Raw genomic sequence first — 144,179 nt, 5'->3', positions numbered from 1 at the left:
CATAAGAACTACCGCTCCCACAATGCTCAGCCAACAGCATCATCCTATTGGAGGGCGTGCATTGGTGAAATTGGGAGCGCGAATCTCCGTGAAAGCCTCTGAAGAGAAAGCTGAGGAGCTTTCGAAACGCGTCAGGCACACCTACACGGAGTGATTCAAGCGGCAACCGCCTGTACCTTAAAGAGAGTCCAACTCTCTGCTGCTGTTGGTCGAGTGCAAAACCAAACTGATGGACACATCCTGGAGCCTGCATATTAACGCGGCCGTCCTGCCGCGGAGTTTTGCACCTCCCCGAAAGAAGGGGACCACTCGAGGAGAAGACACCTCTTCGAATATGTGGGGTAACAGCAGGGATTCAAGACGGACCCCCCTGCCTGAGTCCTTATCCACATCCATAAGAACTACCGCTCCCACAATGCTCAGCCAACAGCATCATCCTCTTGGAGGGCGTGCATTGGTGAAATTGGGAGCGCGAATCTCCGTGAAAGCCTCTGAAGAGAAAGCTGAGGAGCTTTCGAAACGTGTCAGGCACACCTACACGGAGTGATTCAAGCGGCAACCGCCTGTACCTTAAAGAGAGTCCAACTCTCTGCTGCTGTTGGTCGAGTGCAAAACCAAACTGATGGACACATCCTGGAGCCTGCATATTAACGCGGCCGTCCTGCCGCGGAGTTTTGCACCTCCCCGAAAGAAGGGGACCACTCGAGGAGAAGACACCTCTTCGAATATGTGGGGTAACAGCAGGGATTCAAGACGGACCCCCCTGCCTGAGTCCTTATCCACATCCATAAGAACTACCGCTCCCACAATGCTCAGCCAACAGCATCATCCTATTGGAGGGCGTGCATTGGTGAAATTGGGAGCGTGAATCTCCGTGAAAGCCTCTGAAGAGAAAGCTGAGGAGCTTTCGAAACGCGTCAGGCACACCTACACGGAGTGATTCAAGCGGCAACCGCCTGTACCTTAAAGAGAGTCCAACTCTCTGCTGCTGTTGGTCGAGTGCAAAACCAAACTGATGGACACATCCTGGAGCCTGCATATTAACGCGGCCGTCCTGCCGCGGAGTTTTGCACCTCCCCGAAAGAAGGGGACCACTCGAGGAGAAGACACCTCTTCGAATATGTGGGGTAACAGCAGGGATTCAAGACGGACCCCCCTGCCTGAGTCCTTATCCACATCCATAAGAACTACCGCTCCCACAATGCTCAGCCAACAGCATCATCCTATTGGAGGGCGTGCATTGGTGAAATTGGGAGCGCGAATCTCCGTGAAAGCCTCTGAAGAGAAAGCTGAGGAGCTTTCGAAACGCGTCAGGCACACCTACATGGAGTGATTCAAGCGGCAACCGCCTGTACCTTAAAGAGAGTCCAACTCTCTGCTGCTGTTGGTCGAGTGCAAAACCAAACTGATGGACACATCCTGGAGCCTGAATATTAACGCGGCCGTCCTGCCGCGGAGTTTTGCACCTCCCCGAAAGAAGGGGACCACTCGAGGAGAAGACACCTCTTCGAATATGTGGGGTAACAGCAGGGATTCAAGACGGACCCCCCTGCCTGAGTCCTTATCCACATCCATAAGAACTACTGCTCCCACAATGCTCAGCCAACAGCATCATCCTATTGGAGGGCGTGCATTGGTGAAATTGGGAGCGCGAATCTCCGTGAAAGCCTCTGAAGAGAAAGCTGAGGAGCTTTCGAAACGCGGCAGGCACACCTACACGGAGTGATTCAAGCGGCAACCGCCTGTACCTTAAAGAGAGTCCAACTCTCTGCTGCTGTTGGTCGAGTGCAAAACCAAACTGATGGACACATCCTGGAGCCTGCATATTAACGCGGCCGTCCTGCCGTGGAGTTTTGCACCTCCCCGAAAGAAGGGGACCACTCGAGGAGAAGACACCTCTTCGAATATGTGGGGTAACAGCAGGGATTCAAGACGGACCCCCCTGCCTGAGTCCTTATCCACATCCATAAGAACTACCGCTCCCACAATGCTCAGCCAACAGCATCATCCTATTGGAGGGCGTGCATTGGTGAAATTGGGAGCGCGAATATCCGTGAAAGCCTCTGAAGAGAAAGCTGAGGAGCTTTCAAAACCCGTCAGGCACACCTACACGGAGTGATTCAAGCGGCAACCGCCTGTACCTTAAAGAGAGTCCAACTCTCTGCTGCTGTTGGTTGAGTGCAAAACCAAACTGATGGACACATCCTGGAGCCTGCATATTAACGCGGCCGTCCTGCCGCGGAGTTTTGCACCTCCCCGAAAGAAGGGGACCACTCGAGGAGAAGACACCTCTTCGAATATGTGGGGTAACAGCAGGGATTCAAGACGGACCCCCCTGCCTGAGTCCTTATCCACATCCATAAGAACTACCGCTCCCACAATGCTCAGCCAACAGCATCATCCTATTGGAGGGCGTGCATTGGTGAAATTGGGAGCGCGAATCTCCGTGAAAGCCTCTGAAGAGAAAGCTGAGGAGCTTTCGAAACGCGTCAGGCACACCTACACGGAGTGATTCAAGCGGCAACCGCCTGTACCTTAAAGAGAGTCCAACTCTCTGCTGCTGTTGGTCGAGTGCAAAACCAAACTGATGGACACATCCTGGAGCCTGCATATTAACGCGGCCGTCCTGCCGCGGAGTTTTGCACCTCCCCGAAAGAAGGGGACCACTCGAGGAGAAGACACCTCTTCGAATATGTGGGGTAACAGCAGGGATTCAAGACGGACCCCCCTGCCTGAGCCCTTATCCACATCCATAAGAACTACTGCTCCCACAATGCTCAGCCAACAGCATCATCCTATTGGAGGGCGTGCATTGGTGAAATTGGGAGCGCAAATCTCCGTGAAAGCCTCTGAAGAGAAAGCTGAGGAGCTTTCGAAACGCGTCAGGCACACCTACACGGAGTGATTCAAGCGGCAACCGCCTGTACCTTAAAGAGAGTCCAACTCTCTGCTGCTGTTGGTCGAGTGCAAAACCAAACTGATGGACACATCCTGGAGCCTGCATATTAACGCGGCCGTCCTGCCGCGGAGTTTTGCACCTCCCCGAAAGAAGGGGACCACTCGAGGAGAAGACACCTCTTCGAATATGTGGGGTAACAGCAGGGATTCAAGACGGACCCCCCTGCCTGAGTCCTTATCCACATCCATAAGAACTACCGCTCCCACAATGCTCAGCCAACAGCATCATCCTATTGGAGGGCGTGCATTGGTGAAATTGAGAGCGCGAATCTCCGTGAAAGCCTCTGAAGAGAAAGCTGAGGAGCTTTCGAAACGCGTCAGGCACACCTACATGGAGTGATTCAAGCGGCAACCGCCTGTACCTTAAAGAGAGTCCAACTCTCTGCTGCTGTTGGTCGAGTGCAAAACCAAACTGATGGACACATCCTGGAGCCTGCATATTAATGCGGCCGTCCTGCCGCGGAGTTTTGCACCTCCCCGAAAGAAGGGGACCACTCGAGGAGAAGACACCTCTTCGAATATGTGGGGTAACAGCAGGGATTCAAGACGGAACCCCCTGCCTGAGTCCTTATCCACATCCATAAGAACTACTGCTCCCACAATGCTCAGCCAACAGCATCATCCTATTGGAGGGCGTGCATTGGTGAAATTGGGAGCGCGAATCTCCGTGAAAGCCTCTGAAGAGAAAGCTGAGGAGCTTTCGAAACGCGTCAGGCACACCTACACGGAGTGATTCAAGCGGCAACCGCCTGTACCTTAAAGAGAGTCCAACTCTCTGCTGCTGTTGGTCGAGTGCAAAACCAAACTGATGGACACATCTTGGAGCCTGCATATTAACGCGGCCGTCCTGCCGTGGAGTTTTGCACCTCCCCGAAAGAAGGGGACCACTCGAGGAGAAGACACCTCTTCGAATATGTGGGGTAACAGCAGGGATTCAAGACGGACCCCCCTGCCTGAGTCCTTATCCACATCCATAAGAACTACCGCTCCCACAATGCTCAGCCAACAGCATCATCCTATTGGAGGGCGTGCATTGGTGAAATTGGGAGCGCGAATATCCGTGAAAGCCTCTGAAGAGAAAGCTGAGGAGCTTTCGAAACGCGTCAGGCACACCTACACGGAGTGATTCAAGCGGCAACCGCCTGTACCTTAAAGAGAGTCCAACTCTCTGCTGCTGTTGGTCGAGTGCAAAACCAAACTGTTGGACACATCCTGGAGCCTGCATATTAACGCGGCCGTCCTGCCGCGGAGTTTTGCACCTCCCCGAAAGAAGGGGACCACTCGAGGAGAAGACACCTCTTCGAATATGTGGGGTAACAGCAGGGATTCAAGACGGACCCCCCTGCCTGAGTCCTTATCCACATCCATAAGAACTACCGCTCCCACAATGCTCAGCCAACAGCATCATCCTATTGGAGGGCGTGCATTGGTGAAATTGGGAGCGCGAATCTCCGTGAAAGCCTCTGAAGAGAAAGCTGAGGAGCTTTCGAAACGCGTCAGGCACACCTACACGGAGTGATTCAAGCGGCAACCGCCTGTACCTTAAAGAGAGTCCAACTCTCTGCTGCTGTTGGTCGAGTGCAAAACCAAACTGATGGACACATCCTGGAGCCTGCATATTTTACGCGGCCGTCCTGCCGCGGAGTTTTGCACCTCCCCGAAAGAAGGGGACCACTCGAGGAGAAGACACCTCTTCGAATATGTGGGGTAACAGCAGGGACTCAAGACGGACCCCCCTGCCTGAGTCCTTATCCACATCCATAAGAACTACCGCTCCCACAATGCTCAGCCAACAGCATCATCCTATTGGAGGGCGTGCATTGGTGAAATTGGGAGCACGAATCTCCGTGAAAGCCTCTGAAGAGAAAGCTGAGGAGCTTTCGAAACGCGTCAGGCACACCTACACGGAGTGATTCAAGCGGCAACCGCCTGTACCTTAAAGAGAGTCCAAGTCTCTGCTGCTGTTGGTCGAGTGCAAAACCAAACTGATGGACACATCCTGGAGCCTGCATATTAACGCGGCCGTCCTGCCGCGGAGTTTTGCACCTCCCCGAAAGAAGGGGACCACTCGAGGAGGTGACACCTCTTCGAATATGTGGGGTAACAGCAGGGATTCAAGACGGACCCCCCTGCCTGAGTCCTTATCCACATCCATAAGAACTACCGCTCCCACAATGCTTAGCCAACAGCATCATCCTATTGGAGGGCGTGCATTGGTGAAATTGGGAGCGCGAATCTCCGTGAAAGCCTCTGAAGAGAAAGCTGAGGAGCTTTCGAAACGCGTCAGGCACACCTACACGGAGTGATTCAAGCGGCAACCGCCTGTACCTTAAAGAGAGTCCAACTCTCTGCTGCTGTTGGTCGAGTGCAAAACCAAACTGATGGACACATCCTGGAGCCTGCATATTAACGCGGCCGTCCTGCCGCGGAGTTTTGCACCTCCCCGAAAGAAGGGGACCACTCGAGGAGAAGACACCTCTTCGAATATGTGGGGTAACAGCAGGGATTCAAGACGGACCCCCCTGCCTGAGTCCTTATCCACATCCATAAGAACTACCGCTCCCACAATGCTCAGCCAACAGCATCATCCTATTGGAGGGCGTGCATTGGTGAAATTGGGAGCGCGAATCTCCGTGAAAGCCTCTGAAGAGAAAGCTGAGGTCTTTCGAAACGCGTCAGGCACACCTACACGGAGTGATTCAAGCGGCAACCGCCTGTACCTTAAAGAGAGTCCAACTCTCTGCTGCTGTTGGTCGAGTGCAAAACCAAACTGATGGACACATCCTGGAGCCTGCATATTAACGCGGCCGTCCTGCCGCGGAGTTTTGCACCTCCCCGAAAGAAGGGGACCACTCGAGGAGAAGACACCTCTTTGAATATGTGGGGTAACAGCAGGGATTCAAGACGGACCCCCCTGCCTGAGTCCTTATCCACATCCATAAGAACTACCGCTCCCACAATGCTCAGCCAACAGCATCATCCTATTGGAGGGCGTGCATTGGTGAAATTGGGAGCGCAAATCTCCGTGAAAGCCTCTGAAGAGAAAGCTGAGGAGCTTTCGAAACGCGTCAGGCACACCTACACGGAGTGATTCAAGCGGCAACCGCCTGTACCTTAAAGAGAGTCCAACTCTCTGCTGCTGTTGGTCGAGTGCAAAACCAAACTGATGGACACATCCTGGAGCCTGCATATTAACGCGGCCGTCCTGCCGCGGAGTTTTGCACCTCCCCGAAAGAAGGGGACCACTCGAGGAGAAGACACCTCTTCGAATATGTGGGGTAACAGCAGGGATTCAAGACGGACCCCCCTGCCTGAGTCCTTATCCACATCCATAAGAACTACCGCTCCCACAATGCTCAGCCAACAGCATCATCCTATTGGAGGGCGTGCATTGGTGAAATTGGGAGCGCGAATCTCCGTGAAAGCCTCTGAAGAGAAAGCTGAGGAGCTTTCGAAACGCGTCAGGCACACCTACACGGAGTGATTCAAGCGGCAACCGCCTGTACCTTAAAGAGAGTCCAACTCTCTGCTGCTGTTGGTCGAGTGCAAAACCAAACTGATGGACACATCCTGGAGCCTGCATATTAACGCGGCCGTCCTGCCGCGGAGTTTTGCACCTCCCCGAAAGAAGGGGACCACTCGAGGAGAAGACACCTCTTCGAATATGTGGGGTAACAGCAGGGATTCAAGACGGACCCCCCTGCCTGAGTCCTTATCCACATCCATAAGAACTACCGCTCCCACAATGCTCAGCCAACAGCATCATCCTATTGGAGGGCGTGCATTGGTGAAATTGGGAGCGCAAATCTCCGTGAAAGCCTCTGAAGAGAAAGCTGAGGAGCTTTCGAAACGCGTCAGGCACACCTACACGGAGTGATTCAAGCGGCAACCGCCTGTACCTTAAAGAGAGTCCAACTCTCTGCTGCTGTTGGTCGAGTGCAAAACCAAACTGATGGACACATCCTGGAGCCTGCATATTAACGCGGCCGTCCTGCCGCGGAGTTTTGCACCTCCCCGAAAGAAGGGGACCACTCGAGGAGAAGACACCTCTTCGAATATGTGGGGTAACAGCAGGGATTCAAGACGGACCCCCCTGCCTGAGTCCTTATCCACATCCATAAGAACTACCGCTCCCACAATGCTCAGCCAACAGCATCATCCTATTGGAGGGCGTGCATTGGTGAAATTGGGAGCGCGAATCTCCGTGAAAGCCTCTGAAGAGAAAGCTGAGGAGCTTTCGAAACGCGTCAGGCACACCTACACAGAGTGATTCAAGCGGCAACCGCCTGTACCTTAAAGAGAGTCCAACTCTCTGCTGCTGTTGGTCGAGTGCAAAACCAAACTGATGGACACATCCTGGAGCCTGCATATTAACGCGGCCGTCCTGCCGCGGAGTTTTGCACCTCCCCGAAAGAAGGGGACCACTCGAGGAGAAGACACCTCTTCGAATATGTGGGGTAACAGCAGGGATTCAAGACGGACCCCCCTGCCTGAGTCCTTATCCACATCCATAAGAACTACCGCTCCCACAATGCTCAGCCAACAGCATCATCCTATTGGAGGGCGTGCATTGGTGAAATTGGGAGCGCGAATCTCCGTGAAAGCCTCTGAAGAGAAAGCTGAGGAGCTTTCGAAACGCGTCAGGCACACCTACACGGAGTGATTCAAGCGGCAACCGCCTGTACCTTAAAGAGAGTCCAACTCTCTGCTGCTGTTGGTCGAGTGCAAAACCAAACTGATGGACACATCCTGGAGCCTGCATATATATATATATATATATATATATATATATATATATATATATATATATATATATATATATATATATATATATATATATATATATATATATATATATATATATATATATATAAATCAAAGTTTGTGAGCAATGCTCACAGCGCCTCCCCCAGCCACTTCATGGCGGCGGTCCGTGATGAGGCAGGCAGCCTCAAACAAATGCACCCAAGCCGTCTTACGTTTTGCAGCAAGACAGCAATCACGGACACAGATTCTGCTGCAGTTAACCTCCGTTTATTTTCAGGTCAGAATGGCAAAATAATATAATATTATATAATATTCACTGAAAAAACCTTAGATTTCAGCCACGTTATAGTTAGGAATTAGCATTTAAAAAAACTTGCAAATTCACTGAAAAAAACATAGGTTTCACACATGTTATAGTTAGCTGGAGATTTCACTCGTACAAAACCATAGAAATTCCCCTGTTATAGTTAGTTCGGCTAACTATAACTCGCGCGCCCGCAATGCACTGCTGATGACGTCACATACTACATCACTCATGACATGGTCAGTGACATCACTCATGACATCACTCATGACAAATCAAATGACATCACTGCAGACATCACTGATTACATTATCCAGTGAATGTGTGTTTTTCTGTAAATTTGCAATCCGCGAGCTCTCGCGAATTTACAGAAAATCCGCAAATTCGCACGCAGCGAATTTTTTTGCTTGGTGATACAATATTGCGGCGTTCACTTAACGTCATTCAGCATTTGCTGAGTTGTAATTTTGCGAGTGCTGCGCCATTTTGGATTTTGCTGCGGGATCCTGCGGGAGTTTGGCGACGCATCGCGAGAGTTCGCAATTGCGAACATGTAGATGCGGCGGGCAGCAACAATCTCGCACTCGCGAAATTACAAAATTTGCAATTCTGCACAAGAAATCCACCAGCAGGGGGAGGGGGGGGAGGAAGGAAGTGCCCCACAGAAAAACAAGTTTTGCAAAACAGAAAGCACTCAGCAGGTGCAAAAGTTCAAACTCATCATTAGTAACCATTCCCTGTAGTGCTTCCTGAGGGGCCCCTCCAGAGTTCAGTTGCCTACTTGCAACTATTCTATGACCCTGCTCTGACCCTCACAGCAGGCTCATAGAATAGCTACAAGTAGGCCACAAAGGTCCTGGGAAAAAAAATTGCACTGCAACAGAAAGCAAATTACAGATAAGGAAGCAGGTGCCAGACAGGAAGTTTAAATTCAGTGACACATTAATCAACGCCAAATTAATTCATGTCAGTTGAAGCAGGGCAGGTGTGCTTGCTTTTCCCCCCATAATCTACAGTGATGAACCAGAAATTAATTCATGTCAGTTGAAGCAGGGCACGTGTGCTTGCTTTTCCCCCCCATAATCTACAGTGAAGAATCAGAGGGTGGCAGTGATGTACCAGAGGGTGGCATGGGTGAACCAGAGGGTGGCAGTGGTGAAACAGAGGGTGCTGTGAACCTGTGATAATGAACCAGACGTAGAAACAACAAAGTCCCGACCGTTGCGAGCCGACAAGTAAGTTCGCAATGGCAAACTATTACAAAACCCTCGCGAACTGGCAGAAACCCTTGCGAACACAAAAAAAAATCTGCAAATTCACGAGAGTTTGCAGATTTTGCGGATTGCGAATTCGCAAATACGCAAATTCGTGAACGGCAGATTCGCAAAATTCGCCCATGCCTAATCAGAATGAGTGTCTGTATGGTTTGGTCGGGGATATTACTTAGCGTACAGATGCATGATTGACTGACTCTTTGTTTGTATGTGTTTTGAAGACAGCATGTGTGCAGGACTGTATGGGTGGATGATTGTGTGTATGGGTGTGTTAGTGAGTGAACGACTGCCTCAATACTGTCTTTATGAGTAAGTACATATGTTTTAAACTAGTATATGTAAGTATTGATGTATATAAGTAAGGATATATGACAGTGACAGATTGGAAGACTTCCAGTATAAATAAGTATGTGTTTCTATAACTGATTGTTTAAGAGAGTAAGTATTTGTACGTTCCTGTAGAAATAAGTGTAGTGGTGTGTGTAGAGCAGTATATGCAAATAGATGTATGTTTGATAGTTTATTTGCATATGTGAGTATATGTGTGAATAACTCTATGTATAAGTGTAGGTGTGTAACAAGTTGTATAGGTGTATGAGTACATATGGTGAGTGAGTGGATGTGCATGTAGATTTTGGAATTACTGAATAGGTTGTTCTAACTGGTATTGGTATCTCCATTTTTTAGAACATTTTAGGTTCTATTTTTGAATGTGTGTATTAAAGGTTATATTACGGTGAGAGGAGGTCTGCCACTCTTTCACAAGGATGATGTCATCAGTGATGTCATTTGAAATGTCCTCAGTGATGTCATGAGTTATGTCACTGACCATGTCATGAGTGATGTAGTATGTGACGTCATCATCAGTGCATTGCGGGCCCCCAAGTTATAGTTAGCTGAACTAACTATAACAGTGACTTTTCTATGGTTTTGTATGAGTGAAATCTCCAGCTAACTATACCATGTGTGAAACCTATGGTTTTTTCAGTGAATTTCCAAGGTTTTTTAAATGCTAATTCCTAACTATAACGTGGCTGAAACCTATGGTTTTTTCAGTGAATTTCAAAGATTTGTAAATGATCATTTTTAAATGTATAAATTATTATATTTCGTTCTTTTTATACTAATTTCTTACATTTTATTAAAAATATTTATATTTATTTTATTTTTTTAATTATATTTCATATTCTTAATGTAAAATAATAACAAAACTAAATCCCACATTTTTTAAAATAATTTTTTTTCCTTCAATTTTTTACAATTAAAATCTGTATAATTCCTTTTTCATATTTTTTTGGTAATTGCACTGTACGTGTACAGTGATCGCACCACACTTTCTATGGTAAATGGTCCTCGGCACATAGCCGCGCACTCGTTACGGAGACGCTTTGACCTTGCGCATCGCATCCACGCTTCTGCGTGACGTCATGTACGGAACCCCATAAGCGAATGGCTCAAAAGTTTCTAATTGTTCAAAAACATATATTTATGTATTTTATGTACATATTAAGAGAAGGCATTATCTAGGACAATCATGAAAAAATATTTTTTTTACTTTTAATAAGCGATTATTACTTTTAAAAGCAATTACGCAAATCGCAGCGGTACGTCGTATGTACTCGCATCTTAAGAGCACCGTAAGAGCAGCGTAAAAGCACTGTAACCGTACGCAAACACATGTGACCATAAAAGCAGAGTTTTGATTGGTTCATAATACTTCCTATTCCAACTGTTTAAAACCCACTCTCATTTTGATCATCCTACTTGGACTTTCCCAGGAAAAACATGTATTCTGTGGAGCTGTAGTCTTTTAGAACCAAACTCTACAATGGCTGCTCTTTTTGCGACTTCATCAGTACATTCCTCTGAGGTAGATTTTGTTACTGAGCCACCTCAGAAATAGAAAAAAGAAGCTTTAATTTGGAAGTTTTTTTCATTTCCAGAAGGACAGAAAAAGGTGAATGCGCCGAGAGTAACGTGCAAGTTCTGTGAGGTTACACTTTCCAGGGGTGACCCACTAAAAAGTCTGTTTCGGGACAGCCTCAATGGTTCGCCAAGTCAAGAATTTGCATCCAAATAATTATGGAAGGATGGCAACACAAAGGTTCCAGGAGAACCCTCAACCTGCAGTTCCTTCTACCTCATCTGCACCACCATCTCCTCCGAGCAGTCCACATCCTATTATTGCGCCTCAGTTTGCGGATCTTACAATTCATTGTAAATTTTGCAGATAACTCCTTTGTTACGGTGAGCAGTCTATTGACCTCATTGTGAAGAGCAAAGAAGAGCACCATTGCCCAAAACAATAATATATTTTTTTCTTTTTTGTTCCTGTTGCACAGTTTTTATGTTTCCAGTTTCATTTTGTTGGTTAAAAAAAAAAACTTGAAATTTTCTGAAAAAATACAAAACAATTGAAAACTAAAAAGAAAAAAACACTTCTTTTCAGAACTACCTCCACTGGCTTAAGAAAGAACTATGGGGCATATTATCAAGGTGGTTTATCTCCGCTTTTTTGGCTTTAAAAGCCAAGAAAGCGGAGATAGAATTATCTCCCTATTACCAAGCTGTCGCTAACACCAGTTAGTGACAGCTAATATGAGATAGCGACCATCTTGGGCCCCGCTTTGCATGTCAGTGATATTTATCACTAATGACATGCAAAGTGGGCGTGCCAAGATGTTAGCGACTGGAAACAGTCCCTAACATCGCTATCTCCTATTACCAACTTTTGGAGATATTCGCGCTAAGCGTGAATATCTCCAAAAGCTAACACCTGCCCTGAGCAGTTCTTAGCCATGTTATCCAATGGGAGGTGGATAACATGGCTAAGAGCATTTGCTCGATAATGCATGAATATTGCTGACTCTTCAGCGATATTCATGCATTACGGCCATTTTTTATTGCATTTGCGATAAACCTTGCTAATAGCAAGGTTTATCTGCGATAAAAATCGCCGATGTGCGGCGATTATTTTTGTCTCTAAACAAGTTAGAGACAAAAATTATCGCTAGTTGTTGGTAATATGCCCGTATATTTCTATATTAGTGTGTAAAAGTTTGTCAGAATGAATGTGTAGTGCATAAATGAACGAATGAATTAGTAGTGTATGGTGAATGTGAAAGTGCATAACTATAATGGAGTGCTACAGCATAAATGTATAAAGTGTTTACCTATAGTATACTGCAGTACCTCCGAAGCACTTCAAAGTAACATATCCATATCAATAAGTTACAAGTATATGCTTCAATTTGCACTGCTAGTGAAACTGCCTGGGTGAATTTGTATGTGTTAGGAGCGGATTTACAACCCCCTTGTGCCTCTTTTACACATCTTTTCCGTCACTTTTGTGATGCAGCGGTGTTGCAAAAGATGTGCCATGGTGTCTGATATTTACAATGTGATGCATATGGAAGGTGCATCACATTCTAAAGCCCTGCGCCAGGAAGAGGCTTTTCTTCACAGAGAGGGGGGGGGGAGTGGAGGTGGTCTAGCATAGGGACACCTCCTAAAAGTGACTGAGTGAAATCTTTAAGATTTCATTCAGTCACTTTTACGCCTATGCTACGTCACAACCCTGCACCTGCTTGAAACAGGTGTAAGGATTGACACAGTTTTGTGAGCATACAACCCCAAGAGCATTGCTGGAGCTGCGTTGCACTTGGAACGCAAGTCAAGCAATACACCACCTTCACAACACAAATACATCACATATCTGTCCCATTTTTGCAGTATAATACACTACATTGTAAATACAGTGCATCCATTGTGGTGATATCACAGTGCACAATAACTGCCATATCTTTGGGGATGTACCACTTATTGTACATCTGCTGATTACTGTTTGAATGTAGTGAATGGATTACTACACACTGATCAATGAGTCACTACAAAACTATAACAGGAATGACAGACTGCTTTGTGGAAGTGTAAAGCTAAAGACTGAGGAATACAAAATATAAAAGGTAAATTTGCAGGTGCATAGAACAGTACATGCATAGTAAATAGGAGTTTGAAGCAGTCCATATACTAAGGCCTTCGTTGATCCATAATTACTTGGGTAGTGACTGCATGATTACAGTCCAGCAAAGAGAGTGCATGACTGAATTTGTAAGAGCTTCAGTTTTACCAAAGTACATATATAAGGAAATACTGCTGAATGGCTCACTACAAAATTGAAACAGTAGAGTGAGAGTGATTGTGAACGTCTAATGATACAGACTGGGACATTGAGTGTATAAAAAACAAATGTGCAGCTATATAGAAGAGTGCATGCATAGTCTATACAGGTTGAAAGCAGCCATTGGCCTAAGGCCTACTTTGTACCATGATTACTTGACTACTGACTGGATAATTACAGTTCTGCAAGGAGAGTGTCTGTATGAATTTAAAAGAGCTTTATTTTTTAGCACAGTCCATACTTAAGGGCATTCTGCTGAATAGCTCACTACAATACTGAATCAGCAATCACAAAGACTTTGCTGGAAGTGTAAGAACACAGCGCTACGAGGCCTCCGGGTAGGTTGCGCTTCACAAAACACAATTAATAATAATAATAATAATAATAATAATAATAATAATAACATAGACTGGAGCTATAAAAGACAAGCTTGCCCATGCATAGAAGAGTGCATGCATAGTGCATAGTAGTTTGAAGCAGTCCATGCCCTAAGGCCCACTTTGCACCATGACTACTTGGGTACTGGCTGAATTATTACAATTCTGTAAGGAGAGTGTCTGGCAAAATATATAGCAGCTTCACTTTTAGAACAGTGTATACATAAACACATACTGCTGAATGGCTCACTACAATACTAAAATAGCAGTACCAAAATGTTTGGAGAAAGTGTAAAGATACAGACTGGGCAATTGAAAGTTTAAAAGGCAAGTTTACAGGTGCATAGAAAAGGGCATTTATTATTTAATAACCTTCCCAAAGCCCCAAGCGCCAGCACACCTTTCTGAGGGTAGGATTACGATTTACAAATGCTAGCATTTTTTAAATTAAGAACCATAAAAATAACAAATATTAAAACTTTTTTTCTTCTAATGATAACGATATTTATTTATACGTCTTCTATTTAGATGCTTTTAATCATGAAAATGCAAAGAACACATTTTACTGAGTAACACTTTTTAAACTCCCAACGTTATAGATAATAATACCTTATACGTGTTGCTATCAAAATTGAAACCTTTACAGCTTCACAGTTTGCAACTTTTCTGAACACATGCAGAAGAAAAACAGTTAAAACGTGAGCACGTGTAAACTGCAAAACGTGCCATCTAAATAGCTTTAGAAACTAGAAACTAGAAGTCAAATTGAGTAAACAGGAGGGCTCTCCAAGATCTAATATTCATCTAAATAGGCGGAGCCACATCTTCCTTCCATAGACTACTGAACAACAAAAAACTATATAAACCACACCGACTGTGCACCTACTGTGCAATTAGTTTAGTTTTCGCAAGTTATTTCTGAATCGCCAATCTCTGTTGCAGGTTCCGTTCTCTAGCATCGGATTCTCTTTTTGCGTCAACAAACATATTCCGGAGTTCTAAGTTGTTTCAATATGGCATAGGTATAGTACTTAGTTATAAATTGTGGCTATTAGTCAATATTTAAACATTTATATGTAGAAAAGATGTTATTGCATGTTTTTCGCTTTTTCTCTGTAACGTCATCAGCTTGTTCTTAGAAACACATATATTATAACAAATATTAGAACATTGGAATGTTGGGAGCTCCATTGAAAACAATGGAGTGCTCTGGGCTTATAATGGCTGGTATAAGCCTGGAGCTCCAACATTCCAATGTTTCTTTGGCTCTGGCTGTGAACAAAGGCTTCAGGGAGCCTGAGGGGATTCCAATCCCCTCACGCTTCCAAAAGGCCTTGTTTTTTTGTTAGAACATTCTGTCCTCTAGTGACATAATGTTCTAATAGCCTTATAGCCCTTCGTAGATGGGCTATACCACTATTAAAGTCCCTCTCCCTTGTTAAAGGCCCTCGCCTTCGGCTCAGGGCCTTTAACGCTGGAGAGGGCCTTTAATAGCCAGTATAGCCCTCTACGGCGGGCTATAAGGCTATATTAGAACATTGGAATGTTGGGAGCTCCATTGAAAACAATGGAGTGCTCTGGGCTTATAATGGCTGGTATAAGCCTGGAGCTCCAACATTCCAATGTTTCTTTGTTCACAGCTCTGGCTGTGAACAAAGGCTTCAGGGAGCCTGAGGGGATTAGAATCATCGTCACAAACAGTAACGATAAGTAAGCAACGTTTACAGCTTGCGTCTCTCAGTCTATTTTCCCCTTGTTATCATATGTTGTGAGAATATATACATATTATTATTCTCACTGTCATGATCTATGACCCGTTGCCTTGAAGATCAAATTTTTTCACCTCCCGGAGAAAAGAAGTGCAGTAAATAATTATCCCTCAACAGTATTTCATTATGGACGCTCTGTTAAATACATACCTTTATTTTCCTTTTCTTTTTACTGTAACAATGGTATCAATCGTTATATTATAATAGATTGTCCTATTGCTACATAAGAGAAATAGGAGATTTTTCAGCGTCATCTGTAATATAATTATCAAATATTTATAAGTACTTGATCAGATTTTTTATATATATTGAAATATAGCTATCATGCATACTTTGTTACTTTAAATATTTAATAAACCCTACATTTCTGAATGTTATTTTCTAATTTCTATTCTTATTTGCGATTCCTATTCACCTTCTCCCTAAAGAATATATAGGACCTGTACTATATATTATAAAAGTAACATTCTATATATTCTTTGGTGAGTATGTGATTTATTAGCGGAACGGCCTGCAACCAGTAAACACTACGACAGCATGTTTCTGAATTGTACAGAATACAAAATCGAAAAATGATAATGCATGCATTTCTATGTAATATGAAATCATTTATATTTTACTGTTTTACTTGTTCTCTTGATCTGAGATAATGTAGTGTGGGAGTGCTTGTTGTAGCACTTCTATTCTACTTTCTCTAAAAGTAACTGATGCCCTCTTACATCAACAAGAATGTAGGGCAGCACTTTTACAAACTGTAGCACAAAAAAGAAGTATGTAGCCACACTTAACTAATATTTTATGTAATTCCATTTTTAATTGTCACCCCTTTCATACATACTGCGACCGTTTCTGAAGAAAGTTTATTTGTATTTGCTTTACAAGAGGAGTTGCTATCCTTAAGGATAAGCGATTTAGGGTAGAGGTACTCCAAACTGCCCATGACAAGGATGGCAGATGGGCCATAGCGCAAATTAACTATGTAAATACTAAATATGTTTTATGCGCAGTTTATGGCCCAATTCTAGATGAACCAAAGCACTTTGATTAATTAAATGTGAAACTTTTGGACTGGGAGGGGGAAATCATTATAATGGGGGATTGTAATTGCATTATGGACTACAAAATTGACACAACTAAGCCGTATGCTCATCAAAGGATGCACAGGACCAGGATATCCATATTAGATATATGTCGGACACATAACATCAAAAATGCTTGGAGATATCTGCACCCAACTGTACCTGGTTTAACATATTACTCTGCACCCCACAAGATGTGCACCAGAATAGATATGGCCCTAGTCATCGACAAATTATTACAGGCTGGCTCTATGATCCTTTGCCCCCGGATAACATCCGATCATAATGCACTTATAATGATATTCAATACACGAAGCATGCGGACACCACCTAGGTCATTCTCTTTTCCAAGACATCTACTCTCAGATCTAAATTATGTGATGCAACTTAAAACTCATCTCAATGAATTTATAACCATTAATAGAAACTCAACTGGGTGTTGCATGGTATGGGACTCCTGCAAGGCAAGCATTAGGGGGTTTACTCAAGCCTATGTTTTCAGGAAAAATGCAGAACAGAAGCAACACAAGGTCACATTACTAGATAGTATAACCAAACAAGAAGACTTACTTGTTAAAGCTCTACAGCTTAACTCCCCAGCGGTTATGGAAATTAATTTGAAAACCGATATAAAATCTAACTTTATTAGGAAAAACAGTGCAAGGATTCATAAATTTAAAATAGCTCAATATGAGGGTGGAGACAAAATTGATAGAGTCCTAGCCTATAAAGTAGCAGAAGACAGAGCAGATACTTTAATTTCTAAAATCCGAGGACAGGGGAACAAATTATATAGCCAGCCACAAGATATACTCGATCAATTTTCTGAATATTATAGAAACCTATATACTCCAGATAGCCCTGCCGATATAGGTTTATTTGAGGAATATGTAGAAGAATACCCAGTGAACACAGGGAACTCATTAGGCTTGGGTGCACTCTCTAATGACCTATCACTGATTGAATTAGAACAGGCTATCAATTCGCTACCAATAGGGAAAGCGGCAGGAGAGGACACGATACCTCTGGAACTCTATAAAATGTGAAGCCCAGAATTAGAACAGTTATTATTAGAAGCTATACAATCAAGCGGACTAAATAAAACGGCTCCTAAATCCTGGAATAGGACAAAAATAATCTTTTTTAAAAAAAAAGGAAAACCTAAGGAAGAGAGAGGGTCATATCGACCCATCTCTCTGATAAATACTGACGCGAAAATATTCGCTAAAATCATGGCAAACAGATTAGCCCCATTTGTGCCCAAAATTGTTAACCCGCAACTACATTGCTTTATCTCTGGGAGAGACACAACAGTGCATGTAAATATGGCGATCACGGCGTTTGATATCGCGGAGGTTGAATCCACCCCACTCGGCATGATATTACTAGACGCCGAAAAGGCTTTTGACCGAGTGGGGTGGACTTATCTCTGGTGTGCGCTGTCTAAAATGGGTTTTGGGGGAAACTTTCTGAAGGGTATAAAAGCACTTTATGACAAACCCACTGCTTGCATCAGCTATGGGGGCCTGACCTCATCAAAATTCCCTATTACGCGTGGGACTCGGCAAGGTTGTCCTCTTTCACCCCTTTTATTTGCCCTCTCACTTGAACCTTTTTTACTTGCCCTTCACTCTCAAAATCTGATTATCCCATTCAGCTCCAGCTCACAGGAGCTGAACATGACAGCTTATGCTGACGACATTGCTGTATATACTACGGACATTGCCAAACCACTAAAAGGAATTTATATCAAGGCTGAGAAATTTGGGAAGGTGTCAGGCTATAAGCTTAACCTTCAGAAGACGCAAGTCTTAGCGAATTACTCCCCTACTGTCCCTATTCCCGAGATCTGCAAATAGGCCACATATTTAGGGGTTAAATTAACAGCTAGTCTACAAGATATTAATAATATAAACTATAATGATCTGACCAAAAAACTACTCTTATTTTGAAAAAATGAAACAAATTACCTTTAAATATGATTAGTAGAATTAACCTTATTAAAATGAAAGTCCTACCAAAATTTGTATACCTATTCCGATCTATTCCACTGGCATTAAATATTAAATTCTTTCAACATCTAGACGGGCTCCTGATTAGCTTTATATGGGGCTACAAAAGGGCCAGAAGGTCACTAAAAATTATGAAAAACAATTTAAATAAAGGAGGGTTGAATGTCCCAGATTTTAAACTATATTTTTGGTCCTCATTTTTTACTCGTATACGTTCTCTATTACATGGAGATAGAACTCTTTTTTTTCACTCTTTTATGTTGAAACAAGACTCATTATTTTTCTTGCTCAGAACTAACGACCCGAACTACTACAAAAGAGTAAGATTTAAGTCTGCTAGAGATATCGTTAGGATTTGGGATAATATATTAAAATTCTGCAAAACAAATTTCTATCACCCAAAACTTCCGTTGTGGGATAACCCAGGTCTCCCGGCTATCTTTACAGATCCTATCCTGGGCATCTTTTGGGATTAAGACTTTGGAGGATCTATATGGTTCGCAGGGGTTTTTAGACTTTAATATACTCAAGCAGTTGTATGATCTATCGGAAGCTTCAAGGTTCAAATACATGCAAATTCATGATTATTTGATAAATAAAAAACAAGATACAAAATATTTCTGAATGTGATATCTGGGCATGTCTCCATTCAAACAAGAATAAATCAGTTATTAGCGAATCTTATAAAATACTCAGAATGTTTAGAACTAACGATAGTGATAAACTGGCCTCGAAATGGAGTACTCAACTAAATTTAAATATCACTCCTAATCAGATAGAGCACTCCCTTGTCAATATAAACAATCTTATACGCTCATCTAGCCTCTGGCTGCAACAATATAGAACGACCTGTATGCTATATTACACACCGGAAAGAATTGCCAAATGGTCCTCGAACCCCTCCTTTAGTAGCCGTACTAAATGCCCCAAATGCTCGATAGAAGCAGCTAATTTAGCTCATATCTTGTACTCCTGCCCCAAACTTAAGAACTTTTGGGGCGATATACTGAGTGTACTTAGACTAAAAAATATTTCGTTGCCTGCCATTACGGCTGCCTCGGTCCTACTAGATCTTAACCCTTCTTCATCTCCACAATCATCCCTAATTATTATACTTTTTTCATGCGCCAAATTAACTCTGGCCAGGGCTTGGATAGATCCAGAACCACCGACGGTTTGGAAGTGGTGGACTTTAGTAACAGAAATACATGCTATGGAGCTAGCTTTAGCAAATCTCAGGGGAACACGCTCATTGATTAAATTTAATAGAATCTGGGGCACCTTTTCAGATTAAAAACTTTATATTGTTATAATTTTGTATGATTGTTAAGCCTCCTTGGTTTAATTCTATAAATGGAACTCCTTTTTTACCGTGTTTGTTTACACCATAATTATTCTGTCTATAGCATCTATAATTTACTGGTATCTTAGTATATACATTTGCATGAATTTATCTATGAACTTTTGCTGTTTTCGTCTTTTTTTGTCATCCTGCTAACATCAATAAAAATATTTTTTAAAAAAAGTATTTGCTTAATAAAAACTGTTTCAAACCTAGACTGAATTTTTTGCTGTGCAACCACACCTCCCCATCAGTAAAGTAAACACCACATTATAAGTAAATAGTACTACTAAGAAGTATGTCACCTACAAACCTGATAAAAGAAAACACAGCAAGACTCTGTCATTTTTCCGCCGTGATTTATACACCACACGGCAATTATATAAATGACCATTGAAACATATAAAAAAATTGTTTCCCTCATAATTCCTCTACACCACCTTATGGGCACTGTACACAGTTAATAGTGTTCCTAACCTGCCCTCTACTACTTTCTTTCCCCATACTCCTTTGGAAAATGCATCACAATATCACTGACAACAGTAAACCGTTCCCACTCAATAAGGAGCAAACTTGTGTTCGGAACACTTTAGCCAATAAAATGTCCATGTTGTTCCACAGACGAGCAAGGAATGACTGCTAAGCCTTCTACTTTTAATACTTTACATCCAATGAACATTAAACTTCGTAAAGTCCCGTTTGGAGCACGTTTTTTCAATTCTCCCCGAACAGGAAGCAATCCCTAACAAAGCTTTTCCACGGACTTCTTCTACAACTAACGGTTCCTATGAAAAAATAAATATAAATCTCCAGCACAGTTACTATTTCAACTAGCAACATATTGTGATTAACTTCTAACCTCTGTACTCACGCAAGTGATCCATGAACTGTTACTATGGTAACAGGCAAAAGGTAGTGGCTTTATAAAAAAAGTTATATTTACCATGGATCCTCTACAAGACAGAAACAAAACCAAAATACCACATTTACAACCCCTTTGCAGTTTTTTTTAAATAAAAAGAGGCCTCGAGGAGGAGGCGGTCTCCGGATCTCCGGGGGGCCATGAGCCCCCCGCATACATATAGTTAAAGATCTGGGGGTAGCGATCCCTGCACAGCGGAGACCCTCTAGGCCCCCCATTATGTAAAACAATTTGCCCCAGGGATTTGGCCCCCCAGAGGCTAATTAAAAATAAAGCGGGCTTCGCTTTTTTTTCTTTTTCGCCCAAAACGTGTAACCTGCGTTTAAAAAAAAAAATATCTATATATCCCACGTGACGTCATATACGGCGCCCCGTACACGTGCGGCACGAAAGATTCTAATTGTTCAAAAACATATATTTACATAGGTAATGTACATATTAAGGGAAAACATTATCTGGGATAATCATGAAAATAGTTTTTTAAAACTTTAAAGAAGAGTATATTACTTTTAAAATCAATTATGGAAATATCAGCCGTACGTCGTAAGAGTAAAGATAGTTTGAAAATGTATACATTTTATAAAACAATACAGTACTGCACACTAAAGAAGAAAAGTCAACACAATTATTGACCCCTCTCCCAACATTTAAAAGCCCCTGGGGGAGGTGGTAAATTAATCAAGACTGAATACGTTAGTACAGCCTACTGTGCTTACGCTACCAGGAAAACACAACAACAGTACAAAGCCCAGATTGCCATTATAGTGATTTCTTAGTTGCAGGTCTAGTTGTCAGATCGACAAACACTCTCTCCTGGCTGGTATACACCCACTCCACACCTATCCAGCACATCCGTTACTAAACACATGAACCTATGTATAAAAAAGACGGGGCACACATGTTCTACGCCATTTAAGAGTTCTTCCCAAATTACCGAACAAGGGGCCCACTACTACATGCGTGGCCTCTTTGGTCACTGAGTTAGTAGTGCCCGAAGCACTGAGCGGGTGAACAACCTGCGATGATAATGAGGGGAGCACAAGTATGTCGTTAGCCATATACATTTACCACCCATGATAAAGGCATAAGTATGATAATGGCTCTCTGGTGACGGACACGCGTTGTAATGGCAGTGCCTTACGTGCTTCAAATTAGTTTTAAGGTATACGTGTGACCAAGTCTGATAACATCGGAGGCCAAGGACAAACACAGGAAATCTTATCGATCACAGACAAGATAGGCGGAGGGTAAAATGAAAGTAACAGGTAGAAAAAAATAACGAAGGAATACTACTAAAATGGCGGAGGACGGAGTATGTAATCAACGTTTGGCGCCTCAGCAATATGATTATTGATATATTACAATATATTACATTACAGTATAGCAGCAGATGACACACACGGCCCGGGAAAAGTACGAGGAAATTTAATACCTGAAATGAAGACAGCGTTGCTTCGCTAACTTAAAGAAAAAGAAAGAAACATGGGCTTGGAAACGAGGCTGCTCATGCATAGAGTGTACAACTGGTGCACACAAAAAAAAACGAAAGTTTCACATACTATCATAGAAATATAGCTCTTTTTTTCACCAGTAAAGTTAGTTCACAAAAATAACTAGTTTTTTTAGCCCCAATGCCCCCACGATCCTCCTCACGTCCTTCGAGAGCCGGCACTGCTTTGTCAGAGAGAGCAGCTTACATGCTGCTCTCTATTGAAAACGAATCTGCTTTCATACTTGAAAGAGAGAGCAGATTAACTTGCTCTCTCTTTTAAATAGGAAAGCGATTTGCTGTGGGAAAGTGGGAACAGCGACGCTCCCGCCCTACCATAGCAAACAGCAGTGTCCCGGGGGTAGGCACCCAGAGACACTACAGGAGCTGGCCCTGAGAGGCGCTGTGCCCCATGGCCATCAAGGGCTCCAGGAGGGGGGCCACGCGACCCCCTCCCAACATTAAAAAGCCCTGGGGGGTGCAGGTCCCCAGGGCTGAAAGGTCATTTTACTTAATACTGCCCCAGGAAGGTGGCGGTCCCCAGGGCGTGTAGGGGGGAGCTGAAAACATACTTTTAAAAAAAAACACAGAAGGGGTGGCGGGGTGCCTTACAAGCCCCCCTTTATGGATAAAAATTGCCCCTGACATTTGGCCCCCGGGATGCTAATTAAGAATAAAACAGACGTCTAGTTTTTTTTACCTATACGCGTACCCAGGAATTTCTTTTTTTTTTTTTTAAATTGGGGCCTAAATATCCATGTGGGACCCCCTGAGCAGGCCTAGAAGGTCATGATGATTCTACACTGCCCCCTTTCCTTTTTTTTTACTTTGTTGTACTGTTTTCTTGTGACTCTTGGTATTATTAAAGTTCAATTTTGACACATTATATTAAGAAGAGGGAGGCAGTTAGCATGCTACACAGTAATTATTTTGATCGAGAAGTAGGTTTTTCAATAAGGCTAGTAGTCCATTATTTGCTAAGCATGCTTTCTGCTGGATGAAGAGGGGGTCAGTCCTGATCTTATTGTGAATGCTACCTATACCAAATATTTTTTCTTCCTCGGTGCCATTTATGTTAAAGTGAAAATAATCAGCTTGAAAAGGAATATTGTTAAAAAAAAGGTTACAATTATTATTACTACACAAATGTGTTAACATAAATAAAGAAATGTGTAAAGATATAACAAACATTCGTGTTTCTTACTTGTAGGTGGGCCAGCACTCTTTGATGATGTGAAGATCTATAGCTTTATTGAATCTCCCAGCATTTGTTAGTGTCCTTTTTATTATTATTATTTTTTTAGAAATGTAAATAATTTGTTTTAAAAATGTGCTTAACCATCACATTTATTTACAACATTTACAATCTCATGGCATCTCCAGAGTTAATGAGATGTTACACATATGTTTAAGTCAAAATGTACTGAAGTCTATTTTATAAAACACTTTGCACAGGATCAGCGTTACAATAGTGTCACCATTCCCAATATTCATGTTTGAATCACTGTTACGCAGAGGAATATTATTTAGGGTGGACAGTCCCCCCATCTGTATGAATAATAGTAGTTAGTCTGAAAACAGAACGACTGAGATAATTAGCAAAGTCTATGGCACAAAGGAGACACACAGCAGACAGCCTTGATTTGGGACAATGTGCCAAGTCTAGAGCCACTACAAAACAATTACTAAAGTACAAATATTAACAGTGAAAAGCACTAAATATCTATTATGTGGAAATGTATATCTGGGATTCTATACGTCTAGTTATAAATATGTGATAAAAAATGCTAAGCCCCAAAGAGAGTCTATACGTGGCAATATCGATTGAGCATAAGTTGAATGAAACAAGCACAAATCTGTATCCAGAAAACAACATTAACATTATTTTTGTTTGCACATTATCTTCTTGGTAGCTCAGGAGTCCTTGAAGTTACATAAATTAAATAATTAACAATGATTGTAGGTTTCTGGAGCACCGTCTTTGAGTCTCTGCTAAAGCACACTGGAGCTCAAATACTCTTATGCCCAAATTTAAAAAGTGTCATGCAATGCAGCTCGAAATACAAAGCTTTTAGTCTGCGTTATGTGATAGGGAAGGAGCAGGAGACCACTTTATCTTCATGGATATGATACTTTTCTCCTCTCTCCCTAGCACCGGCGCAGAATATTTCTGCAGAGAGCCAGACACACACCTTTGCGCCATAGTGCAACGGTGTGTGCATGAGTCTAGCATAGGTTATGTCCTGGAAGGTGGAGCCATCCAGTAGAAAATACTATGACTTCCCAAGTTTTCAGACTGTTCTTAATTTGAATATGTGCTGTACCGTGCAGCACACATGAAAAGTTGGAAAAGAAAGAACTGAAAACATTCTCCTTTTAATGCCTGCTTTCCAGGAGTGTTATTTCTGTCTGCTAATGTTAGTAGATAGGGTTTTGCATGAAAAAGCATAAGTGGTTGCATGGTATCACCCATGTGCCCCTCATGTAACTCCCCCTTGACGCTTTCTAATGCAAAGCAGCGCTTCGCGTTGGTTAGCAATACTTTTCTGTACAAGTCAATGCAAATACCAACTTGCATTGGTTTGTAAATACCAAGAAAAGGTTTTTTTTTGGATATTTGTTGAAAAGTAACTAAGGCAAACCCAATGCAAAACCTATGCAAGTCTTGGCCCTCGTATCCAGGAATCACTCCAACTAAGTCCCAGTTCAGTTATTCCTGAAAAATGTCTCACTTCAGGAGAAACACCTCTTTTATTGTGTTGCATGCCTAGTGCCAAACCAGAGGTAATCCAACTGACTCTTGCGATCAAGTTTGTTGTTGGTACAAAAAGGGAGCAGGGAGCAAGGAGCAGGGAGCTGGTGCGGTAATTCATGGGAACTTACAGGGAGCCCGTTTTTGTCTTCATCTTCCATAGGGCCAAATTAGTTCAGAGGATGGTGTCTTGGTCTACCACATTTATGGTTGACATTAGTGGGTGGGGGGTAACATATGCCTCCTCCCTAAAAAATCGTAGGCCTGTTCCCAGACACAACCCAACCCACCTTAGCAGCATCTCCATTTTTGATCTACTGCAAGCACTTTCATTGTGCACTTTAATGTTAAAGGTTAATATGTACAAAGAATTAATCTGGTGAACCTGTTGCTCACCTAAAAGTGTAGACCGGTAAATGGGCAGTCTCCTCCTCTGTGATATCTAAATAACATTTCTAGGGATACCTTACCTCCCACTAGGCTTGTTGGAAGGCTGGCTGGGGGAACAACGAGTTGCTCTCTCCAGGCCTCACCTACATGTTGTTGTGAAATAGCAAGCCCCTTTACTATTCCAAACAACCATGCATTTTTCTATGCTCTAGTAGCACTTTTCACAAGGACAAGCAATGCACAACCATCTGTCAAATGCGTCATCTTAATGGGTCTACATGAGGTTCATGCATGTCAAAGGTATCTTTACATTCGTTCTTTCTGATACATATATGTTAAGCATTGTATGTCACTGATACATTGTTTTCGTACTACATAGCAAACGTTATACTACCATTTGTTTTGTTGTTGTTTTCTGTCCATGGCTACATTTTCATAATATTTTATTCAACATTTTATTGAAGACTGTCACAGTCCTGCAAGTGAAAATTGTTTTTGTGCAATAGTCTCTGGGTAAATATGGTAACTAAAATTTGTCACTTGTTCCACAGCTAAAGATTCAGCACACTGCTGTGTTGTCAAAGAGGAGTACTAAGGGGTGACCTATTCTTATTTAAAGGCACAGTATCACACTTGTCAAAAAAGATATTTTAATCTGATTTAAAAGCAGGATTGTAGCAGCTATATCCAGTCAACACTGGTTTACATGCCAGCCCCTTGTATGGCACCTTAGGTACTGAATTCAACAGGTAGCACTTATTTTCCAGGCTCTGTGTGTCTTTCACACCAAAAAATTGGGACTCATAAGCAAGATCAATATGTTCATAAGTGCAAAGCCAAATATACGATGTTTAAAAAAAGAGCACAATCAATGAACTCATGTTTGCCAGTGGCAAAGTACATAAAGGTAAAAAGTAGACAACAATAGGTCCAGGAAAAACTACTAAATTGGGAAATACCCAAAGGCGGATTAACCACATACTCCATGACTTGTGAAGAGTAACCAGAACTTTATTATGAACAAGATATAAGGAGATTGTAATGAAGACAAGTATTTAATATGTGTAAATTTTGATGAAGGCTTTGCCTAATGGTTGGTAAATAGGCCTTTAATTCTAACCAAATGTGACATTTGATAATAAATATGACAACATAGCCTATGGAGTCATATTTTACAATACAAATTAGTTGTCTCTGATTTAGGGGCACATTGTTGGATGGACAGTACTCCATCAGGATGGAAGAGGAGGTTGCCTCCCCCCGTCTGAGGTATATCCGGACACCAAATCTAAAGTTTCCTGCCAGCTACGTAGACAACTCCTAACATTAACAGTATCTGCCATCACAGTGGTTCCTGTCAATGTCATAAATCTTTGACGGAGTGCTCAGTCAATCAGAATGGATGGCCTTCAAACTTCACACAATTTATCTCTTGTCTAACACAATCTCCCAAAGCAGGAGTTTGTTTTTTAAAAAATGAAAAAAAATAATGACCCCCACACCATGGGATCATTGTCCCATGCTGGAGGGGGATATTTATTACTGTCCCTAACTGCCAAGTTTAATCTGGCAGTGACAAGCAGCAAAAAATAAACATGCTCTCACCAACTCTTAATTGAGAGGGAGATCAGATGACCAACTGCCTACAGCTTGTACTAATTGAGTGGGGTTTGTCATTGATATACTTGTGTTTGCCCATCTCTAAATTGAGTGAGCATACCATTGTTTTGGTGGCAAGGGTGCTCTGCTGTCGCTGCAAAAGAGAATTATCTGTGCCACACTCTAAATTAAACTAATTAAACTTCTGCATCTGAATTGGATCTTTTGAAAATCAAATGAGGTGTCACCAAAATTAATTATCCTTCTTGGTTTAATTTGTTTATTTTGTTGGGAATATGCCCTGTTTCAGGGGACTACTGTCTAACCAACACCATTTAGAATATAACCTAAATGTTCATCAAAAAAGAAATACATAAAAAATCTGAGGTGAATATTTGAAATATTTTGAGTGATGTATAAATATATGCTGTACATCTGGCTCTTTAACTTAGAAGAGTTTTAGGGCCCATAAGAAATTGGGTTATTGGTTGAGGCGGGAGGAGGCCAAACCCTGAAGCAGCCACAATCCTTTTCAAGGTAAACCAAAAAAGTCCCAAAATAAACATGTGCTTAACCCGCTGATAGCTTGGCAAGTATCAGTGTTGTCCCTTGAGATGTCATCAGTGATGTCATTTGAGATGTCAGCAGTGATGTCACTGACCATGTCATGAGTGATGAAATATGTGAGGACATAAACGGTATATTGTGGGGACATAAATTATTGCTGGCTCAGATAACTGTAACTGCTGAATTTGACTAGTTTTGTATGAATGACATCTGAGACTGACCATAATGTCCTTTTAAACTTGTTTTTTTTAAGTGAATTTCCAGGTTTTTTAAAATCTATTTCCATTGTATAACTTTAACCTTTGAGAGTGAGTGTGTGAGTGAATGCATTATTGTGTTGTAGTGGATGTGTGAAAAAGTGTCTCAATGGGTCTTTCAATGTGTGTGAGTGTCTTAGCAGGTCTAGGAGTGGCTGTTTAAGTGGCTCACTGGGTGTGTGAGTGAGTATGCGAGTTTCTTATTGGGTCTGTGAGTGTGTGTATACATCTGAGTGGGTCTGTGAGTGAGTGGATGAGTGTCTGAGTGAGCATGTGAGCATGTTCCTCCCCGGCCGATTTCAGCCTGAGGAACCCTTTTTTTTCTTGGTGCCCCAGGACATCCAGTAACCTCTATTGAGGACCAAAGGGGGAGCCTCAAGGTCCTTGTGCTCCCTGCCATCTCCCTGCCTCCTGCGGGAGCCTGCATTGCTCTAACAGACAGAGGGTTGATAAAAGACAGCCCTCTGTCAGTCTGAGCAATGGTACCATCTGTTTCCCTGCACACATATTTGTGTGCAGGGAAAGAAATGAACACTCCACTTTCTGCAAGCCGGAGCTGTTAGACAGCAAAGTTATATTTGCTTCTGTTTGGTGGAAACTGTCAGCTGAGGAAAAGGGGGGGTCAAAAAAAGTGTTTTTCCCATGTTAATTTGCATAAAGATTTTAGACATGACCACAGCCCAAACTGAATGTCAGAATTACACCAAATGTGGCAGAAAGGTAACTTTCAGTCCAGAAAGAACTCTCTTTGTATTTTTTGGTTTTAATTAGTTCAGTAGTTCTTGAGATATTAACAGAAATCGAAAATTACATTTATAGGGAAGCAAATCCTCTGAGAAGCCAACAGTCCCTTTGCTGAAATCTGATTGGCTGCCAACACTTCAACCAGAAAGTGTTGGCAGCCATCTGAGGACTCGGCCTCAACCGAACCCCAAACAAAAAGATTAAAAATAAATCAAAGGGGTCAGGGTTGGAATACCTGGCTCCTTAGTCCTGTGGTCCCCCAGTGACCCGGTGAGGGATAAAAAGCATTCTGTCCATGAAGCACCTAATAATAGTAAGATGCAAGGGCATATAAGAGTTTAGAAACTTTATAAAACTCTGATAATATGAAGCCAAGGAGAGCAGCTTTGCCACGAGGAATAGTTTGATTTACTCTACATAATTTAGCTATGGAAATAGAGATTCCTCAAGACAGAATCCTCAAATGGTCCTTAAGTACATCATAATCTGTGAGTCAAACGAGTTACAAGTTTCAAAGTAGAGTTCAGAGTGGAAGGCATGACAAAATTAAATAATTCCTGTAGGATTTTTATCTTGTCTCTCCTGCATATCTTTGATATAGTGAATATACTTACTACTAGCTTTCTCCTTAGCTAACTGTTCAAATATATGTCCCAATGCTTTTGCCTGTCTTGAAAGCTTTAAGATGTTGCGATCGATGTGACCTGACTGCATTCTCCATATGATTTTCTTACGGGGCATTTTGACCATAAAAAATTGTACTCACCCTCCCAGACTGCCATTTTCAGCCAAAAAGAAGAGACAGTTAAGCTCCATGCTCTATGAAAGAAAGAAAATCGATGACGAACATTAAGAAGCCCAACCTTCAAAAGACAGTATAAGGAAACCAGAGAGAATGCAAAAAATAAGCTTATATTCCTGGATTCATTCAGTGTCAATCAGTGTCAGGAACTACTCTCTTTGAACAAGAATCCACTGTCTATTTTGTTCGCATTTTGTAATGTGCAAACAAAAATATGATTATTTTGAGAAACTTTGTAAAAACCAATAGCACCAGCACCATTATTTGATGTGATGACCTGCAGAGCTCTAATGTCTCTAAACTGAAAGCGGAGCAAGCATGGAATGAAAGTGCAGTGACTTTGAGGGGATGAGTTGGTTGGATGTGTTGATATATAATTTGATATACAACTTTATTTCCATTATTGATCAATGCAGGATGCCTCTGCATGTCTTTAGGCTTTTCAAATGAAAGAGAGTGTGCCAAAAATTTGGGAATTCTCAATCATCCAGCTTAGTTAAAGCATTCTGGAAAAATCTAACTATAAAGCCTCTACAGTCGTCATCCTCTGCGCATTCTAGATTGTCTCCTGTGCTTCACTGTGCACTTCAAGCAATCAACCAGTCAATCAATCAGTATTTATATAGCAAAGCTTATCACCACTGGGGTATCCAGGTACTGAGATATGGTGAGCCTTAGTCATAGAGCCATGTCTTGAGTCCCTTCCTGAAGTTGGCTGGTAAAGTGGGGGTTCGGAGGTGGAGTAGGAGGTCTTTCCAGGACTTGGCTACGAAGTAGAAGAAATGACCTCCACTGTGGCTCTGCCAGATCTCGGAGATGTGGGCGAGGGAGATGGAACGGAGTTGTCTGGTCAGCTGATGGAAGGTGAGGCGGTGGTTGATGTAGGAGTGTCCAACGTTGTTGAGTGCCTTGTATGCATGAGTCAGCCGCTTGAGCAGGCTTCTCTTCTGGATGGAAAGTCAGTGGAGGTTTCTGAGGTGGGCTGGTGCTGGTCTGTTTGGGGAGGTTGAGGATTAGACTGGTTGCGTCAATCTGTAAGGTCTGAAGTCGTTTGAGGAGATTGGTTCTGGAATAGAGTGCATCTCCGTAGTCCAGTCGGTTGGTAATGAGGGCTTGAGTCATTGTTTCTTGGTGTTGATGAGGATAAATATACACAATATACAGTTGTTGGGGGGTCTGAGGGAACAATATTAAGAGACCAGGGAACACTATGTCCCCCTTCACAATATCACTAAACAACAATAAATGTCACTGGTCTGTCAATTGGCATGGGCGAAAAAATAGTAAGTTCAGTGATTACCTAGGATGTGTTTCACAACAGAAAAGAAATTAATCCCATCAGCCCACCCAGATGGCAGAGCTTCATCATCTGGTATTACTGAAGAAGTAGTCCGGATTATGGGCCACACACCTGTTGGTATCGTGTGATGCTCCAATTCCCGGAGACCACCAGTGATGGATCATACCATAGAATACGTGTATTACTGTGGTGTGGGATGAGAGTTGCAGTGTGAAAATGATATGAGAGTGATTAAAAAGTGCAATATAAAATTGGCTACCATGACATAAGGGAAATTTGTTTGGGGAAATATAATGGTGTCAAAGTCTAAAAACTCTGTAAAATAGCAGTAGACTGGCCAAGTGATGAGTATCCCAGAGACCTAAAATGCAGGTGCCCCATCAGATTAGGAGAAGTATAATCAGGTAATATTGTACTTGAAAGGGAAGGTACCTCCAAAAGAGACAGACTGGACAAGGATAGACAGAACTACACAGAATAAAGCTGAATCTGTGCATAATATGAACGCCTCTTACAGGTTTTAAACAGTATAGTGGTTTAGAAAACATTGATACCAAAGACATGATGCATTTCATCTATCGGTTTGTGTCTGGGCTAAAACCAGAAATTTCACAATGGATTAAAGATCATAAGATCTGTTGGCAGGCTAAACCTATTGATGAAATACTCAAATATGCAAAATATTGTAAAGATGAATTGAACAATAAGCGATAGAATTTAGAAGAAAAAGTAATGTTGGCACAAGTAAAATTAGCAGAGCAACAAGAACTTCAAATGAAAAATATTCAGACCCAAGGAGATGGAAATGGAAATAAACCTAGGGGAAAGTATAACCGAGATGAAGCTAAAAAGAAATTTCCTTGTCATGAGTGTGGCAAGTTGGGGCGCTGGAAAAACAAGTGTAAGGCTGTATTAAATAATAATATGCAAACTGATAATTTGAATTCACAGACACAGCTTGAGGTATCGAAAAGGCAGCAACAACAGTTAATACAAACCAAGGTCCCATTGGCTCCTATGCCAAACCCTGAGAATCAGCCTACATACAATGTGAATTCCACAAGTTGGGAAGTAAGTGGTAAAAGGGACACAGTGGCACCCCAATTTCTTTTGAGTGACGCATATTTTGATGAAGATAGTTTCTGACGGTGCCTGAGAGGGGAGGATGAGGAGTGCGTTTTTGGGGCATCCTTATAGGCAGATCAGTCAGGTTCATATATTGAGGGAAAGGATGAAGGAAATTATGTTACCTTTCTGTTGGATACTGGCCCTACCCATTCTACTGTGAGAACAGCAGATGTTCCAAGCCTACCCCTCTCGAGAGAAGCGATCCAAGTAGTGGGCGTTTCTAATAAACAAACTAGTACCCCAGTTACAGAACCAATGGAAGTCAAAATAGGCAATTTTAAAGAAATGCACAAGTTTGTTGTATGTGACTCCAGTCCAGTAAACCTATTTGGTATGGATTTGCTGTGCAAAATGAATTGCACCATCTTTTGTACACCAAACGATGTTGAAATTCAAACCCCAGATGAAGATGGAATTTATAAAATGATGTTAGCAAAACAAGGAACTGAAACTAAAAAGTTTACCTATGCTTTTCCAAATCTCAAATAGGGTTTGATATGATTATTGAATGGCTATTTGAAAGTGGAATGAAAATGGTGTGTCAATGATTTGCAACCAAAATTCAAGTGGAAAGCCATTCATCTTTTACTGGCTCCCAAATTGGGGTGGTAACTTTCCAAAAGGATAGTGGTCCTCTTTGCATCCGTTCCTCCTTGGCAATCAGTGTGGCAGCTTCTAAGAATGCATGCAGTTGGCAAGGGGACTTCTGCATGCGCTCAGTGATGTTTTCAAACGGAGCAGGTTATTTTGTTGCCGTTGAGGACCTTTGGCTGCTTTTCGTTTAATAGTTTTCTGTTTTGGAATACAATTACAGGGATGGTTGTCTGCTGTCTTTTGCTGGCCACCATCCTTGTGATAATAGCCAATCATGGGAGTCATAAATTGTGACCTGCCTCATGAATAATAATTAGGCAAGTTTTTCAGTAATTCATTATTTACTGATCTGAACCATTAATACACAGGTTGATTATCAAACTAAAATAGTATTTGAAAAAAACTTGCATGCAATTTGTGACCCCTTTTTTCGATCACTTTCCTAACACATCTGACCCTAACTCTGTTTATTATACTACTCTTCTAAGACCCATAGAAGACACATAAGAAGCATATTTGGTAACAGACATACCATTATACAATTGCAAACTTGACTTATCCATGCCCAAAACATTTTACAGATGGTGATCTACGTGCAAACGATTAATTTTTGTGATGCTATGAAAGGATATTTGAAATGTTTTATAACATTTTTAAAGCTTTGTAATACATTGGATGATTAGATATTTGCTTGTCCTCACTCATAATAAAAAACAAACTGTGGTGTGCCAGTGGATAAGTGAAAACAATGTATTTATGTATTTCAATAAACGCTCATTTAGTTCTTTGATTTAAAACAAATGGGATTCTGTAATGCCAATTTCCAACTTTTTTTAATCAGCGGCTTGTTACGCACCCAGTCACCAATAATATAGAAAAGATGTCAGAACTCGACTATTATAAGATATTACAGTCGAGTTCGGACATCACAACGCCTGCTGCCAGATTCAGTAGGCAAGTTGAAAGACAGGTCAGGTCATAGAGCATAATTGATGCAACTGTTTAAAACAAAAAAAATTACAGGTTGCTTTTCTTTCTTCTGCTCAATTTTTCAAGCTTACCACGACAAGCAGAAATGACATGTTTATTTTTTGCACTCCTTAGATAGTTAGAGAAAAGTTAGAATCTTTGCAATGTTTCCACAAATTTTGAGCTAATGGAGCTTTTTAAAAAAAACTTCTATTGAACTGTTTCTAATATCTGTTTGCAACAAATATCTAACAACCTTTTGATGTGATTAATTTTTCCCTAGAGGTTTAATTTGTATTCCTAATGTTTGCAAACATGCTCACTCTTTCAAATGAAAGTGCTATGCACCAAGGATTTAAGTGGTTTGTTGGAAAGGTGATGATGTGACTATGTATTATATGGGATAAAGTATCCGAGGTCATACATGATAAGGCCATTGCAATTCATCTCAGAGTCCCATAACCTTATTAAGGAACTCAAATTTCAGCCTTGTTCCTCTATATGGTTAATGAACTCCTTGTAATGTATGGCATCAGATACGCTATCCCTTATATAAACCTTGCAGGTGTCACACAAGCACTTCCTGGTCTTAATTTATAAAATAGATTTCACAAAGACAATTGAATATATTTGCTGTATTAGAGCTTTGATTGCTCCAGTCACTGGCACATCTAAATACTTGGGGGCAGATTTATGTTAACTGGCGCATCCCCAGGGATGCGCCAGTTAACGTGCACCACAGTGTGCCACAGCTCCGCCATCCATGGTGCGCCGCATTTATAATGCGGCGCACCATGGTGCAAAAACGACACAGATGCGTGACGCATCTGTGCCGGAAATGTGGCGCATTGCTGGAGTTGCGTCACAAGCGCGACGCAGCTCCAGCAAGGCTCGGGGGTGCCGCATCTACACAATGCTGCATCAGGACCTACGCCTGCTTCAAGCAGGTGCAGGATTTTGACGCAGCATTGTCTTAAAAGTGACTGAGTGAAATCTCATGGATTTCACTCAGCCACGTTCAGGAGGCGTTCCTGCGCAGGAACGCCCCCCCTGCGCAGGAACGCCTCCTTATGGCGCAGGGCTTTACAACGTGACGCATCTCCTAGATGCGTCACGTTGTAAATAGGGTGTATTGTTTGCGCCGCAGTTGCGTCAAATAAAGTGACGCAATTGCGGCGCAAGAGCATCATAAATTTGCCCCTGAAAGTTTTTGAGTTTTTCGGAAACACTTTAGCGGGCGAGAGGACCCCCAACTCTGGCCGACATTTAACAGCTTTCATACTGACACCCAGTGTGGTGCTTTTATACAAAAAAGATAATTATCAATGTGTAATGGCAAAGAACTAAGGTTCAGATTAGCATTTTTTCTGAGCGCTTTTCAGCAAGTGAAAAAAATGTGTCTTGTAAGACTGCTGGACCATTACGGGAGCAGCTTGTCTGCCTTAATATCATTGAACTATTCTCTGCAAATTACACGATTCTCCCAGTAGCCATATGTTGCGCTGCTCCTGTAAATGCGAGAGTAACACTATTTTCCGCTGCTCCTGTCACCATCGCTGTTCTTTTTCCAGCATTTATTTACTAACCAGTAAGTAATCGTTAGATACAGTGCATGCTCATGCATGTGAACACATATTTTTTAAAGATCCTAAAGAAAATATGGAAGATAATGAACTGCCTTCTCTTATTTCGTAAGCGACAATAGCTCTTTCATTGCTACACGACCAAAAAATATTTGACTTTAAAAATATTAACAGAGCATGTTCATCTCAACATCAACGTTGCGAGAAATAATTGGCAAATAGGATAAAAAAATTCATTTTGACGGAGCACCTACGTCATCTTACCAGGCATTACATTCCAAGCAAAATCCGAATCCATCTGCCCCTGTAATTGTTATACTTTTTTGTTATTTAGAAACCTATTTTTTTGAACCAATGGGTAAACCATTTTGAAATGGAGACAGTAACACAACCTTAAGGTATTAAATTTAAAATGTTTTTAATTTCATGTCTTAATAAAAAACAGCTTTGCCTCTCTAAGTGAGATAACGATTTACAGGCCAGCAAGAGGGGACAATGAGATAATTGCTTAACCAATCAATCACTTATAAAGCACTGCTTCTCACTCGAGAGGATATCCAGGCATTGTCATACTGGGCCAATCGAAAAGCCAGGTTTCGAGACCCTTCCTAAAGTGGGGCAGTGAGGGTGAAATGCGGAGATGGAGGTCTTGGCAGTGAGGTGGGAGAATGAGCATCCCCCGGGACAGCAGTGTTGGATGCATGGTATATGTGCGAGGGAGAGCTGAACAGATAGGAGGTTCCTGGGAGGTAAGTGCAAGTTCGGGCAATGGTTCATGTAGGCGGGTCCTTGGTCATTGAAGACTTTGTAGGTGTGGGTCAGGAGCTTGCATTGACTTGTTTTCCTGGATGGGGAGAAAGTGGATGGTTATTCAGCGGCTGGGTAATGTGGGTCCTGTTTGGCAGGTGGCAAATGAATCTGTCTGCTGAATTCTGGTTCATCCGGAGTCTCTTCATGATTTTGGTGGGGGTGCCTGCATAGAATGCATTGCCATAGTCCAATCTGCTATTGATTAGTGCCTACATCACAATTTTCCTGGTATCAGTGAGGAGCCACTTGAAGACTTTGCGGAGCATGCGGAGGGTGTGGAAACAGGCTCAAGAGACCTGGCACTTCATGAAGAGTTTGCTGTCCAGGATGATGCCGAGATTGCCGGTGTGGTCTTTCGGAGTGGGGGTGGGTCCAAGATCTGATGGCCACCAGGAGCCATTCAAGAGAGTGGCGTGTCTGCTGAAAATCAGGTGTAGCTTTGTATGTGTTGAGCTTCAGGCGGCTGTTGCTCATCCAGGCTGAGATGTTCTTCACACAGTTGTGGAAGTTGATCTTCATAGTGGTGGGGTACGCTGAGAGTGAGAGAAGGAGCTGGGTGTCATTAGCGTAGGAGACTACGTTGATGATGTAGGCTCTGACAATGTCTGAGAGTGGTGTCATGTAGATGTTGAAGAGGGTTTGACTGGGGAAAGAGCCATGAGGGATTCTGCAGATTGTAAAATGAAATGAAATGACATAAAATGAAACAGCGATTTATAGAGTGCAAAAGAATCACCTGAAGGTGTCAAGGCGCTTACTCATTGAGGCTCAAATCCGACTAAGACCTTAACGACTAAACAGCCAGGTCTTTTGCGCCTTCCTGAAAGCTAACAGATTTTTCTCATGCTTCAGATTTGTTGGGAGAGAGTTCCACAACCTAGTAGCATCGAAAAAATAAACTTCTCCCTCCCCAGAAGCATTTTTTCACCCTGGGAACAACAAGGTTGTAGAGTAGAGTAGCAGATTCCATTTTAAAAATCCTGGTCCTATGTACTAAGTGGTCTTAAATACAGTACATAGAGCCTTGAACTCTATACATTTTGTAATTGGAAACCAATGTAAATCCTTCAGTGCCGTAGAGGCTGATTTAAATTTTGGGGTATTCAGCAGAGGTCAAGCAGGATCAGGGCAGTTGATTCTCCTCTGTCAAGAGGGTGCGGGTTGGTAGCATAGCTAGACACTTAGCCGCCTGTGGCGGTTCTTTCATGGAAAAGCAGGGAGTGATGCTGGCGAGTCCTACATTTGCCACCCTGCGCCAAAAGCATGTAAGGGGAGCTTCCACCCCCAGAAATCATGCTGTCCGCCCCCACCCCCCGTGTTACACCACTTGCGGTGATGTCGACTGTTGCAGCAATTAGTACTATTTTGGTGCTATGGTTGGCTCTGAATCCTGTTTGAGAAGGGTCCTGCGGATTGTTTCTCACTAGGTATTCTGGGAGCTGGAGATTTATGGTCTTCTCCACTGGGAGCTATCACCAACCCTGCTCATATATACCTAGAACCATTTGAAGAATACTCACCAAAACCTACAACTTAACCCAAATGAAATAAAATTCATATGAATCTAATTTAAAAATGTAACCTTTATATACAAGAGGGATTGACACCCTTCCCCCGACTGCAAACTGACTGTTGTGTAGAATTTTAAATCCATGGATTTTCCTTCAAAGTCAAATCAATGGTGAAGAGCTCTCATCATCAATTCAGACCTCTCTGGGGCATCAGTCAGTTCATTAAATAATAATAAGGGGTGCTACTTAGTTGGAAACGTGGGCTGACCTGTCTGGGCGTAATCTCTCCTGCCTCTGCTGCTGACAAGGACACACCGCGTCATTTGATCCCTTTTCTCTGGGACGCGGCTCTTGACACCGAGCTGCCACCGTTTGGACAAGGACCCGCCCTCACCGCCCACACCACTGCGGAACTGCGAGGCACTTCCAACACCTGAAGCCTCTTCCCGCAGCGGCCCCGTCCCCCGCCCGGTGCTCTGCATAAACTTTCGCAGCACCCGCTGCGCGGGAGCTACTCAGTTGGAAACATGGGCTGACCTGTCTGGGCCTAATCTCTCCTGCCTCTGCTGCTGACAAGGACACACCGCGTCATTTGATCCCTTTTCTCTGGGACTCGGCTCTTGACACCGAGCTGCCACCGTTTGGACAAGGACCCGCCCTCACCGCCCACACCGCTGCGGGACTGCGAGGCACTTCCAACACCTGAAGCCTCTTCCCGCAGCGGCCCCGCCCCCCGCCCGGTGCTCTGCATAAACTTTCACAGCACCCGCTGCGCGGATGCTACTCAGTTGGAAACGTGGGCTGACCTGTCTGGGCGTAATCTCTCCTGCCTCTGCTGCTGACAAGGACACACCGCGTCATTTGATCCCTTTTCTCTGGGACGCGGCTCTTGACACCGAGCTGCCACCGTTTGGACAAGGACCCGCCCTCACCGCCCACACCGCTGCGGGACTGCGAGGCACTTCCAACACCTGAAGCCTCTTCCCGCAGCGGCCCGCCCCTACCGCTTAGGAGGATATAAACAGCCTACCCGTCTCGCGCAGCAGGACGCGCGCGGGACGAAGCTCGGAGCGAAGCCCAGGCAAAGGGCGGGCCCTCTGAGGCCCTCGTAGGCCAACGTAGGCCGGGCTGGGCCCACTTTCTTTCGCCTACAATATTGGGACTGTACCCAGTGATAAGGGAGGTGGATATGGCATTGATGCCTGCTGAGGGCTGCATTGGGAAGGTGGGGGGTACACGAAACGGGACCCTGGATAATTACTTCTGAAAGGCCTTGGCTGATAGTGATAGGGAAACCTCCTTGGCTGAGCGTAGAGCAGAACGCCGGCGCTCAATCGAGAATATGAAAAATAGGCCACTCACTGATACCTTTCTTACCCCTGGCTCTCAGGAGGGTGGCTCTCTCAACACTTGTGAGGTTCTAGCATCGCTGGAGGATGTCCCGCTCTTATTGCGGGACTATACCCCTCCCTCCACATGTTTACCTACCGAACAGGCTGGAGGCGCCCCCCCCCCCCCCCATTAGCCCCATTTGCACCTCTGTGGATTTAATAACCCAGCCTTCCACTGCAACAAAACCAAGGAAGCCTAGGCCGAAACAGAAAGTTGTAATCGAGACGCATGGTCCCCCCCCAAGTAAGAAGAGAAGGAAACTGAGGGGTGGGCAGGGTAAAGCTAGAATACCCCATTCCGACTCTGGGAAAGTCACTAAGCCCCATTCCACCTCCGATATGTCAACCATGGAGGTCACAGAAATTCCTCCATCCCTGACATTATCGCAAACAGTGACTCCCTCTGTTTCGAGCCCAAACATAACAGATCATGACACCCATCCCACCGCCACTTCACTGGGGAATCTAGAATTCCTACTTAGATCTTTACTCCTCCCTATAAATGAGAGTATCAAAAAAGTGGAGATTAGGCTCACCATCTTGGAGACGGCTATAAGCAGCATGGTTACTTTAGCCAAGGCCCAAGCGACAGGGGTCACTCAACCATCAACCTCTGCTAAGCAACCTCCTAACAATGTTTCTATAGTGCAAAATCAGCCCCCCAAACCTAAGCCACAGCCCTCTGTCAGGGCCCCCCTCAATCATCAAAGACCTCCTCACCCAAAGCCACAAAACACCCCAGCCCCAGCTGCAGTGGGCGACTCACAGAAGGGACAAACAGGGGCACCCATAGGGAACACACGGGAGGACCAGGGTAGCAGCAGACCATCTAGAGGTCCTGTTACCAAAAGGCCGCAAGTGGAGATCCCCCCACAAGCCGTCCCCTTTGTGGTCATTTTGACTGGGGTTCCGCCTTTACCTGAAAACAAGAGAGAGGGATATGCTCAGCTGAAAAACAAAATAATGCACTGGCTGCGCACTTATAGGCCCATTGCATACAATATTGATGGAGAAATAGTGCACGTTAGGCGGCTTAACTGGTTGGGTAACAGACGTAAGGACATTGAGGGTGATCTGGTGGTGGTTAACTTTAGAGACCCACGGGCAGTGGATTATATATTAAATTGGCCCACTGGAAATGGAGACACTTGCATTACCCCGAGGGCTTTGACATACTTTTACCCTAGAACTGGGATGTTTCCGCCACCCTACACAAACGGTCTGCTCCCTCCCCATCCCAACCCCCCACTTTTACATAACATCAGGTATGCCCCTTATGGACAATACCCCGCACAGGCGGCTGACTTCTCGGGCTGGTCCTCGGTACCCCAGAGAAGCGTCAGGAATGCCGATAGAAGAATGGAGCACCTGAGGCCCTTCACCCCTTTGGAGATGGGAAACAGGTTCACCATGCTATCGGGTTTAGAAGACTGCGACTGAAGTCTACAGTCAATAGGGGAGAAGGGTGGTTGCACAAGTAGTGTCCTCTCACAGGGTATTGTGCTTGAGGAACAAAGGGAGGCAAGAGGAAATGACAATAGTCAGGCGGGGGAGAGTAATTTACCACCGACACCACATGGCTATGTGGACGCCCCTGCCACCACTTACGAGGGGGAAAGGAGAGGGAGCAAGGGTGTCTCGGTATTGACCTCCATAGACCATAGAGATATCCACCTGATATCCTGGAATGTGGCAGGTTTAAAAAGGAAGATGGAGCTCCTGGAATGGCACACATTCATCGAGAAGTTCGATGTCTGCCTATTCCAGGAAACTTGGAGTCTCCACCCTTTATACAAATCAGGATATACTACACATTCTGCCCCTGCAGTAAGCGGTGGGAAGGGTAGACCAGCGGGAGGACTACTGGTTTGGATCAAAATTGATCTGAACTGAGATGTTGCCACCAATAACTCTGTATGCAGGGACCTCCTTCACCTATCTTGTAGGGGATTGGCTGGGGGGATTAGGTTGGAACTATTCAATGTTTATGCTAGAGGGACACCGGGGGACACATCCTCAGAAACACTAACTAGTCTGGACTTAGCACTAGCGAGGTGTCCACACTTGGCAAAAATCATTGTGGGTGGGGATTTTAATTGTACATTTGAGCCCTTGAGTGGGGACGATCCCCTGGGTACCGAGGGAGAAGATTCTAGATGGTCCATCCCAGCCTTGTCATTACCCCCCATCCGAAAATGGTCAGCAAGGGCAATTCAAATCAATGCCCTAACCAGGGAACATAACTTAAGAGCTCTTAATGGTAGGACCAACTTGGATAAGGATGGTGCGATGACATTCAATCAGCTCAGTGGCCCATCTAGAATAGATTATATCCTGTTAGACGTCAGACTATGGAAATATCTTCTAGACACTGAGGTGGTGGCTACACAGGATAGTGACCACAACTCCCTTTGTACAAAGCTTAGGTGGGGCAACGTTAAGAAGGGAGAGTTACGTGCTCCCCTGAGGCTGACCAAAGAGGTGGTCCCCTATAATAGTAATCGTAGGCTGAAATGGGACAAGGCCCAATTAAATGAAGATCAACTAGGGAGTATAAAATCCCTTGTGGAAGATCTGACCCTGGACCTGTCAGCACGGGAACAGGAACCGAGAAATGTACTAGAGTTACCAATCGCCTTAGAAATAGTCTACAGGAATACAATTGAGCAGGTGAGCCAATATTTTTTAAAAGGGATTAGCTTTAAGGCCAGCAATATACCTCCCATCTCCACCAACCCCTGGTACAAGGGTAAAAGGAAGGAGTTAGCAGCTGCACTGCTCAAAAAAGATCCCTCACTAGTTAGAGCGGCTAGGAAGGATTATTCGAGGGCTGTAGCAGCTGCTAAACGAGAATGGGAAGAAAAACATTGGCAGGATCTTTATGGGGCGGTCTCCACGAGGAACTCAAGGTTGTTTTGGGACCTAATTAACAAATCTAGGCAACAGAGTTCACAACCATTAGCCACCCATATAACAAGTAAGCAATGGATCGACCACTTTTCTGCAGTATATAGCGGAAATGAAGCTGACCTTCCTTTAATGGTAGATACGGGGGGAGAAGGGGGATATGCAAGGGAGCTCGAGGAGCCATTTCTGCCCTTGGAAGTACTAGCAGCAATTAGACGTCTGACCCCGAAGAAGGCGGCTGGCCCAGATGGGATTCCGGGGGACCTTCTGATAAAGGAACCCAAGGCTTGGGCAGAATTAATTGCCCTCATAATGAATTACATCGCCTGGGGGCACCCTGTGCCGGACTCTTGGAAGGGCGCTGAGGTGGTTACGGTGTTTAAAAAAGGGGATAGAGAGGACACTGCCAACTACAGACCTATCAGTCTGATAGATGTGATACAGAAAGTGGTTGGCAGGGTCATCATCTCAAGGGTTGGAGTCTGGATGGAAGAGGAACAAATCCTCTCCCACCTACAAGCAGGTTTTCGACAGAGGGTGGGGACGATGGACCAGGTCTTCCGCTTTTTTGGCATCTATTGGAAGTCAGTTACCATCAATAGAGGCAGTCTCTATATGGCTTTCATTGATCTCAGGATGGCTTTCGACCTGGTCCCTCGAGCAAGGCTGTGGGAGACATTAGAAAAGATGGGCATTCCGGGGCCGCTTCTGAGCTTCATCGTAAGACTCCATGAGGGGAACTACGCGAGGATCAGATGGGGGACCCAGGGTCAACTAACTGAAAGGCTGCCCGTGAAGAGAGGAGTGCGACAGGGATGTGTCATGGCACCGACCCTCTTCTCCCCGTTCGTCAATGGGGTGGTGGAATATCTGAGAGGGGAAGAGGCCGACGCACAATCCCTGGCGGGGGAGCGAATCCCCACCCTACTCTCCGCGGACGACACCCTATTGATCTCCAAATCCCCGGTGGGACTCCAAAGGCTTTTAAATCGCTTTAGCATCTTTTGTATAGACAGAGGACTTACCATCAATACCTCAAAAACTAAACTCATGGCCTTTTCACCCTCTAAAAGATTCAGGAACAATTTTACACTCAACGGGGCACCCTTGGAGCTGGTGGAATCCTTTGACTATTTGGGGGTAAGGGTCAATAGTCGGATTAGTTGGAAGGACCACCTGGCTAAAATGTTACTTAGCCATAAAAGAGTGGCAGGGGTGACTCTGAGGGAGCATCTGGAATCAACAAGCAAACCTGTGGCCCCAGCTATGGCGATATATGAGGGCCAGATACTCCCGTCTGCACTATATGGCTCCGAGCTGTGGGGGTTTGAAAATGTGTCTGAGTTAATAACTGCGGAAAATAAGTTCCTTAGGGATTTGGTGGCTCTTGTAAATGTATGTAAATGTATTGCGATTTATATAGCGCACGTATCACCCGAAGGCATCAAGGCGCTTGCATTGGGAACCCGTCCTGGTATTCCCCTGTGAGATAACCCCAGCAGGGTATCCACAAGGTGAAAGCCAGGCATCCCGCCGCGAGGGGCCGTAGTGGAGATTAAGCAAGCTATTGCCCAGAGTTGCAGAGTGTGAACCCGTGAGTCGAGTAGGCACCGGAACAAGAATTATCGAGTCCGTGGAATTTTTGAGCCCAAGACCCGCCGAGGCGGGGAATTGAACCCTGGTCCAGGACCGATCTCAGCTTCCGGGTCTGCCGCCTCTAACCCCTGAGCCACACTTCTCCACTCTTCCAGTTTCCACTCCGTTAATCCCCCTGCGACTCGATCTAGGTAGGAGACCCATTAAAGATCTGGTGCGGTTGCGCCCCTTACTGTTTTGGGTGAGGCTGCGGAGGACTGAGGAGCTTGCCAATTTTGCTGCCGTTCTGGATGAATTAATATCGTTAGACACCGGTAATAAGATCAGGTGGCTTTATAATTTGAGGCAGCTGGTGATGCAATTGGACCTAAGGGATGTATGGGAGAGCCAAAAGCCACCTCCCAAATCAGTGATCAAGAAGATATATTGGGAGTGGGCACAGGCCGAGTTAATATGCAGTGGGGCTGGGGGTCCACTTACCAAGCGGTTTTTAAAGATTAAATGGTTTAGGAAGTTAGAACCTTTCCTTGACCTTATAACCAAGCCTTTGGATAGAACCCTTTATTTAAAGTTAAGGTACGGGACCCTCCCGGTACATGATTATACATCGGGGTGGTCTACTGTTGATGGTCCTGCACGCAAATTCCCGGGGTGCGCGGCCCCGAAGGAGACTGTGGCGCACCTACTGTTTGCCTGCCCCGCATATAAAATTGCTAGGAAGATATGGCTGAAACCAGTATGCAAGGGGTTGGGTTTGAGGTGCCATCGAATGGCTTTAAGAGTTCTTACCACTGACCCAACTTAAACTGCTATGGTGTGCGGGTGGCTAAATTTTTGGGCAGCGCTTGGCTGACCCGCATCAGGAGGTTAAAACAGCAAACCCCGCCCTGAATAATAGACCACAACCGCTGCCCCTTGGCCCTATGCAAACCTGAGTTAGTATGGCCTGTTGTATTCTTAGCACATTGCTAACACTGTACTGTTGTGAAATTTGACCAATGGTAACATCTGATGTACAGTAATTATGTAATGGTTCCATTTCAATCTTGAATATAACTGTGTAGGTTTTAACTATTGTTTTTACCCTTTTAATGGATTGTATGTATAATTGTTGGAAATGTTACTCTTTTATGGTGAATTTTTTACCGAATAAAGATATTCATTCATAATAGGATGTAAAGTCTGTAGTCCACGTGCTGCTTTTCTGCTGACCTGACTATGGGAACTTACTCCTCGCCAGACTTCCAAATGTTGATTTGGCTACAACCAGATGAGCACTGCAAGCAACAGCAAGATTTGCTATAGACACATTTGAAGCATCGCTCCTATCCGGCTATCTGTTCAGTGGCCCCAATTGGAGCAAGAGCTAATTTAAGGATGCTTGCATCTCTCTTAAAGCCCATCATTATTAATTTCTTCCTACCTGAAAAAACTGCTTTCTTTCAAACTCAACATAGATTGTGAAATGCAGAATCCGCAATTTTGTGGCCTCCCACATTCAGACAATAATGTTACGTGAAAAAGGCATTATCATTAAGTACACCAAGGATTAGGAACCCTCTTTTGAGCTAGTAATAACCGGAGCACTCTTTCCCTTACTAATAAATTGAGTGGGCATATACCAGGAAATACCATTTTGTGCCCCTCAGAGAGAAACCAAATGCAGTTAATTTGTTATCCCCCATTCTGAGGCCTGCAACTTGGAATTGGGTGAATATTGTATGCCTGGCAATTACTTTGGGTGGAAGATCGCAGCCATAATTGCACATCCTCCCTAATAAGGATGATGCTGATGCTCAGTTAAGTGTAGCTGTCTTTATGTAGACCATGTATTCTTGATGGTGGTATTCAATTCCCAAGTGAGTGTACATTCCCCAAATATTTCAAAATAATGCTTTTAGCCATATTCCATGATCAGAATTTACAGCCTATCTGAAGAGTATATGTAAACCATTCTTTTAATGGATTTATCTTGGAACCTCTGCCTAAGAAATAGCAACATAACCAGCACTCATAATGTCTTTACTCCTTTTTGATATGATTCATTGAGTGCAACACAACTCAGAAGAAGCATGTCTTAGGGTCTGATTTATAATTCGGAGGATGTGTTACTCCTTCACAAAGGTGAAGGATATCCGTTCTGCGGACATATAAATCCCATAATGTTCCATGAGATTTATATTTTGGAGGACAGGATATCTGACATTGTTGTGACAGGGTAACCCATCCACCACATTATAAATCAGGCCCTTAGTCTATCACAGAGTGTGTGATTACATAGACATGGTACATTACTTTGAATATATTTTGCTGAACAGTTTGTTAAAAAAAGAAGAAGATAAGATCGCTTTCATTTCTGGTGTTTACACTGCCCATCAGATAATTGTGGAGCACAGCTGGAAATGGTGAGGTGGGGGAATGCGGGATGAAACAAAAAAAAACACTTACCTGGGATGGCGCAGCATCTTTTCCGTCCTCTTCTTCCTGTCTCTGCTTGCTATAGGAAGGAGCAGGAAGCACTTGGCTCGCCGGCTCCCCATAGCCAATCATTACGCAGCAATGCAGATTTGTGATTGGTCTGCGAGCCAAACCACTGGGAAGCTTTGCATGTTCCTCACCAGGCAGTGTAATGCATCCTTGTGGGATAGATGCAAAGTGTGCTGGACTGTTTGGCCAGCCCGAGAGGGTCGGCCAAGCAGTCATGGGCGCTTAAGGAGTGCTCTGGCCGGCCTGACCGCCCTGAGAACCACTGACTTCAATAGCAAAAATAAAATGATAATAACAGACGTTATTATGTTTTAATTTTTCCCATTGAAATCAGTGGTGCGACCCACCTCCTCCTTAGCAGAGTGGTCGCCACTGGATGTAACTGCTGATAATCTTACATTACAGCACAGAGGTACTTTGTATTATTAGCATTTCATTTTGTTATGTAACATAAAAATGTATTTCCCTTAGTAGCAGGTTTACAGATGTACATGCGCAGTGTGTTTGAAAGCATATTCATTATACAGGTGTATCTATGTTACCTTAAACTCAGGGCTACAAAGAGGCACTTATGAAATGAAGAGGAAGGATTAATGCTTGCCTTGTCCAATTTATCGGAAATCTGATTATTCACTTAAGCCCAGGTGTGCAAACCCATTTTGTAATTGCAAACCTGTGAGTCTCAAAATTGCAGTTTATTATTAGAAATGACTTTTTCCATCTACTAACCGCATTTTGTGACTCATAACTGCTTTTTCATCTTGCAAAACGGTTGGTGATAACTATTCTGAATCGAAACTAGGAGAGGGTGTAAAAAAGACCTTCCCTCCTAATGATTAGAATGGTTTATCCCAATAGATTGCAGCCACAATTGCACTAACAAACTGTTAATCTTTTATCAACACCTCAACAGAACTGGTAACAGATTCCAAAGTGGACACTTTCTCCTTAGTGAATCCTGTTGAGTAGCTTCGGTGGTGGGAGCAGGCAATGGCCCCACCACCGATGTAAACTGCTCCAACTCATTTCCAAAATGAGATTTTTATAAAACTAGTACTGGTTCATTTAAAGAACATAAGTTTCTTCAAAAAACAAAAAATCCAATTTGGGAATACAAAAGGATGGTGCCTGTTGTTCTTTGTCTGCCACCATCTGCGTGTTTGCAGCCAATAACATGGTAAAACAACAATAGTTACCTGTCTAATTAGTAATAATTAGGTAGGTCATTCTGCAACGTGACATATAAAAACACAGGTCAGATTGCAAAATCAGAGAGAGAGCTCAAAAATGGTTGGCCAATTTGTGCTACTTTTTGCAACATTTGTCGTAGTACAGCTGGGCCCTAGACTGTAGTATAATAATTCTGTAAGTTTATCCTTGATCTTATTCAATGCACCATCCATACCATCTTATGTAACATTTAAGTTCCCATAGCCCCGTATTTGTAGTAGTAGGGACTGGGCAAACAAACAATTTCATTTTATGACCAAGAAAAACTGTCAGTTCTGAACAACCCCTTGACGTGGTCTCCCCACCACCGTATTCAAACATAACGAGGATTTTTGGGCTAATCACCTAACGGCTCTGTTTAACCAAGTCTTCACCCAAAATCAGATGCCATCATCGTGGAAAGGAAACATCATTCACCCGATTTTTAAGAAGGGTGACAGAAGACTACCAGGGAACTACAGGTTGATTTCCCTCATAGATGTGGAAGCAAAACTCTATGCCTCATGCATTTTGGAGGAGATCCAAGATTGGGTGGATAACAATAACTTATTCCCCAGCTACCAAATCGGATCTAGAAAAGGGATGGGGACAACAACAAACCTGACCACCCTTGCCCTGTTGATGGAAAGAGCCAAAACAATGAACCATCGGCTATACGGGTGCTTTATTGACATAAGAGCTGCATTCGATCGAGTGAGCAGGTCGAGACTTTGGGCAAAGCTCAAAGAGTGGGGGCTGCCACACAACCTACTCAATGCAGTCATGCTTCTTTATACGGACACATGGGCAAGGGTAAAACAAGCCCAAGGAACAAGCCTAACGGCCAAAATAGAAACCCAGGACGGTTTAAAACAGGGGTGTGTCCTGGCCCCATGCCTATATAATTTATACATTGCTAACTTAGGTAGAAATCTAGGACGAATCGAAAGCCACGCTCCCAAACTTGGCAACAATCCAATTCCAATTCTGAAGTTTGCGGACGACATCGTCCTTTTAGGTAAATTTCAATAGGGCTGCAAAGACTAATAAACATGTTACAATTCTACTTAGACCAAGAAAACCTGGAATTAAACAGGGAAAAAACAAAAGTAGTGCGACTAATGGAGCACAAGAGCATTAAATTTAGATGGACATCTAACAATCTAGCGTTAGAAGAACAGCAATCTTATCGGTATCTGGGAGTGACTCTCGGCCAAGGAAATTCAAAAAAAGAACACACACTGGCACTAAAAGCAAAGTCACAAATGCTAATTTATGCCTACAGGCAACTCCAACTAAAAATGGACGGCCCAAACCACACCCACCTCTTAAAAGTAATGGCCACTCAGATCCTACCCACATTATCATACCGATTAGCGACATGGCTTGGAGGGGAGGCCGGTATACTAAATGACCTACAAAATAAAATATACAAGGCTGTATTCAAACTACCCAAATCTGCATCAGCGGCTCAAGTGCGTCTTGAATTTAGACTACAAAATCAAACATTTTGGTCCATGTCAAGATTTGTAAAACTATGCCACAAACTTCGTTCTGCTCAACCAGAGTCAATAAACAACATCTGCTGGCAAGAAATAAACATTGATGCTGCCTCGCCCTCGAGAAACTCGGTGGCAACCTATTTGAGAACCTGCCTCTCCGAGCTTGAACTACAAGAAGTTTGGATTAAAAAAACTGATAAAGCACACTTTAGCAAAATTGTCAACACAATCGCTAAAAGGAAGTCACTATTAGAGGACAAAAACATATTGACCCACTGACATCACGCCTGGACAGTAATTTCCTCCTATAACTTCCAAAAACCACAGGCTTATCTGGCCACCCACTTTAGCCTATATTTAAAAAAAATCTACACAGACTACCGAATGGATCTTCACGAATCTAAGGACCTAAGACCGTCCTGGAAACACCAAGAAGAAAGCCCACAATGCAGACTGTGCGGATACCATAACGAAACCCTAATCACTTGTTTTGTGCGTGCCCAGCTCTTATGGCATCAAGAAGACGGTTTTTACATGACATTTTGATCCAATTGAACATAAGAGCATGTCGGCAGGCGGTGATAATCTGGCTGGGAGGATCTTCTTCAATCTTGACCTGTCGGGCCCCAAATTCATGATTGAAGTAAGAAAACAGCTTCAGGAGAGTTAGCGAATAAACAAAAAATCATTTAGTGTGGTCTTAACTCCCACATTGGCACGCCCAAGTTTAACAGAGTTATAAATGCTGCTTATGGGGGGAAACGAGGAAAAGTTTTAAAATCACTTTTTATGAAGCTTTTTAATGATAACCCGTTTTGTAAATGTGGACAATTTCTAATTTTATATTGTAATGATTTTTACTAATCCAACAATAAAATGATTGATGATGAACCCTTTGATGCTAATAGGAGTGACAGAGATAAGTTCAAGGTCTTCCTGGTAATTGGAGTGACACAGATAGATTCAAGGTCTGCACAGAAAAATTGTCAGTTCTGAACAATCCCTTGATGTTAATTGGCGTGACACATATAGATTCAAGGTCTTCAAAGTCTCATCCCTGAGATATCTGGAGGCTACTGTCTTTGCTTTGCAAATTAGCTGGGAAACTGTGAGGCTGAAATATATTAAAGCAAGAATCATCCACATGGGGAGGGTGGAGTCATGAGTCTGGGAATAGGATGTTCTCGGTGTAGGGCTTCACTGGGGTGCATGGCTCTTCATCTGAAAATGCCCTTCTAAACATTAGAAGACTTGTTAAATACCAACAGGACACACACTTGAAAGCAGAAAGCAATTTTTGAGCACCAGCAACAGGTTACACACTGGGCATGGACATTAAAATTGTTAGAGCCACACAGAGAAGGGTTGTGGCCCGCATATTTGGAAAATATTAAGGGCAGCACATTAAGGACCGTACCGGAAAGTGGAAGCTGAAGTCCTCTCTGCTGTGGGTGTATACCCCAGAGGCCATATGGGGCATCAGGTCCAATGGAAAAGATAAGAGACATGCATCCCAATGCGCTGAGCCGGTCTGATCCAAATAATCAATATTGAAAGAGGACTACATACCTGCCATCACAGATACAGCTCCTGTACAGAGTCTGCCAAATATCACACTGCATGCAGCAATGTTGTAATGGAGAAAGCATTAACCGATTGTCTTTGGGTACCCCACGACCCGATGTAGTGAATGGGCCAGCTTGGGATACATTGCCTGTCATTGGGGAGGGATGGAATGGAAAAGTATCACACGCATGAAAGAAGTGCACCTTCAGCATATATTACAGCATCCAATAGAGGAGAAGGACATAAAGCATCATGTACCTACCCTGTTCTATCGAGATTCTGTCATACTGATTCCAAGGCACATGTAAGGATGCCTCACACCACTCCTTAATTTACTTTGAGATCCAGTTACTTCCTGATTCCACCTTATCAGCAGTGACGACGTGCTATAAACAGATGCATAACAAAAAACATGTATTACATTTCCCTTCACAATGATCATGCATTCAGTGTCCCAAACTCTACTGTGGTTTTACCCATCTTTAACTTTGTGAACTCACTTCTCCCAAACATAACTAGTGGTGGGCATACCTAGCATAATTCTCTCTAGTGTTATTATTTGCAATTACCACAAAATTACTTGTGATTTTGTGTAAAGGTGGGACTAGTGTAATCCCACATTTAGCACTATTTTCTTAGGGATCACTGACATCATAGCGATTACAATAATATCATGATACAGAACTATCATGTGAAAAATATCAATTACAAAAAATTTTTTTTTGTCATGCTGATAAAGTTAAGTACAACATTTTGAAAACAAATTGTTTCACACTAATATCATAACAGAACATCCCAAAATATTATTTTATAATATGTATATATATATATATATATATATATATTTTTTTTTGCTCAAACTCCTTTATTTCAAAAAAGAGAATTCCGCACATCCGGGGGTATTTTAGCAAGGCTTTATTACAGATTGACCAGCAACAAAAGACGCGGACGCGTTTCGGTGAAATGCCTTTTTCTATGTCAATTACATTGCGGAACCGACATGTTTTTCAACATTTCTCATTCACTAAAACAGAGAAAGGACTGTCGTGCTCATTCTATCAGCAGCGCCATTTTAAAGTGTCAAAATACTTTTGCATCATATTTGCACATTACCTCTTTTTCATAGAATTGAGCCCCATGCAGCCATTCTATGTATGCACTTTCACACTTTCCCAGGGACATATTCGTTGCTATCTTTCACTCAATCAAGATTTATCCTGGCATCATTAATTTCCTAATTGTGTTACATTCATAGCACATTGTCTGCCCTGTATTGGCCCGACCATTGCCCTCGACGTGGATCGGCTTATGTCCTTTCTCTGTTTATTATAGTCAACCTTAAGTCAAATTTCTTTATTCTTTCTTTGCTATTTTTTATTTTTTCATTTATGAATCAACATACTGATTTCATTTCCCAAATTTGAATTTCAAATTGCTACCTAGATATACTAATTTGGAATCCAAGGTTCCAACTCCACAATTCAAAAAACTCACAATTCTAAATTCACAGTTCTAAAATCATGAGGCATCAGTTCATCTTATTAAGAATCCATCCATTGGTTATTCTAACTTTCAACACTTTACAGGAAAAACATTACATTCAGCTTAGGATTGAGACCTACTGATGATAACAAGTTCCCTTCTCCTATTCGTAATAGCAATTACATTTTACATAATTATACTCAGAATTCAAAATTCATGTTCTTATGTGTATTGCAAACCCTTCGCCACTGTTCATTCCCCCTGGTGATTTTGTGAGAAGATCTATTATATAGCGTGATTCAAGTCTGCTTAACTTCTTTAATCCATCCCCTCCTCGGACATTTGGGGGAACATTATCTAAACCAAAACATTGTAATTTGTTTCGATCACTCCGATGCTTCTCCGCTAAATTTTGCGCCACCGGATATGCCTGACCGATCTTATCAATTGCCTTACATGCTCCAATAATCTTATTTTCAGCTGATGTACCGTACTGCCTATATAGCGAAGCCTGCATGGGCACACTAGGCTATACACTACACAGGGCGTACTACACGATATGAATTTAGATATTTTCTTTTATCTCCCTGTGTCGGGTATGGTGTATGTTAATACCCTTTTGATTTTTGCACAGTCTTTACACCTGCTGCAGGGATAGAAACCCAAATGTATAACAAAGGAGGGAGGGAGAGGGGAAGTGGATTCGATCTCCCCTGACAGATTACATAAACAAAATGGAATCCACTCTGGCAGTGGTAGTGGTCCCTACAATGGTGGGGAGCACACAGTCTTGTTTTGAATACCCCTCACACACCAACAGGCCCCTTGGTGTCATGCTTCATCATTGGGGTCTTCGCACCCCTCTACAGGATGCGGCGTGCTGCAACTCAAGACTGCATAGGAGCACTTGAAGTGCACTATGTGTTAGTGTGTGGAGGGTGATTGAATGTGAGTGGTGAGGTGGTGAAATGTGATAGTTAAAAGATATCTGGCCCGTAGGATGAAAAATAAAATGTATTAAGCCCTCGGCTGGTATCGTTAAAAGGGGTGCAGAGTGAGGTTGTTACTGTCTAGTAAGGTATATCAACCTCAGAAAGTGCGTCAACATGTTTCGGAGTGTAAAAACTCCTTCTTCAGGACGAGGATATGCACAACTATCCTCACCTTACTCACATGTGGTGTAGGTCTGAAAGTGAACTCTACAAAAAAATATTTAAAATTAACTATAGGTGTAATGTTCCTAATAGTGTTTCAGTATAGTAGTCTGTTGCGCCCAATTGCCGTTAATAGAACAAGACTTTTAAGCTAAGGCTAGATGGCCCCATGAGCCTTTGCGTGGTATTGGGGGTTGTCTTCCAGCTCAATGCGGCAACAGTTTCTGCAAGACCCGGTAGGCTGCCTTCCCCTCAACGCAGCTCCGACGTTATCTAAACCCACCATTTCTTTTAAGGTGTTTCCTCTCTGTGAAGTTTTTTCTAAATGGCTTCTCTCCAACTTTCCACGGATAGAACTGGCCTTTTTAAAAGTCATTATTGGGAAGGTGGGAATCTCCTTACCTATGAAACTGTTGGTTTTCAAAATATGCCAATTCTTTTTTTGCATTTGTTTCAAATGATTGACTTCCATAGAATAAGGTGTAACCAATCGGAACTTTCCCTTATCCTTTTTCATTTGTTTTTCGATCAACAGTGTCTCTCTTGGTATTTTCCTCACTTTACACAAGGTTGGGTTCAATGTTTCAGACTTATATCCCCTTACTGTAAACCTGGCTAAGCAATCTGAGGCTGCCGCCTCAAAACCCTCCTTTCGAGTACAATTCCTCTTTAACCTGAAGAGTTCGCCATAAGGTATACTCAACACTAGTTTTTGGGGATGGCTACTAGTCGCAAATAGTATGGAGTTTCCTGCAGAGGATTTTTGATAGAGAGCTGTCTCAATGTTATCTCCTTCAATGAACACCTTCAGGTCCAGGTAGTCCACTGCCACTGGTCTGACTGTAGAAGTGTGAATTAACATCTTTAGTGTTCAGAAGGTTAATGTAACCCAGAGCTGTGGCCTCTATGCCACGCTACACAATGAAAAGGTCATCAATATATCGATACAATTCTATTACCTTTCCACTGGTGTATACAACGTGGTAGGTTATGGCACCCGCTCCTCCCACCAGCCAACGAACAAGTTCGCATAGGTGGGGGCAGAGCAGGTGCCCATCGCCGTACCAGACAGCTGTCTGTAATGTTGATCCTCAAACAGAAAGATGTTATGTGTCAGGCATAATTCAAAAAATTCTGCTATCATAAGGTTGGAGCTGGGGTGGAGGCCATTACATTTTACTTGAACAAAAGACAGCTGAGGTATGCACAACACAACCTTATGTCATTTGAGATGTCATCAGTGATGTCATCAGTGATCTCACTGACCATGTCATGAATGATGTAATATGTGACATCATTAGCAGTAGATTGCGGGCGCGCAAGTTATAGTTAGTACAACTAACTATAACGTGGGAATTTCAATGGTTTTGTACGAGTGAAATGTCCAACTAACTATAACACGCCTAAAACCTATGGTTTTTTCAGTGAATTTCTAAGGTTATTTAAATGCTAATTCCTAACTATAACATGTCTGAAACCTATAGTTTTTTTCAGTGAAATTCTAAGGTTTTTTAAATGCTAATTCCTAACTATAACAGGCCTCAAACCTATGGTTTTTTCAGTGAATTTCAAATGTTTTTTAAATGTTAATTCCTAACTATAACATGTCTGAAACCTATGTCTTTTCAGTGTATTTCAAAGTTTTTGTAAATGACAATTTCTAAATGTATTTATTGTTATCTTTTTTTACTGATTTTCTACATTATTTTAAACAGTTTACTTTTAGATATTTTTTTAAAATACATTATAATTATATTATACATTACATTACAAAATATACATTCTCAGAATGAATTACTTTAGTTTAAATACTTAGCAAATAGGCAATAGAATTTTAAGTACAGTTTTTACAGTAGTTGAAATGGGCAACTCAATTTCAAACACAATGCAACATTGAGGTCAATGTGAATTTCTAGTTACATGTAATTAATTACTTTTCTAACCACAGGACTGGATCCTAAATTCAGTACTGAGACACCACCTGTAAACAGTTGAGTAAAAGCGTTTTGGTTACAGTAGTGATTTTTAAGGAATTGTATTGTATTTTTAAAGATGACACTTTGAAACTTTTTCACATAAAATCACCAATGTTATTCTATGGGAGAAAATTCACTTATCAGGTAAGTAGTGTTAATGTTACTTTTTCTTACTTAGTGGTGGATCCTGGTTCCAGCAATGGTGCATCTCCTGTAAACAGTCGAAAGAATGCATTTAAGTCATATGGGCAATTTTTAAGGAATATTTTTATCTTGTGAAAATAGACACTTAGAAACTTTTCTGGTGAGAACCAGACAATGGATTCCTATGGAAGGAAATACAAGTTACTGGTGAGTACAGTTAGAATTACTTTTCAGGATCAGTACTGGGCTCAAGAAGCAGCATTGAGGTCACTCCTGATAACAGGTGAATATATCGGAATTTATAGGATTTTTTTAAAGTTCAAAAACTCCACACCTAGAAGAATTTCCAAGTGAAACCAGTCAATGTTCGCCTATGGAAGGAAATTCAAGTAACTGGTAAGTATGGTTAGAATTACTTTTCATGATCAGTACTGGGCTCCAAAATGCAACACTGACGTCTCTCCTGATAACAGGTGAGTAAATCGGAATTCGTAGTTCAGCTGATTTTAGAGGAATATGTGTATGTTTCAAAAATCAACACTTAAAAACTATTCTGCTGAAAACCACACAATGGATTCAATGGAAGGAAATACAAGTTACTAGTAAGTATTCTTAGAATTACTTTTCAGGGTCAGTGCTGGGCATTAAAGATGCAGCACTGGGTTCTCTCCTGATAACAGGTGAGTAAATCTGAATTCGTAGTTCGGCTGATTTTACAGGAATATTTGTTCATTTCAAAAATCAACACTTAGAAACTTTTCTGCTGAAAACCACACAATGGATTCCTATGGAAGGAAATACAAGCGACTGTAAGTACGCTTAGAATTACTTTTCAGGGTCAGTGCTGGGCTAAAAGATGCCGCACTGGGTTCTTTCCTGATAACAGGTGAGTAAATCGGAATTCGTAGTTCAGCTGATTTTACAGGAATATTTGTACAATGGTGAAGGAAGGGGGCGGGGCCTGAGGTGACATGTGTGCAACCATGCCCTGTTGTGCATTTTAAGTTGCAGTATTAAGTGCCCTTGAATCCTGAGATTCCCTGGGGACCAACTAGCCCACCAGGTACCTCTAGTATGCGCCAGGGCGCTGCGTTGCAAAGAGGTGTTCAGAGGCCATGCCCCTTTTTACAAAACTCTTCAACGCAGCTCTGTCTCGCTTACTAGAGGTACCTGGTGGGCTAGTTGGCCCCCAGGGGACCTCAGGATACAAGTGCACTTAATCCTGCAACTTAAAATACGCCACAGGGAGTGGTTGCAGACATGTCACCTCAGGCCCCACCCCCTCCCTTCACCACTGTGCAAATGTGACCTGTGGTGCATTTTAAGTTGGGGGATTAACACCCCTTGAATCTTGAGGGTCCCTGGGGTGCAACTAGTCCAGCAACTACCTCCAGTAAGCGCCACAGAGCTGCATTGCAGAGAGGTGTAAAAAGGGGTGTGGCCTCAGAACACCTCTCTGCAACGCAGCCCCCTGGCACATATTGGGGGGCATGTTTGCAGAGTGGTGCAATAAGGGGGCCTGGCATCCGGCCGCGAACCCTTTTTTTCCAATATTTTTCTTTTAAGAATGGGGGCTCTGTAGCTTCTCTTCTTTTAATAATTTTTTGGGCCTAGGGAGCCCATCCCCCAGGGTCTGCCCCCAATTTTTTTTCTTTTTAAATTTGAAAGGGGGCTCTGTAGCCCCCCTCCTGAGGCCATAGTCTGCCCCGGGGACCCCATCCCCCGGGGCATGGGCCTTTTAAAAAGAAAAAATGATTAGGAGGGGGGCTGCCTTGCCCCCCTCCTGTGGCCACTTTTGGCCCCTGGGACCCCATCCCCCGGGGCTGGCCCCCTCCGTTGGGGACCGTGGGGGTATTTTATCAGTTTAAAAGAAAGGACACTAAATTCAAACTGAACTTGCATTGAGAACATTTCGCAGGTATTGAACTACGGGTTCCAACATGCTTTAATGATGACTCAGCTGAGAGGTCCACATGGGCAGTACAAATGCATGCAGTCATTGGCGCCCCAGCGAGCATGTCAGTTTGAACAGCACCATCCTCTGATGCAGGAGCCTCCGGGCTCTGAAACGTGTCAGGATTTTGCATCTTTTGGAGATGAAATGCTGTTTTTGAATAAAGGCTTTGTTTAAGCACTCAACTGAGATGGGCGTCCTTGCTTCAGGGCGAATTTTTGTGGATTTATACTACGGGTGGGTGGAATTTGCGTAATCGCGTGACGCAAATCTCTGCAAAACGGTAAAAAATCTCAGCGAACACACAGGAATTCCGCGAACACATGGAATTACTTGTTCGCGATGCTTTTTTACTGTTCGCAATCACTGTTTGCGTACTCGGGGGGGAAATATCTCGCGAACACGCATTTGAGAACGCAAACAAGCAAAAAAATTCACGAAGTAGCAGAACGCAGAATTTTGGCCAATTTAGATCTCCATGGAACGCGAAATTACCCAAATTCCGTAAATTCCGCGAGCTGAACGAAATTTAACGCACAGGCCCAATTTTTACGTGGCAGCTTGGCCGAGAAGGACGCCCCACCATGAAGTGAAATATGGGGCCAAAGAGGTTCGAACTTTCTGGCTTTCAGGTGCAGCTGAGCACGTAAGAAGAAACTGGTAATTTCATTTCAAGCCCACTTGGGTATTTTGTCAGTTTAAAAGAAAGGACACTGAATTCAAACTGAACTCACATGGAGAACATTTTGCAGGTATTGAACTACGGGTTCCAGCATGCTTTAATGATGACTCACCTGAGAGGCCCACGTGGGCAGTGCAAATGCATGCAGTTTGAACAGCGCCATCCACTGATGAAGGAGCCTCCGAGCTCTGTAACGCATCAGCATTTTGCATCTTTTGGAGCTGAAATGCTGTTTTTTGAATAAAGGCTTTGTTTAACCCCTTCCCTGCTCATGACGAGCTCAGCTCGCCATGAGGCACAGTGGAGCTGTGCTTATGACGAGCTGACCTTGTCATGAACAATGATAAATATCACTTTCCAGCACAGGAGGGGAAAACCACTAGCAGCCAACTGGTTAAGCATTTAACTGCGATGGGCATCCTTGTTTCAGGGCAAATTTTTATGGATATATATATATATATATTACCTACTGGCGGTCGCCAGTAGGTATATATAGTTAGGATTTTTTTGAATAGGGATTTCTGAAAATTCTATGTTGAATAACTTTTCAAAAAGATGCATTAAGGATATTGAGATTTGTTATCAACGCGCAAACATATATTAAGACATTATCGCTCTTGGCTCCCACAGACGCCCTGTGACCCCCAACTCGACCCATCACAGAGCTATAAAATTCCGGCATTCACCATCCAATTAACCGGTAAGACACGCCATGAAACGTATGTGAATTGAAGCCTAATATAAACACAAGCCGCTGATAGATTCCCTGTCCTTTCCCCACTATAGAACTAAGGAGAAAGATATCACGCCAGAAGTAAGTATGATGTTGAGCATGCCTGATACGGAATGTTGTCATTAGAAATTCATACCAACAAACGTGTATATTTGTTACATAGGTGGTCCCGCTCCGCGATAGATGATGAATTCATGAGGCACATCTTTTCCCATTTAGAGAGGTAAGAAGCAGAGAAGTGGGCGTTGAACCTAAGGCGGCTCACGTAGAAATAGTTCATACATTAATACAGGTTCCCCCCTTTTTGTCATTCACAGCCCTTGGTCCTGACGAGAACTCCAAAACCAAGGAGTTTGAAACGCGTTGACCCCTCTATATCACGTTTCTTACGTGGAAACCATAAGAGAACTGAACAAATCTTTTGACCACAGAGATTCATATCTAAAAACATAGATCTATGGTTTCTTACTCATGAACTGTATATAAATTGTATGAGAAATGTATTCCCTTTTATATTGTTAGTGGTGTGAATGTGATTATAGTATGATTGCAATGTCTTTCTGTATGAATGATGTATATAAGTAAGTAGTGACACGTTTATTTTTTGTTTAATTTTTGTATTGTTCACTTGTAATGTGCTTCACAAAAAAGTCTTGTTGAAACAAAAAATGGTTTGAAAAATACATAAAAGAAGAAATGTGTAAATAAAATGCAAATTTGAATTGATTAATTCTGAGATAAAAAATTCCTTCTTGCATACAGTTTCGCTCATATGCATGGTATGAAATAAGTGATGTGAAATTACGTGGCAGTATTGGCATTTAGTTTTGGAATACTAAGAGTTTTATAGCCAGCATGGGGCATATTTACAAGCCTTTCAGCCACTTTCACGTTATTTTCTCCATGTTAAAAGTGACGCAAAAGTGGTGCAAGGGCTTTGTAAATACGCTCTCATGTGTGTTAGGGCATTTTAAGTCACTTGCCCCATGAATGAGGGAGAATAATTTGCTTACTTGATGTGTTTAAAAACGATTCTTGAAGTCATTTAGGTTTCTTTATATGTACTGCTAGAGTTTCATAGCCAGCATGGGGTATATTTATAAGGACTTTGAGACACTTTCACGTCATTTTCCCCATGTTAAAAGTGACGCAAAAGTGGTGCGAGGGCCTTGTAAATACGCCCCCATGTGTGTTAGGGCATTTTAAGTAATTTCCCCCATGAATCTGGGAGAATAATTTGCTTATTTGATGTGTTTAAAAACGTTTCTTGAAGTCATTTCAGTTTTTTGAAATGTAGTGCTAGAGTTTTATAGCCAGCATGGGGCATATTTACAAGGCCTTTGAGTCACTTTCACGTTATTTTCCCCATGTTAAAAGTGACCCAAAAGTGGTGCAAGGGCCTTGTATATCCCCCCTCATGTGTGTTAGGACATTTTAAGTCACTTCTCCATGAATCTGGGAGAATAATCTGGTTGCAGCCTCTGGAGTGCATACTCTTTGCTCTGCTAAAGAAAAATTGGTGTGTGTCTGAGACTGTTTTGAAATTCAAAAAGCATTTGCTAAGGAGAGAAAATATTCATTTAATTTAGATAATGATAATAATAATAATAATAATAATAATAAAGGGGTTTATAAAGCACCTGGTGACGCCCACCCGGCGTGTCCCCGCGCTGTGGAGAGAGAGTCAGAGAAAAATGAAAAAAGGCTGGAAACTAGAGGGAAAATAGGTAGGTCTTCAAAAGTTTTCTGAATTTGGTTTCAGTGTCCGCTAGCCTAATGATCGTTGGGAGAGAGTTCCATTTGTTGGCTGTCAACACACGAAAGGAACGGCCTCCCATTCTGGCTTTTTTTATGCGGGGATTATGAGTAAGCCTGTTCCTCTAGAGCGAAGGGTTCTATTAGGCTCGTAGGGGATGGCCAGATCTGTCTGGTAGGGAGGAGCTTTGTGCGAGGTGATCCTATAGCACATGAGGAGCGCTTTAAATAGGATTCTCTTTTTTATAGGCAGCCAATGGAGAGTGGCCAGGGTAGGTTTTGAGGCTGCTCTTTTAGGTAGTCTGAGGACTAGACGTGCTGCTGTGTTTTGGAGCACCTGCAGTCTCCTGATGTTCTTTTCCGTAGTTCCTAGAAGTAGCACATTGCCGTAGTCTATTCGTGAGGTCACTAGGGCTTGAGTCATGGTTCGTCTGGCCTCAAGAGGAAGGAGGTCCAGAGTGCGGTTGAGGGTCTTCATAACCCCGAAGCATTTCCCTACAACTTTATGGACATGGCTGTCGAAAGAAAGTTTGGGATCAACCCAGATACCCAGGTTCTTTGCTTCCTTACAAGGAGTGTGACTAGTATGCCTTGTAAATACGCCCTCATGTGTGTTAGGGCATTTTAAGTCACTTCCCCATGAATGGGGTTGAATAATTTGCTTATTTGATGTGTTTAAAAACGTTTCTTGAAGTCATTTAGGTTTCTTGATATGCACTGCTCGAGTTTCATAGTCAGCATGTGGCATATTTATTAGGACTTTGAGCCACTTTTGAGCCACTTTCACGTTATTTTCCCCATGTTAAAAGTGATACAAAAGTGGTGCAAGGGCCTTGTAAATACACCCTCATGTGTGTTAGGGCATTTTAAGTCACTTACCTATGAATGGGGGAGAATAATCTGCTTACTTGATGTGTTTAAAAACGTTTTTGGAAGTCATTTAGGTTTCTTGATATGTACTGCTAAAGTTTCATAGGCAGCATGGGGCATATTTTTAAGGACTTTGAGCCACTTTCACGTTATTTTCCCCATGTTAAAAGTGACACAAAAGTGGTGCAAGGGCCTTGTAAATCCACCCTCATGTGTGTTAGAGCATGTTAAGTCAATTCTCCATGAATCTGGGAGAATAATCTGGTTGCAGCCTCTGGAGTGCATACCCTTTGCTCTGCTAAAGAAAAATTGGTGTGTGTCTGAGACTGTTTTGAAATTCAAAAAGCATTTGCTAAGGAGTGAAAATATTTATTTAATTTAGATAGAGACTAGTATGCTTTGTAAATACGCCCTCATGTGTGTTATGGCATTTTAAGTCACTTCCCCATGAATGGGGTTGAATAATTTGCTTACTTGATGTGTTTAAAAACATTTCTTGAAGTCATTTAGGTTTCTTGATATGTACTGCTAGAGTTTCATAGTCAGCATGGGACATATTTATAAGGACTTTGAGCCACTTTCACGTTATTTTCCCCATGTTAAATGTGACGCAAAAGTGGTGCAAGGGCCTTGTAAATACGCCCTCATGTGTGTTAGGGCATTTTAAGTCACTTCTCCATGAATTTGGGAGAATAATTTGCTTATTTGATGTGTTTAAAAAAGTTTCTTGAAGTCATTTCGTTTTTTTGATATGTAGTGCTAGAGTTTTATAGCCAGCATGGGGCATATTTACAAGGCCTTTCAGCCACTTTCACGTTATTTTCTCCATGTTAAAAGTGACGCAAAAGTGGTGCAAGGGCTTTGTAAATACGCTCTCATGTGTGTTAGGGCATTTTAAGTCACTTGCCCCATGAATGAGGGAGAATAATTTGCTTACTTGATGTGTTTAAAAACGATTCTTAAAGTCATTTAGGTTTCTTTATATGTACTGCTAGAGTTTCATAGCCAGCATGGGGCATATTTATAAGGACTTTGAGCCACTTTCACGTCATTTTCCCCATGTTAAAAGTGACGCAAAAGTGGTGCAAGGGCCTCGTAAATAAGCCCCCATGTGTGTTAGGGCATTTTAAGTCATTTCCCCCATGAATCTGGGAGAATAATTTACTTACTTGATGTGTTTTAAAAATGTGTTTTTTGACTTAAAATGGCTCAAAGGCTTTGTAAATATGCCCCATACTTGCTATAAAATTCGAGCAGTACATATTCTGTCTATGCTGCTAAATTACCATAGGTAGAATTGACATCTAGTGTGTTAATTGTTTGCTTACTGTTATTGATTTACTGTTTAGTAATAGTATTTAATAACATTTTTTTTTTAATTTACCACAGATTCAACTCAAGATTTTTTTGAAAAAATTGAAACATGCCCTCAAGGCAAAGGAGAAGAAAAAAAGCAAAGCGACTTATACCCCACCTTGGTAAAGCATTGCAGCAGTCCTCTACAATACAAAGTTGTCAAGTCATCAAAAAAACTCAGCGTAAGGCAACAAAATCTTTTTTAAGAAACATTTGCAGATGAAAAAGTATCACTACTGAATATGTTTTACTTCAGAAAAAGAGAGCCAATTTAAACGGGAAGGAAAAATCTCTCAAAAATGTTACTGCTAGAGCAGGAGATAACTCTGTGCATTGTAGTAGAAGGAGGAATCTGTTTAGAGATATTCGTAGACGAATGTTCAGCAACAGGATAATTGGCAATTTGTTAAAAAATATTAAGAAAGGTCAAGAGAAAGTGGCTTTTTATAAGAGAAAGAAAAATGTAGAGAAAATTAATGATCAGGCTTTTGAAATTAAGCGAAAGTTATTCATTTCGATAATCAATAGAATTAGGAAACTAAACAAGGCAATTTATGATTTCAAATCAAATAGTAGATGGAAGAGAACAGTTAATCGTAGTAATTTTTGTGAAGTTTTTTCAGGAGAATGGATGCATAGTTGAAATGAAATGAAATGAAATTGGATTTCTTAAGCGCATGGCTGCCTAAGAGCGTCCCAGCGCTGATTAACACAGCTAGCTTCCAAGATCCTCAGACAGTGGACTCATATTTCTCGTGGAAAAAGGAATGTCTTTAAAGATTTCCGGAACCTCTGGAGACAGGGTTCCAGACGGAGAGCTGCAGGAAGATCATTCCAAATCTTGGCTACATTCACAGAGAACCTCCTGCCTCCTGAGCGAGCTCTCTTTACTCTGGGAATAGTCAGTAAGTTGTGAGGCATTTTTTAATGAGGAGAGTTATTTTTAGGACAATGATTTGGTGCATGCAATTGACACCAGTGGTCGAGCTTATGAGGTGAAAGACGGTTGTCCGGTTGAAAAAGAAAAACTTGTGTCAACAGAGTCAGAAGAGGTGTTAGACAATGAAGTTTTAGGAAGACGTCCTAAGGGACCAGTGTACACCTGGAAGTGTAGAAGTATATGCAGTGTGCGACAGGATTCCATCAATTTGCTTTGAGATTTTGTACGGACATTTAATAAGAAAAGTTTAAAACAGAAAATGAAGTTGTTGCAAGAATTAGATCCTTGCAGAGTGAGAGAAGTGACAGGTTTGCATGGTCATTCACTGGCTTTTCTTTCCAGGAGAGTATGCCAGAGTGTTTTTCATCATTTAAGGATGCTAGCAGTGCATCATAATAAAGTGAGGAAATTAGTTAGAATGTTGTATTATGCTAAGAGTCCAATTAAGCACTGCTCTTTTGCATGGTTCTGAAGTAGATGCGAAGAATATTTGTGAAGAAATTGAGTTTTGTTACTTTGCAAGTAAAGAGAACAATGTTGAAATTGACCCAGTAGAAGTAGGTAATGGGGAAGAGAGTGTACAGATTTTCAGTACAGATAAGTTTCACAAGGAAATTTCCACGTTTATGGTGAAATCAAGTGAGAGGCCTAATTTCACTTGTGTGTGTTGTCGACAGACTTATTATAAGAATCAGACTAAGTTAGTGGATTTATATACAAAAAGTGAAATGGTAAACAATAGTGAATGGAAGGATTTTGCAACATACTTGATGGTAGAAATTCGTTTTGATTTGGGATCAGATCAACGTATGTGTACTTATTGTTCTAACAAATTAAATCAAAACCGGATGCCTGCTAGAGCGGTTCATAATAATCTGGAATTGGTTGACATTCCTTCTGAACTGAAGGATTTAAATACTTATGAATCTATTTTGATTCAAAGTGTTCATCCTTTTCAGGCTATTGTTCGAATGGAGCCTAAGACAGGGAAATTGCCTCCTTCAGATTCACAGAGAGGATTAAAGGGAAGAGTAGTTTATTTGCCTCTGGATTTGAAGAAAAATATTGATGCAATTGGTGTAGACAAAGTGGAAGAGGAACCTCTGGTTATCCTAGTTAATGGTGTTCCGACAAAGAGTAAGAAAATCTGGCAAGATTTAGTGGATGTTAGGAAAGTCAAAAAAGCAACGTTGTATTTGATGAAAAACAATGAATACTACAAGAATGTATGTGTTGCAGAAGATGAAGTAAGTGAAGAAGAAGACAGCGATTTGTGTACTGGACAAATAGAGAAAGTAGATGCCTCTAAAAATGAAGAAATATATGAACATTATAGTGTTCATCCTTTGCATTCTAAAGAAGTCATGGGGAAAGCTATTGAGTTGTTTCAAATGAAACAAATCAAAGGGAGTCCCATTAGTGTTTGGGAGGAAAGTTTGGAAGCTCGATGTTTCCTACAGTTATTTCCAACAGGTCGAGGAGGAAGGTATGATGAGCGACCTGATCAAATTCCTGCTTCTGAATACCGGACTTTACGATTGTATGCAGAAAATCCTAGGTTTCGTCAATGCATTCCCTATTTGTTTCATCTACTGTATGAAAGTGATCTGTCTGGACTGTCTTATGCAGTGAACCACATCCTGAAAAGTGGTGTACAGTTGCAAAATATCTCGGAAGGGAGTTTATGGATAAAGTTAATGTGCAAGACAGTATTTTGGATTCTCACCTGATTAATCTCATGTCATGTCAGCGTGGTACTAATGAATATTGGAACCGTCGTCATGGTGACTTAAAATGTATGCTGAGGAACTTAGGAACTCCCACATGGTTCCTTACTCTCAGCTGTGCCGAGTATGGCTGGGAAGACTTACTTGAATTTCTGCGAGAGGCAATTGAAAACATTGAAAATATTGAATTCAAGACACCCGGAGAACTGTGCTCTTTGGATTCAGTCAATGTATGCAGGTACTTCAATCATAGATTTGAAGCTATGATGTCTTTCATTACGAACAAGAAAAATCCACCTCTTGGAGAGGTGTTGGATTTCTTCTGGAGAAAGGAGTATTAAGCGAGAGGTGCTCCTCATATACATATGCTGCTATGGATCAAAGATGCACCCAAATTTGAAACAGATTCGGATGACTTAGTGATGAGTTTCATAGAACAGTATTCTACATGTGCTGTTCCAAAGACAAAGGAAGACAAAAGTTTAAGAGAACAAGTTTTACGCTTTCAAAACCATCGTTGTGGAAAGTACTGTCGTCGTAAATTTAGAAACAAGAACAAGTTCTATACAAAATGTCGTTTTGGGTTTCCATGATCAGTGATATCTGAAGGAAGAGTGAACAATTTGATGTCTTCACTGCGACATAATTAGGGGTGGGCGGCCAGCTACGCTCCGTGCACGGAGTGTGCGTAGTGCCGCTTACTCTGCATTTTGCGGAGCTGGTGGAGCCAGGCGGCACTACGCACGCTCCGCAGACGGAGCGTAGCTGGCCGCCACCCGCCTCCCTCCCGCCCTCCCTAGATACTTTCAAATAAAGGAATGAAATAATTTAAAAAGCACTTACCTTGCCGCCGCTGCCCGCCGCGTCCCCGGGGCTCGTTATCTTCCGTCTTCCGTCTTCTTTAGTAATGCGCATGCGCGGGCGGCTGCGCATGCGCATTTTCACGAGAAAATGCGCATGCGCGGCCGCCCGCGCATGCGCATTACTAAAGAAGACGGAAGATAGCGAGCCCCGGGGACGTGGCGGGCAGTGGCTGCAAGGTAAGTGCTTTTTAAATTATTTTATTCCTTTATTTGAAAGTATTTAGGGAGGGCGGGAGGGAGGTGGGTGGTGGGGCTGGCGGCCAGTGGTTTTGCGGAGTGGGGCTACGCGGAGTGCAGAGGTGGGCGTAGTTTCTCGCCCACTTCGCGTAGCTCCGCGAAGCCCCACTCCGCCGAGGAAATCACCCAAAAATACATACAATTTAAAAAGAAACGAAGAGTCCAAATACATCAACGACTACAACCCAGTGATTTTGTCCATGTGGAATGCCAACATGGATATACAGTTTGTGGCTGACAACTGTATGGCTGTGGCTCGGTATGTGACGTCTTATATCACAAAAAAAGAAAAGGCAGAACTGAAGGATATGTGGGATGACATTTCACATGAAAAGAGCCTCAGTAAGAAGTTGTACAGTTTCAGTCTAAAGATGTTGTCGCATTGAGAAATCGGAGCATACGAATGTTCTGATCTGTTATCTTCAGCAAGTCTATATGCCAAACCTAGGAGTATAATTTGGGTGAGTCTTGGTCTTGCTGCAACACATAATCGAGTTCTGAAACCTGTACGGGAAATTGAGTATTTGGCGGAGAAGGAGCCAAACAGTATAGATATTTTGAAGACCAACATGTTGGATACATATTATCCAAATAGAAGCAGTCATCTCGAGAATGTTTGTCTGTATGAGGTTCTACAAAATTACATATTCAAGAGGAACATCAAAGAAGATATTGATAAAGGAGTGTATGCTGAAATTGGAAGTGAGGGATGTCTGGTCAAGCAAAGAAAATGCCAATTGGTTAATCATTGAAAATTGAATTGCGAATCTCCTGAAAGAAAAGAGTTTTTGTATTTAGCTCTTTTGCAACTTTTCAAGCCTTGGCGTGCAGAAGAGGAACTGCTTGGAGATTTCCTCTGTTATTAAGATTCTTTCAATGCAGCCAAGGAGTCCATAGAATGTCCTGTTTTTCCAAAATATCTAGAAATGTTGAATGCAGAAATCGAGCAGGAAGCAACAATTGCAGCCGAGATTGCTAGAGACAGTTCTCAGGACAGTCAGAGTTCCACTTCATTGAGTCAGGATCCACTAGGAGGACCAGTTATCGAAAATGAAGCTGCCACTGCCATGATTGAAGTGGAAAGAGCCATGGCACATGCTCAGGAAGATGCGGTTAACTTAGAAGATTTGGAAAGACAACTTAACATTGAGCAGAGGAAAATATATGACGAAGTTACCAACCAAATTGATCATGGATTAAGTCATGAGAAGAAACAGTGCTCATGTACATCGTTGAAGCCTATCCGACTGTACGTGAGTGGAGAAGCAGGAACTGGAAAAAGTTTCCTCATTAAAGCAATTTCATGTTATTTGCATAAAAGGACTGAGTCATTGCTGTCTTGTGTTGTCACCACTCCAACTGGTCTGGCAGCACATAACATTAAAGGTATTACTTTGCATCGTCTACTGATGCTGCCATTGGAGCATGATAACAAATTACAATACCACAAGTTATCTGGAGATGCTTGTTGTGAAGTTTCAAGAGTCCTAAAGAAGATGAAACTTCTTATCATTGACGAAGTAAGCATGGTTTCTAATGCCATGCTTGCCTTTGTGCATTTGAGAATGCAAGAAGTTAATAAAACAGAGTATGATGTGTTATTTGGTGGCAAACACATCATTGTTTTCGGTGATCTTCTGCAGCTGACACCAGTGAAAGGACAACCAGTGTTTAAACTACTGACGCATGAAGATACCAGGAAGTGCCTAGGGAGCATTGGCAACGTTAATATATGGTTAAACTTCAATTATGCTGAACTGCGTGAAAATATGCGTCAGGCGAAGGATGAAGATAATAAGAATATTCTACAAGATGTTAGAATTGGAAAAGTAACTGAGCATGGGAAGGAAGCTTTACATGCACGATTATTGTCAAATTTGTATCCAGATGAAGACGTTCTGCCAGAGAATATTTTTCAGAAAATTACTGAGAAGGAATCTGGGATATGTTTGATACCAACTCTGCAAGAATGTTCCATCTTCAACAACAAAATGTTGAATTTAGAAAACCAAGACATAGTGAAACTGGAAGCTATTGACAGAAGTGAGCATATGGGAGCAACAATTATTTTGTCTGAAAATTTGAAATCTAAATTGGATTCATTAGAGAAGACTATATCTAAAACTGCGGGTTTTGAAAAGACTCTGAAAGTGTGCTTAAATTGCCGTATCATTTTGAGAAGGAATTTAAATGTTGAAAGAGGTCTGGTAAATGGATCAATGGGTAATGTTGTTGATTTTGAGAAATACAGAAATAGAGATGGAATTGAATTTATAAAAATTAAATTTGATGGCATTGAGGATGTGCAGCAAATTGGTCGTTGCTCTGCTAGGTTTTTGCTTGTTAAAGACTTATATGTTCGCCGTAAGCAGTTTCCTGTTTGCTTGGCATATGCTGTGACAATCCATAAATCACAAGGTTTAAGTGTAGACAGTGCTTTGGTGAATATTGGTAGTTCTGTGTTCAAGGAGGGTATGGCTTATGTGGCATTATCACGAGTCAGAACTTTATCTGGATTGTACTTGATTGAGTGTGATGAGACAAATATTTGTGCAGATCTAGATTGTGTTAAGGAATACAATAGGTTAAGAAGAGAGTATGCGCCACATTTGCCTCAATATCCTTTGTTTGAAAAACGTGTGGTAGGCCGGAAACGAAGAAATGTGACCAATAGTAGGGAGGTTGTAGCAAAAAATACGAAAAGTCGATTAACCCGAAATTGTAAGCAAAAAGAAAATGGATGCTGTTCAAGATGTTGTTGGTTTTCAATTTGAAAATAGTTCTGGTGTCAACTGCTATGCTAATGTAGTGGTTAATGTTGTCTTTTCTCTAGAAACATTAAAAGAACAGATTGTGGTCAATTCAGATCAAAGATTTTGCTGTTTGTTAAATTCTGTGTTAGAGAAATGTAGCATTGATAGAAGAAAAATAGAAAGTGTATCTGAAATTCGAAATCTCCTAGACAAATGTTCAGGTCAAACGCAATTCTCTCAAAATATTCAACAGGATTGTCAGGAGTTTTTAATGTATATGCTTGATGTTTTGCAAGATGAAGGTGTAGATTATCTGTTTGGCCTTTCTTATCAATGGCAGCATGACTGCGAGAACTGTAGGCTATCAAGTACTACTAGTGTAGACTCAGAAAGATTTATATATTTAACTTTGCCTGACAGTAAATCAGTATCCTTTAATAAGCTAGTAAAAGCAGCCGATCAAAACATGGAGTGTAGCCAATGTAAGTCTGCAATGCTGTCCACATCATTTATACAAAGTTATGGCCAGTATGTCATTTTAATGTTCCAACGATGTAGGTCTAATGGAACTAAATTGACAACTTTAATAAAAAATGTTGTGGCTTCGCAGTTGTCAATATCAGGAAGGACAACAACATCAGGACATTACACAGCTTATTTAAAATCTGCAAACGGCTGGTCATTCTGCAATGATTCTGTTTTAACTTTCAAAAAACGTTTACCGTTTGACTTAAAAAATTCTTACCTAGTGTTTTTAAAACCAAAATTTTAGGGAAGGAAAGTGGCCTACGAAGATTGAAGCAGTTGATAAATTGTTGTCTGCTGTTTTAAATTGCTTTGTGAATTAGAGTGATCATAATAAATAAAAATGTAAAGTAGTCATAGAAATACATAACTGGTCTATAAAGATTCAAAGAGTTGATATGATTTACTCTGTTGTTTAAAATTGCTTTGTTAGTAACTGAGATCAAGAGAATGAAAAAATTGGAAAAGTCATAGAGGCAGTGTAAGTGTGCCTCATAGTAAGTGGTATCAATGTTATAGGAAATGTGAAACATGAGTAAACTAGAAGGGGAGATATTATTAGTACAAGATTGTGAAAGTGATTTTGGACGTTTTCTTTCTGAAAGTCGGGGAAAAAGAAAATGACGGTATTTGCTTTGAGGAATTCGAAGAGATTAAATTGGCTCTTACACGATTTGGCCGTGAGGAGAAGTGTGGTAGAGAGCAAAAAGTAATTTATTGTTTCTAACATATTACTCAGAAAGAAAGAGCTTTTCTTTCAGAAAGTGGCGGGCATGGATTTTTTAGAACACAACAGAGTATAAGCTGTTCATCGCATATCATTCAACGTCATGGAAAGTAAGTGTACTTTTGATGAGTTCTGATTTCTGATTTGTTATATTATATGGGTATTTTAAACACAATCATTTTGATTGTGTTTTTTTTTCCCCGCTGTTATATGATGAATACCTTCAACTCACTGTTTTTAGTGAAATTTGATATATTCTGAGAACAGCAAAAATAAACCATTTAACATGTATAATTAATTCTATATTTTGTATTGTGATTTTAAATTTGTACTCATCTTGTCTAATGCTCACTTGTCTTTTACTACCTTATTTAATATTTAATACTTTTCAAATTTTTGTTCTTTCTTTCACAGATTGAAAGTAAAAAAATTAAATTGTAAGTGATGGAGTTAACAACAACTATAAAGTAAGTATTTAGTACTTTTTCCCTTACATCTCTATCACATTCAACTTCTATTACTTCCACTGCTTTATTTCCTTAACCCTCAGTTTCCTTCCTTTGCTTTTTCCCTCATTCCTTTTCAATTACTTACTTACTCTACTCCTTTCACTCCTTTGTCAGTCCCTCTGTTCTCACAGTTCCTCACTCCTTTTCACTCAGTCCGTTTCTCTAACACAAACTGTCACGGTCTCTTCACTCTTTTACAAGTTGTCCTTTATGCTTTCTCTCTGTAGTTCATGCACACTATCTTATTTTCATTTTTTTGCTGCTTCAATTATTCTTTTTCTATCACTTCTTCTTTCTGTTTTTTCTCTCTGTCATTCCACATGTTTTAATCTTATTCACTATGATACACCTTGTTTTAATCCTATTTACTTTCACTCTCTTTTTTTTTAACACCTTCCCTTAGGGTTGTTGTTTTAGTCCGGTTCTACCCCTACTTCTTATTCCACATCCTTTACTCTCTTTCTTTTTAATTTGAAGATTCATTCACATTCTCCAAGTAAGTCTTGTTTATTATTCTTCTACACTCTTTTTTTCTTTCACTTCCTTTTCTATTTTCTTTTTCTCAATTTTTCCCTCTTACAACTTTTCTTTGTATAATTATCTATTATACAGTATCTCTGTGTTACTCCCTCTAGCTGTCTTTCTTTCAACATTATTCTCTCTGTCTCCTTCCCTTATATACACTTTTCTTTTTGCATTTTTTTTTTGGTTCGCTTCCGGTTCGCGTACCGGGGCGCGAACCAGGAAGCGAATCAAAAAAAAAGAGAATGCAAGAGTGCTAAACATTTTAGCAATTTTTTATAAATGGGAGGTAGTTCTGAAAAAAACTTTTTTCTATTGTTTTTGTTGTTTTATATTTTTTTTATTATTTTTCTGATCATTTTTAATTTTTTTTGTATTTTTTGAACAGTTTTATTTTTTTTTTGTTTTTTTTGAGGGGGAAGAACGAAAAACAGGCATTAGAAACGGCTCAACAGGAGCAAAAAAAAAAATTCACTTTTTGGGGCGTTTTGAGCACTTGTGATTTTCAAATGCTCTGTTCATTAAGTTTACACTCATCTCGCCGTAACAAAGTAATCCCCCACAATAAATACACACTAGCTTGATGTGTGCAAAATTGGTCTGGATAGTGGGGAACGTCTCCCTCGCCTCTGGTCCCGAAAGACTTTCCTGTGTTGAGGTGGTGGCCACAGGAGTTGGTGGGTTTTCACATAGGTTACGCACCTCAGCCACGCTGTAATTTATTGGATGCCACCTTTGCATGTGGCGATGCATAGTATTGTTCCCAAAGCTATTCTTTTTATCTGTGCCTCGGGACAGAACTTCTTTACAGATCAGGCATGTAACATGACGGGCATTGACCTTTTTTTGGCCTTGAGGAAATGTAAAAAACTGCCAAATGAATTGTCCTTGTGGTGGGATTTCCGGGGCTGTTCAGGCAAGAATACTCTCTCATTTACATCCTGTTCCTCTTCTTCCTCCTCTTCCTCAGGGTTGGGAATGAACTGGGGAGGTGGTCTTTCCTTCCTAGGAGGTGGTGGTGGTGGTGGTGGGGGTCCACCAGCTGCAGCTACTATTGAAGCCATCTTTCAAAAATCAAAATAGGTCTTCCTCTCACAAAGTTGAAAGTCAGAGAGAGAAAAAAAGGAGGGGGCTTTCATCATTTGGGAAAAAAAGGTTCTAAACCAATGAAAAGTGTTATTTTTAGGTCACATGACCTAGCCTTACATCATTAGGAAACCAAAAGTGAAATGAACCAATAAAAAGTGTTATTTTCAAGTCACATAACCTGTTACGCTTACGTTACGCGTCCCGCTAAGCACCCAGAGCGCTTCCGGGGTGCTGCGCTTCGCGCCTCGGTTCGCGTTCCGGAACGCTTCCGGGTGCGCTAACGCGGCGCGTCATAAGACGCATTATGTGGCAACGCGATACGTCGTGCTTACGTGACGCGTCACGATGTTGTTTTCTAACGCGGCAGTTGCGCTAACGGAACGTTTACCGGTTCGCGGACCGGGTCGCGGCAACAAATTGAGCTAACGGGAAGCTACCCGGTACGCGGACCGGTAGCGAAACAAAAAAAATAATAATAAAAAAATATATATACGTAAAAATATTATATTAAAACCATATAAAATATATTTTTCGATTAAAAGAAGAATACATTTAACAGCTTTTGATATTTGCAAATAAAAAACCATTGAAATTCAATGAAAAAACCATAGGTTATAGACCATATATAGTTAGGAATTAGCATTTACAAAACCTTGAAAATTCAATGAAAAAACCATAGGTTATAGACCATATATAGTTAGGGATTAGCATTTACAAAACCTTATCTTACTCACACAAAACCATTGAAATTCGCATGTATAGTTAGTTGCACTAACTATATATCGTGCACCCACAATCCACTGCTGATGATGTCACATATTACATCATTCATGACATGGTCAGTGACATCACTGATGACATCACTGTTGACAACTCAAGTGACATCACTGATGACATCATTCATGTGATAATACGATGAACCTCTTCAGACTCTAATATAACTTTAGATACACTCAGTGTAAACAGACACTCACAGATTGTCACTCATCCATGGAGTTACTCATACACCTAGTCAGTCATGCAAAGAATCAATCACACCTCCATTTCCTCAACTATACAGTTATACACACCTTACTAATTCAAACATATTCTAACACATATTTACTCTCTTATACAATCACTGATACAAATTTTCAATGATCCATGCAGCCACTCACACATTCACAGTAATTTATATATGTCAACTCTCACATGTACTGCATTTTACAAATGTACTTACTTTGAAATGTAGCACTGAGATATCCATTCACTCACCAATACACTCATGCACACAGTCAACCACCCATACAGCTGTTTCCAAATGCAGTTTTGAACCCATACATCTAGTGAATTAACTGTTCACACATCTATGCACAGAGTTACACACCTCCCAGACACCCACACACACACACTCACTCTCCCATACAAATACTTGGGCAACCAATGAATAACCCACATAGTTACTCATATAGCTACTGATCAACATATGCAGCAGTTTACAGAACAACAGATATAAAGATGCACAAATTAAGACAGTTTAGTCACTAACCCATGCACTCAGTAAAACACATTTAATCACTCTCTCATACAGTCAGTCATGCACCTACTAAATCCTTCATCCAGACACTTATACATCCAGTTATTCTTCAAAATGTAAGACATATTTTAACTTTACAGAAACATACAATCACTGGATGATGTCATCAGTGATTTCATCAGTGATGTCACTGACCATGTCATGAATGATGTAATATGTGACATCATCAGCAGTGGATTGCGGGTGCGCGATATATAGTTAGTGCAACTAACTATATATGCGAATTTCAATGGTTTTGTGTGAGTAAAATAAGGTTTGGTAAATGCTAATCCATAACTATATATGATCTATAACCTATGGTTTTTTCATTGAATATATATATATATATATTACCTACTGGCGATAGCCAGTAGGTATATATAGTTAGGATTTTTTTCCTATGGGATTTTTGAAAATTCTATGTCGAATAACTTTGGCGTTTGAGGACAGAATTGGCTGAAATGTTCAGGAAAATGGAACATTTTGTTTCTGAGCAGCCCCTGAAAATTTGGGGGGGTTTCGTCAAGGGGGGGCCGAGAAAAAAGGGGGGTCCCAAAACGTGTTTTTCCCATGCAATTTTCCATAGGGCGGTTGGCCTCACTTTTAGCCTGAACGGCTGAATGGATTTACACCAAACTTGGCAAAATTGTAGGGACTGGTAGCCCGATGTGCCTTTGCTATGTCTCAAGATATAGGCTCCAGTGGTTTTTACGAAAATTAACTTTGAAAAATATATATTGGGCTACATTGGGCTATATATATGTTGGAGCCCAAATGTAGCCCAATGTAGCCCAATGTAGCCCAAAGATGGCCACCAGAGACAAAAAAAACAAATGTAGCCCAAATATCAGCCAGATGTAGCCCAACTATAGCCCAATGACAGAATGTCCCAGAGTGTTCTAAAGAACAACTAGAGTGCTAACAGTCCTACTTATTACAAAGGAATGGCACACCTGAAGCCATCTTGATTGGAATAAAGTGGTAACTCTTAAAACATTTAATTTAAAAAGGAACAAAATGAGGGGGTTCATTTTGCCATAGAAAGTATGATTAGCGAATATATGACGAAATCCTGCATACCATCAGTCCGCAAAAAAAATCCCGCATGTACTATTAGGCCGCAAATTAAAATAACGAAAACATTTAGAACGAATATGCCTTTAGCATACACTAAACAACTAAACTACCCTAAACCCTAAAACACTACCCCCAGCATGACCCTACACTACACAAACAGTACAACACTACCCTAAACCCTAAAACACTACCCCCAGCATGACCCTACACTACGCAAACACTACAACACTACCCAAAACCCTAAAACACTACACCCCAGCATGACCCTACACTACGCAAACACTACAACACTACCCTAAACCCTAAAACACTACCCCCAGCATGACCCTACACTACGCAAACACTACAACACAACCCTAAACCCTAAAACACTACCCCCAGCATGACCCTACACTACGCAAACACTACAACACAACCCTAAACCCTAAAACACTACCCCCAGCATGACCCTACACTACGCAAACACTACAACACTACCCTAAACCCTAAAACACTACCCCCAGCATGACCCTACACTACGCAAACACTGCAACACTACCCAAAACCCTAAAACACTACCCCCAGCATGACCCTACACTACGCAAACACTGCAACACTACCCAAAACCCTAAAACACTACACCCCAGCATGACCCTACACTACGCAAACACTGCAACACTACCCTAAACCCTAAAACACTACCCCCAGCATGACCCTACACTACGCAAACACTACAACACTACCCTAAACCCCAAAACACTACCCCCAGCATGACCCTACACTACGCAAACACTACAACACTACCCTAAACCCTAAAACACTACCCCCAGCATGACCCTACACTACGCAAACACTACAACACTACCCTAAACCCTAAAACACTACCCCCAGCATGACCCTACACTACGCAAACACTACAACACTACCCAAAACCCTAAAACACTACCCCCCAGCATGACCCTACACTACGCAAACACTACAACACTACCCAAAACCCTAAAACACTACCCCCAGCATGACCCTACACTACGCAAACACTACAACACTACCCAAAACCCTAAAACACTACCCCCAGCATGACCCTTCACTACGCAAACACTACAACACTACCCAAAACCCTAAAACACTACACCCCAGCATGACCCTACACTACGCAAACACTACAACACTACCCAAAACCCTAAAACACTACCCCCAGCATGAACCTACACTACGCAAACACTACAACACTACCCAAAACCCTAAAACACTACCCCCAGCATGACCCTACACTACACAAACACTACAACACTACCCTAAACCCTAAAATACTACACCCCAGCATGACCCTACACTACGCAAACACTACAACACTACCCAAAACCCTAAAACACTACCCCCAGCATGACCCTACACTACGCAAACACTACAACACTATCCTAAACCCTAAAACACTACGCCCAGCATGACCCTACACTACGCAAACACTACAACACAACCCTAAACCCTAAAACACTACCCCCAGCATGACCCTACACTACACAAACACTACAACACTACCCTAAACCCTAAAACACTACCCTCAGCATGACCCTACACTACGCAAACACTACAACACAACCCTAAACCCTAAAACACTACCCCCAGCATGACCCTACACTAAACAACCACCACAACTCTACACTACACTAACACAACACTACACTACACAACACTACACTACACTACACAATTACTAACCCACGAAAAAATTAACACAAACCCACTTACCTCTCTCGTCATCGTGGTTTTCACAACGCAAATGCATTTACCATACTTGCCTTTAAAACGTAATTCTTTGTAAAGGCATGCGCGATAAATGCACATGCGTTTTGAAAAAATGCGGGATAATGGTATGCGAGGTCAATGACCTTGTGGGATAATGGTATGCGGACTGAAAGTCTGCGGGATAAAAAATGCGGGAAAATGGCTGCAAACCATGATTAGCAGCAGACTTCCCTGGTGAGCACTAGCTTTACTACAGTGATCTAATGAGCAACTAGAGTGCTAACATTCAGAATTTATGGCAAATGTGTGAAACATCTGAATGCCTTCTTGATAGAACCAAAGTAAACAAGCATTGAAAATGCAATAGATCTCGCCCTCGTTTAAGTTAAAGCCATTCTGTTTGTAATGAGGTGGCTTTTTAGCTTTGCTTTTATTAGTGTTTTTAAAACTTTCATGTAAATAACATGCATATGTATGCATATATGTATATGTATGCATGCATTTATATTTATATAGATATGCAGATTATATATGTTTATATATGTATATTACCTACTGGCGATAGCCAGTGGGTATATATAGTTAGGATTTTTTCTCTATGGGATTTCTGAAAATTCTATGTCTAATAACTTTGGCGTTTGTGGACGGAATTGGCTGAAATATTCAGGAAAATGGCACATTTCGTTTCTGAGCAGCCCCTGAAAATTTGGGGGGGTTTCGTCAAGGGGGGGGCCGAGAAACAAGGGGGGTCCCAAAACACGTTTTTCCCATTCATTTTTCCATAGGGCGGTTGGACTCACTTTTAGCTCGAACGGCTGAATAGATTTACATGAAACTTGGCAAAATTGTAGATATGGTTTGCCCGACGTGCCTTTGCTATGTCTCAATATATGTGCTCCAGTGGATTTTGAGAAATTAACGTTTAAAAAAAAATATATATCTGTGACAAGGCTCCGGTTAGCGCCCCGGTTTGCGTACCTGACGCGTAACGGAACTTCGCGAAGCGAAGCTGATTGGCTCTCCGGTGTCTGTCAACATTCTAAACAGTCGGGAGTGGCCGCCATCTTGTCTCTCGGTACGATCGAGAGACAAGATGTGGTGAAAAACGAAGGGGGAAATGAAGGAAAGGGGGCAAGGTAGACCACTCCTGACCCCCTTGGATTGATGAGGGGGATATTAAAGTGCCCCGCGGGGCAAAAAAAAATAATAATAATTTTTTTGCGATTTTACGCCATAGAGGCGCGTCCCGGTACGCGAACCGGGCAGCTCACCGGGCAGCTAACCGGGCAGCTAACCGGCAGCGTAGCTGTCAACATTGTAAACAGTCCGGAGCGGCCGCCATCTTGTCTCTCGGTAGGTTCGAGAGACAAGATGTGGTGAAAAAAGAAGGGGGAAATGAAGGAAAGGGGGCAAGGTAAACCCCTCCTGACCCCCTAGGATTGATGAGGGGATATTAAAGTCCCCCGCGATTTTTCGCGGTAGAGGCGCTTCCCGGTACGCGAACCGGGCAGCTAACCGGCAGCGTAACGGGAGTCCGCCATTTCGTGTTTTTGGAGCGTCCGGTTCGCGTACCGGGTAGCGTCCCGGTAAGCGTAACAAGGGGAAAACCAAGAGAAACAGTAAAAAAAAAATTAAGGGAATAGATTTCCAGCAAACTTGACAAAATTGTAGGGACTGTTTGTTTGATGTGCCTTTGCAAGGCCTCAAGATATGTGCACGTGTGGATTTTGTCTAATTAAGGTTAAAAAAAATATATATATCTGTAAGCGTGCTCCGGCACGCTTACGTTACGGGTTTTGTTTGCGCTGCAGAGCCGATACGTCACGGTTATGCGACGCGTCATGAGGCGTCTCACATGGCTACGTGATACGTCACGTAATAAAGAATATATTTTACAGCTATAGATATTAGCTTTTAAAAAACCAATGAAATTCACTGAAAAAACCATAGGTTATAGACCATATATAGTTAGGAATTTGCATTTACAAAACCTTGAAAATTCACTGAAAAAACCATAGGTTAGAGACCATATATAGTTAGCTGGACATTTTATTGACATAAAACCAATGAAATTCCATATATAGTTAGTTGCACTAACTATATATCGCGCACCCGCAATCCACTGCTGATGATGTCACATATTACATCATTCATGACATGGTCAGTGACATCACTGATGACATCACTGATGACATCTCAAATGACATCACTGATGACATCACTGATGACATCTCAAATGACATCACTGATGACATCATGACACACCAATACCAGGTACTACATACGCACTCACTGATTCCTACGTCTACACACACATTCACTCATTCACCCATACAATCACTCATACATACAGTCACTCATTATTACAAGACTATCATATGCACTCATACACCTAGTCAGTCCTGTGAAGAATCAATCACACTTCGATTTCCTCATCTATACAGTTAAACACAGAACACCATACTTTTCACACATATACTAACACATACTTACTCTCTTATACAATCACTGATACAAGTACACATTGATATGCACAGAGTCACACACCTCCCAGCCAGCCACACACACACTCAGTCTTCCATACATCCACTCATTCTTCAATATGTAAAACATATTTAAACTTTACAAAAACACACAGACATTAGATGATGTCATCAGTGATGTCATTTGAGATGTCATCAGTGATGTCATCAGTGATGTCATTTGAGATGTCATCAGTGATGTCATCAGTGATGTCACTGACCATGTCATGAATGATGTAATATGTGACATCATCAGCAGTGGATTGCGGGTGCGCGATATATAGTTAGTGCAACTAACTATATATGGAATTTCATTGGTTTTATGTCAATAAAATGTCCAGCTAACTATATATGGTCTCTAACCTATGGTTTTTTCAGTGAATTTTCAAGGTTTTGTAAATGCAAATTCCTAACTATATATGGTCTATAACCTATGGTTTTTTTCAGTGAATATATATATATATATATATATATATATATATATATATATATATATATATATATATATATATATATATATATATATATATATATAACCTACTGGCGGTCGCCAGTAGGTATATATAGTTAGTATTATTTTCTGTATGGGATTTTTGAAAATTCTATGTCTAATAACTTTGGCGTTTGTGGACGGAATTGGCTGACATTTTCAGGAAAATGGGACATTTTGTTTCTGAGCAGCCCCTGAAAATTTGGGGGGGTTTCGTCAAGGGGGGGCCGAGAAAAAAGGTGGGTCCTTAAACGCGTTTTTCCCATCTTAATTTCCATAGGGCGGTTGGCCTCACTTTTAGCTCGAACGGCTGAATGGATTTGCACGAAACTTGGCAAAATTGTAGGGACTGTTAGCCCGATGTGCCTTTGCTAGGTCTCAATATATGTGCTCCAGTGGATTTTGATAAATTAATGTTCAAAAAATTATATATATCTGTGACAGCGCTCCGGGTAGCGCTCCGGTTCGCGTACTTGACGCGTAACGGAACTTTGCGAAGCGAAGCTGATTGGCTCTCTGGTGTCTGTCAACATTCTAAACAGTCCGGAGCGGCCACCATCTTGTCTCTCTGTAGGATCGAGAGACAAGAGGAGGCCAAAACAAAGGGGGAACTGGCCATAAGGGAACTGACCATAAGTGGGCATAGTAGATCCTCCCTGTCCCTCTAGGTTTGATGTGGAGACTTTAAAAGGGCCCGCGTTTTTTTTTGCGTGGGGAGCGCCCGGTACGCTTTTGTGCAATGGGCAGTGGTAATCTAAATGATGAGGAGGGGGGGCAGCGTTCAAAGCACATCAGCGTGCATAAACACGAAAATGTTTTTATCTACCACGTACTTGACTTATCTCTCTGAGATGCATTCCCTTGTGTTTCAGCAATGGTAGTCTGTTCATTACATAGATCACCCGAGGGCGGTAGTACAGACCACGCGTAGGAAAGGGTCAAAAGCCAGGGGTATAGGAGTATGTAACAAGCGAGCCCTTTAATTGAAAACACTAAACGTGACAAACGGTTGCAGGATCAGTGAAGGTTGATTTTTTAATTGAAAGTATAACAGGATCATTTACAATGAAATCGTCCATACGCACACCATGGGCGAGTATCATGGGTAACATTATTTCGAAGCTTTATAATTACAATAATCAATAATGAAAATCGACATCAATAGGGTTGTCCGTATTCCCAGTCAGTACCCTTCCCCGCCCGCCATGTGCACAAAGACCGCATACATTCCCCATAACGTCAAGGCTAAGTAACTAGAACCTCATAAGGAGTTGCAAGTCGCTCCCATACTGGCGCCATTTTGGTCGAGGCCAGACAGGTCCAGAGTATAGTTCAATGTCTCCAATAAGTAGCGGCAGGACCAGAATCCCTTTCGGTATTTCTCGCTTTGTCATTACGAGCACTAGAAAACAAGACATTCTGGGCAATACCACCCTTGACGCAGCCCTTTATTCTACAAGATGGTGTCTTTCAAAAGCAGGGGTATAGGAGTATGTAACAAGCGAGCCATTTAATTGAAAAAACTAAATGTGACAAACGGTTGCAGGATCAGTGAAGGTTGATTTTTTAATTGAACGTATAACAGGATCAGTTACAATAAAATTGTCCATACGCACACCATGGGCGAGTATCATGGGTAACATTACTTCGAAGCTTTATTAATAAAATAATCAATAATGAAAAATCGACATCAATAGGGTTGTCCGTATTCCCAGTCAGTACCCTTCCCCGCCCGCCATGTGCACAAAGACCGCATACATTCCCCATAACGTCAAGGCTAAGTAACTAGAACCTCATAAGGAGTTGCAAGTCGCTCCCATACTGGCGCCATTTTGGTCGAGGCCAGGCAGGTCCAGAGTATAGTTCAATGTCTCCAATAAGTAGCGTCAGGACCAGAATCCCTTTCGGCAGTTCTGGCTTCGTCATTACGAGCACTAGAAAACAAGATATTCTGGGCAATACCACCCTTGACGCAGCCCTTTATGCTACAAGATGGTGTCTTCCATTCAGAAAATATTGTTGGCAGCATTTTGAAAGGAAAGATAAATGGCCGTTCTCCTAGTGAGTCTCACATTGTTACATTTATGAAGAATGTTGAAGAGTAGTATGTTGAAAATCTGAAGCCATCGTTCTACAAACTCTCAACCAGCCTTGGATGGAAAAATCCTGAAGAATGTACAAACTGAAAACCAGTTTTTGTCTGCATAGCATCAGCAGCAACACTTGAGTCAGCTTTGTGTGAAGCAGCCATCTTGATCCAATCAATACAGTCCCCCTGCACACATTCAGGGACCAGGCCGCAGGACGTGTCTTCAGGTCAAACGGATTGTGGGACAAGGTCCAGAATGGAAGAGTCACCAAAAGGCAAAAAGTTCCGCCGGACCCCGGGAGCCGGCCGCCTATGTCAGGGGCGATCTCAGGCCATACCAGGGCAACAAGACTTGGGGTGGGGGCAGGAGCCAAGCGCCCCCTCCGAGTCCGCGCCACCACACCGCCCCTCGGGGGCCTCCGTCAAGCGGCTCAGGGAGGCACCGCAGGCAGCTGTTCTTCAGATCAGTGGCTCTCAACGGCAAGGCTCCCCTCCGTCAGCAGCAATCGTTGGCGCTGTGGTTGCGGCCGGAGGCCCCGCCTAGTCAACGCCCCGGCCTCTCCATCTCGTAGGCCGCAGAGTAGTCAGGGAGAAATCCCGGGAACGGCGGCATGCATTTGGATCGATGTTGCAGCAGGCTGCCATGTAAATAGTTATTTAATAAAACGTTTTACCCTGTTACTTTGCTGGTGTGTTGTATATATTTATAATATTTGCATAGGGTTTGTCGTTATTTTGGGCGGGGTGGGCGGCGGAGCCGAGCTGTCTTGCAGCCATCATGGCGTCGAGCTCAGTTCCTCTCACTAGTTTCATATTTCTCATGAGGGGTTGTTCCTAATGTTTCTATTTTAGCGAGGTCAAAAAGAGATCCCATTAGTGGCCAACTGATTTTGCATGATTCCTTTTGTTTTTTCTAACGATTTTTCACTATCTGCAAAGACTAAACAGAGTATTGCGACTCTGTGCTTGTTTGTAAATAGAGAATGAACCAAAGAGAACTAATTCCAAAACAGTGAATGCTTGGATAACAATCAATCAAATGGAGAGGGAAGCAGGCACAACGGATTACAACGGGGGCACAGGCCTGCGCTACCTACCCTTCACTATCTGCAAAGAGAGAATACTCCTAAAAGAAAAGAGGGGAGGGGGGCAGCGGTCAAAGCACATCAGCGTGCATAAACATGAACATTTTTTACCTACCACGTACTTGACATTTTAAAGCTTTTGATATTTGCTATTAAAAAAACATTGAAATTCACTGAAAAAACCATAGGTTATAGACCACATATAGTTAGGAATTAGCATTTACAAAACCTTGAAAATTCACTGAAAAAAACAGCTATGAACAGCCTAATCCGGAGCTAATGAAAGAGGGGGCACAGAAAAACCTTGACTCGTCTAGAGAACTTGTGATTCTACTTGTCAAATATGCAGAAATTGACCATATCGAATTACAAAAAAAGGTGGTGATTCTAACCGACGAAATTGCACAAATGGGGACACCTGAGGAAATAAATAAGCTAAATGCAGAAATGACAACACGCCTTCGGAAAGAAGAAGAAAAAATTAAGGCACGCAAGGCTTTTAAATTCCAGCGTGATCTTGCTGATTACGAATGCGGGCGCATCTTCACCTTCGCCCGCAAGTTTGACTCCATTAAAACTGGCAAACCCATTGGCAGAAATAAAAGCAAAGCGCAAGCTGGTACTTCAAATGCTTCAAATGAATCAACGCTTTCGGATTTCAGCTCTGCCGCAGAAAGCGATAACGAAGGCAACACCACCAGAAAAGCACCTACCGACCCTAAGGCAATTCCGTCTCCAGGGGACGAAATTGTTTTTTTATCCATGGACCGACTATCAACCCTGCGGCCCCGGAATCGGCAGGCACAAGCCGCCAGCGGAGAAACTACAAACGCGGCAAAAGGCGGAAAACAAGAAAACGTGCCAGCAAACAACAACTACAGGGGCAAGGGAAAAGGTCGATGAAATCGCCGGTAATGGCACAAAACAGTTGCAATCCGACAGTTAACAATGACCGTAATATAAAAGAAAACCCTAACAGTCCTTCAGCAAAAACGGTCATTAATTTAACTGATACAGTCCTAACTAAAGCTGAAATACAAATTCTATCTTTAGGACTTTCTTTCTGCAAAGAATCCAATTTTGACTATGCTGCCACTCGTATGGATGTGTACCAATTTATTCGCAAACTTAAATTGCGTAAATTCCATACCATAAATCAATTGAAAAAATCTGATAATGATAATGTTGCTCAAACGGAAAGCCAGGTGCCCTCTGGGACTCCTCCACCTACAGGGTTACCATCAATATTGCTTACTATATTAACGGATCTTCATGCACAAAATCGCACTGAGTTTTCACAACTATCTTCAAACAGTCAAATTCCTAGCCAAACCTCTAAAGCGATCGTTGCCACTCCTTTCAAGAACAAATCTAAGTTCAACCCCATCATGCCAAGAGATGGAATCGACATTTACAATGAGCATGTAGTTAATGAACTTAAAAAACTGAACTACAAAATAGGTGCCATGAAAAACAAAACATCTAGGCACAACAGAATGTATGACAACCTGGTGGCCAAAATACAGCAAAATAATCAGATTGTCATCTGAAATTCGGACAAAGGAGGCAATGTAGTTCTATGGGACAAAGACCAATACATGACTGAAGCCATGTCCCAACTCAACGATCACAAATGCTACAAAATCAGCAGTGCTTCAGCGGTTAAAGAAACTTCTAATTCCTTTTATTTGAAACTTTTGGCTTGGAAAAGTGCTGGCTTAATTACCAAGGAAGAATATTTGTATATGAAAACTGATTATCCTACTATCCCTAACATTTACTTCATACCCAAAGTACACAAAGACCCATTGCATCCGCCAGGAAGGCCCATTATTTCCGGCAGGAACAGTTTGCTGGAACATACCTCAAACTATATTGACTTTTTTTTACAGGACTGTGTGACTGGATTGGCTTCTTATCTCAGAGATACTAGTGATTTTCTTGGTAAAATTAAGGACTTTGTTTGGGATCCTAGGTTTCTTTTACTTACTTTGGATGTATCATCTCTTTACACCTGCATAGACCACAAGGACGGTCTAAGAGCCTTGGATTATTTTCTCACCAAGAACAGACCAACTTCCCCTGAACACAGTAACATGCTGCTAGATATGGTGACTTTTTGTTTACATCACAACATGTTCGCCTTTAATCAAACTTTCTACCAGCAAATGAGGGGGGTGGCGATGGGGGCCAGCTTCTCCCCCAGCTACGCCTGTATTTTTATGTGCTGGTGGGAGGAGCTGGTCCTCAAAGGTACTCTTGGTGATTGGTATCACAAACATGTCAAAATGTATTATAGGTACATAGATGACCTTATCTTTGTCTGGCATGGCACTAGAGAAGAGGCCCAGGAGTGGGTTAACCTTTTGAATACCAATAACATCAACTTGGAATTCACCAGTACTATGAGCCACATCAATATTCATTTCCTTGACATAGAATTATACATTCTTGACAACACCTTGGAAACCAAGCTCTACAGAAAGGAGACAGCGGCAAATTCTATTTTACATTACACAGTTTCCATCCTAAACATCTTATTCGCAGCATTCCCTATGGGGAAATGCTGCGAATAAAAAGGATTTGCAGCAATTCAACCGAATTGGAGATGGCACAAAATGAATGTAAGGAAAGGTTCCTCGCCAGAGGATATCCTATCCATATCATCCAAACAGCCATCAACAAAACTGCGGAACTGGACAGAACCCTCCTCCTTGTCCCCAAACCCAAAATCCTACCCATATCTGAATCTACCAAATCACAAGATTCCAGTACTGTCAGACTTATCGTGCCCTACAGCACCCAAAAAGGTGCGATTAGTAAAATCATTAATCAAAATTGGGCCCTTATTCGTTCTGACCCTGTTATAGGCCAAAATATGCCAGCCAAACCCAGTATTACTTACAAGAGAGCCACTTCCTTACATAACAGCCTGGTATCCAACTGCCCTGAAATCGCAACCTCTAAGGATTGGCTGAAATCCTCACGGGGTTTCATCAAATGTCACTCCTGTAAAGCCTGTACCTATGGTATTAATAAAACCAGTTATCGTACAGCCTTCAGTCAAAAAGATATCAAAATCTCCAAATCCCTCCACTGCAAAACTGAGTACGCCATTTACATCTTGGAATGTACATGTCCCTTACGGTACATGGGAAGTACCAAACTACCAGCAAGTGTAAAGGTATTGCAGCATATTAGGGCAATCACCAACTCTGACCCTACCTACCCCGTGGCGAGACACTTTCGGGAGGTCCATAATAATACCCTAATGGATCTCAAATATTATGTCATCGACACGATCTTGAAAACCAAACATGGTGGTGATCGAGAACAAAAAATGCGCAAGTTGGAGACAAGGTACATCTTAAACTTCAACAGCAAAAGCCCCGGAGGTTTAAACGATACTGAAGACTTACATATATGTTTATAATTACATTACTGAGCCTTCCCATGAGTTGTAACTTTCTTTCTTCTCCCCCTTTTTTGGTAACCTGCCCCTCGCGTCCTTCTCCTCTTTGCTTTCTTTGTGACCAATTAATACGGGTGTTGTGAATTAGCTTACAGACCCGACATCCTTGTCAGATCAGTCTGTCCGGCAGTATGTATTAACATTGAAAATACACTTTCATTGGTTTTTTCGTCCCTTGTGGCTGCCATTCCCTTCTCTAAAAACCAAAACCCTCACATAGGGGTTCGTTTTTAACACTTGCACTTTACTCACACTTTGCACCAATGGCACTTTAATCTGTATTTTCTCTCCATAACCATCTGTGTTGACCATGGGCTTCTTAAATACCCAAGAGGTTTTTGCAATTATATTGTACACTCTGGTACATTATGATCAAGCATTTATGCAACAATTATGTGATGACTTATAGGTTTCAACCATCGGATCAAAATCCTTGTGTAAATATATGAAATGATTTTTTATGCTGAATTTGTATCTTTTTGTATGAAATTTTAAGGATATATATTTATATATTTTTATATGCATATACTTACATTTTCTAAATTCAATTTTATGCAATTGATTATGTATTTATACTGTTATTTATGCATTTAAGCATTGAGGTTTTTTTTCCTGCAAAAACGATGGTTATTAACTTCAGTCATCCACTTGTTTAATTTACTGAGTTACTTTGAATTTCAAACCAGATGGGAGATGCGTCGCTTTAAAATTGCTTTATTCCTTGCACAGCAACACTTTCATCAAAGGAAGGGAAAAAGTTGTACTTCACTTTTTTCTATGTCTATCACTAGCACAGTCACGTGCATTGGGTGCTAGCTGTTTTAATGGTCCATTCAATGCTTGTACGTTGTCATGTGATCAAGCCACTCCGGTGGTGAAACGCGTTATGGCCGATTAAGAAGAATAAACGCTACTTTTTGCACTCAACTTGGGCTCGTGTCTGCTTATCGTTGCATGCTGGAGACATCACGCTGCATCTGATCTTCCTGAGCGGCTCTTGGGATATATATATATATATATATATATATATATATATATATATATATATATATATATATATATATATATATATATATATATATATATATATATTATATATATACCTATTACCTACTGGCAGTCGCCAGTAGGTAGTTATAGTTAGGATTTTTTTCAATGCAAAATCTCAAAATTCTATTGTGAATAACTTTGGCGCCGGTTGACGAATCTGCCTGAAAATTTCCTCAAATTTGCCTCGTGGAGCTCCGGTCCTTCCTTGGGAGGGATTCGTCAAGCGGTGGCCTAGATAAAAGGGGGGCTTTGGCTTCGTTATATTGATGACGTTTTTTTGTTATGGCAAGGCGATAGGAACAGTGCACAAATGTTCATTGACTCCATTAATAACAACAATGAAAACCTGAAATTCACGAGTTCCATCAGTGATTGTGAGGCAGAGTTTTTAGATGTAAAAATCCTTATCCGCAATGGCCAGCTAACAACCAAGCTACATCGGAAAAGCACTGCTCGCAACAGCATTCTTCACGCCAGTAGTGCACATCCGCGTCATGTTGTTGACAATATCCATCTGGGTGAACTCTTGAGAATCAAGAGAATTTGTAGTGCAGACTCTGATTTGGAATCTTGTACTAATGAAGCTTCGACCAGGTTTCGTGCAAGAGGTTACCGTGAATCGGTGTTAAAAACAGCAGTGGAAAAAACTAAGAGCAGATCCCGTGCCTCTCTATTAGAGATCAAAAACACTGCTGATACATCTATTACATCTGATGATAACACTACTAATCCTAGGTTCATAACGTCCTACAGTAGACAGGCCAGGCAAATAAGATCGATTTTGTCTAAAAGATGGCCGGTCCTTACTACGGATCCTGTACTGAAACCCCAACTCGAGGAAGTTCCCATTGTCACCTTCAGAAAAGGTCCCTCACTCAGGTCCCATATTTGCCATGACTTTCCTGAACTTAGAAAAAAGCAGGAATGGATGAAAACAAGATCAGGTTTTATACGCTGCACCTCTTGCAGGGCCTGCAAATTTGGCAAAAGTACTCGGCAGTACCACACGCCGTTCAGTCCTGACCCAATTCAGATCAGGGGTCAATACAATTGTAAAACTGAATTTGCCATTTATGTTATAACTTGCACATGTGCATTAAGGTATGTCGGCAGTACACGACAGCCTGTGCATGTTAGGATCCTCCAGCATTTACGAGCCATCGTCAACAATGACCCAGCCTATCCGGTGGCCAGGCACTTTAAGGCGGTACACAACAACAACCTAGAGTGCCTGTCCTATTTTGTTATCTCGGCAATTGACAAGCCTAGAAGAGGCGGAGATAGGGTCAAGATGCTCAGAAGAATGGAATCCCATTTTATTCTTGAGCTAGACAGTAGATCCCCCAATGGCCTTAACAACACGGAGGACCTACATGTGTTTCTGTAATATAGTTTTGCACTTGCCGCCCCTTTCTGTATTGCTTTGTATGGGAGTCCTGATAGGCTGCCGCCTTCCCCCATGTGATTAATACAATATCTCCTTGTTGGGTTTTTGCACGTAACATTTATTATTCTCATACATGTTTTCACGGTGATTTACAATTTATGTTCTTGTATTATTTTTGGGTAGCACCTATTCTTTGAGGACATAGACAATAGGCATTTTTTCTGTGTTTCCTGATAAATATGCTTTTTTAACAATCGGATTTGTGACTATGACATTCCTGTGGTATCTATATCAAATAGCCCTTGCCCTATGAACATGCTGCTACAGTCGTATGTTTACATATTGCGTTGATTTGCACAGTGATAAGTATAGATGCATCATTACAATGTTTACAATATGGCTTATTTTGCACAAAATTATTAGTATTACTAATAATTTTTTATTGCATCTATCGTGACATTATGTTTTAATGATGCACTTGGCACTTTTCTACGCATTTTTGCACTATGAATATGTTGTGTATGCGAGGGCTTTGACTACTAATATTTGGCCGCCCGCGCATGCGCATTATTACCCAAGACGGCGGCGATGAAGAGAGGGAGCCCCGGAGACGCGGCGGGCAGCGGCGGGCAAGGTAAGTGCCTTTTAATTCTTTCTAACATTTAAATTAAAGTATTTAGGGAGGGTGGGAGGGAGGCGGGTGGCGGCCAGCTACGCACCGTCTGCGGAGCGTGCGTAGTGCCGAATTCTACGCCTGCTACGCAAAATGGGTAGAAGCCGGCACTATGCACACTCCGTGCACAGAGCGTAGCTGCCCGCCCAGTCTTAAAAAATATCACCCAGATGTAGCCCAAATATAGCCCAATGACAGAATGTCCCAGAGTGTTGGAAGGAACAACTAGAGGAGGTTAATTTTGCCATGGAAATTAGGGTTAGTGCTGCAGAAAGAAAAATTAGGGCACACTATGACTTCTCAAATCCTCTTCTATTTCATTAAAAACCTCTGACATGCAGACTGAAACATGCACTTTGAATATCAGCAGCAGACTTCCTTAGTGAGCAGTAGCTTTTCTACTGTGACCTAATGAGCAGCTAGAGTGCTAACATTCAGAATTTATGGCAAATGTGTGACACATCTGAATGCCGTCTCAATGGAACCAATGTAAAAAACTGAAAGTATTTCCTTCTGAGGAGACTGCAGTAAATGAGGAAATTAGGATTCATAACAAATAAATCTCCCAAGATGGCCCCCAGAGACAAAAGAGCCCAAATGTAGCACAAATATCACCCAGATGTAGCCCAAGTATAGCGCAATGACAGACTGTCCCAGAGTGTTCTAAAGAACAACTAGAGCGCTAACAGTCTTACTTATGACAAAAGTATGGAACTTCTAAAGCCATCTTGATTGGAAACAAGTGGTAACACTTAAAACATTTAATTTGCAAATGAACAAAATGAGGGGGTTCATTTTGCAATAGAAATTATGATTTGTGCTGAAGAAAGAATAATTAGGGCACATTTTGAATGACTACTCAAATCCTCTTCTATTTCATTGAAAAAATTCTGATATGCAGTCTGAAACATGCACTTTGAATACTAGCCACAGACTGACCTGGTGAAAAGTAGATTTACTACAGTGATCTAATGAGCAACTAGAGTGCTAACATTCAGAATATATGGCAAATGTGTGACACATCTGAATGCCTTCTTGATGGAACCAAAGTAAAAAACTTAAAGTATTTCCTACTGAGGAGACTGTAGTAAATGAGGAATTTAGGAAACTTCATAACAAATAAGTCTCCCAGACGTGGGTCCCGTGCTCCCAATGCCACTGGAGTCAAGCGTCGCATACCGTAATGTGCATGTGTTGCGAATGTGTAGGAGCAGGAGTCATGGACTGGTCGCATACCAATCGTGCACATCACGTAATAATAAATGTATATGATGTAACTTAGAAACACGCAGCCGTGGCACACTGTACGCGGACCCTTCACGACTTTTCTAAAATGGCAGCTAGAATCCGCGCACCCACCTTGATGTGTACGCCTTGGGTGCGCGACTCAGAAAAAAATTTGGAAAAACATTTTTTAAAAATATTAAAAGAAAAAAGAAAACAAAAAAATAAACAATATTTCAGTTTGATTTTTAAAAAAATATATTTTTTGCCATTTTCAGAAAAATTTATTATGCTATTTAATGAATAAAATATTTATAAATAATAAGTAAAAAACTGTAGAAAATCTGTACAAAAATAATAGGTATAACTACTATTACACTTAAAAATGAGCATTTAAAAAACCTTTGCAACGTAGGTTTCAGAGACGTTATAGTTAGAAATTAGCATTTTAAAAAGCTATGAAATTCACTGAAAAAACATAGGTTTCAGAGATGTTTAGTTAGAAATCAGCATTTAAAAAAACATTGAAAATCACAGAAAAAACAAAGGTTTCAGGGGTGTTATAGTTAGCTGGACATTTCTCTCGTACAAAATCATAGAAATGTTATAGTTAGTTCTACTAACTATAACTTGCGCGCCCGCAATGCACTGCTGATGATGTCACATAATATATCATTCATGACATGGGCAGTGACATCACTGATGACATCTCAAATAACATCACTGATGACATCACTTTTGACATCATCTACGTGACAATCTAATACACCTCATCATACACTAGTATAACCTTTCATCACTCACTGTAAACTACGGAGTGCCATATTTGAAACCATTGACACACCAATACCAGTTACTACATACCCACTCATTGATTCCTAAGTCTATACACACAACTACCAATTCCACAACAGATTCACTTATACATGCAGTTATTAATTAATAGAACACTATTAAATGCACTTATACACATACATAGACATTGACACATCAGCAGTCATCTTAGCCAGTTATGCAGTCATCCTACTCACTCCTGAAAAAAATTATCACACTTACATTTACTCACTTACACAATTATACACATAACACCTCTTTTATTCAAACACATAGTAACTCATAGTTAATATGTTAAAAAATCACCATTACTATTATACACTCATTCATATAGTTACTCTCAAAATCACTGACTCTTACATATATGTATTTATATAAACCAATTCTCATATACAATGCGTTTTATATTTTTTACTTTGTTGAAGATGTACAACTAAACATATATTTGCTCACCAACACACAAATAAATACACTCAGTCACCCAAACAACTGTTTCTATATCACTCTTAAAACTATACACTCAGTCAATGAATCATTTACACATCTATGCATAGAGTTACACACATCCCATCCAACAACACACAAATTCAGTGTCCCATACAAATACTCACCCAACTAATCAATATCTAATACACACGCAGATGTAATTAGTGACCAACTGATTCAGCATGTTATACAACAATAGAGACAGTGCTGCACACATTCACATAGTTTAGTTACTAATCCATGTATTAAGTGAGACACTTTTAATTACTCCATCCAGACCATTAAATAACCACTCAATCTTTAATACAGATTGGTATATATCTATATATATATATATATATATATATATATATATATATATATATATATATATATAATACATATTTAAATGTCATGATGTCATTCGAGATGTCATCAGTGATTTCATCAGTGATGTTACTGACCATGTCATGAATGATGTAATATATGACATCATCCGCAGTGCAGTGCATTGCAGGTGCGCAAGTTATAGTTAGCAGAACTAACTATAACAGAGGAATTTCTATGGTTTTGTACGAGTGAAATGTCCAGCTAACTATAACACCCCTGAAACCTATGTTTTTTCTTTGAATTTCTAAGGTTTTTAAAATGGTAATTTCCAACTATAACGTCTCTGAAACCTATGTTTTATTCAGTGAATATATATATATATATATATATATATATATCTATATATATATATATATATATATATATATATACACATATATATATATATATATATATTACCTACTGGCGGTCGCCAGTAGGTATATATAGTTAGGATTTTTTTGAATAGGGATTTCTGAAAATTCTATGTTGAATAACTTTGTCGTTGAAGGATGGAATTGGCTGAAATTTTCTGGAAAATGGCACATTTTGTTTCTGAGCGTCCCCTGAAAGTTTGGGGGGTTTCGTGAAGTGGGGGCTGAGAAAAAAAGGGGGTCCCAAAACGTGTTTTTAACATTGAGTTTTCCATAGGGCGGTTGGACTCACATTTAGCTCGAACGGCTGAATGGATTTCTATGGAACTTGGCAAAATTGTAGGGACTGGTAGCCCGATGTGCCTTTGCTAGGTCTCAAGATATGTGGAATAGTGGATTTTGAGTAATTTAGGTTCAAAAATATATATATATCTGTAAGCGCGCCCCGGTACGCGCAACGGGGAGCGCTCCGCGACTTGCGCGTGGAAAGCTGATTGGCTCCCCGGTGTCTGTAAACATTCTAAACAGTCCGAAGCGGCCGCCATCTTGTGTCTCGGTAGGATCGAGACACAAGAGGTGGCCAAAACAAAGGGGGAAATGACCATAAGGGGGCAGAGTGGATCCTCCCTGACCCCCTAGGTTTGATGTGGGGGCTTTAAAAGGGCCCCGCGGGGCAAAATAAATTTAAAAAAAATTGTTTTTTTTGCGGGGGGAGCGCCCGGTACGCGCACCGGGAAGCGGTCCGGGAAGCGTAATATGGGAAAAAAGAATGATAGACTTTTCAAATATTGTATGTTTATTGACTGTTCTTTTTGTTGTTTTTTTTTTATTTAAGTAGCAACATGTAGGTACCAATGCAGAGTCTAAAAATGAATATACAACGTCTCCTTTGTAGATATGTTGCATGTTGTTTCAGAAGTTATTGTGGTATATGGAATTCATACCAGAGTCTGTCAGGAAAGCCGAAACAATATGGAGGCAGGAGATGATAAAGAGATGATAAATACACATTGGAGATAATATAGTTGGAGAAAGGAAGTAACTATGAGCAAACTTACTATGTAACACAAAAAAGTTGCACAGTATATTTTAAGTCTCACTTTATATTATATCTTTTTGGGTACTATTTCATAATTTTCATATAAAAAAGAATAATGTCTCAAACAATTTTAAATTTTAAAATTTAAATTTATTGTTCTGATTTTTCAAAATCTAAAAGAATTTGTAACATTAATTCATCTGATATGTCCTCCTTTTCATTCCATGATTCACATTCTTCAACACATTTAATTAATTCTTGGTCTAAAGTGTCATCCAAAAAGTCAATTTCTTCATTTTCTTCCTTAGGATTGTTTTCAATCTTAATTTGAAAGGAAATATTATTTTCTTTCTGTTGTGCTTCCATTTTATTGCTGTAAATTGCATAAAAAATAAATATATCAGTAGAGATAGGGCACTGTTGGGTTTAAGTTCAGACAGGTACTTGTGAGTTTTTAACAGTGAAGTTATCTGTGGGCACTGTATGGTTTCAGGTAGGAAGTAGAACTATTAAAAAGTCCCTGTGATCACGACTAAGTAAATTCATAATTATAACAGAGAAGCCTAACTCAATCCATAATTATAACAGAGAAGCCTATCTCAATCTCTAACTCTTACAGAGGGACAGTATATAACAGTTGATGGAGCGAGCTTCAGAAATAATTTTATTCTGACTCGTGAAGTTTATTCCCTGTAACATGAATTAATCTATTAATGAATTATTGCACGATTTGTTTAACTAATTCAACTTAGAATAAGATTGCACCACACACTCGAACACGCGGGACTAATGACATGTGCTCTCGTTGCATTTGAGAGTTTGTCATGTAACACATGATTAATATTGTTTTGTTTGTCTTGTTCGTCCTATTGTCCTTGTCACTATTAATATGCGGCTGATCATTTTATGGCATTTGCTTTCATTATAAGTGCTTATATGTTTGTCCTATGTCGTGATTGTCTGTCTGTGTATTTTTTTATCATCTTTTTACTCTTTCAGAAATATAAAGACTTCAGCTGGACTATATGAAGAATGGTAGATATTTTATGTGCTGCTTTATTTGTTTGCTTCCGCTAGATGTCATTTATTAATGGGTTAATTATTAGCAATGGTAGGGTGGGCAACAGAAGGGTTTATTTTTACTTGAATTAATCACCTTTTTGTGTTTGTTTAAATACTAGCTCGAGTGAAAAGTTTGGGGCCTAGTGCTAATGAAAAGTAGGTTGGCCTGACAAAAGGAGCAGAGTGCAATGTGACGATCTTGTCGTTTTAAAAAAACTTCCACGCACGGAAATGTACAGAAGCTCAAACAATGGTTGTACAGAACAGCTCCGAAAGGCCGAGGAAGCATGTAGAGGCAGCTTGGCTAAAATCCTGGAGGAAATAAACTGAAAAACTTTTGGTTTAAAGTATCAACTTTGGGAAGCCAGTGTTGCTTTGTGTCAATGGACAATGACATAATGATGTCACTGGGACTAATGCGTTGGCCTCTCGGTGGTCTGATGGATGTCAACCAATTGGGTTGCTGTATTTTATTAAAATATATTATTTAGTTAGATTAGTGGGTCAGAAAGGTATAAAAGTTAAGCCTCTTGAGGGGAGCAGTGCTGACTGTTTCCTGAGGGCGAAGTGCTGTCCGATTTCCTATGGACACGTAAGGACTTAACTGTTTATTAAAATTTGTTTTCCCTTTCAGGTCAGAAAGCTAACTTAGGGAATAGGGTTGATGTTTTCTTAATTCATTATTTTATGCAATGTTGAAGTGTCGGACCTTTGAGCCAATGATTAAATGAATAAAACTGAAATAATAAAATTAAATGCTTGAAATTAATAAAGAGCTAATAAAGTTTATGAAATTTGAGAATTTAAAATAAAAGATTTAAAACGTCAAGCTGGTCTTGATTTTTGAGTTGTTACCATCAGTTTAAATCTATTGGCCTCAGTGGTCTAATTAAATGTTTATTTTATAATTCATGAATAAAATGTTATACTGCAGTTGTAAATATGTATAAATGAGTTTAATAGTGTAGAGAATTAGGCCACATGATTCAGCTTCATGATTTTATGTCTTAGTGCATGGGCCTGGTTATTGATTAGTTTGGTGAGTATTAGGTAGTGAATGGTGACGCATGTGAGACAGAATTTCTATAGTGACGCTAGATCACTATCTGAAAACTTTTTCCCAAATTAGCATAACATAGTTCTCCTTTCAAAATAACATCTTACCTTTCAAAAAGAAGTTTAAGTTGTCAGTGAGAATGCTCTTGAAATGTACTTCAGGAAGTAGTAGTCAAAATGGCTGTGTTTCTCTCTCTTTGTTTATATATATTCAGGTACATAACCAATCAAATGTCATGAAATAATAGTAGAAAATGAAGGTAACATTTTAATTGGTTGTCAATTCTAACACTTCATATGTGTTTTTGTCATGTAATTTACCTCAGGATATTTAGTCAGGCTTACAGCATAAATGTCTCAATGGAATTCCATCAAATTTGGGTAAATGGTAGGGACTGCTATGTAGTAGGGCCTATTCTATATTTGATGAAAGTGTCTCCAGTGGTTTTTTTGTAAATTACTTTCCCACCTTTTTTTATCGAGCGCTTACCGGTACGCTCCCCGGTACGCGTACCGGCAGCGTTACGGGAGTCCTCCATTTTGTGTTTCGGTAGAATTGAAACACAAGATGGAGGGCAAACAATGTTCGGAATGGGTAGAAGGGGGCACGGTAGACACTTCCTGACCCTCTAGGTTTTCTGAGGGGGGCTTAGGACGCTCATATAGGCAAAAAAAATAAAAAATTTAAAAACATCGCGTGGAGAGCGCCCGGTACGCGCACCGGTAAGAGTACCGGGGAGCGTACTTTGGTGAAAAATAGTGAAAAAATTTAGAAAAAGATAAACGTTTAGAATGATCAGAGGTAGGGTAGCTCTGAAAAGCCTTGTCATGATGATGTAATATGTGACATCATCAGCAGTGGATTGCGGGTGCGCGATATATAGTTAGTGCAACTAACTATATATGCGAATTTCAATGGTTTTGTGTGAGTAAAATAAGGTTTTGTAAATGCTAATCCCTAACTATATATGGTCTATAACCTATGGTTTTTTCAGTGAATATATATATTACCTACTGGCTATCGCCAGTAGGTATATATAGTTAGGATTTATTCCATATGGGATTTTTGAAATTTCTATGTCTAATAACTTTGGCGTTTGTGGACGGAATCGGCTGAAATTTTCAGGAAAATGGCACATTTTGTTTCTGAGCAGCCCTTGAAAATTTGGGGGGGTTTTGTCGAGGAAGGGCCAAGAAAAAAAGGGGGTCCCAAAACGCGTTTTTCCCATGTTAATTTCCATAGGGCGGTTGGACTCACTTTTAGCTCGAACGGCTGAATGGATTTGCACGAAACTTGGCAAAATTGTAGGGCCTTTGCTAGGTCTCAATATATGTGCTCCAGTAGTTTTTGAGAAATTAACGTTCAAAACAAGATATATATCTGTAACAGCGCTCCGGGCTGCGCTCCGGTTCGCTTACTTTTCGCGAAACGGAACTTTGCGCGCAGAAAGCTGATTGGCTCTCCGGTGTCTGTCAACATTCTAAACAGTCCGGAGCGGCCGCCATCTTATCTCTCGGTAGGATCGAGAGAGAAGAAGAGGTGAAAAACGAAGGGGGAATTTAATGAAAGGGGGCAAGGTATACCCCTCTTGACCCCCTAGGAATGTTGTTGGGGTTATTAAAGGGTCCCGTGGGGAAAATAAAAAAAAAATGATTTTTCACGGTAGAAGTGCTTCACGGGCCGCGAACTGGGCCGCAAACTGGTAGCGAAACGGGAATTCGCCATTTTGTGCTTTGTTTTAATTAAATTACTAGGTATAAGGGGGTGCGGGAGACGTATCCTAATCCCCTATGTTTCCTGAGGGTGGCTGAGGAGGCTCATATATGTTGATACATCTCTTCCAGCGGCTGTGCGTGAGCTTTTTTTTTTTTTTGCTGCGTGACGTCTGTTAACGTTCGATTCGATGGAAATCAGGAAGTGTTGACCGCCAATTTGTCAGTGCGATAAAATATTTTGTTATAAATGAATCCTTATTGATAAACATTGTCTGTGCCATCTTGCCTTTTTTCCAATGCCACAATTTTGTCGTGCACGGCAGCCATTTTAGATGCCAGGCCGGTCCCAGGCTATCACCTAGCCCTGCGGATGTAGTTTATGGCCCCAGCTGTAGAGAATCGAGACATGCCAACCCTCCTGATTCAGGCGTGAGACTACTGATTTCAGTGCTAGTCTCCCGCCTCCCGATTTCTGCAAGCAAAAACCCGGGGGCATATTACCAACAACTAGCGATAATTTTTGTCTCTAACTTGTTTAGAGACAAAAATTATCGCCGCACATCGGCGATTTTTATCGCAGATAAACCTTGCTATCAGCAAGGTTTATCGCAAATGCGATAAAAAACGGCCGCAATGCATGAATATCGCTGAAAAGTCAGCGATATTCATGCATTATCGAGCAAATGCTCTTAGCCATGTTATCCACCTCCCATTGGATAACATGGCTAAGAACTGCTCAGGGCAGGTGTTAGCTTTTTGAGATATTCGTGCTTAGCGCGAATATCTCCAAAAGTTGGTAATAGGAGATAGCGATGTTAGGGACTGTTTCCAGTCGCTAACATCTTGGCACGCCCACTTTGCATGTCATTAGTGATAAATATCACTGACATGCAAAGCGGGGCCCAAGATGGTCGCTATCTCCTTTTAGCTGTCACTAACTGGTGTTAGCGACAGCTTGGTAATAGGGAGATAATTTTATCTCCGCTTTCTTGGCTTTTAAAGCCAAAAAAGCGGAGATAAACCCCCTTGATAATATGCCCCACGATTCCTCGGGGGTTTCAGCTGACAAGGCTTGGTATTGTGTTACGTGGTAATTGTTCCAGGAAACGTCAGAGGGTCGATGCAGGGGTTCTAGAAGGGGTGATAAACCATTTAAGCATCATGAACAAGCTCATGGTCTTTTAAAGATCTGTGAAGTACTCGGGGCGGCGGTGTGTCCTCTTTCAGGAGCGGGCGGGCGGGGGGGGGGGGGCACTGCCAGCAACTTGCCAGGCCAGGCAGTGTTCAACACTTGCATCACCCTTTCTCTGCCTGCTATTGCGCTCCATGCTTCGGAAAGGTAAGAAAAAGAACGTGCATTTGAGTTTGAAATGTCCGATCCTGTAGCAGTACACTTGCAAAGCCCACACATGACAATAACCCGATTCAAGGCCCCATTCACCCGATTTTTTAAAAATATATAGCACTCCAACAAAGTGGGAATATAAAACTTTATTAACTTTTAAATATAACGAACGGAACAAAAACTGTAACAAACATTTAAACATTTTTGACAAAAAAAAGCAACAATGGTCAGAAGCTGTCTTTTGTGCGAATAGTCCCAAGGCAGCACAACGTGCTGAGTTCTGGACGGCACCCAGGTGATGTCACCTGGGTGCCGCACTGGTTTTTGGGATCCTACAATGCAGCAAAGAAAAACAGCGTGGGGCGTCCAGGGTGGTGCGGAGGGAGGCCTCGTCAGTAGCGGTCTGTTGTGCGAATAGTCCCAAGGCAGCAGAACGCGCTGAGATGTGGATGGCACCCAGGTGATGTCCAGTAAACTGCCGCACTGGTTTTGGTATCCTACAATGCTGCTCCGAAAATTGGCGTGGGGCGGCCCGAGGGGGGGGGGCGTGGGGGAGGCGGCGTGAACGGGCCTCCCCAGGTGGCGGCCATCCAGCTGAGTTGCACCCGCTCTTGCGGCTACAGCGTCTCGCTCACCATGTTGTTGAGTTGCTCCCACTCTTGCAGTGCAGCGATAGGCGGCTGCCACATGGCTCTTAAAATGGCGGACGGCTCTTCGGTTTTGGGCCTGGTCCACTAAAATGGCCCTGGGACACCTTGGAACTCGGACGCTTGCCTGCTAGGGCTTGGGCTCCATTCTAGAAAAGCGTCCCCTCAGCCGTGAAGATTCTACAAAAGTCTTGGGGGCCCTCGACTCCTGCAGGCTTCCGGTGGGGAGCGGCTGCCATGATTGCTCGCGGAATGACCACGACGGAGCCACGAGATGGTGGTGCTCTCATGCTGACGCCAGCTTCAGTCTGAATCATCCAGAAACAAGGTGGGGCTTTCATCGTTTGGGAAAAAAAAATGTTCTAAACCAATGAAAAGTGTTATTTTTAGGTCATATGACCAAGCCTTCCATCATTAGGAAACCAAAAGTAAAATGAACCAATGAAAAGTTTTATAAACAAGTCACATGACCTGTTATGCGGCATAGGGCTACAAAAAGCGTAGAAAATCCGTTGGCACGTGAGGCGGCGTCAGTAGCGGACCGATGTGCGAATAGGCCGAAGGCAGCACAACGCGCCGAGATCCGGATGGCACCGAGTTAGTGTCCAGCAAGTTGCTGCACTGGTGTGGCTATCCTACAATGCTGCGCCGAAAGTCGGCGTGGGGCGCCCCGTTGGCCTGTGAGGTCGCGTCAGTCAGTGGGGGATGTGCGTCTCCCCCAAGATGGAGGCTCCTCGGCTGCAGTGCGGCGCCCCTTAGCGTTTCACTCGCCATCCAACTGAGTTGCGTCCGCACTTGTGATTACAGTAGGCCGAAGGCAGCACAACGCACCGAGATCCGGATGGCACCGAGGTGGTGTCCAGCAAATTGCCGCACTGGTGTGGCCATCCTACAATGCTGCGCCGAAAGACGGCGTGTCCAGCTGAGTTGCGGTCACTCTTGCGGTACAGTGACTCGAACGCGCCGAGATCCGGATGGCACCGAGGTGGTGTCCAGCAAGTTGCCGCACTGGTGTGGCCATCCTACAATGCTGCGCCGAAAGACGGCGTGTCCAGCTGAGTTCCGGTCACTCTTGCGGTACAGTGACTCGAACGCGCCGAGATCCGGATGGCACTGAGGTGGTGTCCAGCAAGTTGCCGCACTGGTGTGGCCATCCTACAATGCTGCGCCGAAAGTCGGCGTGGGGTGCCCCGTTGGCTTATGAGGTGATGTCAGTAGTGGACCGATGTGTGAATAGGTCGGAACCAGCACAAGGCGCCAAGATCCGAATGGCAAGTCCTGGATGTTGAGTGCCATAGTTAGGAGTTCTGAGCAGTGCTTGTAAGACTGTCTGAAGCTTATTTGCACCTGCTGCAGCTTCACTATTGCCCTGGTGTGGCCAAAGGTCGCACATGACATAGGCGGCCGGCTCCCGAGGTCCGGCGGAACTTTTTTCCTTTTCCTTTCTGCTTCTTGTCCTACAATCCGTTTCATCTGAAGACACGACCAGGTCCCTGAATGTGTGCAGGGGGACGCTATTGATTGAATGAAAATGGCGGCTTGACACAAAGCTGACTCAAGCGTTGCTGTTGATGCTATACAGACAAAAATTGGTTTTCAGTTTGTACATTCTTCAGGATTTTTTTTTCCATCCAAGGCTGATTGAGAGTTTGTAGAAAAATGGCTTCAGATTTTCCACATACTACTCTTCAACATTCTTCCTAAATGTAACAATGTGAGACTCACTAGGAGAACGGCTGTTTATGTTTCCTTTCAAAATGCTGCCAACAATATTTTCTGAATGGAAGACACCATCTTGTAGCATACAGGGCCGAAAGGGGTTCTGGTCTGGCCGATGGTTGGTGGAGACATTTTGACTATATCTTGGACCTGCCCGGCCTCGCCCAAAATGGCGCCGGTATAAATGGGACTCGTAACTCCTTGTTGTGTACTGGTTGAACAACCTTGATATCACGAGATATGAATGCAGTTTTGATGCTCATGGCGGGCGGGGACGAGAATTGATTGAATATTTCGACATCCCTATTGATATTAAGTTCTGATGTGTTATTGATTACTGTACTATTGAAAGTTCGAATTAACGTCACCCATGGTACTTGCACGCAAATGTATATCTAGATAACTTTTTTGTAAGTGGCCCTGTCGTATTTTAATTACAAAATGTACGTCCACCGATTCCGCAACTGTTAGACACCTTAGTTCTTGCAACCTAATGGCTCGTTCGTTACGTTCCTCTATAATGTAAATGTCTCCTCATCATATACGATTCCAGTTTGCTCCGTGGCCGGCCCACGTGGTTATAGGCCCGTATTTGTATACTGACATTTTCACAATAAAGGTTTTTAAAACAAAACATGGTAGTAGTATTTACATTGGTAAAGTTTTTACTTTTAGTCACTGTTTTCGAATCAGTAAAAGGCAAGTGAAATAAAGTAGTCCAATTACATGACGGATAAAAGGTATAATATGTAGGAACGCAGTAAAGATAAATGGTCAAGGGCAGTTGTGTTTTCCACTTCTGCAACATAAAGTGATCGATAAGAATCTGATAATCAGGCGTATCGGCGACTAAGACAGCAGGCCGAGTCTCTTTTACTCAACGACTCCGTCATGGAACGAAGAAACGCCCTTTTTCTCGAAAAAGGAATATATTTTACTTGCAGGACAGTTGTAAATTTTCCGGGAAAGTACATTAGCCTGGAATATTATAAAATATATGTTTTTAAAAAAAAGTTCTAAATCAATAAAAAGCGTATTTTTTAGGTCATATGACCAAGCTTTTCATTATTAAAATAACAAAAGTAAAATGAACCAATAAAAAGTTTTATTAACAAGTCACATGACCTGTTATGCTTACGTTGCGCGCTGCGCGCCGCGCCCCGGATTACTTCCGGGTGCGCTAACGCGGCGTGTCATATAACGCATTACGCGACAACGTAGGTCAAGAATATAGTCAAAATGTCTCCACCAACCAGCGTTCGGAACACAACCCCTTTCAGCAGTCCAAAAAGTTCTGTAAAATGACAACAGAGGGGACAGGCAACAAGAACCATCAGTCAAAGAGGGGAGGGCAAGTTCTTCTCTACCGGGTCATGTTGGGGCGCTACCGGAACTGATCGAATTGGTAGTCTACAGTGTTTCTGGATGTTTCAGACTAAAGCTGGCGTCAGCATGAGAGCACTACCATCTCGTAGGTCCGTCGTGGCCATTCCACGAGCAAACATGGCAGCCGCTCCCCACCAGAAGCCTGCGGGAGTCGGGGGCCCCCAAGACTTTTGTAGAATCTTCACGGCTGAGGGGACGCTTTCGAGAATGGGACCCAAGCCCTATCAGGGAAGCCTCCGAGTTCCAAGGTGTCCCAGGGCCATTTTAGTGGACCACGCCCAAATCTGAAGAGCCGGCCGCCATTTTGAGAGTCCTGTGGCAGTCGCTTATCGTTGCATCGCAAGAGCGGGAGCAACTCAACTACATGGTGAGCGAGACGCTGTAGTCGCAAGAGCGGGCGGTAAACAGCTGAATGGCGGAAGAGGCACAGTGTAGCAAAAGCGAGCGGAATGGCAACTAAAACGGTAAAGGGGCGCCCCACTACAGCGTGTCTTCAGGTCAAACGGATTGTGGGACAAGGTCCAGAATAGAAGAATCATCAAAAGGCAAAAAGTTCCGCCGGACCCCGGGATCCGGCCGCCTATGTCGGGGGCGATCTCAGGCTACACCGGTGCTGTAAGACTTGGGGAGGGGGTCGGAGCCAAGCGTCTTCTCCGAGTCCATGGCCATCACACCGCCCCTCGGGGGCCTCCGTCAAGCTGTTTAGGAAGGTAACATATCACATTGTTTTCAAATGCAGTCAGGTCCACAAACGACACTCACTTACTTTGAGAATAGTGAAGCTGCAGTAGGTGGAAATAAGCTTCAGACAGTGTTACACGCGCTGCTCAGAACTCTGAACTATGGCACCCAACATCCAGAACTTATGCCATTTGAGAATGGCAGTGACATTGAAGCAACTCAGGGACCAAAACCATTAACGTACTTTCACGTATGAAAATCTTACTTGGGGAGGGGGCAGGAGCGAAGCGCCCCCTCCCAGTCCGCGCCACCACACCGTATGTTGAAAATCTGAAGCCATCGTTCTACAAAGTCAACCAACCTTGGATGGAAAAATCTAGAAAAATGTACAAACTGAAAACCAGTTTTGGTCTGCATAGCATCAGTAGCAACGCTTGCTATCAGAGTGCATGAGTTTCATGCTCGATCGATTGAGCTAGCCGGATCGGGCAATAAAAAGTATAAAATAGTTATGTAAATAGTTATTTAATAAAATGTTTTACCCTGTTTCTTTGCTGGTGTGTTGTCTATATTTTTAATATTTGCATAGGGTTTGTCGTTATTTTGGGCGGGGTGGGTGACGGAGTCGAGCTGTCTTGCAGCCCTCATGGTGTGGAGCTCAGTTCATCTCACTATTTTCGTATTTCTCATGAAGGGTTGTTCCTAATATTTCTATTTTAGCGAGTTAAAAAAGAGATTCAATTAGTGGCCTACTGATTTTGCTCGATTACTTTTATTTTTTTACACAATTTTTCACTATCTGCAAAGACTAAACAGAGTATTGCGACTTTGTGCTTGTTTGTAAATAGAGAATGATCCAAAGAGAACCAATTCTAAAACAGTAAATGCTTGGATAACAATCAATCAAATGGAGAGACAAGCAGGTACGACGGATTACAACGGGGGTAAAGGTCTGCGTTAACTACCGTTCACTATCTGCAAAGAGAGAGTACTACTAAGAGAAAAGAGGGGAGGGGGGGGGGTGCAGCGTTCAAAGCACATCAGCGTGCATAAATACGAAAATGTTTTTATCTATCACGTACTTGACATTTTAAAGCTTTTCATATTTGCTATTAAAAAACCATTGAAATTCACTGAAAAAACCATAGGCTATAGTCGATATATAGTTAGGAATTCGCATTTACAAAACCTTGAAAATTCAATGAAAAAACCATTGGTTTTAGGCCATATATAGTTAGGGATTTGCATTTACAAAACCTTATTTTACTCGCATAAAACCATTGAAATTCCATATATAGTTAGATGCGCTAACTATATATCGCGCACCCGCAATCCACTGCTGATGATGTCACATATTACATCATTCATGACATGGTCAGTGACATCACTGATGACATCACTGATCACAACATCCAGTGACTGTATGTTTCTGTAAAGTTAAAATATGTCTTACATATTGAAGAATGAGTGGATGTATAAATGTCTGGATGAAGGATTTAGTAGGTGCATGACTGATTTTATGAGGGAGTGATTAAATGTGTCTCACTGAGTGCATGGGTTAGTGATTAAACTGTATTAATTTGTGCATCATTATATCTGTTCTGTAAACTGCTGCATGTGTTGATCAGTAGCTATATGAATAACTATATGGGTTATTGATTGGTTGCTCAAGTATTTGTATGGGAGACTGAGTATGTGTGTGAGTGGCTGGGAGGTGTGTGACTCTGTGCATAGATGTGTGAGCAGTTGATTCACTAGATGTATGGTTTCAAAAGTGCATGTGGAAACAGCTGTATGGGCGGTTGACTGTGTGCATGAGTGTATTGGTGAGTGAATGGATATCTCAGTGCTACATGTCAAAGTAAGTACATATGTAAAACACAGTACATGTGAGAGTTAACATATATAAATAACTGTGCATTAGAGCCAGTGAATGTGTGAGTGGCTGTATGGATCATTGTGAACTTGTATCAGGGATTGTATAAGAGAGTAAATATGTGTTAGAATATGTTTGAATAAGTAAGGTGTGTATAACTGTATAGTTGAGGAAATGGAGGTGTGATTGATTCTTTGCATGACTGACTAGGTGTGTAAGTAACTCCATAGATGAGTGACAGTCTGTGAGTGTCTGTTTACACTGAGTGTATCTAATGTTATATTAGAGTCTGAAGAGGTTCATCGTATTATCACATGAATGATGTCATCAGTGATGTGATAAGTAATGTCAAATGAGATGTCATCAGTGATGTCATCAGTGATGTCATTTGAGATGTCATCAGTGATGTCATCAGTGATGTCACTGACCATGTCATGAATGATGTAATATGTGACATCATCAGCAGTGGATTGCGGGTGCGCGATATATAGTTAGCGCATCTAACTATATATGGAATTTCAATGGTTTTATGCGAGTAAAATAAGGTTTTGTAAATGCAAATCCCTAACTATATATGGCCTAAAACCAATGGTTTTTTCATTGAATATATATATATATATATATATATCACAGCTCATGTTTCAAAAGAAACGCCTCACTCGCGGGACACCATCGGAAATGCATTTATTTACAAGAAACGTTTTCGGCATGATGCCTTCTTCAGCTTGTTTTAAATGTTCGCCATTGATATGCATCAGGTTTAAACAGGTGAGTCTCTCTTGATTGGGTGAAAGGAGGGCTTTTTACCTCGTGACCGATGTTCAATCCCCTGGTGCATCCTGGGATTTGTGGTCTCATGCAGCGCTTGTGGGAAACAAAATCCTCTGTTTTAGCATGCTTCCCTGCTATTCACGCTGTGATGTATAAATATACAATGTCCCCTTCAGCTCACTGCAACCTGGGCGATTTAACCTGCAATTTACCAGGTATTTCATTTCCGTGTGGTGTTCCTCGTCAAACCACCGGATCTAGCAGCACATGTCTCTGGAGCTGGTCGAATATCCACATCTCAAACAGTGTGAATCACTGTCAACCTCAGTCGGCGGCAGTACTTTCAATCCTGCGTGGTGGTGCAGTTGCCAATTCAAATCACGCTCCCAAAGTTCACCAAGGGCAACCTGCGCACTCTTGTTGACGGGTTAGGCTAGTATGCCGGTGACCCATACAAAACATCACAGCTCCTGTTTCAAAAGAAACGCCTCACTCGCGGGACACCATCGGAAGTGCATTTATTTACAAGAAACGTTTTCGGCATGATCCCTTCTTCAGCTTGTTTTAAATGTTCGCCATTGATATGCATCAGGTTTAAACAGGTGAGTCTCTCTTGATTGGGTGAAAGGAGGGCTTTTTACCTCGTGACCAATGTTCAATCCCCCTGGTGCATCCTGGGATTTGTGGTCTCATGCAGCGCTTGTGGGAAGCAAAATCCTCTGTTTTAGCATGCTTCCCTGCTATTCACGCTGTGATGTATAAATATACAATGTCCCCTTCAGCTCACTGCAACCTGGGCGATTTAACCTGCAATTTACCAGGTATTTCATTTCCGTGTGGTGTTCCTCGTCAAACCACCGGATCTAGCAGCACATGTCTCTGGAGCTGGTCGAATATCCACATCTCCAACAGTGTGAATCACTGTCAACCTCAGTCGGCGGCAGTACTTTCAATCCTGCGTGGTGGTGCAGTTGCCAATTCAAATCACGCTCCCAAAGTTCACCAAGGGCAACCTGCGCACTCTTGTTGACGGGTTAGGCTAGTATGGCGGTGACCCATACAAAACATCACAGCTCCTGTTTCAAAAGAAACGCCTCACTCGCGGGACACCATCGGAAATGCATTTATTTACAAGAAACGTTTTCGGCATGATGCCTTCTTCAGCTTGTTTTAAATGTTCGCCATTGATATGCATCAGGTTTAAACAGGTGAGTCTCTCTTGATTGGGTGAAAGGAGGGCTTTTTACCTCGTGACCAATGTTCAATCCCCCTGGTGCATCCTGGGATTTGTGGTCTCATGCAGCGCTTGTGGGAAGCAAAATCCTCTGTTTTAGCATGCTTCCCTGCTATTCACGCTGTGATGTATAAATATACAATGTCCCCTTCAGCTCACTGCAACCTGGGCGATTTAACCTGCAATTTACCAGGTATTTCATTTCCGTGTGGTGTTCCTCGTCAAACCACCGGATCTAGCAGCACATGTCTCTGGAGCTGGTCGAATATCCACATCTCCAACAGTGTGAATCACTGTCAACCTCAGTCGGCGGCAGTACTTTCAATCCTGCGTGGTGGTGCAGTTGCCAATTCAAATCACGCTCCCAAAGTTCACCAAGGGCAACCTGCGCACTCTTGTTGACGGGTTAGGCTAGTATGGCGGTGACCCACACAAAACATCACAGCTCCTGTTTCAAAAGAAACGCCTCACTCGCGGGACACCATCGGAAATGCATTTATTTACAAGAAACGTTTTCGGCATGATGCCTTCTTCAGCTTGTTTTAAATGTTCGCCATTGATATGCATCAGGTTTAAACAGGTGAGTCTCTCTTGATTGGGTGAAAGGAGGGCTTTTTACCTCGTGACCAATGGCGAACATTTAAAACAAGCTGAAGAAGGCATCATGCCGAAAACGTTTCTTGTAAATAAATGCATTTCCGATGGTGTCCCGCGAGTGAGGCGGTTCTTTTGAAACAGGAGCTGTGATGTTTTGTATGGGTCTCCGCCATACTAGCCTAACCCGTCAACAAGAGTGCGCAGGTTGCCCTTGGTGAACTTTGGGAGCGTGATTTGAATTGGCAACTGCACCACCACGCAGGATTGAAAGTACTGCCGCCGACTGAGGTTGACAGTGATTCACACTGTTGGAGATGTGGATATTCGAGCAGCTCCAGAGACATGTGCTGCTAGATCCGGTGGTTTGACGAGGAACACCACACGGAAATGAAATACCTGGTAAATTGTAGGTTAAATCGCCCAGGATGCAGTGAGCTGAAGGGGACATTGTATATTTATACATCACAGCGTAAATAGCAGGGAAGCATGCTAAAACAGAGGATTTTGCTTCCCACACGAGTGTATCAAAGTTTATATTAGGGCATCAGTATGTTCATCAGAATATCACGTGGATGATGTCATGTGTGATGTCATCAGTGATGTCATTTGAGATGTCATCAGTGGTGTAATCAGTGATGTTACTGACCATGTCATGAGTGATGTAATATGTGACGTCTTCAGCGGTGCATTACAGGTGCACAAGTTATAGTTAGCTCAACTAACTATAACGGGTGAATTGTCCAACTCACTATAACGTCCCTGAAACCTATGGTTTTTTTGTGAGTTTTGAAAGTTTTTTAAATGTTAATTTCATATTTTAATATTTATAAAACCTATATTTTTCTATTTTTTTTGTAGTATTTTGGAACTCTCTTATCGATGTTTTTTACTTTAAAAATTAAATTTATCCTCTTAGAGAGCTTTTTTGAATTTTTTTTTGCTGTGTACACATATCTTATACTACACACAACATGCAATGATTATCTTAATCAATATTCATGGTCTGTACAGTAGCCTTCCACGTGTGATGGCCATGCATCTGAAACGTTACATCAAAAAACAAATGTGTATCATCAGCCAGGGGCAGAGTGCACATCCTAGATTACAAGTGACAAACAGTAAAGAGTAATGTGTAGATTTATGTTGCAGTATACTCTGTTGTCAGGTTTCACCAGTATAGTAGTGTGTCATATGTGAGATTCATGTTTGACATGAATTGCTTGACTGTAATGACCATCATCACTGTGTATGACGTAGCCTCACTGCTGATACTCCCTCTATCCGAGCACATTCACTTGTGTGCGCTTCCCTTTCAATTACACTGCACACCATTGACATGCGTGTCTGCGCATATCCACAAGCTTGACAACGACATGTGATGTTGACCATTCAATGTTTTTCGGACAGCTTCTCATTAGCGATAGTTGGTGCCTTACCGGTACACGCTACATTCATGTAAATTGTGGAATGTGCTATGTCAAAACTGTGAAAGGGACACACACATAAGTACACTTCATGGCCAGGCAGGAACTGAACAACACCCAGGTCCCCGGAATAAATATTCACTTTCTGTACGTATAAATAGGATAACGCCGTCGCCACAGGTGATATGGCTGCATCCACTGCGTATATCACAATGCGCAATAAAAAAAAACATCCATGAGGTGTACACTATCCTGGCAATCAAAACTCCATCTGAAATGTGAACACTGCTGGCTGAAGTGTTTGGACAACCAACAATGACAGCAGGTGAGCAGTGAAGCCTGGGTGCACAGGGGCTGCAGTTGAGCGCGTAGTGGCAGGAGATGTGGGGTGCATCTGCCTGGATGCGCAGGTGCAAACAAGCGATGTTGCCGTGCATAATGATGTGATCTCTGACCTCATTCAGTCACTTCTCTGTCTCGTTTTAAGGACCTGCTGGACCGTACTTAGGCTTTCCTGCTTTCAGTTTCTAATTTTGGTAAATTATGGTGGAGTATTTTTTCAGTTTTTTTCAGTACCTTAAAAAACAGTGGTTTTCAGTGGTTACACATTTTCAAGTCATTAAAAACAATAAAAACTGTGTTTTTCCGGTGTTTATGGAATTTTAATTTAATTTTAATTATTACGTGCTTTCTGCAGTGATAGTGCATATGTATAGATAGTGTGTGCACAGGGTATATGCGGTCCAAATACATTTTACTGCACCAGAATGGACTGCAAAGTCAATAGCATTCTTCATTAACTCTGAAGATTGTAAAGATGCTTTCAGCATAGCATCTCAGAAGTGACCAGGATCTCTTACTGGGAAGCACTTCTGCTCAGAAAATAGAATAACACTTTTAAATAGCTTCACAGTCAACAAACTCATAAGCACAGTAGACAGTTTAAATAAAAAGAACACCCTACCACAACTGGGGGCATATTATCAAGAAGGGTTTGAAAAGCATTGTAACATAAAGTGCCTCACAAAATTGGCTACATACATGGTGAGGCTTCTTGCAGAGTAGGTACTCACTTATCTGCCAGCCCCATTTAATGATTAACCAGGCTCTCAAGTCTAAACACGTCGGAAATCATCTCTCGTCACTTTCTCTTCTTCCAGGTTTACCGTGAAAGTTTGTTTCTCCTTCTCCTTCTCCTTTAACTCCTTTCTTTTTCATAGTAATTGTTACTCATACACTATCCAACAAATACCCCACAGATGCAACCCCCTGGATTTGCAATAGTAATTGTTACTCATACACTTTCCAACACATACCCTACAAATGCACCTTCCTGGAGTTAGAATAGTAATTGTTACCCCTAAACTACCATGCACTTACCCTACAGATGCACACCACTGTACTTAGAATAGTAATTGTTACCCCTGCACTAAACTGCACTTACCCTACAGATGCACCTTGCTTTCTCTTTCAAAATGCAAAGCCAGATTTACAACACCCTTGCACCACTTTCACGTCACTTTTTCCCATCATAAAAGTAATGCAATAGTAATGCAATGAACTTGTAAACCTGCCCCTATCCACATTACGAGCAAAACAAGTACACAACTCATTACTTCTTTATCTATCACAATTAGACAGTGCTGTTTCACGATTCACAAAAATACTTTGTGCCTATTTAAATGGAAGAAGAGATTCTCGACATTACAAAACTTAGTGGCATATTTACAAAGACAGAGTTAAAATTGTTGTCACTTTAATACCTGCAAAGTACAACAAAAACAGAGAAAATGGACTTCAAAATCCTTTGTTATCTTACCGGAAGACTTTCAATGCTGTTTCCTATACAAGACTGAGAGCCACCCCCCAAAGCTATAAAACAAATGGCTGTTGGGACTTCAAGCCCACCCCCTGCAAAATTAGAAGTGTGGAACCTCAACGACCCCCCTCAAGCGCCAGGAACCACCCCCCGGATTTTGTGGACTGCGTGGCCCTCCGCCTGGAGCCCTCGAGGTCCGGCTCCTTTAGTCTCCCGGGGTGCCTACCCCCGGGACACTGCTGTTTGCTATGAGAGGGCGGGAGTCTCACGGCTCCCGCCCTCCCATAGCAAACTTACTTTGGATTTTAAAAGGCACAGCAGTGAAATCTATTCTCACTTTCAAAATCCAAACCAGATTGCTTTTCCATATGCAAGTTAGAATCTCCCCATGTGGAAAATCAATACCGGCTCCCGAAGGACGCGAGATGCCGGGGGGACTGTGGGGACATTGTGGCTCCCTCCACGGTCCCAAACATTTTTCTAAGACCTGTGGGATAGGGTCCCCAGGGATATTAGAAATTACTGATAGGGCTATTTTTTTACAGTAAAATTAGAAGTTGTGCACTCAGCTCAGTGCTCAGTGTGGCCCCCTGGCGTACACGCGCTGGATGCACGACTCATAATCTGTAGAGTGCACAACTCCAGCGCCTTTGGTGCACAACTTCTACGCATTTGGGAGCCAACATTGCTTTTCCATATAGAGAGCTACTAACATGCAGCCCCCCAAGTGGAAAAGCAATCTCATTTACATTTCGAAAGAGAGAACACATTTCCTTGCTATGGGAGGGTGGGATGGACACCCCGGGACACTGCAGGAGCCGCCCTCCCCCCAATACATAAAGCCCCGGGGAGTAGTGGTCTCCGAGGCTTTGGAGACCTTGCAGCCTCCCCACCAACTATTTTGTTGTAGCCCCCGGGGGTAACAGGGCCCTCGAGTGCTCCAAGAGGGAGGCAACACAGTCCCCCTCCCACAATAAATATATAAAGGTGGTGGTCCCCATGGCTTTGGGGACCTTGGACCCCCCCACCATTTTTTCTTTTTAGCCCCGGGGGTGATGATCCCCGGGGCTAGGGGGCCCCTCTGGCCCCCCCATAAAATGTAATAATTTTGCCCTCAGTATTTACCCCCCGGTGGGCTAAATATAAGGGCCCCCCATAAAATTTAATAATTTTTCCCCCGGTATTTACCCCCCGGGGGCTAATAAAAAAAAAGCTCTGTTTTATTTCAGATTCTTCAAGTAATGATTTAGAATCATTACTCAATGCTTCAACTTAGACTAGTGCAGTGTGATGTGGTAGTGATCTAAGCAGTGTACAGCGGGAAGACTTTGGTGATTCATCAGATGATAGTCTTCGGACAGTCCATAAAAGATCGTATAATAGAGGTGACGCTAAGTTGATGGACGGTGGCAGTGGTAGTGACTCTTTGCAGTGGGACTACTCTTGTTCAAATGATAAAGGCACCGTAAATGGGCACAACCCTGAGACCCCTATTGAAAGTCAGATAATCCATCCAAAGACATTTCACTTGCCCTGATCTATCAAACTATCATGACCCACAGAAAGGAGACATGGGTAGAGAGCCAGCGAGTGCAGGGCGCATGCCAAAAACTGCAGAACTCAGTGCGACGCATTGCTAAGACCTGTACAGAATTTACGTCCAGATTCAATGATGCAGAAGCTTGAATTTCTTGTCTTGAAGACAAACTTGCAGCACAAAAAGCTATAACTGATTCTCTGTGATCTCAAAAAGATGATACGCAATGGAAGCTTGCTGACTTAGAGAATCAGTCCTGGCGGAACAATCTTTAAATTCTGCAAATTCCATAAGGGGGGGGACAGGATCTTTGTAAGTTCTTTACTGATTTATTTACAGAAGCCTTCCCTGAGTTGAAAGAGTAGGATTGGCAGAGAATAATAGAGAGAGCACACCGCTTCCCATTTGATTTTCATTCTAAAAAGGTCAAACTCCTGATAAACCCAGAGTAATCTTGATTTCTTTCAACAGTTTTTTTGCTCTGGAAGATGTGTTTGCATTGGCACGTCCTGATAAAAAAAAAAGGTCCGGGAAAGAGGTGGAGTTCTTTGTCAGGCCTGACTTTTGTCATCTCACTGTTGAAAGGAGATGGCATTTACATCAGCTTATTGCACCTTTTCAGGCCAAAGGGGCTCAAGTCTTTTTACTAAACCCAGCAAAATTAAAAATCATATATAAAGATCATACCCAATTTTTTACCTCTGAGGTATTAGCAAAATAATTCCTACAATCGTTGTAAAACAGTTTTGAATTTGCACTGCCAACAATGTATCTATTGGAGTGGCTAAATCCAAGTTATCTTGCTGGTTGTAATTATGTGCCTTACTTTTTCTTCTCTTATTTTGTATTAGAAGGATTGGGAGATCTACGGCAGAGGTCTGCTTTCTCCCTCTCTTTCCATGTATTTGCTCACCCTATGCAGATGTTGGTGAGATGCTTAATAGGATATTGACAACATATTCTATGTTTATAAGAACTTTTCGATTATGTTTGTAATATTGTTGTTGCGTCTGGTGCATAGGGAGAGGGGTCTATTATGTGAGGTGATCACCCGGTGGCGGGATCTTGTCATCACAGGGACCATTGCTCCAAAAGCCTCTTTGAAGGGCAGGGGTAGGGGGTGATGGGTGGGGGAGTTGGGCCTTTGGGAGGTAGGAGTTTCAGTATTGCTAAATTTTTGAGTTTGATTGCTTTAATGTTTTTGTATAGAGAATGGAGCAACAGTTTGCTCCCCTATTTTTCTAATGACTAGATCTGGACTTTAAATCTGCTCTCTAAATGTATGTGGTTTGAATAATTATAATAAGAGACAAAGGGTTGCCGCTGAACTCCAGGTGATTCAGCCTGATGTAGTCTGCATACAAGAAACTCATTTACCTTGGGGGAAGCAGAAAATACTATCTCAAAAGTGGGAGGCTCAGAATAAACTTGCTTTTTCAAAACAAGTTTTTCCTGAATTTACCTCCCTTGGAAATTTAAAGAGTGCATAGACTGAGATCATTGAGAACAGCATCGATTGATGGTCACATTCTTCTGGAAACATCAACACGTTCAAGAAATCATCCAAGGGGCCAGGAGCATGGTGCTTTTTTAAATGGAGAATTGAGGATTATAATTATGCAAGACTTCTCTCATGACACACTTCAATGCAGAAAGAAATTCCTAGAACTTGAAAAGCTGGCCATTAGATACTGCTTGATGGACCACCCCATTATGCTGGTCACACATGATAATTTGATGTCCTCGAATGATTTGAAGAAATGAACATAGACACTGCTCAAACAAAAGATCTGTTAATAAGGCAGTGATAGAAATGGGGTTTCTGGTTGGCAGAGTATGTCCACCATGTCCAAAACAGCAGCCACAATCCTAGTCAGGGTAAGTCACTACACAACTTACATTATCCTGTTCTTATCCTCAGGAAGCATGGCACAGAGCAGTCAGGTTTAACTTAGGAGGCAATGTGTAATGTATTTGTTCAACACTTAAATAGTAAAACAGTGAAAACACACTTTAGAAAAATAAATCATGATTGTATCAATAAAACAAGGCAAATTGAAAAACAAGCATTGGCATAGCCAATAGGTCTCGCCTCTGGGACCTTATAAGTGTTTAGCCATGCAACAGTTGATGTTGTTGCACCAAGGATATTGTGCTGGATAACTAAACACTTGTAAGGTCCTAGAGGCGAGACCTATTGGCTATGCCAATGCTTGTTATTTTATGCAACTAGCAACCAATGACAAAGTCAATACTTCTGACTTGTAGGTGTAACGCTTCTTGCTGTGTTATATTCAGTTTTTTTGTACAAGTTGTACAGCAGTGCAAGCTGCTGTGCAGCATAGCTTAACGTTAAATACATTTTTAAAAATGAAGCGTAAAAATGTCCCCAGTGTTGACCACATTATAGGGCCCCCCCCCCTTTTAAGCCATGTTGCACAGCAGCATGTGCTGCTTTGCTGTTTGTCTAAAAACAGCCCAGGGGTGGGGGCGGGGGAGAGAACAAACAGTAAACAGCGGAAGGAGGGCAGGGGGTGGGATACAGAAAGGACACAGCAGGAGGATGAAACAACAGACAGCAAGAGGGGGGCAGCAGAGGAAACAATGAACATGAACAGAGGGAGCAGTAACGGCTGTAGGAGGGCAGGGGAGTAGAGGGACTGCAAAGACATGCACTCTTTAAGAGTGCATTCTCAAAGTGCTATAAAAAAATTAATTAAAAAGTACCTGCAGGAGGCTTTAGCCTGTGGAAGCTGTACTTCGTCCATGCTCCATGGCAGAGACACGCACGAAGCCAAAAGGAGAAAAAGGCATAGGCGTGGAGGAGGCACTGACCAATAAGAAGCAAGTAAATGAGAGTGATGTAGGAGCCAACCAATAGTAAGTGATAGACCGGCACAAGTCCAAAACTATTTTAAGATATTTATTTTTTACTTTTATAAGAGATTGACCAAGCGCTATGTAGTCAAAAACTAAAGTGTCTAGCACTAAATCTACCACTGTGGTATAAAACCATTGCAAACAACACATCTCACAATGACAACAAAGACCAGAGGGGGAGAGACACGAGTCTGCTTCAAGGGCTGGTATCTGTGCACACAACAAAGGAAGGTTGGGAAGTGCTTCTTGCAATAGAAAACATGATCCTAGCATGCCAGACTTTAAAAAACGCAACCAGCACAGAACCACAACCCTTAAACAGTTTTAGAAAAGGAAAAGTAAAGAAAAGAAAAAAATAAATTTTTAAAAAGGGCAAAAACAACTTTTCAAAAACACCCTCACCTTTGATTTCTAATTCCAGGCCAGGTTTTGTGAAAATTAGGTTTCAGCTGAAAGCGTGATTAGATTGGACGAAAAAATTCAAAGAAACAGTTATGTTTTTGTTACACACCTACATTTCCTACTGCTACCTCTTTGAACTGCCAAGTCAGAAGTGTGCAAGCCAATAATTTCCATACAGGGCCAGTACTCCCGGCAAGGCCTCTCGAACTACAGGTAGCTGATTTGGGCACAGAATGACCTGTGCCATTTGCCTGTAGACACTCAAGCATCCATCAGCCAACACCTACTCCATCCTGAGAAACTCAATGCTTTGAAATACAAAGGTTTTTTTTTTTTTAAATGAAGCGCCAAAGGCAGTTCTGAGCTGGTGGGCATCTCTATGAAACCATGCTAGGTGCTACCACAATGACAGAGTGTTCAGGCACAGGGTTAGGTGTTCAACCCACCCCCCCTAAAAAAAAAGCCTGACCAGCGCCGTGTGATCCATAACCAAATATCGCAATAACCACATAGTGCAAGGTCAGACCCTGCTTTCTTGAAGGACGGCTGCTGCAACCACAACAACTTTGGTGAGACCCTACATCCTGCAAGATTTAATGACCACAAAATGTCTATTTCATTAAGGCACGCATTTATGGATCTCAAGCACTCGAGCACTAGAAGGGTCGTGGTTACAAATTCAAAAGTCCTAAGACACAACTTTGGTACATGGGTGACCTCCCAATACGACCTGCGTGGGATGAATCCATCAATAACACAGGAGGAGATGCAGTGCCTCCTACATCACTGGTGCTGGAGGCCAACTCACCAAAGTTACGTCTGTATTTTACTCGCAACCAGAGGACTGGGCACCAATGTTCGCTGCTTGCACCAAGGACCATGGTACCCCTGCTATGCCACTGCACAGCCCTCCACATACAAACAACACCTCATAAGCACTCTAAGACCCACTGTACGAAAAATTAGTAATGCCATAGACCGGAAAGTTGTCCGCAAAAGTGATCTTCCATTACCATCCGACCAACCCACAAACCCCTTAGGAGACATGTCCGAAGGAATAGAGCATACTATTATTCTTGAGGGGGGAGCACCAGAAGCCCTTGTAGGGTTTACGAGTTTAGGCTTGTAACCTGGGCTCAGGCCTGAGGCACGCTGGGGTGACCGGCACCATTTGTTATTGGAGCATTAATGGAGCTCTCCCTCGTGTATTGGTCACTACATTTTCTTGTTTTTAATGCCTTGGGAAGGGAAGTTAATATGCATTATGTTATACATACCACTTGCATCATCAGACAGACCTCTACATAACATTTAAAATGCGGTATTCTTAGTCACCGACTATAATGAGTGGGTCTTGGCTGATCTTTCACACAGGCTTGAACTCTGAACTCTGAACTTGTCGTCGACATGAGATGCTTCCACTGGTTTCCCTGTGCGCGCGTGCTGCACTGTAATCCCCAGGAGAGAGTCAGAGCAATGAACAGAACATTGTGGGATTACAGGGGATATTTTCCTTTTTGTCGACATCATTCCTACACATTGTTTAGCCAGCTGGGGGGGGGGGGGTTGGGGGGGGGTGTTTGACAGCGCCGCTTATAAAGTTTCCCCTCAAGATTGTGCTGCATTCAACCAACTCAACACATCTCCCAAACCCTTGTAAATGGATTTGTTTGAGACCTGTTGTCCCGCGTGGCGCTGTGGGGTTAAAACGACTACATGGCGTATTTGCGCGTGTCAGTAAAAGGACCATCTATTACTACTTCGCCAACCATTATTCATCAGTTCAGACAGGTCAAATGCCTCTTTCATACTTAAGATTCTCAGACTTGGCAGCCCAGTTTGCAAAGATGAATGCGAAAAACAGTGCCAGAGGCAGCTTCGTAACCCCTTTAGCATAGCACCCACACCCGCATAATCAGAAGGAGTTCGATTATGAAAACATATGCATTGCGCCTTAATGTCAGGTCGTCTACTATTTTTAACTACCAACGAGTGAAGAGTTTGAATCCTCAAACTGTGCCAACCTTTTCAGTGTGAAACTTGTTTAACATACGAATGCACAGTGATGGATTTAATAGTGAAGACAGACAGGAAGCTGCCCACTTATTTAAATCGCCACCGGTACCCAGGGCAGTGAAATTAAACGTCCCCTTCGTCAGTCACATACCACCCACAGCATCGTCAGTAACCCCACCCAACACTGTGACGACGGCGACCGAGCCCAGGACAAGCATTTTTTAAAAAAGCATGGGCCGCGAAATGAATTAATGAAAAAATACCCAAAAAATGCGAGTTGTGCTCCCGCAATGAAATATTCACCACTGCAGCCCAGGGAGTTTCATCAAGTTCCCGCCGGGCCGCCGCGCTGCCTGCGGCGACCCGGAAGCGGTTGGGCAGCCGGCCAATCGCAGCGCGGCCCCAACCGGGAGTCCCGCCCCCATCGCGGCGCGAGACGAGAGAGAAGCCACTGTCCGAGGAGCCCTCGGGCTCCTGATCGAGTCCCGGTCCGCCCGAACAGGTGAGTGTGTTGCGGAGGAGGAGGGGTGAGTGGGGGTGGGGTGTGCGCGTGTGTCTGTTAAAGGGGGTGCGTGTGTGTGTATGCAGTGTGTGTATGTGCGCATGCGTGCGGGAGCCTTTGTGTGAATGCGAATATCAGGCAGGGTGACGCAACGTGCGCGCTCACGAGCTGCAATCTCCAGGACAGGCTCGTCACAGTCTGATGTCCACACCATTCCCAGAAAAGCGGCGACATTAGTTGTCTCCCTAGACAGCAAAGCTTCGCTTTGCTTATGTCTAGGCGAGACCTAAAAATCAATGTATAGAAATGGGGATATGAATTTCAAAGTAATGCTTAGAAGCAAATTGTGCTAAAAGAGTTAAGTAGTTGTGCCAGACCATGACAAGATCAAGAGTTCAAGCCAACCATGAAGGAGATATAGGGTCTCACTTATACCCACTGAACAAAAGTACCTTGATCCTAGGTTTCACAGAGGCGGGGTACAGCTAAGTGATATTTTGATGATCCCCAATGCAGCAGCGGCAATGCCACGAGGGCAGTAAGTGAAGCATCGGTCCCAGAGTGCGGCGGATCCGAGTGCAATGACGCCTATCTGGGAGTGAGTAGCAGCAGGGTAACACAAAAAGGCAAGAGTTTGGCAAACAGCAGTTCCAGTAGATTGGCATTCCTTTAGCAGCACAGCAGTTCCTTTCTTACTGGCAGAGGGTTCATAGATCCAGAAGTGTACTGAATTAGTTGGGTCAGAGACCGACTACTTATAGCCAAATGTGCCTTTAAAGTGAAGGTGCTTAAAAGAAGTGTCTTTAAAGTGCATCAGATCCTTTCTTCCCAGCAAGGGCCCCAGACTATCACTGGGGGTTATCAGCCCTTTTTTAGGGGTCAGGCCATTACCTATTGAAGCCTAACTGTCAGACCTTCCCGCCCTTTCCTGCCTGGAAAGAGCCATCAGAATGCAGATGTAATACACACCTAACCTTCTTGTGTTTGTGGTTGTCTAGAGGGAATGTCAAAGTGTAGATGTCACCCACTCCAGACAGATGTGTATTGGAGGTAGGTTGCAAGGCACACAGAGCTAAGAGCAGAGAAATGTCACTTTCTAAAAGTGGCATTTCTAAAATAGTAATGGTAAATCCAACTTTAACAGTAGAGAGGATTTGTCATTGCCATTCAAAAGATATAAAGCATAAGACAGCTACTCCTTTCTGATCTGAAATTACAGCTTAAAAGTGTATTAGAGAATTCCAAATTTTACCCCATGAGAGGAGTAGGTCTCACAGTAGTGAACACAAATTGAGCAGTTTGTCACTACCGGAACATGTAAAACTTAAACATATATTACCTACCTTTAACTTACACAGCACCCTGCCCTTAAGGCTACCTAGAGCCTACCTCAGGGGTGATTTAGGTATAATCAAAATGGAAATTTAAGGTTTGGCAAGTAGCTTTAATGCCAAATCGAAGTGGTAGTAAACTGCACATGCGGGCTCTGCAATGTCAAGCAGGGGACATAGTTAAGGGGCTACATATGTGGGTGGCACAATCATCATTGCTGGGCCACCAGTACCATTTAATTTACAGGCCCAAGGCACATATAGTGCTCTTTACTAGGGACTTATAACTAAATTAAACATGTCAATTATGAATAAGACAATGTTATCACAATCAGGGGAGAGACCCCAAGCACTTTAGCACAGTTTAGTTGCGTTAAAGTTATTGTGATCTCTTCCCTAAACGTGATAATATTGGCGTATTCCCTGTGTCCTAAAGCCAGCAAAAACGAGGTCAAAAAAATTGAGTGAGGCAGGCAAAAAGTGTTGTCGAGACCACCCTAAGGCTGTTAGGTCTAACAGGCATGGACAACCGGACACCCAAATAAAAGGAGACAGTGAGACCTGGAAATGAGCTGAAACACTTTAAAGAAAGTAAACTGACAGTGGTCTGTAGGCATGAAACAAAATCAGATAAATAAACATCAACAACAGGGGGATAATTCCTGGACACCTTTGAAACCTTCTACATAATAGAACTCTGTGCACTTATGAAGCCAGTACCTTCGCTTGTTAGCCAGTCAATGATATTGCTGCTTTGTTGTTGCCTTACTCCTTGTACATATGCACAGGTATTTGAGGTAACGCATACAGGTTCTAGCTGGAATGTTTGATGGGCTGCAGACCATGCTGTAAAATAGGCCTATATAGATCCACTGCACATATGAGATAGCCATACATAAGTACATTTGTTACGTATATAAATGACAAACTGCAGAACTAGGCATTGAAATAGCGAACAATTTAGCCAGGGTTGTTTAATTATGTTACACTCTGGAAGGATAGGATTCAAATGTGTGTGTGGTATGGACAAATATAACGTCTGCATACCATCCACTCGCAGGACTAAACAACAACTACTTGCCTTTACAATTTATCACAGAAACACAATGAAATAGCCCCTTTAATGGTAAGAATTTACAAAACCTTGATATACCTCTCAAGTGTGTGCAGCTGGTTAATAGGACTGTGGGTGGGCTTCCTGGAGAGTTCACTACCACCCAGTTGCAGCTGTTAGTGGGCCTTGAGGTGTTCCTCACCTTCCTAGTGATCTAATAAATATTTTGTATGTAATACAATTTGATATTCTACCACACACTCTCTAGCCCCTTTCTCTTCCCCGTCTACACCATTTCTAGTAGAAAATACTAATCATGAATGACTTCAAGGTGGTTGTCATGAATATGAAGGGAATCACTCACTGCCTTAAAAGTAAGAGACTATGAACATCCACACCTTACGGCCACATGTGGTGCTTATAGAGGAAACACACCTATTTGATGAAGAAAGCCAAAAACTGCAAAGAGTCTAGGAAGACATTCATAGACGGAATTGATTGATCCCCTACTAAGCTGCAACACAAAGGCAGTGCAACCATCCTTATACACAAGCATTGGCACAGCCAATAGGTCTCCCCTCTGGGACCTTATAAATGTTTACACATGCAGCACATTTTACTGGATGCTTCGCCACCAGGTATAGAAGAGATATACAATTACTGCACATTGGATCACACAGTCTGATTCAGGAATACATGTGTGCCTCAGGAAATATTTATGGACTAATTCCAAGGCTTTTTAATGGGCAGACAGAAAGACAAGTGCCTCAATGCAAGGCAACAGTACTATAATATTCTGTGTACAGCCATCTTGAAGCTATTTCCTTGAAACATTTTATTAAAAAAAGAGCATGTATTAATATTATCTAGCAAAAATCAACAACATCAACCAGATGCTAAGAGTGCTTTAAATTGGAAGAATGTATGACTGAGGGGTTAAGAAGTTAGAACACTGTCTAAAATAACAACGTATTACTTTCTCTTTCCAAAGATTCCAAAAGTAGTTTGCATGTACGCCACAGATGCAACTTCAACTGATGAGTAGTGAAGCCGGCGGTTAGAAATGCCTTCAAGGGTGAGATGGATGGTGTGGTGATGTCATCTCCTTAGGGAGCAGGACATGGTGCTCTTTGTGTGCAGGTTGGGATGGTATGTGAGAATGGGCAGAAAAGAAATAGCTCACAGTCCCTGGGGAGCTGTCGCGAATGTGCTTTGAAATCAGAGCTATTAGAGGAGGAGGATGACAGAAAGAGGTAGTGGACATCCAACTGCTATGCAGCCATGGCAGTGGCAACCCACGTTCCAAAGTAGGCTGAGGGAAGTGCACTATCAGCCCCCCACATGCATTCTTCTAATTTACCTCTGTAATCTGCTCTCTAGAGCTAGAAAACATGAACTCTCATAGAGAGCCTCATACAAATAAAAAATATTCACATTCATCTACTTCCTGATGATAAATACCCAGCTAAAACTAAAGAAAGTAACAAATACCAAATCCAAAAGGACAGCTTATCTTCAAAGTGAGGCAGGCAAAATGTCTAAAAATACACTCACAGCATATTGCTCTGAAATCTCAATGCAGAGGATGGCATGCATAGTGTGCAATACCCACGGTGTAAACACTAGTGGAAAAGGATGTAACAAATACTCTTCCAAGATGGCGGACAAGGCACCATCAGAGACAATGGCTGAGATTACAACAGATATAAAAAGAGTATACCAATGTCATCTTTTTCTTGCCTTTTTTTAGTTGCCATGTTATGAAAGATGACAATCTCTTTGTTTATACGTGCCAATAAAGTAGCCAGATTTACTGTGTGCTGATTTAAGTAATATATGCATCAGATGTCTGTTAGTTTATGTAAGGGTGGTACCTTGTGGCTTGCCTGTCCTTACTTTGGCAAGAATGGTGGACATTCCCACACCCACACATGAGCAGTAGTCTTTCACGCTTTGATTGTAGCCCCTCAAGAGGGGCTACAATCAAAAAGTGGTTGATGCAGCCATACAGAAAGCAAAGAACCTACGCAGGGAAGACACTCTAATAACTACATCACACGCCACCTCCACGCAACACAAAAAAATGGACCGTAGTATTACTTTCACAACCCAATACAATTCTAACAGTAACAGAATTCATAATGTGCTCAGAAAGCATTGGGGGATCCTGCAAAATGCCTCCGGGCTACGGGATCTAATACCTAACAGACCACTCATCTCATACAGAAAACGGAGATCCCTGAGGGATGACCTATGCCAAAGTTACACAACCACTCCACGTGAATCATGGTTTCCATCTAAACCTTTAGGCTTTTACACATGTGGATCGTGTATTGTTTGCGACTCAGGCCTAAACAAAACTACAAGTTTCAGGTACAACACATCAAAAAATTATAAAATAAACAGCTTCATCAACTGTAACACCACACACGTAATTTACGTATTGGGATGTAGCTGCAATATCTTCTACGTGGGGAGCACCATTCGCCCCCTAAAACTAAGAATTCAAGAGCACCGTTGGGCTATCAATGGCAAAGATAAACGTTATCCAGTAAGCTCGCATTATGACGAGATACACCCAGATGACACCTCCTTTTGGTTCCATGGAATTGATCATATACCACAGGACAAAAGAGGGGGTGACCGAGAACTAGCGGTTAGGCAGAGGGAAGCCAAATGGATCTGTCGTCTGCGGGCAACACAAAGGGGACATAACACCGACAAAGAGTTGCACTATTTTTTGGTATAAATTAATAACATCACCAGGTCTATCACCTTCTTTTCGGGAAAATAACACCCCAACACCAAAAACTGAGTGTGTATCTAACGCTGGAATATTTGCCTCCATCAGGTACAGGGGAGGCAGATAAGGCTTGATTGAATAGATGGAAATATATAGTGTTACTCTGTAAGAAACAAATTGCTGTAACATTCTTCCTCTATTTTTCCCTTGTCTACTATATGTGTAATACCTGCCTTTGCCATATTGCAATGTTTGTACTGTTATGTGGATTTTCCATACATTGTAACCTTTTTGTGATACACTGGATTGCTTTCTAGTGGCCAATTTTCTTTGTTCTGACAGATTGGATTGTTTTCCAGTGATACTTTGGGATTCTCCTTCTGATATATTGGACCGTCCTTGAGGGGTACTCTTTTCAAATTGGGAAACTTCCTTGCATATTACCACATTCTGCCTTTCACTGTCTATTTTCTTTGACTATTTCTATTAACATTTTTACATCATCCACACCCGATTTTGGCTACATTGGTTTTAGATGTACCAACCTTGGATCCTGTTGCTGCAATACACCGTGTCCAATTTTATCCAGTAGGACAGAACGGGTCACTTTTAATTTTTACGATTTTTGACGTTTTCCGCACTTATTCTAGAACATTCAATGAAGAGTTCTCAGGTCTGTTGTGATATTGCTCGGACCTCAGGGAATGGACTCGATATTCAAAATAATTACATATATACCTCTGTTGATACGACCATTTTTTATGACTGTGAAGGGTTGGAACAATCAATTACCTATTCGGGAACAAGAAGATACCGCTATAACATTTTATTAAAATTTGGTCATTTTTTTTAATACGTCGATATAACAAGACAATTTGGACCAGTAGAAACCAGAAATATGCCATTCTCTGTCACACGCAAAGATGGCCTCTTTCTCTCGGACTTACAACCCCTGGAAGTTATCACAGGTTGGTCCCAGTACCATCTGATCCCAGTATCGGCAAATATTGTCTTAAAGTTCGACCTTTATTTTTATAGGAACAACGGTAGCAATCACTACAGGCGATCCAAATTATTAAATTATCTGGTCTTAACATTTGGCCCTTATTCTTATAGGCACGATTGCATAGGGGATCCAATTATTAAAAATGTCCTTTTATTTTTGGGGCATAAGAGGATTCGACTCTCTGATTCATCCTAATTTAACATTAGCGTCATTTCAACCCGGTTAACTCTTCATATCATGGGCGTAATGTAACGTCTTGGAACACTAAATATCTGTAATCTTGCTATCACTCACTACACTCTAAGATGGCCGCCCCGTTAGATACGGGATCCCTCTGGGTAACAACACGTTCAGCTCGGCGCCACGTGACCGCCTCTCAATACTGAAATGCTCTCCTTTAAATATGGCGCACTCTGAGACCACCCCGCTTCCAAACATCCACGAGGAGGAGCGGCGGAGAACGGAGACCTCACTATAGGTACGTGAGACTACCAGGGACTTCAGTGTGGTTGGGTCGATTTCTCACTCGAGTATTTATTGAAGGTCACATTATGCCGCTTTTTTACTTTCAGGTACCGGTGCGTACTAACGCATTACACCCAACTTTCGAGCCGGTTACTCTACCGAGCACCCGACCCCCCCCTCCGCCTTGGAGTTTCCCCTAAGGTACTAATTCCAATTAGGGAATATTTGATTAATGGGGGAGTAGGTGGTCCCGGGGTGTTGACAGAATTCCTGGCATGGGGCAGAGGCCGGGATTTAACTCTGAGCAAGTATACTGTGACTCATATGTGGATGTCAGTCTGCCACTTCACATTAGTCACACAAGTATTGGTTGTTTTAATATGTTTGGATGCCTTGCTGTATAGCCACTAATTCTTAGCGTTGTATCGCCAATGGGGGAGCAAGGGGCTCTGAGGTGGTGGCAACACCCCTGGCAGAGGGTAGAGGTCGGTGTGTAATTCTTGTTACCGATCAACTGTGTTGTGATCCATTTGTGGAGTTTTGTCTGCTACCTCACATTAGTCCCATAAGTATTGGTCGCTTTAACATGTCTAGATGGCTCATCTTCAAGCCGTTATTTTTCAGCAAATACATTGTTTATAACTGGTCTGAAAGTATATACCTTATATATAGTGTGCTGACAATGGGGGGGGGAGAAGGCCTACCATCGCCATTAATAATAGGAGGATTGTACTCAACCTTACAAATATTGTCTGGCATTCTTTTAACATATTACATACGTTCAGCGAAGATATTCCTCTGTATTTTCTGAAGATGCCCTCCTTAATGTAGGAGCATGACCACAAGGTTTTTTCCACATATACGGTATATATCTCAATTTCTGATCGTTTTCCATACGCAGGGATCCGGAACCAATACACTTCTTGAGTTGCCAAAGTGACACCTTCCAGCTAACCGGGGGTCTCGAATTACCATTCTATTTGGAATTGAGTGTGAAGCTTTTTTCAGGTATAATACAGTCTCCTTTTTTCACATACTAATCCACAAGGGATTACTTTGACCTTGTTTTTAATAATTTCTTCTTTTTTCTTGAATTAAAATAAAATATTCTGGTCTTGGGAGTGTCGTGTATTTAGGCCTCCCGCACTCCTTACATAGAACTATATTTTAAGCAGAACATTACAGCTGTAATGTAATTTTTGAAACACAACTTGTCCCAATAAGTATGGGACACATAGACAAGCTTGTCTGGCTACTACTTTAACACTTTAAACTTTGATCCCACTATGGAGATGATATGTACCATATATTATATTATTCTATTTTTACCTTAGGAATACATCCTGGTCTACTGTGATCATTCTTATACATCAGTTTCCTAGGAGTGACCTCATCTTGGATTGTCGCATGGACCTGACTTTTTTGTACTTGGTGAGTCCTAGAATCTCTGTGTCACCATTTGTGATAGTTGAGAGCCTCTTGGACTACCACACTATGACAATTTTGCACCTTAAGGGACTCTTTTTCTCGACTCTTAAGGGACACTTTCTTATTTTTTCTTGACTCTTATGGTTAAATCTTGGACTATGGTCACTTGGACCGCACACTTTCTTTTCGACATCTAGCATGTCACAATCACTTGTACTCTTTCGGGTGCCTATCTCTCCAATAGGCAAGGTCTGGTGCTCATTGCCAGTGTCAAGCTTTATGGCATGAACTGGCCGTGTGACAGCAAGGTACCGGTGAGGGTGTACTTGCTTTCACAAGGAGATAATTAGAACCTATCACTTGGCAAATAGCAGATTCTGTCTAAGATGTTTGGATCTATGGGATGGTTGTTTTTTAAAAATCTGGCAAATCTGTCTTCAAAAGCATTTCCTTGTAAATCAGTTTGGACTAGTGCCATTTTATATGTATGTTTAAACATAAGGTTCTTCACAAACTTATGTATATTAATATCCTTTTGCAGCCCTGATGAAATTCCCTAGGCACGAATGGGAATGAAACGCGTTGGCTGTGCCGTTGTATATGAAAATAAAGAACACATTTAGAATAAGAACAGAAGATCTACACTTTTCTTTGGACTCTCTTAGAACATTGACTTTATTGAGTGCGCCTCTCTACTTCTCTATACTATTGCTCAGATATACATCCACGGCAGCGGATGGTGAGAGTAGCGGCACCACCAAATATTTCTGAAACAGACAAAGTTGATGTGCGAAACCTTGGTCAGCTGCTGTGTGCTTTTGTTTACTGTTTAGATTCCTAATCGACTGTTTTGCACTTTACTTTATTTGTCACAACTGTTTTCATTAGAATGCCTCATTTTGGAGATGGGAGGGAGGAAATGGCTCTCAACCTCTTTGGTCCCAATAGATCCAACGAGACACCTACTGTGGCTGAAACCAGCAAACCCAGGTTAAAAACCCTATTCCTCAAATTAGAGCGTCTGAAAAAATTAGAACTATCACGCTGGTGGGATGGGGCCGCCCTCACTCAATATTTATCTAACAAAAAAGTCCCTAGGGGCTTGAGAATTCTACTATTTCCAACATTTGAAGATCTAGGAGAAGATCTACTCAAAGAGTGGGAGGGTAATTTAGAACATGCCTCAGAGGTCATGATGAGAATATTGATCCGTCATGCCCAAGAAAAAGGCGATAAACTGATGGCCGAAATTGACGCATTGATAACGGAAATTAATTGATTGGAACCAAAAGATCTCATAGAGAAGAACTTTGCCATACTAAAAAAAGTTATGGAAGAACATCAGATTTATCTAAAAGAAAAAAAACTGAAAAAAATCAGGCAAAATGACAGGGACTATAGAGACGGGTGAATATACACGTTCGCCAAGAAATTTGATCAAATTCAAGGGGCAGAAGAAAGAAAGAGAGTGCGCGAAGAGAGGGAAATAAGTGAGGAGACGCGATCTGAAAGTGGAGCATCCACTGCTTCTGTGAATAGTACTAGGTCCAACTCAATAACTGAGCTCCCTTTAGGAGAAGGGGCTTCTTCTTTTCAGAAGGAGCTAGCCAAAATACGGACGAGCAGTCGTCTACAACAAAAAAAGGACCAACCCAAACCTCCAAGGGCTATACCAAGACAAGGAGGGGCGGAAGGCCGGCAAAGGCCAGGTATAGAAACAGGAGCAATACCCAAAACAGGGATGGGAGCGAAACAGAAATGACAATCTTGCCCACTCCCACCCAAGAATTTTGTGCCTCAGAATGTACTGCTGATCTAAAGATTGTTAACCTGTCAAATAAAATGCTTGATGAAAACGAATTGGCTGTTCTGAGTAAAGGTTTGAGTTTTTGCCCAGTCCAGCATGGTGATATGATCAATGTACATATTGATCTCTATAAGTTTACTAGACTGTTGAAATTAAAAGACTTCTTTTCACGGCAAACACCTAGGGCTCCACCACAGAGAGAGACCAACCCACTAGTCCCACACACAGTAGCTGACATCCGCACTGCTCTTCTATTATATAACCTAGACGAGGAACACGAACAGGACATGACCACTATGTTAAGGGATTTGGCAATAAAACAGGATTACAGCATGGACAGTCATCTTAGATGTGAGTCCTCGTTTACTCCTACCTTTAACTATCATCCAAGTATTGACACCTTTTATGAAAGGGTGTCTGCAGATCTATACAAACTTGAGGACACCGGAGCATTTTCCACTATCCCTAACCACAACATTACCGCCAAACAACGACAGGCCCTTGAAAAGCTCAAGGCTGACAAAACAATTGTCATTAAAGAGGCGGACAAGGGCGGTAATGTTGTGGTTATGAATCTATGCGATTATATGTCCGAGATCAATCGCCAACTCAGCGATACGAGTTGCTATAAACGCATTCCTCACAACCCCACCATGGAAGTAACAGGTATGATAACAGCCAAACTGCTAGAATGGAAAGAAACTGGCCTCTTATCTGAGGATGAATTGAAATATCTCAGGGTGACTAAGCCAAGATTCCCCTGCATATACATCTTGCCTAAAGTCCACAAGGGCGGGGCTTTTCCACCAGGACGCCCTATCATTTCCGGAATTGGGTCTCCCACGGAGAAAATTTCAGAATTCGTGGACCTCCATCTACAGAAATATGTGATGGATCTTCCATCATATATAAAACACAGTAAAGATATTCTAGCTAAGCTCAATAATTTTCAGTGGTCAGATGAACTCTTTTTCGTCACATTTGACGTTGAAAGCCTTTATACCTGTATTCATGGAGATATTGGCATGGAGGCAGTACAATCTTTTTTGGATAGGGAACCAGCGGACAAGCATGATTTGAATAACATGATACTGGACATGATGGACATTATCCTTAACAACAAATACTTCTTTCATGATTCTGTCTGGTATCATCAGACCCGTGGAACGGCCATGGGTTCTAAGGCTGCGCCATCGTATGCCTGTTTATTAATGGGCTATTTCGAAAAGATGCATGCCTGGAACAAATGTGCCTCCCCCTGGACTGAACACATCGTGTTCTGGGGGAGGTACATTGACGATATCATTGTACTGTGGTCTGGTTCAGTGGAATCTTTACTACAATTTCACGCATATTTGAACAATAACAAACATAATGTAAAACTAACCATGACACACAGCAGAGAAACTATCAACTTCCTGGACATTTGTTTTTATGTCAAGGAGGGTACAGTACACAGTAACCTATATAGGAAGGAAACCTCATGCAATGCGATACTGCATGCGGATAGTGCCCACACTCACGCTGTAATCAACAACATACCATACGGTGAGAAGGTAAGACTACGCAGAAACTGTAGTGAAAAACACACACATGCTCAAAATCTGACCACTACAAAAAACAGGTTCCTCAAGAGGGGCTACAATCAAAAAGTGGTTGATGCAGCCATACAGAAAGCAAAGAACTTACGCAGGGAAGACACTCTAATAACTACATCACACGCCAACTCCACGCAACACAAAAAAATGGACCGTAGTATTACTTTCACAACCCAATACAATTCTAACAGTAACAGAATTCATAATGTGCTCAGAAAGCATTGGGGGATCCTGCAAAATGCCTCCGGGCTACGGGATCTAATACCTAACAGACCACTCATCTCATACAGAAAAGGGAGATCCCTCAGGGATGACCTGTGCCAAAGTTACACAACCACTCCACGTGAATCATGGTTTCCATCTAAACCTTTAGGCTTTTACACATGTGGATCGTGTATTGTTTGCGACTCAGGCCTAAACAAAACTACAAGTTTCAGGTACAACACATCAAAAAATTATAAAATAAACAGCTTCATCAACTGTAACACCACACACGTAATTTACGTATTGGGATGTAGCTGCAATATCATCTACGTGGGGAGCACCATTCGCCCCCTAAAACTAAGAATTCAAGAGCACCGTAGGGCTATCAATGGCAAAGATAAATGTAATCCAGTAAGCTCGCATTATGACAAGATACACCCAGATGACACCTCCTTTTGGTTCCATGGAATTGATCATATACCACAGGACAAAAGAGGGGGTGACCGAGAACTAGCGGTTAGGCAGAGGGAAGCCAAATGGATCTGTCATCTGCGGGCAACACAAAGGGGACATAACACCGACAAAGAGTTGCACTATTTTTTGGTATAAATTAATAACATCACCAGGTCTATCACCTTCTTTTCGGGAAAATAACACCCCAACACCAAAAACTGAGTGTGTATCTAACGCTGGAATATTTGCCTCCATCAGGTACAGGGGAGGCAGATAAGGCTTGATTGAATAGATGGAAATATATAGTGTTACTCTGTAAGAAACAAATTGCTGTAACATTCTTCCTCTATTTTTCTCTTGTCTACTATATGTGTAATACCTGCCTTTGCCATATTGCAATGTTTGTACTGTTATGTGGATTTTCCATACATTGTAACCTTTTTGTGATACACTGGATTGCTTTCTAGTGGCCAATTTTCTTTGTTCTGACAGATTGGATTGTTTTCCAGTGATACTTTGGGATTCTCCTTCTGATATATTGGACCGTCCTTGAGGGGTACTCTTTTCAAATTGGGAAACTTCCTTGCATATTACCACATTCTGCCTTTCACTGTCTATTTTCTTTGACTATTTCTATTAACATTTTTACATCATCCACACCCGATTTTGGCTACATTGGTTTTAGATGTACCAACCTTGGATCCTGTTGCTGCAATACACCGTGTCCAATTTTATCCAGTAGGAAAGAACGGGTCACTTTTAATTTTTACGATTTTTGACGTTTTCCGCACTTATTCTAGAACATTCAATGAAGAGTTCTCAGGTCTGTTGTGATATTGCTCGGACCTCAGGGAATGGACTTGATATTCAAAATAATTACATATATACCTCTGTTGATACGACCATTTTTTATGACTGTGAAGGGTTGGAACAATCAATTACCTATTCGGGAACAAGAAGATACCGCTATAACATTTTATTCAAATTTGGTCATTTTTTTTAATACGTCGATATAACACGACGTTTTGGACCAGTAGAAACCAGAAATATGCCATTCTCTGTCACACGCAAAGATGGCCTCTTTCTCTCGGACTTACAACCCCTGGAAGTTATCACGGGTTGGTCCCAGTACCATCTGATCCCAGTATCGGCAAATATTGTCTTAAAGTTCGACCTTTATTTTTATAGGAACAACGGTAGCAATCACTACAGGCGATCCAAATTATTAAATTATCTGGTCTTAACGTTTGGCCCTTATTCTTATAGGCACGATTGCAATTAAATACCATAGGGGATCCAATTATTAAAAATGTCCTTTTATTTTTGGGGCATAAGAGGATTCGACTCTCTGATTCATCCTAATTTAACATTAGCGTCATTTCAACCCGGTTAACTCTTCATATCATGGGCGTAATGTAACGTCTTGGAACACTAAATATCTGTAATCTTGCTATCACTCACTACACTCTAAGATGGCCGCCCCGTTAGATACGGGATCCCTCTGGGTAACAACACGTTCAGCTCGGCGCCACGTGACCGCCTCTCGATACTGAAATGCTCTCCTTTAAATATGGCACTTTCCGAGACCACCCCGCTTCCAAACATCCACGAGGAGGAGCGGCGGAGAACGGAGACCTCACTATAGGTACGTGAGACTACCAGGGACTTCAGTGTGGTTGGGTCGATTTCTCACTCGAGTATTTATTGAAGGTCACATTATGCTGCTTTTTTACTTTCAGGTACCGTTGCGTACTAACGCATTACACCCAACTTTCGAGCCGGTTACTCTACCGAGCACCCGACCCCCCCCTCCGCCTTGGAGTTTCCCCTAAGGTACTAATTCCAATTAGGGAATATTTGATTAATGGGGGAGTAGGTGGTCCCGGGGTGTTGACAGAATTCCTGGCATGGGGCAGAGGCCGGGATTTAACTCTGAGCAAGTATACTGTGACTCATTTGTGGATGTCAGTCTGCCACTTCACATTAGTCACACAAGTATTGGTTGTTTTAATATGTTTGGATGCCTTGCTGTATAGCCACTAATTCTTAGCGTTGTATCGCCAATGGGGGAACAAGGGGCTCTGAGGTGGTGGCAACACACCGGGAAGAGGGTAGAGGTCGGTGTGTAATTCTTGTTACCGATCAACTGTGTTGTGATCCATTTGTGGAGTTTTGTCTGCTACCTCACATTAGTCCCATAAGTATTGGTCGCTTTAACATGTCTAGATGGCTCATCTTCAAGCCGTTATTTTTCAGCAAATACATTGTTTATAACTGGTCTGAAAGTATATACCTTATATATAGTGTGCTGACAATGGGGGGGGAGAAGGCCTACCATCGCCATTAATAATAGGAGGATTGTACTCAACCTTACATATATTGTCTGGCATTCTTTTAACATATTACATACGTTCAGCAAAGATATTCCTCTGTATTTTCTGAAGATGCCCTCCTTAATGTAGGAGCATGACCACAAGGTTTTTTCCACATATACGGTATATATCTCAATTTCTGATCGTTTTCCATACGCAGGGATCCGGAACCAATACACTTCTTGAGTTGCCAAAGTGACACCTTCCAGCTAACCGGGGGTCTCGAATTACCATTCTATTTGGAATTGAGTGTGAAGCTTTTTTCAGGTATAATACAGTCTCCTTTTTTCACATACTAATCCACAAGGGATTACTTTGACCTTGTTTTTAATAATTTCTTCTTTTTTCTTGAATTAAAATAAAATATTCTGGTCTTGGGAGTGTCGTGTATTTAGGCCTCCCGCACTCCTTACATAGAACTATATTTTAAGCAGAACATTACAGCTGTAATGTTCTTTTTGAAACACAACTTGTCCCAATAAGTATGGGACACATAGACAAGCTTGTCTGGCTACTACTTTAACACTTTAAACTTTGATCCCACTATGGAGATGATATGTACCATATATTATATTATTCTATTTTTACCTTAGGAATACATCCTGGTCTACTGTGATCATTCTTATACATCAGTTTCCTAGGAGTGACCTCATCTTGGATTGTCGCATGGACCTGACTTTTTTGTACTTGGTGAGTCCTAGAATCTCCGTGTCACCATTTGTGATAGTTGAGGGCCTCTTGGACTACCACACTACGACAATTTTGCACCTTAAGGGACTCTTTTTCTTGACTCTTAAGGGACACTTTCTTCTTTTTTCTTGACTCTTATGGTTAAATCTTGGACTATGGTCACTTGGACCGCACACTTTCTTTTCGACATCTAGCATGTCACAATCACTTGTACACTTTCGGGTGCCTATCTCTCCAATAGGCAAGGTCTGGTGCTCATTGCCAGTGTCAAGCTTTATGGCATGAACTGGCCGTGTGACAGCAAGGTATCGGTGAGGGTGTACTTGCTTTCACAAGGAGATAATTAGAACCTATCACTTGGCAAATAGCAGATTCTGTCTAAGATGTTTGGATCTATGGGATGGTTGTTTTTTAAAAATCTGGCAAATCTGTCTTCAAAAGCATTTCCTTGTAAATCAGTTTGGACTAGTGCCATTTTATATGTATGTTTAAACATAAGGTTCTTCACAAACTTATGTACAATAATATCCTTTTGCAGCCCTGATGAAATTCCCTAGGCACGAATGGGAATGAAACGCGTTGGCTGTGCCGTTGTATATGAAAATAAAGAACACATTTAGAATAAGAACAGAAGATCTACGCTTTTCTTTGGACTCTCTTAGAACATTGACTTTATTGAGTGCGCCTCTCTACTTCTCTATACTATTGCTCAGATATACATCCACGGCAGCGGATGGTGAGAGTAGCGGCACCACCAAATATTTCTGAAACAGACAAAGTTGATGTGCGAAACCTTGGTCAGCTGCTGTGTGCTTTTGTTTACTGTTTAGATTCCTAATCGACTGTTTTGCACTTTACTTTATTCATCACAACTGTTTTCATTAGAATGCCTCATTTTGGAGATGGGAGGGAGGAAATGGCTCTCAACCTCTTTGGTCCCAATAGATCCAACGAGACACCTACTGTGGCTGAAACCAGCAAACCCAGGTTAAAAACCCTATTCCTCAAATTAGAGCATCTGAAAAAATTAGAACTATCACGCTGGTGGGATGGGGCCACCCTAACTCAATATTTATCTAACAAAAAAGTCCCTAGGGGCTTGAGAATTCTACTATTTCCAACATTTGAAGATCTAGGAGAAGATATACTCAAAGAGTGGGAGGGTAATTTAGAACATGCCTCAGAGGTCATGATGAGAATATTGATCCGTCATGCCCAAGAAAAAGGCGATAAACTGATGGCCGAAATTGACGCATTGATAACGGAAATTAATGGATTGGAACCAAAAGATCTCATAGAGAAGAACTTTGCCATACTAAAAAAAGTTATGGAAGAACATCAGATTTATCTAAAAGAAAAAAAACTGAAAAAAATCAGGCAAAATGACAGGGACTATAGAGATGGGTGAATATACACGTTCGCCAAGAAATTTGATCAAATTCAAGGGGCAGAAGAAAGAAAGAGAGTGCGCGAAGAGAGGGAAATAAGTGAGGAGACGCGATCTGAAAGTGGAGCATCCACTGCTTCTGTGAATAGTACTAGGTCCAACTCAATAACTGAGCTCCCTTTAGGAGAAGGGGCTTCTTCTTTTCAGAAGGAGCTAGCCAAAATACGGACGAGCAGTCGTCTACAACAAAAAAAGGACCAACCCAAACCTCCAAGGGCTATACCAAGACAAGGAGGGGCGGAAGGCGGGCAAAGGCCAGGTATAGAAACAGGAGCAATACCCAAAACAGGGATGGGAGCGAAACAGAAATGTCAATCTTGCCCACTCCCACCCAAGAATTTTGTGCCTCAGAATGTACTGCTGATCTAAAGATTGTTAACTTGTCAAATAAAATGCTTGATGAAAACGAATTGGCTGTTCTGAGTAAAGGTTTGAGTTTTTGCCCAGTCCAGCATGGTGATATGACCAATGTACATATTGATCTCAATAAGTTTACTAGACTGTTGAAATTAAAAGACTTCTTTTCACGGCAAACACCTAGGGCTCCACCACAGAGAGAGACCAACCCACTAGTCCCACACACAGTAGCTGACATCCGCACTGCTCTTCTATTATATAACCTAGACGAGGAACACGAACAGGACATGACCACTATGTTAAGGGATTTGGCAATAGAACAGGATTACAGCATGGACAGTCATCTTAGATGTGAGTCCTCGTTTACTCCTACCTTTAACTATCATCCAAGTATTGACACCTTTTATGAAAGGGTGTCTGCAGATCTATACAAACTTGAGGACACCGGAGCATTTTCCACTATCCCTAACCACAACATTACCGCCAAACAACGACAGGCCCTTGAAAAGCTCAAGGCTGACAAAACAATTGTCATTAAAGAGGCGGACAAGGGCGGTAATGTTGTGGTTATGAATCTATGCGATTATATGTCCGAGATCAATCGCCAACTCAGCGATACGAGTTGCTATAAACGCATTCCTCACAACCCCACCATGGAAGTAACAGGTATGATAACAGCCAAACTGCTAGAATGGAAAGAAACTGGCATCTTATCTGAGGATGAATTGAAATATCTCAGGGTGACTAAGGCAAGATTCCCCTGTATATACATCTTGCCTAAAGTCCACAAGGGCGGGGCTTTTCCACCAGGACGCCCTATCGTTTCCGGAATTGGGTCTCCCACGGAGAAAATTTCAGAATTCGTGGACCTCCATCTACAGAAATATGTGATGGATCTTCCATCATATATAAAACACAGTAAAGATATTCTAGCTAAGCTCAATAATTTTCAGTGGTCAGATGAACTCTTTTTCGTCACATTTGACGTTGAAAGCCTTTATCCCTGTATTCATGGAGATATTGGCATGGAGGCAGTACAATCTTTTTTGGATAGGGAACCAGCGGACAAGCATGATTTGAATAACATGATACTGGACATGATGGACATTATCCTTAACAACAAATACTTCTTTCATGATTCTGTCTGGTATCATCAGACCCGTGGAACGGCCATGGGTTCTAAGGCTGCGCCATCGTATGCCTGTTTATTAATGGGCCATTTCGAAAAGATGCATGCCTGGAACAAATGTGCCTCCCCCTGGACTGAACACATCGTGTTCTGGGGGAGGTACATTGACGATATCCTTGTACTGTGGTCTGGTTCAGTGGAATCTTTACTACAATTTCACGCATATTTGAACAATAACAAACATAATGTAAAACTAACCATGACACACAGCAGAGAAACTATCAACTTCCTGGACATTTGTTTTTATGTCAAGGAGGGTACAGTACACAGTAACCTATATAGGAAGGAAACCTCATGCAATGCGATACTGCATGCGGATAGTGCCCACACTCACGCTGTAATCAACAACATACCATACGGTGAGAAGGTAAGACTACGCAGAAACTGTAGTGAAGAACACACCTATGCTCTAAATCTGACCACTACAAAAAACAGGTTCCTCAAGAGGGGCTACAATCAAAAAGTGGTTGATGCAGCCATACAGAAAGCAAAGAACTTACGCAGGGAAGACACTCTAATAACTACATCACACGCCAACTCCACGCAACACAAAAAAATGGACCGTAGTATTACTTTCACAACCCAATACAATTCTAACAGTAACAGAATTCATAATGTGCTCAGAAAGCATTGGGGGATCCTGCAAAATGCCTCCGGGCTACGGGATCTAATACCTAACAGACCACTCATCTCATACAGAAAAGGGAGATCCCTCAGGGATGACCTGTGCCAAAGTTACACAACCACTCCACGTGAATCATGGTTTCCATCTAAACCTTTAGGCTTTTACACATGTGGATCGTGTATTGTTTGCGACTCAGGCCTAAACAAAACTACAAGTTTCAGGTACAACACATCAAAAAATTATAAAATAAACAGCTTCATCAACTGTAACACCACACTCGTAATTTACGTATTGGGATGTAGCTGCAATATCATCTACGTGGGGAGCACCATTCGCCCCCTAAAACTAAGAATTCAAGAGCACCGTAGGGCTATCAATGGCAAAGATAAATGTTATCCAGTAAGCTCGCATTATGACAAGATACACCCAGATGACACCTCCTTTTGGTTCCATGGAATTGATCATATACCACAGGACAAAAGAGGGGGTGACCGAGAACTAGCGGTTAGGCAGAGGGAAGCCAAATGGATCTGTCGTCTGCGGGCAACACAAAGGGGACATAACACCGACAAAGAGTTGCACTATTTTTTGGTATAAATTATTAACATCACCAGGTCTATCACCTTCTTTTCGGGAAAATAACACCCCAACACCAAAAACTGAGTGTGTATCTAACGCTGGAATATTTGCCTCCATCAGGTACAGGGGAGGCAGATAAGGCTTGATTGAATAGATGGAAATATATAGTGTTACTCTGTAAGAAACAAATTGCTGTAACATTCTTCCTCTATTTTTCCCTTGTCTACTATATGTGTAATACCTGCCTTTGCCATATTGCAATGTTTGTACTGTTATGTGGATTTTCCATACATTGTAACCTTTTTGTGATACACTGGATTGCTTTCTAGTGGTCAATTTTCTTTGTTCTGACATATTGGATTGTTTTCCAGTGATACTTTGGGATTCTCCTTCTGATATATTGGACCGTCCTTGAGGGGTACTCTTTTCAAATTGTGAAACTTCCTTGCATATTACCACATTCTGCCTTTCACGGTCTATTTTCTTTGACTATTTCTATTAACATTTTTACATCATCCACACCCGATTTTGGCTAAATTGGTTTTAGATGTACCAACCTTGGATCCTGTTGCTGCAATACACCGTGTCCAATTTTATCCAGTAGGACAGAACGGGTCACTTTTAATTTTTACGATTTTTGACGTTTTCCGCACTTATTCTAGAACATTCAATGAAGAGTTCTCAGGTCTGTTGTGATATTGCTCGGACCTCAGGGAATGGACTCGATATTCAAATTAATTACATATATACCTCTATTGATACGACCATTTTTTATGACTGTGAAGGGTTGGAACAATCAATTACATATTCGGGAACAAGAAGATACCGCTATAACATTTTATTCAAATTTGGTCATTTTTTTTAATACGTCGATATAACACGACGTTTTGGACCAGTAGAAACCAGAAATATGCCATTCTCTGTCACACGCAAAGATGGCCTCTTTCTCTCGGACTTACAACCCCTGGAAGTTATCACGGGTTGGTCCCAGTACCATCTGATCCCAGTATCGGCAAATTTTGTCTTAAAGTTCGACCTTTATTTTTATAGGAACAACGGTAGCAATCACTACAGGCGATCCAAATTATTAAATTATCTGGTCTTAACATTTGCCCCTTATTCTTATAGGCACGATTGCAATTAAATACCATAGGGGATCCAATTATTAAAAATTTCCTTTTATTTTTGGGGCATAAGAGGATTCGACTCTCTGATTCATCCTAATTTAACATTAGCGTCATTTCAACCCGGTTAACTCTTCATATCATGGGCGTAATGTAACGTCTTGGAACACTAAATATCTGTAATCTTGCTATCACTCACTACACTCTAAGATGGCCGCCCCGTTAGATACGGGATCCCTCTGGGTAACAACACGTTCAGCTCGGCGCCACGTGACCGCCTCTCGATACTGAAATGCTCTCCTTTAAATATGGCGCACTTCGAGACCACCCCGCTTCCAAACATCCACGAGGAGGAGCGGCGGAGAACGGAGACCTCACTATAGGTACGTGAGATTACCAGGGACTTCAGTGTGGTTGGGTCGATTTCTCACTCGAGTATTTATTGAAGGTCACATTATGCCGCTTTTTTACTTTCAGGTACCGTTGCGTACTAACGCATTACAGCCAACTTTCGAGCCGGTTACTCTACCGAGCACCCGACCCCCCCCTCCGCCTTGGAGTTTCCCCTAAGGTACTAATTCCAATTAGGGAATATTTGATTAATGGGGGAGTAGGTGGTCCCGGGGTGTTGACAGAATTCCTGGCATGGGGCAGAGGCCGGGATTTAACTCTGAGCAAGTATACTGTGACTCATTTGTGGATGTCAGTCTGCCACTTCACATTCGTCACACAAGTATTGGTTGTTTTAATATGTTTGGATGCCTTGCTGTTTAGCCACTAGTTCTTAGCGTTGTATCGCTAATGGGGGAGCAAGGGGCTCTGAGGTGGTGGCAACACCCCTGGCAGAGGGTAGAGGTCGGTGTGTAATTCTTGTTACCGATCAACTGTGTTGTGATCCATTTGTGGAGTTTTGTCTGCTACCTCACATTAGTCCCATAAGTATTGGTCGCTTTAACATGTCTAGATGGCTCATCTTCAAGCCGTTATTTTTCAGCAAATACATTGTTTATAACTGGTCTGAAAGTATATACCTTATATATAGTGTGCTGACAATGGGGGGGGAGAAGGCCTACCATCGCCATTAATAATAGGAGGATTGTACTCAACCTTACATATATTGTCTGGCATTCTTTTAACATATTACATACGTTCAGCGAAGATATTCCTCTGTATTTTCTGAAGATGCCCTCCTTAATGTAGGTATTTACAACAAGGGGTGGTGAGGGACAGAGTCTCTGAATTAAACAGAATACTCTCACCCAGTCAAGAGATCAGGGCTAGATCCAACACCGTTTTTTAGCTCACTGCACCATCCCAGTTTCAGAACCTGGCTGTATGCAAATTAGTCTGTTCCTGTCCCAGTGCATGATGGGAACAGGGCAAACCAAACTACAAAAGCCAATTCTTTCACTGGGAAGGAAACAAGCTACCGGGGACCGGTTTCTGGCATTTCAGCCTCTTCGGCCCGGCTTGCTTGAATCCTGATGGTGCAATGAGCAAGGGACTCACATCTGAGTATACCCTTCCACGCTTAGGGTGGACAAAAATATTTACAACAAGGGGTGGTGAGGGACAGAGTCTCTGAATTAAACAGAATACTCTCACCCAGTCAAGAGATCAGGGCTAGATCCAACACCGTTTTTTAGCTCACTGCACCATCCCAGTTTCAGAACCTGGCTGTATGCAAATTAGTCTGTTCCTGTCCCAGTGCATGATGGGAACAGGGCAAACCAAACTACAAAAGCCAATTCTTTCACTGGGAAGGAAACAAGCTACCGGGGACCGGTTTCTGGCATTTCAGCCTCTTCGGCCCGGCTTGCTTGAATCCTGATGGTGCAATGAGCAAGGGACTCACATCTGAGTATACCCTTCCACGCTTAGGGTGGACAAAAATATTTACAACAAGGGGTGGTGAGGGACAGAGTCTCTGAATTAAACAGAATACTCTCACCCAGTCAAGAGATCAGGGCTAGATCCAACACCGTTTTTTAGCTCACTGCACCATCCCAGTTTCAGAACCTGGCTGTATGCAAATTAGTCTGTTCCTGTCCCAGTGCATGATGGGAACAGGGCAAACCAAACTACAAAAGCCAATTCTTTCACTGGGAAGGAAACAAGCTACCGGGGACCGGTTTCTGGCATTTCAGCCTCTTCGGCCCGGCTTGCTTGAATCCTGATGGTGCAATGAGCAAGGGACTCACATCTGAGTATACCCTTCCACGCTTAGGGTGGACAAAAATATTTACAACAAGGGGTGGTGAGGGACAGAGTCTCTGAATTAAACAGAATACTCTCACCCAGTCAAGAGATCAGGGCTAGATCCAACACCGTTTTTTAGCTCACTGCACCATCCCAGTTTCAGAACCTGGCTGTATGCAAATTAGTCTGTTCCTGTCCTCGACCCCTCACAGTCCGGCTTCCGAGCCAACCACAGCACCGAGACCGCCCTCATCGCCGCCACCGACGACATCCGAGCCCTGATGGACAATGGAGAAACAGCGGCCCTCATCCTCCTAGACCTCTCCGCGGCATTCGACACGGTCTGCCACCGCACCCTAGTACGGCGCCTCAGCAACGTCGGAATCCAGGACAAGGCGCTGGAGTGGATCACCTCCTTCCTCGACGGGAGAACACAGAGAGTCCGCCTACCACCGTACAAGTCAGAGGCCACCGAAGTCATCTGCGGCGTCCCCCAAGGATCATCTCTGAGCCCCACCCTCTTCAACGTCTACATGAGCCCCCTCGCGGCCATCGTACGCAAACACAACCTCAGCATAATCTCCTACGCCGACGACACCCAGCTGATCCTCTCCCTGACCAACGACCCCGCCGCCGCCAGAGCCAACCTGCACGAAGGGATGAAAGAGGTAGCCGAGTGGATGACGACCAGCCGCCTGAAACTGAACTCGGACAAGACGGAGGTCCTCATCCTGGGCTCCTCTCCCTCCGCCTGGGACGACTCCTGGTGGCCTCCCGCCCTGGGCACCGCACCCAAACCGACAGACCATGCACGCAACCTGGGCTTCATCCTGGACTCCTCCCTCTCCATGACCAGGCAAGTCAACAACGTCTCCTCGGCATGCTTCAACATCCTACGCATGCTACGGAAGATCTTCTGGTGGATCCCCACCGAGACCAGGAAGACCGTCACCCAGGCCCTCGTCACCAGCCGACTGGACTACGGCAACGCCCTCTACGCCGGGACCACCGCCAAGCTCCAGAAGAGACTCCAGCGGATCCAGAACGCCTCAGCCAGACTCATCCTCGACATCCCACGAACCAGCCACATCTCCGGACATCTGCGAGACCTTCACTGGCTCCCCGTCAACAAAAGAATCACCTTCCGCCTCCTCACCCACGCACACAAAGCCCTACACGACCAAGGCCCGAGCTACCTCAACAGCCGAGTCAACTTCTACGCTCCCAAACGCCACCTCCGATCAGCCAACCACGCCCTCGCCGCCGTCCCCCGCATCCGAAGAGCGACTACAGGAGGAAGGTCCTTCTCCCACCTGGCCGCCAAGACCTGGAACTCCCTCCCGACCGACCTGCGCCTGACCCAAGACCACCTCTCCTTCAGGAAGAAGCTGAAGACCTGGCTGTTCGAGCAGTAGCGGCTCCCCCCCCCCCAGCGCCTTGAGACCCCACGGGTATGTAGCGCGCTTTATAAGTGTCACTGATTGATTGATCACTGATTGGTCCCAGTGCATGATGGGAACAGGGCAAACCAAACTACAAAAGCCAATTCTTTCACTGGGAAGGAAACAAGCTACCGGGGACCGGTTTCTGGCATTTCAGCCTCTTCGGCCCGGCTTGCTTGAATCCTGATGGTGCAATGAGCAAGGGACTCACATCTGAGTATACCCTTCCACGCTTAGGGTGGACAAAAATATTTACAACAAGGGGTGGTGAGGGACAGAGTCTCTGAATTAAACAGAATACTCTCACCCAGTCAAGAGATCAGGGCTAGATCCAACACCGTTTTTTAGCTCACTGCACCATCCCAGTTTCAGAACCTGGCTGTATGCAAATTAGTCTGCTCCTGTCCCAGTGCATGATGGGAACAGGGCAAACCAAACTACAAAAGCCAATTCTTTCACTGGGAAGGAAACAAGCTACCGGGGACCGGTTTCTGGCATTTCAGCCTCTTCGGCCCGGCTTGCTTGAATCCTGATGGTGCAATGAGCAAGGGACTCACATCTGAGTATACCCTTCCACGCTTAGGGTGGACAAAAATATTTACAACAAGGGGTGATGAGGGACAGAGTCTCTGAATTAAACAGAATACTCTCACCCAGTCAAGAGATCAGGGCTAGATCCAACACCGTTTTTTAGCTCACTGCACCATCCCAGTTTCAGAACCTGGCTGTATGCAAATTAGTCTGTTCCTGTCCCAGTGCATGATGGGAACAGGGCAAACCAAACTACAAAAGCCAATTCTTTCACTGGGAAGGAAACAAGCTACCGGGGACCGGTTTCTGGCATTTCAGCCTCTTCGGCCCGGCTTGCTTGAATCCTGATGGTGCAATGAGCAAGGGACTCACATCTGAGTATACCCTTCCACGCTTAGGGTGGACAAAAATATTTACAACAAGGGGTGGTGAGGGACAGAGTCTCTGAATTAAACAGAATACTCTCACCCAGTCAAGAGATCAGGGCTAGATCCAACACCGTTTTTTAGCTCACTGCACCATCCCAGTTTCAGAACCTGGCTGTATGCAAATTAGTCTGTTCCTGTCCCAGTGCATGATGGGAACAGGGCAAACCAAACTACAAAAGCCAATTCTTTCACTGGGAAGGAAACAAGCTACCGGGGACCGGTTTCTGGCATTTCAGCCTCTTCGGCCCGGCTTGCTTGAATCCTGATGGTGCAATGAGCAAGGGACTCACATCTGAGTATACCCTTCCACGCTTAGGGTGGACAAAAATATTTACAACAAGGGGTGGTGAGGGACAGAGTCTCTGAATTAAACAGAATACTCTCACCCAGTCAAGAGATCAGGGCTAGATCCAACACCGTTTTTTAGCTCACTGCACCATCCCAGTTTCAGAACCTGGCTGTATGCAAATTAGTCTGTTCCTGTCCCAGTGCATGATGGGAACAGGGCAAACCAAACTACAAAAGCCAATTCTTTCACTGGGAAGGAAACAAGCTACCGGGGACCGGTTTCTGGCATTTCAGCCTCTTCGGCCCGGCTTGCTTGAATCCTGATGGTGCAATGAGCAAGGGACTCACATCTGAGTATACCCTTCCACGCTTAGGGTGGACAAAAATATTTACAACAAGGGGTGGTGAGGGACAGAGTCTCTGAATTAAACAGAATACTCTCACCCAGTCAAGAGATCAGGGCTAGATCCAACACCGTTTTTTAGCTCACTGCACCATCCCAGTTTCAGAACCTGGCTGTATGCAAATTAGTCTGTTCCTGTCCCAGTGCATGATGGGAACAGGGCAAACCAAACTACAAAAGC

The sequence above is a fragment of the Lissotriton vulgaris genome, chromosome 7, assembly GCF_964263255.1.
Source record: "Lissotriton vulgaris chromosome 7, aLisVul1.2, whole genome shotgun sequence".
In the NCBI taxonomy this organism is placed as follows: Eukaryota; Metazoa; Chordata; class Amphibia; order Caudata; family Salamandridae; genus Lissotriton; species Lissotriton vulgaris.
This window is presented reverse-complemented; position numbering follows the sequence as displayed.